Source organism: Biomphalaria glabrata, chromosome 1, assembly GCF_947242115.1.
Source record: "Biomphalaria glabrata chromosome 1, xgBioGlab47.1, whole genome shotgun sequence".
NCBI lineage: Eukaryota > Metazoa > Mollusca > Gastropoda > Planorbidae > Biomphalaria > Biomphalaria glabrata.
The window spans coordinates 57918572-58043392 of record NC_074711.1 but is presented as its reverse complement, the minus strand read 5'-3'; the positions used below and the strand labels follow the sequence as shown (position 1 = coordinate 58043392).

The window sequence follows — 124821 nt, the reverse complement described above, 5'->3', positions numbered from 1 at the left end:
GACTTGACCAAAGACATTGCATTTCCTCCTACAAGCTGCAAGAAGATAATTGACTTGACCAAAGACATTGCATTTCCTCCTACAAGCTGCAAGAAGATAATTGACTTGACCAAAGACATTGCATTTCCTCCTACAAGCTGCAAGAAGATAACTGAAAACCAAGACAAAGAACAAGACATTGTTAGATTAAAGACACACGAAAGAGAGAGGTAGAGACAAAAGAGACAGAGAAGGAGACGGACGAGAATGGCTTTGTATAAAGAAGTGGTCAATCACTCTCTGATCTTTTCTTTCCTTTCATCTTCTTTCTTTCCACCCTCTCTCTCTCTCTCTCTCTCTCTCTCTCTCTTTCTTTCTGTCTGTGGGAAATAAATAAGGTGAAATGTTGTGACAATCCAATTAAAACCAAATTCCACTCGTCGACAAACCGATTCTCTAGAAAATTGTCTTTGACTAAAAGCTTTTTCACGGTCCTGGCCAACAGTTCCATCATACTTAGTTGGAACATTCTATCAAGAAACTACAAGGTGGGGGGGAGGGGGCTATGTTAAGAGTCAGTGGTCGATCAAGTGGTTGCTTTAGATCAGTGATTCCCAAAGTGGTCCATATAGACCCCCAGGGGTCTACGAAGACTTCCAAGGGGTCTATGAAAGTGAAAAAGTAAATTGGGGGTCTACGAGATGGGCACGGGGGTCTACGATAATGAATCTCATTTATCATTTCAGCAGGTCATGACACGAATTTTGATATCAGGTTAATGGAATTATTTTATACCAAATTTATGATTTGTACCTTACTAAATGCTCGAATGAAAAATTGTTGTATTTTAATAACTCTATTTAAATAGCTTAATTTTGTCATAATATTGTAACTTAAACAAGAAGAAATGTAAACTGTACAGTCACAGTAATTCAAATTGGGCTTCATTCTTCCTTGTCAAACAAACGATTGTTTATGTGTTTTTTTATGACGCTATGAAACCAATTAAGCTGGAGGATCTTTGAAACGATGCCATCCTGATAAAAAAGATAAAGGTTTGAAAAACTTTCTAACACTCAAAGATAAAGTTCAGAATAAATCCACAAAACCTCGATCGACATCATATAGTAAGAAGAGTTTCAACAGTAAAGGCTTCTTCTTCTTCGTACTTATTATGTTGGAGAGTTCAGATAACTAGACCAGTATCTGAGATGAACTGCACAGTGGTTTCCAGATCATGCAACTTTCTATATATAGTTTCTCTTCTATGGTGGTGTTTTGGGGCCAGTGTCTTATTCGAGCCTTTTGATGAAGAATACAACTTTGAAGGCCCTGGTCTGCATTCTCTGGTGACACTCAACAAGGGCTAATTTCACTGGTCCCAATTTTCAGCTTCAGAAACATGTGTTGTCTCATTCTGTTGTGTCTGGTGCTTATGTGAAAAATTAGTCATTGGTCGTATCGGTTTAGTTTATAATAGGTGTTGTCTTTCTTGCTATTCAGATGAGAGCTTGTCCATTTGTCGTTTTATCCACTATTAGTTTCTTCATTTGTATTTGTTCTCACACTTGGAAAGTGTTCAACCTTCTCATTGGAGAACAGTTTTTTTTCTGTTATTATTGAGCTTTATAAGTGCTGTATTGAGTACATAGGAGGAATCAGAGTTTTTCATGCTTTGGAGGACTTTTTTTTTGTGCATCGGTCAGGAAAACAGTCTGACTGTTTAGCGTATGTGGTAATTTGCTAGCGAGATAGCTGCTACTTCCAGTGCTCCCATTTCTGCTCTGTGGCTATCAGAGAGCTCACCAGTTGCAATGAACACCATTTCTTAATTAATTTTTCTCCATTGAGACTTTTGCTAAGTCTTCCAGCTCCTTCATTTGTGGTGACTTTTTGAGATAACCTCTGACCTAATGGTTGTTAGGGCAATGAATTTATAGAAGAGAAGTTCTAATTTCTTGACCCCTCTGTATGATTGTAGTCAATCTTTTCTTTCTTCTTATGTAGTTTTTTTTGAAAAAAAAAAAAAAAAAAAAAAAAAAAAAAAAAATTATTTCTCCAAATGACAAAAAGTCAACTTTATATGGTAATGGGATATTTTTATTGGCATATGTTCGATTTATTATAGATAAAAGAAAATCTACAAAGAAAAACAACAACAAACTATGTTTTTTGTAAAAAAAACTTATACAATGCTACTTAGGACAAATGAATATTGAATGTTTGGAAGGACTACTTCATAGAACAACAAATCCTGAAATGAAAACTTATCTCCGAAAGCAAGGGATGGTGAGCTTGCAAACCAACAAAACGTTTCTATTGTGTTTGGTGATTGTATGTAATACGTAGTAACTATTAGTTTGGTTCAAATCTGAATTTTAATAATAAAAATGAAGCTTTAATTTACTTTATCTTAGGCCTACTATTCGACTCACTGGTAAAAAATTAGTTTTAAAAAACGTAAAATTAAAAGTTAATGAATTTTCAAAAATGAAATACAGTATATCTGAAGCAGGGGGTCTACCGATAACCGGAAAACATGGCAAGGGGTCTACGAGACAAAAAAGTTTGGGAACCACTGCTTTAGATATTGTGTGAGGACGGGGTGGGGGAGGGAGTAGTAAAACTTCTGAAAGTCCAAGGGAAGATAAAAACTAAAGGCAGGGCTCAGCGTTTAGAGTGGTCGTCCTTTAGATTAATTTATTCACTTTGAAACTGTTCCTATCAAAGTTTCATTCATTTGTCTCTTTTTTTTCTGTTTCTCGTATTGCCATCATGTTAGATTTGAAGTTATTTATCTCAGATCGACGTGTTTTTTTTAGCTTATGTTAGATTGACGTTTCTTATCACGTGTTAGATGGGCCCTCCTTATCTTATCTTACATTAAAGTTCTTATCCAATGTTTGATTGAAGGTTTGTATCTTGAAACTACACGTGACTTAGCACACATGATTGAGACGCTTCTATACATCTTTAATGGAAACCAGATAAGGGATCGTTCGGATATTACGTAATGTAAAATAAAACAAGGTTACAAAGACAGTTTGTGTGGAAACACAAACTCAAAATCGGCCCCCGAAGTGGTCCACCCAGGTAGGTAAAAACGCAGGTTTCAATATTTTCAGAAGAACATCAGAATAAAATACTATGAAAGACAAATGACAAAGAAAAATGGAGAAAAAAGGTTGACAGATCTTTTGTGGTGCCCCAGCGGTCCAGCAGACCAAAGGATAGGTGAAAGTGAATGAGAAGTTAGATGTGAACCTGGCCTAACTGATGTCTTATAATGAATATCTAATTGATTTGTAAAGTGTCAATCTCTTATTCAAATCCTCAAGAAAAAAACGTTTTCTTAAAATTAAATAATATTTCCCTTTGGTTGAGTGTATTATGGTTATAGCGTCGTGTTACAGTTCACGCAATAATATGAAAAATTACTTATTAATTGTTGTTTTAAATTCTGTCCAACTTATATGCATATTAAATAGATTTTTTCTTTTTTAAAATAGTAAACATTTTTGTGTGTGTAAATGTAGTAGTTAGTATGACAGAACTTACATAACTTAACAATACTATTGTATACGAAAATATTTTGGACAAAAAATCTAAAACCGTTTGCATAAATGTGTGTTATAAATATGGTGTGTTATAAATATGAAAAAACTGCTTGCATAAGTGATTTTAAAAATAAGATTTTTCGCTTTCAGAAAAGAAAAACGTAGCCGTTGCATAAGAACACTAAATGATCTAAAATATCATGATGTCCGATTTTCATTGTCTCTTATAGTTTCTGAGATCTAAACGGGACGGACGAACAGACGGACAGACAGGCCACACAAAACTAATAGCGTCTTTTCCCTTTTCGGGGGCCGCTTAAAAACAGTGTTTATTATTACTTCAGTCTGCATTTATTCCTTGTAGAAAATTCAAGTAATATAAAGTGTGATTTAATGGTCAAAAGTATTTTTAACATGTATTTCTAGCAACGGTAAAAAACAACAACAATTCAATTGATAATTAATTTAAAAAATTTTTTGTTAAATCCAAAGTTTCTTGTTGTGTTGTTCTTGAGGGGGAGTTTTGTTACGATTTGTTAAAAGGGGTATATGTGTGTGAATGTTACCGTGGTCGCTTTGTGAAAGCAATTTATTTTTTAATAAGTTGTAAGACTTGAATTCGAACTCGAGGGGTCAAATTTCCTGAAGCTAATACACTAACCACTTTGCCAGCGAAGAGATTTTGAAAATAAATCGTTTTATAGCTATCTATTGTTAGTCTCAAACGTTTAATAGACGATCTAATTCTCTACACAAAGTAATAAGGGAACTGTACCACCACTTCAGTCAAGTACAATTTCTTTCCCTTGTTTGATACCAAGCAAAATAATTAATTCCCAACAATTAATTAACTACTAAGTAATTTTTAAAATTGATTCTTATTTAGTCAGGTACAAGAAATACTTGTGCAAAATTTCAACTTTATCCGAGTTTGGATTTGGGAGAAATAATGTGTACAAAAATTGTACCAGACAGACGAAAAGACAGTCAGACAGACAGACAGAGCGAGTTGATATAACCTTTGTAAAAATCATCTTCACTTTCAACTACCAACATCCCAGGTGATTAAGCTGGATAGATAACAACACATTTCTTGATATGATGTCAAGGGAGGTAACAACATGCTCAAAGATCAGCTGAAGAGAAATATTAATAGCATATTCTGCAATAGCACAATAACAGTGACTTCCTGGTCGCCTAGTTTGGGCTCTGCGCTGTCCTTTAGCGGTCACGTGGTCCAGTGTGCCAACTCTTCCCTCAGCCCGTCCCGTTGTGGGAGGTTAGGGCTAGGATTTAATTACCTTCCAATCTGGCGGGACATTGAAAATGTGTATAACATCTGTTCTATTGAGTATGTTTCAATAGTAGTGTAGACGTTAGGACTTGATGTTGAGGCAATCCTGATTTAGGGATAACAATCTCATTTGATTTGATGTTGAGGCAAGCCTGATTTAGGGTTAACAATCTCATTTGATTTGATGTTGAGGCAAGCCTGATTTAGGGTTAACAATCTCATTTGATTTGATGTTGAGGCAAGCCTGATTTAGGGATAACAATCTCATTTGATTTGATGTTGAGGCAAGCCTGATTTAGGGTTAACAATCTCATTTGATTTGATGTTGAGGCAAGCCTGATTTAGGGATAACAATCTCATTTGATTTGATGTTGAGGCAAGCCTGATTTAGGGATAACAATCTCATTTGATTTGATGTTTAGGCAAGCCTGATTTAGGGTTAACAATCTCATTTGATTTGATGTTGAGGCAAGCCTCATTTAGGGATAACAATCTCATTTGATTTGATGTTGAGGCAAGCCTGCTTTAGGGTTAACAATCTCATTTGATTTGATGTTGAGGCAAGCCTGATTTAGGGATAACAATCTCATTTGATTTGATCAAAACAGCGTATAAAAAACAATAATAAACATGTACTTTTACAAACACTAACATATTGTGTCCTATAAGTTCTACCTCGAGTTCATGCCAATGTATTTTCCTTTTTAAGACAGCAATAAGAGAGCCCCCCCCCCTTTTTTTTCCACGAAAAAATTTCCTTAACTGGTTTACAAATATTTGCTTTCCACTCAGAGACAGACAATTCTGTGAAGAGATTTCTCAAGGGGGGCAGACATTAACAGGAAGTGTATGTGACTAAATGAAAATGAACGAAACTTTAATCTATTGCTTTTCTATCCTTGATTCATTCGCTTGAGATTGCGTCATTGAAATGTGTTGTCTTTGTTGGGAATTCACAAATATTTGAAGCTTAGCTTCACATCAAGTGCTGTTGTTATTATAAGTATTGCCATCATTAGCTAATAGGCATCCATCAGGATTTCCAGAAAGAAGATTCAAAAATGTTTAGAGTCTTCATAACAATTAGATCTACCACTGAGACATGTTTTAGTGATGTCACGTGATAGGTTTCCAGATAATAGAATCTACTTAGGAATATTTGTGGCTGCAAAGAAGTCTGTGATGTCTAATGTCATCTCCCCTTCAGCTGATATCTAACTGGAGTAAAGTGTTATTGCTTCCAAAGCGTTTCTTTTTTCAAATTCTTCATGGGAAAAAGAGACTAAAAACCTGCCTGGACACGGTTCTCGAAAAAGGTTCTAACGATTTTACTACAAATTAGATGTATATATTTGGGAAAAGAATTAAAAGCTAATTGGTCACATAGGGAAAATCTCTGGCTTGGCCTTTATAATTTAATATAACAATAATAATACTAATAATAATATATAATATAATCATTAAATTTGGTCTAGAAATCTTTTCCGCATGTCTTCATGAAAGAGGGAATTTTTTTTTAAAAGTCTTTCAAAAACATTTTTTTAAGTCTGAATATCCACGTCTATCGTTAGAATTGTATATACTTTTGAGCAGATGTATATATTTGCTTAGCCAGGTGGTGGGGGGGGGGGCAGTATGAATCTGGGCAGGTTAAAAAATCTCCACTTTTTTTCAAATAAATCTATCGTTCATGAGTATTAATTATTAAAACTAAGATTATTACCTTTGAATTTGACTTGTTAGTTTTACTTTCATGAAGTCATTGTTACATCGTCCTTTTCAGACCTTGCCATCTATGGGGCAGATGATGTCAAGGTCATCTTTTTCTATAGCCAATGGCTAACGAAGGTGTCATTGGGTCAGCACAATGACCAACCGCCTTTACTTTCCCAGGTTTGCGAGTTGAGCTCTAATGTCCTTATCTCTATCACTTTGAGAGTTGAGCTCTGATGTCCCTATCTCTATCACTTTGAGAGTTGAGCTTTGATGTCCTTATCTCTATCACTTTGAGAGTTGAGCTTTGATGTCCTTATCTCTATCACTTTGAGAGTTGAGCTTTGATGTCCTTATCTCTATCACTTTGAGAGTTGAGCTTTGATGTCCTTATCTCTATCACTTTGAGAGTTGAGCTTTGATGTCCTTATCTCTATCACTTTGAAAGTTGAGCTCTGATGTCCTTATCTCTATCAATTTGAGAGTTGAGCTCTGATGTCCTTATCTCTATCACTTTGAGAGTTGAGCTCTGATGTCCTTATCTCTATCACTTTGAGAGTTGAGCTCTGATGTCCTTATCTGTATCACTTTGAGAGTTGAGCTCTGATGTCCTTATCTCTATCAATTTGAGAACTCTGATGTCCTTATCTCTATCAATTTGAGAACTCTAATGTCCTTATCTCTATCACTTTGAGAGCTGAGCCCTAATGTTCCTCACTCGCCGTCTTTCGAACTTTTCCCCCTTCTATTTGTCAAGGATCCTGTTTTCTCTATCCATAACATTCACTTTTTTTTTTCTCTTCTCCTCGCTAACGTTTTATTTCCCCTCATCCAACATGAGCAGAAGTGTTCCTTTCCCTGGCAAGGGCAGATTACTGTATTTGACTTCTTTTGAATCTGTTGAATCGGCTAAAAGTATTACTCGTTCGATTCACACACAAAAGTACTTAGATTCTATATATTTATTGATTATATTTTTAAAAATAGATATATCTCTATCATACAGTACTTTAATGTTGTAAGCCTATTAATGACGTCATGGCTAGCACTGTGTGTCCTCGCATTGAACACACTGACCTGGTCCAGGAGGAAAGATCAATTACACTTGAGACAGCGGTTGAATAACTTAACGTGAACCGGATGTGATCTTCACCCCAAACAGGTTAATGTGGGTCAGTGCTATCGAAGCGGAAGTGTGCTTCGGAGACCTCTAGCGATTCTCGGAGTCTCTATGCATTGTGGGTAAAAGCGATTCAATGTGGCAAATTATACATTATATCTTAGAAACATTTATTGAGCAAAGAAAGGGGGAAAGGAAGAAGGAAATAGATCTAAATATTTGTTGACTTTCAGAAACTGTCACCAAGACCAGGAAGTCTTGCCTGCAACAATAAATAAAATCAATGAGCGTAAACAAGAGGAAGCTTTCTGGAAGTTAAAAAATAGAAATTAGATTATAGTGAACGAGCAAATACTTGTGTACTGCTGCAGACCCGCGATATTGTTATATACAAATTCTCCCATTCTCAGTGGACACTTACGGAGGCTACAGTGACATTTTTAAGAACCTCGATCCTGGCAGAGCCAGAGAAAAGAAAATATGTTCTAAAGAATAATGATAAGTATTGTGAAGTGAAAACTACGTTTATTTAAACAATTGTTTTGTCTTTCAAGATATTTGTCCCATTTCCTGACAAAATGATTTCAACAATATTTTTTTAATACCTAGCGATTCAGCATTGTTTAATGTTCTAAAGGGCAAAGTCCAATTTAGAGTTTTGGACGAGGGGGCTGGCAGCGGGCAGGCTTCGAACTTGAGACCATTGGCTTGACAGTCCGCCCAGAGCGCTTACCACATGATCAGGCAACCACACGACCATGCAACAATCCTGGAGTATGTTTAATATAACAATACATTCGCGTGGCACGAAACTGTGTAACTTTTGATGAAATTCACTTCAAATCATCACGTGATCTGTGGAAACGAAGCTGTTTCTTTTTATTTCTGCCATGACGTTAACCTTTTTTTAACACATTCAACAATTAATTAGACAAACGTAAAGATCCAGGCTATCAAGTCCAGCTGTAAAGTAGCCCCGTTATGTTTGTTTTTTTAACTACTACCCCCCCCCCCCAACCATTGCAAGTGTCTCTAACGACGTGTGTTGGATGAATTTTGAATGGGCCATTGACCGATGGCCTTGAGAATGTCTTGAAACTCTTAGGACGTACGTAAGCCCCAGAAGACAGCCTCGCTGGTGAAGTGGTCAGACTGAGGACGTACAAGGGAGTTGTGGCAGGAATCAATAGCTTGATGCATTAGATTCAAAGAAGATATTGGCGAGTACAAGTCATATGGGTGCATATGTTTATGTGAGTCTGTGTCCTGTGTGTGTACTAGTCATATGGGTGCATATGTTTATGTGAGTCTGTGTCCTGTGTGTGTACTAGTCATATGGGTGCATATGTTTATGTGAGTCTGTGTCCTGTGTGTGTACTAGTCATATGGGTGCATATGTTTATGTGAGTCTGTGTCCTGCGTGTGTACTAGTCATATAGATTCTATGTTTCTCGTTGAAATACTGGAGGCAAAAAGAATCATGATTAATTCCCACCATGATGATTTAAAAAAAAAACAGTTTAAAAATATAAATTAATTGGCTCTCCAAATCTTCAAATTTGTTTCGCTGTCATCACTGGGTTCCAGTGCATGTTTTTCCTGCACTAACTTACTTTAAATTGCTTTGAGTGTACGTGAATTAATATTAAAATAAATAAACTCATAGGTTACCAGCAATGCCGATACCGTACCTTATTTATTTTGAAGTTACAATGGCTGGACTCATTAGAGCTAAGTCTTAACTACACAAACAGCTTGTTGTAATAGTATTCCTTTTGTTCATCATTATGTAGTGTGGACGTTTCTGTATTCTTATTTTAATAGTGACGTTACCAGGATCCTCAAGTTTTTGAATGTGTTCAAAAGATTGAACAAGACACAGTTAGTTTTAGTGACTGATTCAGTGTGTGGAAGAAGGTGCATATCATTGTTTCGGAGCTGGTGAGGAGACGGCTAGCAAGAGCTATTGGTGAACGTTAAGATCTTAATAGGATGGCTACTATTTTAATCATTTAATGTTAAGAGACCTCAAGTTTAATCCTTTGTTGTCAAGAAATGTGTAAACAGGAAGTTTATTTACACAATGCAATTTAGCAGCTTCATGTATCTATATAGAAGAGTAAATACATTTAACTATAAGGGAAATAATTTGTTACCGGCAGAGGATTTAAAATCTATATATAAATAAAACAAGCTTATTTCAGGGTCCATAATCAATGTATTCAGTTTATAACTTTCACCTTCACCTATCCCTTAGTCTGTTGCGCCATTGGGGCACCGCACAAGATCTGTTGACCGTCTTTCTCCATTCCTCTCTATCTTTTGTCTTGGATTGAATCTCTTTCGATGACAAGCCTGTCCTTTCTTGTATGTTGTCTTCTCATCGCTTTTTCTGTCTTCCTCTACTTCTTTTTTCTGGTACTGTTTCCTGAATGAAAGCTTTTGCGAGCTCAGGGGACCCTGTGATGTGACTATAGAGTTTAATGGTGAGAGAGAGAGAGAGATTAATCTATTTCAAGTCGTAAACTCTGCCGCCCCCTGCACTTGGAGACAATGCGACATAAACTTCTACAAACTCAAGGACGTATTCACAACACTCAGTCAACACTCAGTCCATGGTGACATTTGTATAATGTTGAGAACCTCTGATACAAAATGTTTAAACCAACTGGTGTACATAAATCATGGATGCTACCCGATATTATTGATATCATATTTAGAAACAAACAAAAAGTCGAACGAAATGCTGCACAAGGCTGAGCAGATATCTCGAGGTATTCATCCAGCTCTATTCAGTTACTCAATTACATCCAGTGGTAGCTTTCTGTGGTCAGTACGGTGGGACTAGTTTGACTTATATTAAGTTACTCACTCGTAACAAAAAAAATAGAATCGATAAGTACAATCTTGTTTGTCCAAGGTTCTGGCTTGTGTAACAGTAACATTATACTAGTCTTGTTAGGTTAGATTGTTCAGACTGTTTAGTCAGAAGGCATGGCTTGTCTTGTATTCACTCACAACTGAACTGATCAATCAACTTAACATATGGAAGAGCCCACAGAACAACACATATACTACCATCTCTTCATATAGACATGCAGACATACAAACAACAGAAATACAATATAGTATCAAAGAGACAAAAAGAAGATTTTGATCAAACGCCAGTTTCATTTTTAGTTTTAACAAAATTCCATTTACTAGGGTGCTATTTGAGTGTTCTCTCTCTCTTTCTCTCTTACACCTCTCTCTTTCTCGTTCTCTCTCACCCTATCTCGCTATTTCTCTCTCTCTCTCTCTCTGTATTCCTCTCTCTCTCTCTTTCTCGTTTTTCTTATTCTCACCCATGACCAAATTATTTGATTCTCTCTCATACTCTCTTTCTCACTCTCCCTTTCTCTCTATTTCTCTCTCTCTCACACTCTTACTATTCTATTTCTCTTGCTCTCTCTCTCTCTCTGTATCTTTCACTCTTTCTTTCTTATTCTCACCCATGACCAAATTCTTTTATTCTCTCTCATACTCTCTTTCTCACTCTCTTTCTCTCCCTTTCTCTCTATTTCTCTCTCTCTCTCTCACTCTTACTATTCTATTTCTCTCTCTCTCTCTAACACTCTTACTATTCTATTTCTCTCTCTCTCTCTAACACTCTTACTATTCTATTTCTCTCTCTCTCTCTCTCTCTGTATCTTTCACTCTTTCTTTCTTATTCTCACCCATGACCAAATTCTCGTATCTTCTCTTCCAAGACCAAAAAAAATCTAAGAGATAGAGAAATCGAATTGCATTGATCCGTGCAGAGCGCTGAATACTAGACCTACATCACCTAGGTAATGGAATAATTAATGCTACATTATCCAAGAAACTCTTTATTACATTATAAACAGAATAACACTGATTGCGTGTGTGTGCTTGAAATAGACTTCACTTTTTGTTGCGTGACCCCATTGTTAACAAATTTCATTCGATTTGCTCCCTCGTAAAAAAAAAAAAAAGGTCACTAAGAGAACGGAAGTGGCTAGTTACAAAGTGAACGTTGGACGTACTGAGATGTACTAATGTATTGATTCTAAAGACAGGTTTTTATCAGGGCCAGGCAAAAAATAACAACTGTCAACTGAATCACCAACTTTTTTGTACCAGTGTCTTTAATCCGTTTTAAGAAACAGTCAGCGAGAAATGTGAAATTTTGATCTTTACATTCTGACAGCCTTCAATCCATTTAGCGCATGCGTGGACAGAACGAAGCTCTGTTTCTTGTGTCTAATTCAATCTATGCACCACCTAGTTTCTCACAGGTTTTTATGTGTGAAATACTGGTTTCATGTTACTCCCATCCTTTCACTGTAGTCATTCTTGCCGCTGGCAGTGATGCCGGATCAGTGTAACAGTCGTGTGGAGAGATTTCATTAAAGCTCTCGAGACTGCTGACATCATGGATATTTTATGAGTCTCGTTTGGACAGAGACAAATTTCATTCGGTTTAGATCATTGAAGAAATAGTTCAAAAAGCGACACATACAGTAGGGGAGGGTGCATACAAAAATCCACATATAGTTCGAAGCAAATAAATATATTAAATAGTAATGGGCCGTGACCTCCGTGACGAAGGTGCCGAATGGGCAATGTCGTTAAAGTATAAAATATAAATATTGTTGTCTTAATTTAACCCAAATGTCTCACATCGAGGTTACGAAAGAAAATTGTGAAAATCTTGATACGGTATTTCTGTGTATGAAATAACCCAATGGTCTCTTCGCGACTGAAGAAGGAAATAAATCTAGTCAATTATTCTATCATAAACTCTAATACAAACTGTAGCAATACATTTGAAACCAACAAACCCCATTCAATGTTTTTATATGTATCCCATTGTAGAGTTCTGAGAAGATATATTTTCAAGATTCCAACTTTACGAGTCAAAATGTAGATTAAGACCTAGACAGCATTTATAGTTGATAAAGCGTTGATATCAAGAATCGATTCCTCATTCTGGTCATTTTTTATTTTCAATGTTTTCAATTAGCGGCCCCCGAAAGCAGAAAAGACGCTATTAGTTTTTTGTGGAATGTCTGTCTGTCAGTCAGTCCCGTTTAGATCTCGTAAACTAGAAAAGATAGTGAAAATGCGACATCATAATATTTTAGACTTTAGACCATTCAAAGTTCTGATGCAACGGCTCATTTTTTTTTTTCTGAAAAAAATCTAATTTTTTAAATCACTTCTGCAAGCAGTTTTTTCATAAAAATACACCAATTTAACAACTAATCACTATTAATAGTAACAAACGCGGAAGGCACCTTAGTAGGAGAGATGACCATTTACCATATTTTTTTAAACATTTATGTAAATGGTTTTAGACTTTTTGTCAAATTTTTTTTTACATTTGTATTGCTAAGTTAAGTAAGTTCTGTCATATTAAGTACTACATTTACACAAAAAAGTTTTTACTTTTTTTTTAAAAGAAAAAAACTATTTAGTATGCATATAAGTTGGACATAATCACAACAATTAATAAGTAGTTTTTCATATTGTTATAAACCTGGTGGTGGCACAGATGGGGGTAGTGGTGTGAGTGTAGCCAGCCGACGCAAATCGCCCCAGGCCAGCGCTAAACGAGCGGTCAACCGTGACGAGTTATGACGGTCATCCGAGTCAAGTGTCAACAGGACGGTTCGGGAAGGTTCGCCATCGTGAACAGAGCTCAGGGGCGTCACGAGAGTTGTAGTCATCTGACCACCTAGAAACGTCGAGCGGCGTTCTGTCCGGTTCGAGAAGGCCAGTAGGGACCCTATATAAGAGCGGAGGTGTCGCAGTCAAGACGGTCGAGAAAAGGGGCTCAATACAGCAAGGTTCAGAAAGCGGGTTCACGACAGGAGTTCAGAACACGGTCGACTACAGCACAAATCAACGGTGTGGTTTTGTACGGAGCATTACGACGTTCAATGCGGAGTACTGTCAAGTACAGTTGAGACGACTGGCGTCTTGATCTTGGTCTGCGATCGAGTCCGACACAACGAGCCTAGTGTGTGAAGTCAGTCCTGAACTGTTGAACCCAGTGCAAGCCCGGAACGAGACGGAGAGGCCAGTGCAAGAGTTGATACGGCGGAACGGTGTTACCAAAGAGATATTTGTACCGTCTTGTGTTACGTGCTGCCAATTGTACAGTATTGGCTGTTATTTATTCAACCATTAAAGTGTTACGTTACTTTGGAGCCCTGAGTTGTCAAGTTCTTTAAGTTGGTGGTGTATGGTGCAGTTTGCAGAGAGCCTGGATAGTGAGATTCGTAACAATATTATCAGCGCTACTACATTACAATAGAACACTGAATTTTTTATTTTTTTCTTGAGGAATAAGAGATTGTCAATTTTCAAAATAATTAGAGCAATTATACATTCATTATAAGACATTAGTTAGGCCAGGTTCACATCTAACTTCACATTCACTTTCACCTATCCTTTGGTCTGTGGACCGCTGGGGCACCATACAAGATCCATCAACCCTCTTTCTCCATTCTTTCTGTCATTTGTTTTGATAGAATTTCATTCTGATGTTCCTTTTGAAAATATTGAAACCTGCCTTTTGACCTGCCTGGGTGGACCACTTCGGGGGCCGATTTTGAGTTCGTGTCTCCACACAAACTGTCTTTGTAACCTTGATTTTTTTTCATTATTTGTTCATTAAAAATATATTTAATTATCCTGAACTTGTGCGCATGTCAACTGAGTAATTACACAGTTTAAGAAATCAATATTTTAAAGTTTTTTTTTTTCAATCAATTAATTTGGGAGGGTTACAGAAATGGATCAATTTATCTTGTCTTGTTAACCTTCAATGCTACACTAGTCTTGGACCTCAATGCTACACTAGTCTTGGAGCTCAATGCTACACTAGTCTTGGAGCTCAATGCTACACTAGTCTTGGAGCTCAATGCTACACTAATCTTGGAGCTCAATGCGACTAGTCTTGGAGCTCAATGCTACACTAGTCTTGGAGCTCAATGGTACACTAGTCTTGGAGCTCAATGGTACACTAGTCTTGGAGCTCAATGCTACATTAGTCTTGGAGCTCAATGCTACACTAGTCTTGGAGCTCAATGCTACACTAGTCTTGGAGCTCAATGCTACTCTAGTCTTGGAGCTCAATGCTACACTAGTCTTAAAGCTCAATGCTACTCTAGTCTTGGAGATCAATGCTACACTAGTCTTGGAGATCAATGCTACACTAGTCTTGGAGCTCAATACTACTCCAGTCTTGGAGCTCAATGCTACACTAGTCTTGGAGGTCAATGCTACTCTAGTCATGGAGCTCAATTGTACACTAGTCGTGGAGCTCAATGGTACACTAGTCTTGGAGCTCAATACTACTCTAGTCTTGGAGCTCAATGCTACTCTAGTCTTGGAGCTCAATGCTACTCTAGTCATGGAGCTCAATGGTACACTAGTCTTGGAGCTCAATACTACTCCAGTCTTGGAGCTCAATGGTACACTAGTCTTGGAGCTCAATGCTACTCTAGTCTTGGAGATCAATGCTACACTAGTCTTGGAGCTCAATGCTACACTAGTCTTGGAGCTCAATGCTACACTAGTCTTGGAGCTCAATGCTACACTAATCTTGGAGCTCAATGCGACTAGTCTTGGAGCTCAATGCTACACTAGTCTTGGAGCTCAATGGTACACTAGTCTTGGAGCTCAATGGTACACTAGTCTTGGAGCTCAATGCTACATTAGTCTTGGAGCTCAATGCTACACTAGTCTTGGAGCTCAATGCTACACTAGTCTTGGAGCTCAATGCTACTCTAGTCTTGGAGCTCAATGCTACACTAGTCTTAAAGCTCAATGCTACTCTAGTCTTGGAGATCAATGCTACACTAGTCTTGGAGATCAATGCTACACTAGTCTTGGAGCTCAATACTACTCCAGTCTTGGAGCTCAATGCTACACTAGTCTTGGAGGTCAATGCTACTCTAGTCATGGAGCTCAATTGTACACTAGTCGTGGAGCTCAATGGTACACTAGTCTTGGAGCTCAATACTACTCTAGTCTTGGAGCTCAATGCTACTCTAGTCTTGGAGCTCAATGCTACTCTAGTCATGGAGCTCAATGGTACACTAGTCTTGGAGCTCAACACTACTCCAGTCTTGGAGCTCAATGGTACACTAGTCTTGGAGCTCAATGGTACACTAGTTTTGGAGCTCAATGGTACACTAGTCTTGGAGCTCAATGCTACACTAGTCTTGGAGCTCAATACTACACTAGTCTTGGAGCTCAATGCTACACTAGTCTTGGAGCTCAATGGTACACTAGTCTTGGAGCTCAATGGTACACTAGTCTTGGAGCTCAATGGTACACTAGTCTTGGAGCTCAATGCTACACTAGTCTTGGAGCTCAATGGTACACTAGTCTTGGAGCTCAATGCTACTCTAGTCTTGGAGATCAATGCTACACTAGTCTTGGAGCTCAATGCTACACTAGTCTTGGAGCTCAATACTACTCCAGTCTTGGAGCTCAATGGTACACTAGTCTTGGAGCTCAATGCTACTCTAGTCTTGGAGCTCAATGCCACACTAGTCTTGGAGCTCAATACTACTCCAGTCTTAGAACTCAATGGTACACTAGTCTTGGAGCTCAATGGTACACTAGTCTTGGAGCTCAATGCTACATTAATCTTGGAGCTCAATGCTACACTAGACTTGGAGCTTAATAGTACACTAGTCTTGGAGCTCAATGCTACACTAGTCTTGGAGCTCAATACTACACTAGTCTTGGAGCTCAATGGTTCACTAGTTTTGGAGCTCAATGCTACACTAGTCTTGGAGCTCAATGCTACACTAGTCTTGGAGCTCAATGGTTCACTAGTTTTGGAGCTCAATGCTACACTAGTCTTGGAGCTCAATACTACACTAGTCTTGGAGCTCAATGCTACACTAGTCTTGGAGCTCAATGGTACACTAGTCTTGGAGCTCAATGGTACACTAGTCTTGGAGCTCAATGGTACACTAGTCTTGGAGCTCAATGCTACACTAGTCTTGGAGCTCAATGCTACACTAGTTTTGGAGCTCAATGCTACACTAGTCCTGGAGCTGAATTTATCCCAATTATTTGCATTAATGTATCAGTAAATTCAGATACATCAGAACATAGAAATAGAAAAATTATAAATGTAATTATAGATAACTTTAATTATTAATATTTCAACAATTACAAGTATAATTAATATATTGGCAAGTAATGGAACCTGTTTAGTTACAAAAATATCCAAATGTGTGGGACTAACCACCTCCCTGAGAAGTTACTATGAAGACCTAAGACTCTCCTAGTACGTACTAATCCCGCTCTACCTTCTATCATGTCATTGGATTGCTCTGTTCACCATCACCGCCACCATTAACCACAGTTGGCTGGAACGTCCCCGTTAGTCCCCAATCAAACGTACACACCCCAATCCTTTTAGACTTGTCTGAACCGCAAACATTCACCCTGAGGATTTGACGGTCAAGAGATTTCAATTCTGTGACTGGCTCTTGAGTCGGAGAATCTTTTTTTTTCCTATTTCTGTGAAAGAAGCGAACTCCAAAACTTTCCTGTAACCTTGGTTACGGCTTTGAGAGATCTTCCATAGAATATAATCGAAAATAACAATGGCTTGAAATCTGCAGCATTTGTTATTTAGCTAAGCGACTCCTTCGATATAGCGATATTCATAGTACACGACGGGCAGATACAGTTCGATCCTAACGCGCACCCCCTGGATACCCCAATGGAGAGGCCGATACACCCACTCTAGCTAGAGGACATTATTAACTTAAGCATACTTCACAAACTAATTGAACTATATGGAACAAAGTAATTGAATTCTAAGCAACACTGGTTTAACTATAAGACTTCACTAAGGCACGAATAGTTTAACTGTAAAGCACTATTGGTTCAACTATGGCAACACTGGTTTAACTATAAGGCACCACTGGATTAATTATAAGGCACCACTTGCTTAACTATAGGCACCACTGGTGCAACCATAAGACACCACTGTTTTAACTATACAGAACCACTGGACTAACTTTGCCATTGAGTAATCCATTATATCACCAAATGGTTTAGCGTTACAAGATCACCAGGGATCACATTCGCCAATTATTTCTATCACCTTTTCCAATGATTCAATTCCAAACTTAATGGTCTGTGCACGGAAAAACACAAATGATCTAAGTAGCAATGAGACTTGTTAGTTTAGAACTCACTAATTTTAAATGTCTATAATGTACTTACTACATGTAGATTGAGTTATTGAGTGAATGAACTAGAATTATATTAAGGGTGTATTTACTAGATCTAGTTTTAAATCTAGAGTGAACTTACTGGATTCATATCTTGTGTAGGCCTATACTTGCCCCGGATGTGGCAAAATATGTAGGTCACAGCTGGGGCTGCGCAGCATTCCTCACTAATCTTCGGACTCGAAGACAAGCCTTATTATGTTACTTATTAGATAATATATATATAATTAGTTAGAACGACGTTATATCATCTTTACAAGGGGGTGAGATATTAACTCTGTTGAAGTTGTCTCGCCCACACAACAGACCCCCCCCCCTTTTCTTCGTGAATTGTTGGATCTTAAAACAAAAACGACTGACACATATGCAGGTTTTGATCATCAGACAAAGTCTGTCAGATTGTAGCACTGTGATGCTAACTGCTAAAGGTTCACAGACTCCTGAAGAGGCCCAGAGGGTATATAGATTGGCAACATTGTAGCGTCCTTTACATTGTGAAGTTTATCTAAATATTGTAACGTTCCTTAATATTTCATTTCTTGTTTTCTTTTTAAGTTTTTCTGTCGGTTACCTTCTATTGCTTTCTCTTCTTTTTCTATGTTATGGATTTTTACTCATTCAATAATTGAAATTGTATCTTGAAAATGAAAACAAATGAAACAAAGAGGAGATTACTGTGGTTAAAAACAATCGTGAACATCTGTAAATAGAGAGATAGGTTTAAATATGACTATGTATTAAATAATAACACTTATACATCAGCTGTTGTGATGTTTTTAGCTCAAGATCGTCCATCTCGCTGTTCAGACAAAACTGGGAGTGAGGTGGTGGCCTACTGGTTAGTGATGTGCCACCACTTTCACTACAAGAGTCTTTTGAGTCCAGCAAGAGAAGTCAATTTGCTACTTCCGATTGTATGTGACGTGGTCTCTGACGTCACAAGAGAGCGGGAGTCTGAGGGTTAACGGGTCTTGCCTTTGGGCATTAGTGTCATAGTCCGTGAGATACTTTTTATTATCTTGTCTTCTCTCCATCCTTGGGTACAGAGAGACATTCCCCCACAACGTAATGAGTGGCTCATTAGTGACCTGATTAAAAAGGGGGAAGAGAAGAATCAGTATTTGGGAAAAAAGAAATATTGTTTGTTCCGTCAGTGACGTCTGAGACAATGTGGGAGCTCATTTGTTGCACAGCGCCCAACTTGTCACTCGATGAAAGGGCGCACTGAGCGCCCAACTTGTCACTCGATGAAAGGGCGCACTGAACGCCCAACTTGTCACTCGATGAAAGGGCGCACTGAGCGCCCAACTTGTCACTCAATGACAGGGCGTCTGATCGCCCAACTTGTCACTCGATGAAAGAGCGTACTGGTCGCCCAACTTGTCACTCGATTACAGCGCGTACTGATCGCCCAACTCGTCACTCGATTACAGCGCGTACTAATCGCCCAACTTGTCACTCGATGAAAGGGCGCACTGATCGCCCAACTTGTCACTCGATGACAGGGCGTACTGATCGCCCAACTCGTCACTCGATTACAGCGCGTACTAATCGCCCAACTTGTCACTCGATGAAAGGGCGCACTGATCGCCCAACTTGTCACTCGATGACAGGGCGTACTGATCGCCCAACTCGTCACTCGATGGCAGGGCGTACTGATCGCCCAACTTATCACTCGATGACAGGGCGTACTGATCGCCCAACTTGTCACTCGATGACAGGGCGTACTGATCGCCCAACTTGTCACTCGATGACAGGGCGTACTGGTCGCCCAACTTGTCACTCGATGACAGGGCGTACTGATCGCCCAACTTGTCACTCGATGACAGGGCGTACTGATCGCCCAACTTGTCACTCGATGACAGGGCGTACTGATCGCCCAACTTGTCACTCGATGACAGGGCGTACTGGTCGCCCAACTTGTCACTCGATGACAGGGCGTACTGATCGCGCTTTCTTTTGGAAAGAGAAATCTTAACACCACGAACAACTTTCCGAAAAAGAAAAGTGAAGGGGGGACATTTCAAGGAAATATTAAATCATTAAGATTGTACTGCTACCGACTAAATCATTAAAATAGTACAGCTACCGACTAAATCATTAAGATTGTACTGCTACCGACTAAATCATTAAGATTGTTCTACTACCGACTAAATCATTAATACTTTAAGACTGTACTGCTACCGACCAAATCATTAACATTGTACTGCTACCGACCAAATCATTAAGATTGTACTGCTATCGACTAAATCATTAAGAATGTACTGCTACCGACTAAATCGATAAGAATGTACTGCTACAGACTAAGTCATAAAAATTGTAATGCTACCGACTAAATCATTAAGATTGAACTGCTACTGACTAAATCATTAAAATTGTAATGCTAGCGACTAAATCATTAAGATTGTACTGCTACCGACTAAATCATTAAGATTGTACTGCTATCGACTAAATCATTAAGAATGTACTGCTACCGACTAAATCAATAAGAATGTACTGCTACCGACTAAATCGATAAGAATGTACTGCTACAGACTAAGTCATAAAAATTGTAATGCTACCGACTAAATCATTAAGATTGTAATGCTACCGACTAAATCATTAAGATTGAACTGCTACTGACTAAATCATTAAAATTGTAATGCTAGCGACTAAATCATTAAGATTGTACTGCTACCGACTAAATCATTAAGATTGCACAAGTTAAAGAGAAACTGATTGGCTGTGCTGAAACAAAAATGCAAAATCTGTTGCACGCTTTTAAAAATACATAGCTTATTTAAACTTTTCGATTTTTGAAATACTGTTCATCCATTTATCAATTTATTTATTAATATTCTTTGTGCCTCCAAAGCTGAAGATTTCTAGTGCCAACGAAAGAGACTTTCTGTTGAAAACATAATGCCTGGGGTGCAAACAGGATATTGCTCTAGTCCAATGGAACTGGGAGAATCTTTATGAATGAACAAAGAAGAAAAAAGACTCGCGTCAGTAGATGTGGACATGAAACACGTCAGGAAACATTTGGTTAAAACTAATCCCAGGTGGAGTCATTCAAAGAAAAGGCGGGAAGCAGTGAGTAAATGGACAGAAAGAAAGAGATGGGGAAGATATGGCAAATTAATTTGGGGGTGCAAAGGGGGGGGGGGGTGCGAAAGAAGAAAGCAGAGAGTAGAGACTTGGATGCTGTGGAGAGAAAGACAAAAAAAAAGTTATGAAGGAAAGAAAAAAGGGTTAACGACTTTTTGTTTTGTTGACGTCATAAATGGATGATCCCTTCACTTTATGTTGATATGACGTATCCACCTAACGGCAATGAGACTCTCCGATTCATTGCACAACCATCAATAATATACATATCAGTGATGCTCACTACGGAGGCTGAGATGGACTATGTCTTACAAGGCGTTCAGTTTGAGCACTGTTCAAGAGAATGTTGGGGAACATCTTATCTTATAGAATACAGACTTTATTTCAAAAAAGAAGATGATTACGTCCTACGCGTCATGCATCTAGTCATGCATATTAACCAATGCCTTAAATTCTGCCAAGGCACTGGTTTTCTTGACCGACTCAGGCAACCCAAAATTGATGTGGAAAATGTTAACTGCAAAATGTTTATTTGTTAGAAAACAGGTTGTTATTCTGAACATTCGGATGATTTAAATCCCAGCTAAAGCTCGCTTTAGGATATGTTCACTTACTAAGCTAAGGAAAAGTTGTCAATCACAGTCAATCTTGAATTCATACAAAAATCTTTTGTTCAAAAAAAAAAAAAAAAAAGAAAAAAAAACGATTATTTTTTTTTAAACAAAGCTTATTAAACAAAATTATTTAATTAGTACTAAGTGATTAATTAATTGGTTAATTTTTTGGGTTGATTCGTGTATTGTCATCAACTATGAATAATTATGCAAAATTTCAACTTGATCCGAGAATGGAAAGTGGGAGGAAAAAATGTTCCAATGTCTTTCATACAGATAGACACACAGACAGACATACACATAGAGTGAGTTGATATAAGCTCTGTAAAGGGAAATGAAAATGTCTTTTTCCTTTTTTATTGTATTATTATTACTCAATGTGAGTGTTGTTGATTATTATGAACGAATAATAACAAGACTCTGGATATAACTTATAAGACATGAAATCAGCTGTTTAATCTAACGCCATATTGGTTGACAACCACAGTTACAAGGGATGTTACTCCAAAACACCGATTGGTGCAACCTATATAAAACACACATCAACAAGTGTTGCTTTCAGCCTTTTAATTTCATGCTAATTAAAGAAGCCGTGAGACAACGGAAGCGGAAATACTTTACAGGTAGAGGGCTTCCGGGTCAAAAGTGAGGGGTGGGGATTAAGGCCAGGAGAGGTACTGAATCCTCAATTTTTTATTTTTTTTTAGAGTTATTCTTAGATCCAGACTTACCAGCGCCAGGAGCTTTTCAGATCTGCTTGAGAACGGAATACTTCACATATCTAATTATTATATGTCAAAGAATACGCTATACAGGAGAGAAATAAGTGAGGTCGCTTTTTTTGTGCAGCCCGAGACAAATGTAGCCTACTCTTTTATTCTACAAAATTTGTTTTTCTGTTCAGACTATTTCTTTTTTTTTCTTCTCTTGGCCTACGAACTGCTTTTTATTTTCATACTGAATTCCTTCGAACCATTCGGTGGCTGCACAAAACAGTTTATCCCAAAATATTATACATAAACTATTTAATGTCTGCTTTCAAGTCGTTATTACTCAAGACATATATATACACTCAAATCATCAAATTATTTTTAAATTTAGTCTAAAATATTTTAGGAGTCAAAGAAATTTGTTATTGCATTTTTTTTTTGGCGAATATTTCAATAAATTCTCCCCATCCCCCTTGTTTCCTCAAAGAACATTGACCTATTCAATAATTTTAAAACAGCAACCAGAAATGAAGAGGAAAATTCCCAGAGTTATTAGCAATATTGTTTTTTACTTGGTGTGTATGTGTGTGATTGTGTATGAACGTATTAGATCTTGAGGCTAGACTCTAGTGCACGGTGGGGCATAAGCGTCTCCCACATTATGAATGAATCTACCAAAAGAACCCAACTATCCAGAAAACAAAGCTTATATTTTTTAAAAGTGGATAAAAAAAAAACAACAGTTTTGTGTTAATGGGTTTTCATAATTGTTTTCGGTCTGGTAAAGCTACATTTCGACTGAGAGTAAAGAGTCGATATAATAGATAGCTTGGTTTCATTATATGCTTCAATGTCACGATGTTCACCTGTTCAATTCCGGATGGCTTGTGAAAGCAAAAAAAAATGTTATAAAGGTTGAAAATGGTAGAGCCTAGCCTAACGAATAAAACCTGTCCCACATCTCTATTGCCACTACAGCCCATACGGTGCCCCCTCCAAATGTGGGAGATCTTTATGTCCCACGCTGTAGTTTCTGGTTTAGGTCCTTCATCCTCTGAAAAAGGTTCTGTGTGTGTTGTATGCGTGTGTCTCTCTTACATCTACATGTCCAAACATAGACCAATGAATGGGGATCGAACACAGGAACGTTTCTGATGCTAGCGCAATTATATATATAAATCGAGATTTTTATTTACAAATTTACAACTATGTTTACATAGTGGGCTGAGACTGGGGGGGGGGGGGGGGGCAGATCAATGTGGGCTCAGACTGGGGGGGGGGGGGGCAGATCAGTGTGGGCTCAGACTGGGGAGGGGGCAGATCAGTGTGGACTCAGATTGGGGGGGGGGATCAGTCTGGGCTCAGATTGTGGAAGGGGCAGATTAGTGTGGGCTCAGACGGAAGGGGCAGATCAATGTGGGCTCAGACTGGGGGGGGGGCAGATCAGTGTGGACTCAGACTGGGGAGGGGGCAGATCAGTGTGGACTAGGACTGGGGTGGGGGAGATCAGTGTGGGCTCAGACTGTGGAGGGGGCAGATTAGTGTGGGCTCAGACGGAAGGGGCACATTAGTGTGGGCTCAGACAGGGGGGGGGTAGATTAGTGTGGGCTCAGACCGTGGGCCAATATGGGGTGAGACTGGGGGCCAGATCAATTTACGACTAAAGAGTCACGTACGCATCGCAACTTAAAAAAGAAAGTTCAAAGTAACCGATCCTCTGCGTTTTCACTAATCATTGGGAGCAGAGGTTACGAGGAGCAGGATAGAACCATGGGGCGGGTTGAATATGTCCCACGGTCCGTGCTTTGAGCATCACTGCCTTAACAAATCAGCATTCACACATCAAAGCACGGCAATGAACTGGCGTCATTAGTTTGACGTACCTAGAAGAAAGAACACAAAAATTCTTTCCTGTCCGAGCGCTCTTATTAACTAGGCAGTTCCAATCTATCGATTGTGACACTAATTATCTCCCTTACGCAGGCTCGCAGCCCCTTGATTCATTATCCCCCTTGGTTTTTACTTAGTAGAAATCAATACATGTAGATATGGTTAAAACATGTTTTTTAAAGTGTAGATCTACATCGCTATGAAGAATAAAATATTCTAGAATCTAGATCTAGATTTTCTAAAACCAATGAAGTTCATGCTCTCGGGCCGCCAATACATTGTAGTTATAATTAAAACCTATAATAGGCTCTCATTTGTCAGGATTTGAAGTGAATAGATTATAGATTTAACCAACGTCTTCCTCTCAATCGGTGAATAAGTTTAATCTCTCTGGCGAACATAGAAGGTTTAATAGTAAATAGTAAATCAAAGTACTCCTTTCAGACTTGCGATCTATAGGGCAGAGATCATCTGATTGTTTAGCTAATGGTTAACTATCAGAGTGTCATGTGGCCAACACAACGACCAACCACATTTACTTCCACCCCAACTAAAGACAGGTACTCATTAGAGCTGAGTGGACTAAAAATCCCTAATCTCAAAATCCCAGTCTTCATCGAGATTCGAACCCAGGACCTCATGTTCGGAGGCCAAGCGCTTAAACACTCACCCGCGGCGGCGCTTTAATGCTAAATAATTTGAAAATATTTTTTTAAAACGAATACATCTCCCTCATGACTTGTTCCTAACATCGGTCAGTTCTGCCCCTTCATTGAAACATTCCAACTCTGTAGTAAGCGTTCGGACATCGGGTTACTACTTTGATTTGTTGGTTTGATGTGTGTGTGTGTGTCTGTTACAGCTTCTACTTACAAGGGCCAGAAGCTAATGGTGTAATATTTAAAACCTTTCATTTCATGAACCAACATCTTATGGTATGGTAAGTGCATCTCTTGAACTCTTTAAATTAAAAAGAAATCCAGATTCCAAATGATCCTCTTTTTAGTTCTTCTTGTCCTTATATCTAAATTTATAACCAGGGCCGGATTTATGTATGTGGCGGCCCTGGCGCTGTAGCCCCGCCTGCACTTCCTTAGCTCCGGCCCTGCTTATAGCGTCTCTGGATCTCTGAGACTTTGTGTGAGCTGCTGCAAGTTTGAAATCGTTTTTAATGTTTATTTGCTTCTAAGACTGAACGTAACATATGGCTGCTTCTTTTCTTTTTAATAGACCACAGATTGAAGACATTCAGAAAAATAGTGTTCACTTGTTTCTATTTTGTGACAAACTTTAGTTGATAGTACATGAAGGATCTCTGTACAATAGTTATAAAGGTAATGTGTTTTCGTTCATTTTAACAGGAAAAAATAATGAAACATTGGTAACAGGCTTAAAGAACAGTAACGAATGTCAAGTAGGTTTTGATAAGCTGAAACTGCATTGTTTGGCAGGACATCTTATTTAGCTAATCAATTCAAAATCCTTTATTGTACTTGTTGATGAAATAGATGTTACTATGTTACCAGACATTACTAATTGTGATGTAATTGATTTGCACCTCCTTTTTAAATATATCGGGTTTAGGTGAAGTAAAACAGGTTTTCCAAGCCAACAAAGAAGGGGGAGATAAATATCCAAGTTCTTACTTCCATCAGCAATCACCCACCCTCCCTAGCGGGCAAGCAGGAGCTTAATTTTTTTAATCAACTCTTGAAATGCTTTTTAACATTAACAGATCATTATACTTAAATACATGTTGTGTTTTGACCGTTTAAGTGGCCAGATGTCCGAATATCATACTTACTAACCTTTTCAAATTACAGTTGGCCTAAATTTATAATTTGCTTTTTCTCAATTAACAATTATAGACATATCTCACTGCTTAGCATAGTCGGAAAGGCTTTTGCTAGTGTATTGCTGAAGCGATTACAGATCCTGGCAGATCGTGTTTATCCAGAGTCGCAGTGTGGCTTTAGGGCAGGTAGATCTACAACATATATGATTTTCTCTATAGGAGAAGAGCAGAGAACAAAAGCAGCCCCTCTTCATAGCATTTATTGATTTGACCAAGGCCTTTGACCTTGTTAGCAGAAGCGTTCTGTTTGCTGTACTAGAGAGAATCGGCTGCCCAAATAAGTTAAGAAAACTAGTGTCAGCTTTTCACGAAAATATGCAGGGCACATTTCAGTTTGAAAGTTCTTCCTCCAGGCCATTCTCCATTAAGAGCGTTGTAAAACAAGGATGTGTACTGGCTCCAACACTATTTGGCATCTTCTTCCAGTTGTACTAACCAGTGCTTTTAAATCCTTGGAATACGGAATATATATCCATAGCAGATCCGATGGAAGGCTCTTTAACCTGGCACGTCTTCAAGCTAAAACGAAAAGACGTCGTATCTTGATAAGGGAGCTGCTGTTGGCCGATGACGCGGCACTCGTATCTCACTCACAAGGAGGTCTACAGAAGCTAGTGAACGCCTTGGCAGCTGCTTGTCAAGAGTTTAGCCTTACTATAAGTCTCTCCAAGACCGAAATCCTGGCACAAGACGTCGCAGAAATACCTGTAATACATATTGGGAACCACACCCTTTCAGTGGTGCAGGAATTTACCTAATTGGGTTCAACAATTGTCAGTAACCTAGACTTAGACATTGAGCTGACAAAAAGTTTAGGAAAAGTTACCACAGCTTTTGCAAAACTCTCCAAGCGCGTCTGGGAAAATGGTAAATTGACCACAGCGACCAAAATCCTAGTCTACAACGCCTGTGTTGTGAGCACTCTCCTTTATGGAAGTGAAAGCTGGTCAACATACATGTACCAAGAGCACAGATTGAATAGTTTCCTCTTGCGCTGCCTGAGACGCATAATTGGCATCTCTTGGAGGGACCATGTCTACAATCAGGAAGTTTTGAGATTGGCCAATATGAACAGCATGTATGCTCTCCTGACACAAAGAAGATTACGATGGCTCGGACATGTCACCCGCATGCCAGATGGTAGAATCCCGAAAGATATCTTATATGCTGAGCTTGTGGAAGTAGTCAGACCCAAGGGCCACCCAAGACTAACATATGTCTGCAAGCGATACATGAGAGCCACAAGCATCAGCGAAAGTATGTGGGAAAACATAGCCAAAGACCGGAGTGCATGGAGACAGACTGTGCGTGCTGGGACAACCCTCGCTGAGAACAAAATAATTGAAGCGGCCTTAATCAAGAGAGAAAAAAAGAAAGCTGCCCAGTCCGCTAACCCTGAATCTGAGGCATACACATGTATGAATTGTGGCAAAGTCTGCCGCTCTAGAATTGGCTTCATTAGCCACACCAGATTCTGCCCCGTCTCAAGATTAAACCAAAACCAGTGACTCATTTGGGCGCATCCATTGCCTTTCGAGACAAAAGGAGCCATCTATATATATATATATATATGTTTTCTAATTACTTATGCCAGGTTCTGTTTTGATTTGATTGAATAGGCCTATTATTTCAACTGATGACAGATTGTAGCGGATTCTTTATCCTCCGTTAAACCCAAATCAGAAATGAGCATATAGGAATTATTCACAAGTTTAAAAAAAAATACTTTAAATAACAAATCGATTAGGCATAAGCATATAGGTTTAAATGACAATATTGAAGTCACATAAAATAGATTTGTTGTTGTTTCTTATGATCGTCGCCATTGCAACCTGTCCTACACAGACACACATAGACATACAGACATACTAACTCATATCCCCGATACATACGCAAGCTGCGTGATTCACAAATAATTGAGCTCAATTCTCGTCTGTTCTCGTGCAGTATTGTGGAACTGACGCGACGAGCTTTGGCTGAAAACAGACATCAACAAACAAGAGCTGTCAAAGGGAGACAAAAGAGTGACAATCAAGTGTGTCCTGATAGATGCATAGCGTCTAGTCTGAAGTTCATTGTATCGAATTTAAACCCCAATGATTGAAAAACGTAGGAATTAGGTCAACATAAGACATGTAGCTTACTTTTACGAAGTTTTCTCTATTGTTATTTATGTGTGTGGTGGGTATAGCATAGAACAATAAATGTCTTGATGCTTATCTGTCTTTGATTTTCGTAACAGAAAAAAACAAAAAAAAAAGACTGCAGCCGCGCATGAATTACTAAGGACTTTTTAAAGGACTCGCAAAATAGGTTGAGGAGAAGATATAGATCCCGAATTTCAGCAAAGGATGCCAGCAGAAAAGGTGAAGTGTCCACATTTATTATTTAAATGTGCTCTTTTTGGCGGCTATTTCGGGGTAAAGGTCAACTGGCTTTTTTGTTTTAAGGCCGGTGCACTGTCAAGTTTGGCCCTTTCACTAAATGTATCCTTCCCACCATACTTGTTTAGTGAAGATTGTGGAGCTTGAATCTTTACGTTACAGACGTTCCTTCACAATCAAACACCATCGCCCAGTCCTCCAGGCGTACAATGGCTACGTGCATGATTTGAACTCAGGATCATTGGGATGAAATTCATACTCACGACCAGTCAGCCTTTCGGATCATTTGAGAATGATTTTTTTCTAGTAATAAAATATCTGATTAGGACCTGAATCAACCAGTTGTCTGTGAAAGGAAATTTTATGTACTCGTTTGTGTGTATAGAATAATTCAACCATACACATTGTTCATTTCACCTTCTGGACCATTTGCAGTTTAACTACACGCCATTAATTGTCAAATTAGCGAATTTTTAAACATAATCCAATAAGACTCTAACAAAAACAAATGTTTTAAGTATGTTCATTAAATGCAGCCAGTGTAGAAACATTTGCAAATCAAGAAGAGTTCACGTAAATATGCCACTTGTATGTAATTGATATATGAATTTGTGTATTGAATTGTTTCAGTAGGCTACGACTGGCCCGAAGGCCGCCTACGAGTTTTTTAGCAAAACAAACTCCCTTTATTATCTTGTGTTATATAGTCGTCTCGTATTTCAGCATGTTACTCACTTTAGTTACATTTGATTCACACGTAATGATTCTTAAAATTACATAGTAACATTATTAAAAGGTCGTGTTTGGGTCGTGATTAGATATAAACTATTGGTAGAGAATCTTGTAATCTGTCGGTAGAATCTTTCCAAAAGTCGACATCTTAGCTGCCCACACACAAGCACACAATCAAGGCACTCAAAGGAGAGCGTAATGAGGATCGGTTTTATCCTTCCTGTCCTTTCTTCCAGGTCAACGGCTATCTTGGAACACGTAGCTTCTGTTACCTTTTTTTACTTCTCGTCTGCAACAGATTTTTTGTTCTTCTCTCTCTCCCGCTAAATGTATCATGGATGACTTGGTTTGTTACGTGGCGTTCTAAGATTGGGGCGGCGTGGTCAGAGATGCAGAAGGCTTGGAAATAGCGGGGTAAAAAGAACCTTAATTGAGAACTTGATCGAGAGAGCCTTGGCAGAACAGAAAGAAATAACATGTGATTATCAAGACAACGGTGTAGAATAATGACCCGGGGTCAAGATTATCGGATCAACTTTAAAGACAGACCACGAGATCGATGCCTGGTTTAAAACGTTAATTCTATGCATGAAAATGTCGTACAGACGCCTGACTTGGCAACGAGCTATAGGTCTAAACTGCCCACAAGTTGTGACGTTGCAGGTCAGTGTTTAGGCCTTTCATCAGGATTGGTCTCGAGTGGACACCAGCTGGGAAGAGGTAAAAAATAGTTTTTATGGAGACAGCTTGCCGCCTGATACGCCGGACGGAGCCTGCAGCTCCAAGTCCTACGATATTGGGCAAAGAGAGTTATGGAAGTAGATAGACAAGAGAGAATGAAGTAAGAATATATTCACGTTGCAAACGTCTGCATGATATTTCATCAGGTGAGCTTCAACACTTGGAGAGAGAGTAATATGTCATTTCTTCATTCATGTCGTATACCAACATGCCCGCGTTGAGTCTCAGCTCGCTCCTGAGAATTTGTTGAAAAAGTTGAGTGAAGTAGTTTGGTTTAAAGAGGATGAGGTTCAGTTATTCAATCATACATCTACTTATCAGTTCTGTGTCACTAGTTTACTTGTCAAAGATACACTCCTGAACCGAAGGGCCCAGCGTTCGAATCTTGGTGAAGACTGGGATTTTTAATTCCGGAATCTTTATGGCGCCTCTGAGTCCACCCAGCTATAATGGGTACCTGACATTAGTTGGAGAAAATGTAAAGGTCGTTGTGCTCGCCCAATGACACCCTAGTTATCCGTTTGACACAGCAACAGATGGTCTTTACATCATCGGCCCTATAGATCGCAAAGTCTGAAAGGGGAACTTTACTTTTTTACAGTAATACTGTATTTAAAGGATACTTTGATGCTAGACTTGATTCGAGCGTCCTGATAGTCTGTCAGAAAGTTCTGTACAGACTTTGTCACATTACCCTGCCATCCAGCTGTTTCCAGAGAATAAGTCAAGTGTTCCGCTAAATATTAAATATACTAATTCGTGAAGTATTTCTGACAAAAAGTGCTGGAAACCCTGATCTATAATATCACTAAATGCAAATTAAAGCTATCCCAGAATGCTTCTGCAGATCATGAAATGACTAACGAAAACAGTTCACATGAAGATTAATCAATGTCTGCTTAAAATATTTTGATTGTCAAAACATGGGAGATAGGTTTCCTTTTACTTGGTTCATATTTTAACGTGGATTTGAAACTACGATCAAAATATTTTTTCCATCAAAAATAAATTGACGGGTCTTTCACCACACCCCTTTTGTTAGGACGTCGCCCCCCCCCCCCCCCCCAACCAAACCAGCACACAGTTTAAGAAACGCTGGGATAAACTTGAACAGAAAACTTACTCACAGGTTTCTATCTCTCAGGATTGAAGACTAATGGGACATGATTCAATTTTTTACCATGAGTTTCCTTTCCCTGGAAAAAAAAAATGCCTTCTTATTTACAAAGGCAAGCACTAGTGATTTAAAGAAATCAACAACTAATAATAAAAAGTAATAACTGACATGTAAATTTATTTCATAAAATAATACATCTACAACATCCAGAAGAAGTCTTGTAAGTATGAAACATTCTAGACTGAATCCATCAAACACCCCGTAACAAAGTGATGGAACCATTTCATAGTTAAAGAAACCATAATAAAGTAACATGTATTGGCAGAACCAAAAGCGTTACACAGCAAGAAAAATAAGAACTGCATATTCCTTACTCTCATTCGTTTTGCTTCCTGTGTCAAATCAACTGGTTCAAGTTCAAGCAGACGACAATGTGCACAAAGTTTCAAACAGTTCAATAAAACAAGAGAATTCAAAAGTAGAAAGGATAAAATGCATGAAAAAAAAACAACAGCCAAAATTAATTTTAGTTCTTAGACTTTCTAAAACCATCACATTTTCATTTAATTCGGTCAATTCTTCAAATAATGCTCATCATCATCAATCTCCATGTGAGTGAAGGCTCTTTCAAAAGCTCTGGACAAGAACCCTCAACAATGATGAAAATTTCATACCGGTACTTTAGATTTCCTCTAGCTACCAACCTATTTCTGGAGTGAATGTCCTGGGTTATTGCTCTGATACATTGGAAATAATGTACACACAAAAAAAAAAAAAAGCTTCTAACAAATCAATGACTAGCTGAATAGTAGAACACAAAGCCTAACCATCCAAATCATGAATAAGCTCTTGACTGTTGTCATCACATTAAACATAACATTCGGCAAATAGAACTGAGCAAAAGTTGTATATGGTTCACATCATCTTTGTGAGTGTGCTGTGAAGTCTTAACAAGTATTTGTGTGGGCCCCCCCCTTTCCCATCCCTTCATTCCAGCACCAACCCTGGATTGGATATTTGCACAACAAATGTTTTTGCTGAGATAAAATTAATATTGTCAATAAACTGTTGGTGTGAACTGACAATGAAAATATAGTGTACATCTAGATACAATGACAGAACAAACAAACAAATATGGCTGAACCAGCACATGGCTAACATTTTCATTGAGCTGCTTCAGTCAAACCGTTACAGCTGCTTTGATCAAACCGACAGTGGTGCCATCAGTGGGTCCTTTTCTGGAATGGTGTCGGCCAACAAAGAATCTACTAATATCCCTTGATACTAATCTGCTGCAGAAAGAAATGGTCACATCATCTTGACCACTGGTCAGTTGCTTCAAATGCTAGATATGCACTGTACAAGGTCTGAGTATGGGGAATCTGGTGCAGCAATTGTTAGGAATGTGGAAACAAAGGCTCTCTTGTGACTCTCCTCCACCAGCTGACGATAGAAGTCCAGGGCACACATACAGAAGAGACTTCTGTCCGCTGTTTCCATGTAGCCCATTCGCCCAATCACATGAGGAAAGCTAAAACTAGTCAAAGACAATAACATAGTAAAACAAAAAATACATTATATAACATTATTGCCAAAGTATTATATATTTAAAATACACTATGATTGTCACTTTCTACATTAATGAGTAATGGTGACCATCTGAAATAGTTTTATTGTACCTATGGCAGCACCAATTGGGTCAGTAGATTGCCCAAACAGTAAAGTTTACTGAAACAAAGATTCCTATGGCTCACTTGCCATTATATAACAGTTTATACATTATCTCCCTTCCTTGTATGAATTCTTTGATGTAACATTATTTATTTGTATTTTACTTTTCAGAAACCAAATGAAATGCAATGCTATGAAGTTCATAATTTAAAAACCAAATATTTTTTTTATTTATTTTAGTCCTAATATTATCTACAAATGTTTATTTTCATCTAAACTTTTTCATCTTTATGCAAATAATGCATTCCATTGGAGAGGCTGTGTGATAGTTAGAGAGGCTGTGTGATAGTTAGAGAGACTGTGTGATAGTTAGAGAGGCTGTGTGATAGTTAGAGAGGCTGTGTGATAGTTAGAGAGGCTGTGTGATGGTTAGAGAGGCTGTGTCTTGCAGTATTGGTTTAAATCTCCTTCCTACCTTAATTTTAAAAGTTGTTAGTGGGAGATGTGGAAACTTTTGGACAAAATTAAAATAACTTCACTAAAAACAAATTATCAAACTAAAACCTAGATAAAAATCATCTGAAACCATGACTACCAAGAATGTTAGGATATTGACAGAAACAGAATGGATGTCTCTTACTAGTATGTATAAATCTAGGAGGAGGATGGACTTTTAATAATAAACTAGTTGATGAATAGCTGATGGGACAATCATGTGTTTCATTTTGCCTTTTTGTCTACATGTATGTCCAGTGTTGAATTATCCAATAAGAAAATAACTTACTCAAGTCAGTAAGCCACGTTATTTCACTAGCCATACATTTTTTTTACCCTGCCCCCTTTTTCAATTGCTACATAGATCTAGCATCTACATCTTTTACAAGTTTTTCAATTGAAATATAACACTGTCACTTAAAAATCTATAAAATAAAAATAAAACTCTGGCAAGAACTTTTAATTAGGCAAAGAAACAAAAAATGTGCCAAGGTGTATAATAGTTTTAATCATATTTGTTTAAGAATTCAATCAAAGAGGTAAGATTTTGTGAAGATACAGTCAACCTTAACTTATAACTGTATATTTTGGTTACTAGCAACAGTTGAAAATAAGAAGTAAAAACTTAACCATTGATAGCATTAAATCCCAAATATATTTAATTCTTCTAGATCATGAATTTCTTAAGAAAAGTAATATTGAGCTTCAGAGTTCAAAAAGTTACAGAAATCACAGTTCAATATAATACAAGTGTGCAGTTCCAAATAAAGGATACAGTGACCTGAGCCAGACGTTGGTAGATGCACTAATAAAGAACAAAGTTAGGCTCCACATGGCCATGGCCAGAGGTGAGCGCTGGGTGAAGTTAGACAAGCTGAGCATGACCCACTCCTTGACCAGTCCTTGTTGTTGCTGCTGGTGGAGGGTCGCAAATACCTGGCAATAGGAGTAGAACATGGAGAGAATATATTAAGGTTACTTTGTATTATAAGACTGTTTAGGGTAAATTTTTTATTCTTAAACAACTTTATATATCAAACATTGTTGTTTTTTTTTAATATTGTTTTTATTTCTGTTCTAATTATATGACATTCACAGATGAAATGACCACATAATCAACTTTATGTAATATGACAGGTTTAAATAAGAACTAAAATATTATATGTCCACTTTTAGTTGGCATGACATTAATTATACCTTTCATTGGAATGACAAAAATCCATTATAAAAATACTATTTAAAATAACCTAAGCTTAGCCTGCTATCATGAGGTGAGTATTAGACCAAACATATTATAAGAAAGTAGTTAATTTAAAATAACCTAAGCATTAGCCTACTATTACGAGGTGAGTATTGGACCAAACACTGATATATTATAAGTAGTTTAGTAGACAAACCTGGAATACCACTTTGGCTATCAGGTAGGGGTAGGGCTGGTGGGCTGACAAGAACTCTCCAATTACTTTGTTCATTATGTCCTGAGCTGGGAAAAAATCTGCCAAGAAAGCAGGTAGCAGTCTTGTGATAACCCTGGCTTCATATGGATAGCCTTTCTTGATCCTGGTGTAAATAGACATAAAACTGATGTAATGATAAGGAGACTCATTACATTTATAAAATATCAAAAGTGTGGACTCCACTCACACATACCTATCAAACAATACTGTTACTCTCTCCATGGCCAGTATAAGTGAGTCAGGATCCTGATGTAACAACTGAAAGCCGCTATCTACAAAAACTTGTTCCTCTCTAGGTCGAGGACTGTACTGATCCATAGATTTACCTAAAAGATGCATTTGTTTTATAAACTATTAAAAAAATAATAATTTTAATTTTTGTATTTATTATTAATATAATACTTTGAACAGCAAACATTTAAAGAAAATATTTTAAGTAAAAATAAACATCCGTAAGAAAATAAAAATTACTGCAAATATCTAACTTCTAACGATATATGTTTATAAGTTGTTTTTTTATCATTTTCATCAGCTTGAATTTTAACTTTTTTTTCAATGAAATCTACAGGCTATTGCAGAAATAATTCAAAACTCTTTCTTTAATTAATTAGATGCTGCTAATTAGTTCATACAACAAACATTTTTTACTCAATTTTTCAAAAATCATTTTGCTAAATGTTTAGTCCCATGGCTGATCAAACTCATCTGAAGTACAATGAGAATTTTTTGACAATAAGAACTATAAGCATTGTGTTCACTGACCTGAATACATGCAGGTGAACATTAGACCTAATGCTGCTAGAGCCCTCTGAGGGTTAGGGAGACACAGCCTGTTCAAATCCCATGGAATAGATAATCATAATTTGAAACAGAGACACACACAAACAATATTTCAAGTTTGAAAACATCTTGTATAGTAAACAGGAAGTTACATTTGCCTGGAATAACTTGTTTGTAACTTTTGTTTATAATCAAAACTTTCTTTTCAAATGATTCATACTTGATAGTTGACAGTTTATCAACTTCACATTTATTTTTCAACTTAATTTGTTATTCCAAATTGTTACAGATTAATTATTTTCCAAAGGCAATTTAAAGAACAAATATTAACTAGAATGAATATAAAAAGTTTATGTTTTCACAAAATGATTTTAAACATATATGCACACTTTAAATGAAAGTGAAAATATAATAAATCAACCAATAAAAACGTAGAATCTTAGTCCTTCAGACAGTAGTGGCATACCTGTCCATGCTGAGTTTGATGATCAGTTCTGTATCACTCTGTGACAAGACGTCAGTCAACAAAAGTCTCTCAGTACCTTTCATGACGGTCAAGAAGACAGAAGTCGACACATTCTCTTCATTGCCAGAGGCGGTCTGAACAACTAGCTAAATACAAGACAACAAACATTGAAATGTCTTCTACCACAAAAATCAACAAACATTTTTGTATCAGTAAGAAGAAGAAAAAAAAAACCATTCAGAGGAAATCAGAGCTATTCTTCTTCTTCTTCTAGCCAGCTTTATTGCTGCTGAGCTGTGAGCTCTTTTGCAGACTGTGCCAAGGAAAAAAAGTGTGCTGTTTTCTTCAGTTGTTCAGCACTGCCGTACAGGGTGTTGGTTTTTGTTGGGCTGTAGTGAAAGTAGGGTCTGCCTAAGGTGGATTAGGGAGGGGCATTCAAAGAGGATATGGTTTACGGTTTCAAAGGGGTGGGCGCAGTGTCTGCAAAGGGGTAGTTGTGTGGAGTTTATTTTGTTCAGGTGGTAATTTAATAGTGGTGTGTGTCCTGTCCTGCCAATGTGTCCAGGGATCCACTGTAGTGTGATATTGATTATTGATATTTAATTTTGATATCATCTGATAGATTATCACAATGAGTGTTGTCAACTCTCTTGGTCTGTTTGAGGTGCTGCTGTTAAGTGCTTGCAGAGTAGATTGGGAGTCTGTAAAGACAACAATATCTGATGGTGGTTGCACTCCTTCATATATTTTGTTTTCCACTGTCTGGAGTGCTATGGTAATTGCCTCAATTTCGGCTTGGAAGTTTGAGCAGTAATCGCCACAGGGTGCGCTTATCTCAAAGTGTTTATTTTTAGGGAAGACCAGGAAGGCACCAAGACCAGCATTGATGGTAGCTTTGAAAGCCAATCCGTCTGTATAAATATGGATAGCTGTTTTTTTATAGCTTTCGATTGTTTCAAGCGTGCCTACTTTGAGCTCCAGTGGATTAGATTCTTTTGTTAAGGTGTTATTTAGTAAATGTGTTTTAATGGTTGGTTGTTTGTAGTTTAGTCCGGATGTAATGTTTGAAAACCTGGTAATTTTTTCTCTGTTATTGGGTAGGTGGTGTTTTAGGGCTAGTTCGTCAGTAAGTTGGATCAGAGTCCTTTGCTTTTTTTGGTTGTTTTTCCTATTTCTCTGTGTTAGTAATTTATTTGGATGATCGTCCTCCAACCTTCTGTATCTCTCAATAGCTCCTAATGCTGCTCTGTTGCGCCTTAACTTAAGAGGTTCAATATTGGAGTCTATTTCACAGGCTGCTGTGGGAGTAGTTCTCATACCTCCACTAATTAGACGCAAGGCTTGGTTTTGGATTGTATCTAATGATGATTGTTTTGTTGGCAGCTACTTGCATGGAGAGACACTTATCCATTACAGATCTGACATATCCAGTGTATAACTGTCTTAAGGTTTTCTTTTCAGCTCCCCAGGATGTTCCTGCTAGGTGTTTTATTATGTTTAATCTTTGTGATGCCTTGTCTTTTAAATCTGCCATAAAGTGTTTTAGAGACAGTCTTTGGTCTAGTTTTACACCAAGATATGTTGGATTTTCTTCTTTATTTATTGGCTGAGAGTCTATTTTTAGGATGTAGTTTCTTTTTGCTGTTTTGTTGCTGTGGCTAAAGATTGAATAAACTGACTTTTCTTTGTTTATTTCCATCTTCCATAATTTTGAATATGTGGAGATAGTTGTGAGGGCTCTATTTAGTTTGGATCTAGTCAGCACTGGATATTTCTCTGTAGTCCAAATTAAAAGGTCATCTGCATAAAGTGCCTTATTGACCGAAATGAGGTCCGGGAGGTCGTTCATGAAGATTAGAAAGAGAGTGCAGCTAAGGGCTGAACCTTGTGGTAGTTCTTCTTCCAAACTTTTTTTACTAGAGATGTATGGTTGATAAAGTTAAGTATACAGTTTTGGGCCTGTGGTCCTAGTCCCTGAATCATTTCATTTGTTATTTTATCGGGTCCAGAGGATTTTCTTGACTTGAGGCTTTTTAGGGCAGTATTGAGCTCATGTAGAGTGAACGGAGTGTCAAAGATCTGACAGTTGACTGTTGGAGCTTTTTCTTCTTTCTTTAAGATATTACTGAAGGCCTGGTCCAGTTGTTTTCTTGGCTTTGACTTGTTAATGCTGGCAAAATATTTATTGAAGGTTTCAGCCTTTTTAAGGTTTTGTGTTATTATGTCGTCAGTGCCTTTTATAGGTTGGGGGTTTGTTATTTGTTTCTTTCCTGCTAGCCGGTGCAGAAGGGTCTAAGTCTTTCGACCATCCTTGTTTAGATCTAGTTGTTTGCATGTTGTGGTCCACTTTTTCTTTTTTTCTGTTTTAATTTTGTATCTTATAAGCCCTGTCAATTTGTTGTACGTTGTCTTGTTCTCTCTAGTAGGGTTTTTTTCTATAGTCTTCCTGGCCATGTTTCTTTCTTTTACTAATTTATCTCATTCAGGTGTCCAAAAAGGTTTGTATTTCTTAACTTGGCCTCGAGGGATGTGTTTTTTTGCTGCTTGTAAGATGTTGGAGACTATAGTTGTGTAGGTTGAATTGACGTCTGTCTCCATTATGCTTGATAGTCTTGTGTCTGTTTCTTGTGAAAAAACTGCCCAGTTAGCTTTTTTATAGTTCCATCTAGTTGTTTTGCTTGATTGGTATCTACCTGGCGTTCCAATATTGAGGAGTATAGGCCTGTGGTCACTACCTATGTCTTCAAGTACTGTTATTTTAGAAGAGTCGGTAATGTCTGTAGAGACATTAGGTCAGGTCTGCTAGTTGTGTTGTGTGCTCTGTGTAGGAAAGTTGGAGATGAAGTTTTGTTTTTGCAGAAGTTGTAGGTTAGAGGCATTTGTTACATCCTCTATTTCTTTGCCATGCTTGTTGTAGTGTGGGTAGCCTAGGGAAGGTGTGTGTGCATTGAAGTCGCCAGCTATTATTGTCCTTGTGTAGTGTGGTAGTTGTATGTCTATTTCTGCTGTTGATGATGGTGGGCAATAGTAATTTTTGATGGTGTACTTTGTTCCTCCTCTCCAAAGAAGTATTTCCTGCGCGTCGATGTCTGTATTGTTCTGTGTTTGTTTTACTGTGGCTTGTGTGACGTTTCTTATGAGGGTCATAATTCCCTGGATTTGGTGCAAAGGCATCTGTACTGTGTGTAGCCTGTGATGTTTATTTTTTTCTTGGGCAGTAGTGTTTCTTGCAGTAGCGCTATGTGTATATCATGCTTCTTGAGTATGTGTTGGAGTTCTGTTGTCTTGTTTTGTAGGCCTAAGATGCTGAGTTGCAAAAGGTTTAGGTGTTTGCTGCTAGTCTGTTTTTTATTTCCAGTAGCTGACTTATCACAGGCAGTCCTGGAAGAAACTGCCATGCGCAGACCTTTTACGAGGCGACGTCTGAGCCCATATGGATTTTTCGTTAAATTCCTTGGCATTTAGTGTAGGCTGGGTGTTTCCTCAGGCTTTTTTTAAATATATAAATATATAGTCCCCGCATTTTAATGGAGTTTTCGGTATTGGCAATTTTCTCCAATACTGACATAAAAGGAAACATCTAGGTCTGAAGACTGTAACCGGAATATCCATGGGACAAGGTGGGGTTGGCCAATGGTCCATTCTCAGCCATCCATAGAGCTCTCCAAATGGAACTTTTCTGCAGTAGAAAGCTTAAAGTGGACTGTGCCCTGGGTATGCCCTGTGGAATCATCACATCCTGGATCCAGGCCCCTTCACGATATCACATTCACCAGATCCAGAAAAAAAACACTTCATGATGGATTTATATCTAGTATTAGAATGTAGTGAGACAAGGACCTCCGTCTGGTGTAGTGCAATCCAGACCTCCGTCAAAAAGCACCTAGAGGTGGGGAAGGTCCACTATTATTCAGAGCTATAACTTACAAATCAAACACTGTGCATATAAAGAGCAAATCATAATACGTGAGTGACAAATCTTGTCCTTTCAACAGAAAACATTTGTTAGTGAATATACTCCTAACAAAACCATGATGTTTTTGACCTAATTAGTAATACAAATATCTAAGCAAATATGTTTCTCTCTATCTATTGGTACATAACTGCAACTTAAACGAAATAAAATTTGGCCTACAATTATGTATTTATCTAAACTAACTTAATTTTACAATTTGATTTTTACTTCCACCAACAAGCCTGGATCTTTACCTGAAGAGTTTTAGACACAAAGTCTGTGTCTTTAATTTCATTGTTAAAGTTTTCAATAATATAAAAAGCCACTGCCCACATAGTGATGACAAACTGTTGACTTATAATACAAGATCTGAAAGAAAACAAAACAAATCTGATTCAAAATGGATTTTTTTTACAAATCTAAAAAATACAAAACAAAACAAAACATAAGAATTACAAGATGGTTCTAAGCTGTCATCTTTATAAAGGGAGTGTATGGGGTATCTAGGAGGGGTAGCACCTCTAGTGGACAGGCAGTCGTACCTTCTTTTTGAGGGTAGCTTGACTCACTCTTGGTTCCCACTCGGTACCCAACTCTCACCTGTGGCTCCCAGAAGCTGTAGCATGCGCAGCGGCCACACCCCAGAAACGGCTTTGACTGGCCGGCTAAACCAGGTAGAGGGTATCTGACATGTCCATGGCACTCAGTACATTGAGGTTCTGTGAAACCTAGCATGTGACTTGGCGGCCTGTGCGTAACATCACAAAACTAGACTAATCGAACAGAAAGGCAAGTACCAGCACAGTGCTGTGGAGTACTCAAAAGCAGGACAAGACACACAGAAAGTCTCTGGTCATCCACTGCACCCAAACTTGTCCCCGGACATCTTGACCAAATCTTGCTTCCGGAAAAGGACGGGCTTTAGGGTGAGAGAGTGAAGTGTTGCGCGAATCCTCCTCACTTCAATCCAAATTCCAGTGCAAGTCACTTGTCATCCCCCCCCCCCCCCAAACACAACCAAACCAAAGTCCTGTGGCAACAGGCAAGCAGTGAAGCGGTAGGTGTGGGCACACTGGAAGCCGTAGCTGCAACCCTGCACACAGGTGGCTCAGGCCATATGGTCGTTCACCACTGACACAGAGCAGCAGTGGAGTCCGGCAGCCCCCTGAGTGTCTGAGCAGCACTATTTAGGAGTGCACTGCTCACCTACATAGCTTGAGGACAGGGCTAGAAAAGGTGCCCCAAAAATTGCCTGCTCAAAACTATCCTAGCCAGCCTACCGCAGTTGGCGGGAACCCTACTCAAGCGGTTGAAATTCAAAGAAAAAGACGAGGATAGTTCCTCTTACCATAGGCGCATGGAATGTGCGCACACTACTTGACAACGACACATCTGATAGACCACAAAGACGAACTGCACTAGTAGCCAGGGAGCTCCACAGATACAACATAGACATAGCAGCACTAAGCGAGACTCGGCTTGCAGATAAAGGTGAACTCTGGGAAAGAGAATCTGGGTATACTTTCTTCTGAAGCACTGAAGTACGACATGAATCTGGAGTCGGCTTTGCCATAAAAACATCTATAGTATCCAAACTAGTCGGGCCTCCCAAAGGAATTAGTGATAGGCTCATGACTCTAAAGCTGCCTTTACAAAACGGAAAGAAACATATTTCCATTGTTAGCTGTTACGCACCCACCATGACCAACCCAGATGATGTCATAGCAAAGTTCAACGAAGAACTAAACTCCACCTTACTTGATATTCCAGAAACAGAAAAGCTACTCATTCTCGGTGACTTCAACGCAAGAGTCGGCTCTGACCATCACATCTGGAAAGGAGTCTTAGGCAAATTCGGGATAGGTCAATGCAACAGCAACGGATTATTACTACTCCAGACCTGTGCTGAACACAAGCTGCTCATATCGAACACAATATTCAGTCTTCCAATGAGAAAGCGAACTTCCTGGATGCATCCCCGCTCAAGACACTGGCACCTCATAGATTACGTCATCACCAGACAATCTGACCGTCAGGACATTCGTGTCACCAAATCTGGCTGTGGTGCAGAGTGTGGAACAGACCACCGCCTCATCATTACAAAACGTAACATTCGTATTCAACCAAAGAGACGTCCACAAAATCTAAACCCCTAAAAAGGCTAAACACGGCCAGCTTAGCAGATGACAAAACTGAACAGTCGCTTGCAGATGCGATAGAGAACTGCCACCCTTCTAACTGAATCAAATGTAGATAAAAGCTGGGAATGCTATCTATAGCACAGCATTAAACATACTCGGTCCTATGGAGAGAAAGCATCAGGACTGGTTTGATGAAAACAGTACTGAGATCAGAAAACTATTAGACGAAAAGCACAAGCTCCAAAAATTGTATCTGAACAACCCAAACTCCCAGTCCACTAAAAATGCATTCACTAACATCCGCAAAAATGTGCAAAATCAGTTACGCCAAATGCAAGATACCTGGCTTAGCAAGAAAGTGGAAACAATACAGGAATTTGCTGACAAGCACGATATGAAGAACTTCTACCATGCCATAAACGAAATCTATGGACCCACAGAGTCAGGCTCATCCCCTCTATTAAATGCTGATGGGACAATCCTATTGACAGATAAGGAAGAAATCCTAAAACGCTGGGCAGAGCACTTTGAAAAGGTTCTCAATACACCTTCCATCCTAAATGAAGCAGCCATAGACAGGCTACAGCAAGTACCAATAAATGAAAAAATGGATGACCCCCCCTACGCTAAAGGAAACCGATCTTGCCATTCAACAGCTTGCAAGCGGAAAAGCCCCAAGAGCTGACTCCATTCCAGCAGAGGTCTACAAAAAAGGTGGATTAGCCCTGATTGAAAGACTTCATAAGCTCTTCTTAATTATGTGGGAAAAAGAGTCAATACCACAAGACTTTAAAGATGCCAAAATTGTTCATTTATACAAGCGAAAACGAAACCGCCAGATCTGCGACAACCACAGAGGAATATCTCTTCTCTCTATTGCTGGGAAAATCCTTGCACGCATCCTACTAAATCGGCTCATGCAACACATAGAATATGGTCTACTACCAGAAAGCCAGTGCAGCTTCAGAAAAGAGCGTGGAACCATTGATATGATATTTGCAGCAAGGCAGCTCCAGGAAAAATGCCAAGAACAAAATGCTGACCTGTTCTCAATATATGTCGACTTAACAAAGGCATTCAACACTGTTAGCAGAGAAGGACTCTGGAAGATCATGTCAAAGTATGGCTGTCCACAAAAATTCATAACCACAGTGAGACTATTTCATGATGGCATGAAGGCTCATGTCCAAGAAAGTGGAGAACCATAGGAGCCCTTTGAAGTATCAAACGGGGTAAAACAAGGCTGTGTCCTAGCACCTACACTGTTCAGCATCATGTTCTCCGCTATGCTGACAGATGCATTCACAAATAGAGAAAACAACGGGATAAATATATCATACAGATTTGATGGTGGCCTATTCAACCCAAGGCGGCTTAAAGCAAAATCAAAAACAAATGCAGCAGTAATCAGAGACTTGCTATTTGCTGACGACTGTGCCCTAAATGCCTGCTCTGAAAATGATCTGCAGAGCATAGGTCAGTGACTTCTCAAGAGTATGCTCAGACTTTGGCCTTACCATCAATACGAACAAGACTGAAGTCTTATATCTACCTGCTCCTGGGAAAGCCTACTCGGATCCAAGCATCACTATAAATGGACAGGATATAAACGCAGTGGACAAATTCACATATCTTGGCAGCACACTCTCCAGAAATGGAAAAATCGATAGTGAAATCGACCTGTGTATCGCCAAGGCCAGTGCATCCTATGGCAGACTGTCTAAAAATGTCTGGAACAGACGTGGTATCACCACAAACACAAAGCTAGGGGTCTATAGAGCCGTCATCCTCCCTACATTGCTCTATTCCTCAGAAACATGGACAGTGTACAGTAAACATGCAAAGAAACTGAACCACTTCCACATGACATGTCTGAGAAAAATACTAAATGTCAAATGGCAAGACAAAATACCAGATACAGAAGTCCTTCGAAGAGCGTGTCTGCAACGCATCCACACAATCCTGATGCAGTCCCAGCTGCAATGGGCAGGTCACGTCTACAGAATGGAAGACCACCGCATCCCTAAACGACTCTTGTATGGCCAACTAAGCGAAGGAAAGCGCTCGCAAGGTGGTCAAAGAAAGCGCTTCAGGGACACCCTCAAAGCTTCTCTGAAGGCGTTCAGCATAGACCCAGGCACCTAGGAGACAGAGGCACATGACAGAGCATCATGGCGTCGCGCTGTGAAAACTGGCGCACAGGTTGCTGAGGAAAAAAGAACAACGCTGGCAGAAGAAAAACACCAGAAAAGAAAATCAAGGCAAACGACACTAGCTCCAGCTGGAATAACCTGCCCAGTGTGCGGCTGAACATTCCGGGCTCACATAGGTCTCACCAGCCACATGAGGAGGCATAAAACCCCATTGCAAAGCCCTCAGCCCCCTGGATGACAAGGTGGTCATCATCGAACCACGATGGACGAACTATATATAAAGGGAGACAATAACAATAGTCAACTACTACACTTTAATCAGCATGTTAGAATAATATACAGATCTGTTCATGATATGGAAATGATTATCTATAACATATCTTGAGAATAATTGGAGAAATCATGAGAGAACCAAGGGGTCAGGCCATTTACAGTGTTTTCAGTGAAGGGGCCTATGTGCTGGCGTTACATATTATATATGACAACAAACTAAAGGTCTGAAGAATATCCCTTCCTCTGTGGATGAATGCAAGCTTCTTCACATATCAGTTTTCATTATATATATATGTTTATTATCTGGGACATATTAATTAAATTAGAATTATCCACAGCTTAGAGAAATATGCATAGGATAGATCACTTCACAGGATGTCAAAAATACAACTGTAGTAGAGCATATTGTTTCAAGGGCAGCCAGTGTGACCTGTGCTTCTAGGATTGGTCTCTTCAACAACATAAGGTGCTGCAATGGGGAAAAAAAACTGTCTCCCATGAAATAAAACCCAACTGACAGAACGTAGTCAAATGCTGACCTCATGATACAAAACAAAGTTGGGACACAAAGTATGAGTTTAGAATTTATCACAGATCCTATTTAGAAGAGCTAGATTCAGCTTGGTTTGAGCATAAGTACAAATTACATGTATACAAATGACATCAACTTACTGAGATATCACAATGGCTAAATGTTTGGATAAAAAATCTGTCAGTATTGGTAAGAGACTGGTGTTCAGATCTGTGATCCCACCTTCAAGGAGGTACAGTGAGCCATGCAGAGCTGAAATTTTGGTGGGTAAGTGAGTGCTCTTCAGGCCAGCATCTACCAGCTTCACAACTCTATCATTGACTAGTGCTTCCTGGGGAGACAGACAAACTTTGGTGGAACAAGTCATACTTATATTTTAAAAAATATAAACATTTTATTTCTATTTTATTTATTTTTGAAGAAACCAATTTCCAGAAATAAAAAAAAAACCCAGATAAGAAGAGAAAGGATTCATTAACATAGTTTTTTATCACAGTCCTGATTGGCTAGGATATTTAATACTGGCTAATCTCCAAGACATTGCATACAACCTAGACTTGATTTAGTTTATCTAGTCTCTACTTAGCGGATTTAGTCTTACTGGAATCTCAGTGTTTGAAATAATGAGATGTACTCACTGTGCCAACTACAGCTGTTGCTTTACACATTCCAACAGTCAGGTACTGAGTTATAAGTTCATCTTCCACAGGATGACCCTTCAATAGGTCCAGGAGGATGTCCTGCATGAACTCAAACTGCTCCCTCTCCATAAACAGGTCAGACAAACACACCATCTAGACAATAAGTCCAGCAATTAGTCAATTTTACAAAAGTTTCAGAGGAAAAAAAAAGAATAATGTCTGACTTATAGGCTAAGGCAACAATAAAAAAAAACATTTTTTTTTTAAAGTATTATTTCATGGATTTACAATCATTTCAAAATGTCCAGTATTTGTAAAGAGTATTATGTTTTAAAGAATGTGGATGACATTTAAAAAAAAAAGGGTTCTGAATTTTTTAAACAAATAACTATGTAAACTAAAACATGATGTTTAACTTTATAAAAACTAATTTGGTTGACTTTTATTAATAGTACACAGCTTCATTTCACTACTCACAGACTTCACCACAGCATTGAGCAACATCAAAGGAGGTTTGGGATTGTTTTCCAAGTGAAGCCAGGCTCCGTACAACTCCAGCAAGAACTGCAGACACGAGTGAATGTCCAGGCCGCAGTGGTAGATGGAACGATTGGTTGAGAACTTGACCCCACTGGCAGTGGGGTGTGAGGTGGGTGATTTTGGCTGACCACTGGGACTATCCATGGAGTCTGTTGTGTCAGAGTTGGACAAGTTGGTATCCAGACTACCTACTAGTGACCAAGTGGACTCAACAGAAATCTAGAAAGTTTTTTAAAAATTCTTTTAATTTTAAAAGCAACTCATTCAAAACAATGAACTTAACTGATAAAACAAAATGTTAAAGAAATTAGAAAACTTGAATAAATAAGATAGAGTCGATTAACACAAATAATAGGACAGGACAATACAAATAACTCCATATGATTATGTGAAGAACACAAACCTAGGCAGCTTACTTAGGAAAGTCGAGGACAAAAATCTAGTTCATGTAAAGTACCTATGCAATGTAGTGTATGTGGCAGATGCAACATATACATCTTATTAATAGACTAAGCAATAACTCCCTCACTAAGAAACTGACCTGACCCAAGTTAAATTCCTCAACACCCAGCTCTCTCTCCAAATTGCCATCAAATAAACTTAGTCTGAATTTGTCAGATGGAATACCACTGTAGGCTTGAGACACAAGTCTGTCAGGCCTACAAGAACATTAATATAAAAATAATTTTGTGGGCAATATTAAAACCGTAATGTAAGATGCAAGAAGATCATTTTAAGCAATACCAATATTAGAAAATCTTACCTAGAAGCACATAAATTAATAATCTCTTGTTCTATTAAACCACGAATAAGTGACAGCTTTTTACCACATCTGTTGAAAAATAAATATATCTATAAGTATAAAAATGACTCAGTACTAAACAATGCTTTAAAAGGTTACCAATTATACTATGTAGTATACGGTCATAAGTGTTCACCGTGTGTGTAGAAATGCTAAAGGTTTGTCTCTGGGTCTAACTTCATAGAAACTGTTGCTTGGGTTTCCTGCATAGGGCACAAGAGATGACTGTAGTAGAAGACTTGTGATGGCCTTCACAGCTAACACCATACCTTGGGCCTGCTCTATTTCTTCCTACAACACAACAGAAATAAAACTGTTTTTAAAAACTTATTTAAATCTATCTTATATAGGAGTGATCTATTAGTTTCAAACATAAAAGTGAACACTAATTTATCATGGCAAACTTATTGAATAGTGATTTGATTTACTTAAGATGACAAATGTGAGGGCAGGCTTTTCAATTTATACTATTAAAAACACATCTGCCTAAGTGATATGTTGTGCATATTTAAGGGTATGCATAACATAGTAAACAAAGTAAAATAACATTGTTATCTAATTATTAAAAATTGATTGATATTCAGAGATGCAGTAAAATAATTACCTCTGGAGATAACTCATGCCCTGTGTGGGAGACTGGATTCAGTACCCCTAGAAGACTCATCCAGCTTTCTTCAAATTGTTGTCTATTGACCCACCCTGAGGATTCAGGAGAGAGTAGTAGTTATAAGGCAAGACAACAAGCCACCAAAACTAATAGCATGCTAACATTTGAAATATCAAGATTATGGATCATGTCACAAAACTAATAGCATGCTAACATTTGAAATATCAAGATTATGGATCATGTCACAAAACTAATAGCATGCTAACATTTGAAATATCAAGATTATGGATCATGTCACAAAACTAATAGCATGCTAACATTTGAAATATCAAGATTATGGATCATGTCTAGGATATAATATTTAAAAGTTTACCAAGAGAGTTGATTCTGGAAACAAATTCTTTCAACACATCCTTCTCCTGTAGGTACTCCACAGGTAATGGAGGTAAACATGTTCTCAGTTCACCAACAGGGGTGGGGGACCAGCCCAACCTCCAGACTAAAGGTGGAGTACGTGCATAGGTGTTGACTGCAGGTAGGCGTGACACAGCTGTTGAGTTCAGTAGACATAAACATTAGTATATGGTCTTCAGCAGTCATCTATATATTACATTTGCATGGGAATACACTTGTTCTTTATAATCAATGTATAAAGTTATATTAATTTTGTCAATTCAAAAATAATGTCACAAAGAAACAATTATTGTACACCATATTGTATTCTCAAAAGAACTGGTATACCAAAAAAAATTGTGTTAAGTTATTTTTGTCAGATTTAGTCTTAATAGTTTTAATTCCTCATAGTCATAAGTAACAATAGTGTTTTACCAATAATGATATTTCTGAAAGGTGATGCCAGGAACGGAGGTAGTTGTGGTTCAGGACTAGAGTTGGGGTCAAGCCTGGTGTGTAGACAATGCACCAGCTCAGAAATCTCATCACAGGCTCTGATTAAACATGCTGACAAAGAAACTGAAATATAAAAAGGAAATGTAAACAACAGGAAACATGGAGATGTCATTGTATGACAAATGCCGATCAGATTTGAGAAAGAAGATTAAAAAGATGCATTCAAAAATCTCTCGTTTATTTGGATTTCTTACCATCATCATCTTCAGCATCTTCCCGACGGTCATCTTGAAACAATGAGGCCACAGGCTCACCAGGCAGTACAGCCACTGAGCAATATATATAATGGATAAGATTTATTTAACATAATATCAATAAAGTCACATCCAATCCTTATCAAGAGAGCCATATTGGGTAAGAGCATATTTTTAGACTACCTTGAAAATGGATTCTAGCAAAATATATTGAAAGTTGAGTGGACTATCTGCTGATTGGCTATACAATATAAGTGTCCCACTAATTATCAAGTTAGCATTCTTAGTCTAAACAATAACATCAAATTTTGAGCTTGCTAATAGCTGTGCTAAATATGCCCTGAAATTTCCAGCATTAAAAGGGAAAAAAAAAAAAGTGAGATTAATGTATCATATAAACTTGGAAATAGAATAACAATCAAACATCAAATTATAAGTATCTCAATTTGTAAACAGTGCACAGCGCAACAATCAATGTGCAAGAGATTAAAGTTTCTAGCAATGAATGTCAGTTGCAGCCTCAAATGTAAGCCACACAGAGTTTCATGGTTTTTGAAAAAAAAAATTCATCATAGAGTGAATATAGGATATTGTGAGTTTTAGTTTTCGACAAGTGAGTGTCTGAAAATAGGATTTTTTGCCTGCTTGAAGTAACAATATAGCTTTTGTCCAGTTACTAGGCTTGAACAAAGTCCAGTAAGGATTGGCACTGTAAGCACCATAATCTGATTGACTGTTAAAAAGGATTTAATCCAATAGCCAGGTGTGGAACAGGAGCTTTTCACTTTGAATTAATGCGTCTCAAAAAGTTTATTTGGATATTATGATAGTTTATTACATAATTTTTTGATAAACTATTTTTAATGCCAAGTTAAACATCAAGCTTTAGAAGTTATGAATAAATAGAGATTGTGCGCACAGATCAGAAATATTTCCTATTTTTCATTCTCTTTTATCTCTATATGCTGAATACATAAAGAGCACTTACATGAAGACAGAAGCTGGTGCAGAAAGCTGACAATGCTACAGACATGTGTGGCATATTCTGTCTGACCAATCAGCAAGTGGATAACTGGATCTTGTAACAGAAGTGACAAACATGAAAGATAATTCTGGACATGCTCAGAATCTGGCAACATATCATGCTCCACAGACCAATGAATAAGCTGAAAACAAAATAGAGAAATATTTTTTGTTTAAATTACTTAAGTTATTCACAATGTGAACTAGCATAGTACCTCCTGGATTGATGTTGCTATGGACACAAACCTCTGCACACAAAACTGTAAAGCTTATGATGTCCTTTAGATTTTCCTGCGGTACTTCTGCCTTCCATGTGAACTGACTCAATGACACCATGTACCTGACCAGAGCAGATGCCAGGCAGAAGTTGTTCTCCACCCACTGGGCCTCAGTAAACAATTCTTCAATGCGATCCATATAGTGTAAGTGAGATGCCGGAGCAGAATCTAAAAGACAAAATATTAAGCAGTTCTTCAGTGTTTACTACAAAAACTGGTGAACTTAATTTAACATAATCCTAGACTTTCAGGCATCTGAAAGGATAATATAACCTTTTTTTCCTTGAGTAATACTGTACTGTATATTTCAAAAACAAGTTTATTATATATAAAAAAAAACAAAAAAAACACTTCTTTTTCAGAATAGACAATGACCTAGTTTGACCCACTCCATAAACTAGATGAAGAAAGAAAGGAGGAAAGGTATCTCAAACTAGTAAGTCAGATGCTCTGAGCTCATCCAAATGTAAAGTGACACTTTGCACAAGAACAAAATGTTTTCAAATCAAAAGAGCTCACCTGAAAAGACCAAACACTGATGTGGTGACGGAAGCTGGATGACTACATTATTGATGTGACGGAACAGGGTTAATTGAGAGGCCTGGAACAATGGATCAAGTATGGGTTCTTTTGTGCTGACTTGGGGACTCAAAGAGCCAAGGTCATGGTCACGGTTGTAGCGCAGCACAGAACGGAATGCTCCAAGAGACATGCACTCTTCTAATATTGACAAATTAAACTCCTGAAAAGATGTGACAAAGTGATTCTTACACGAAATATATTTATTTATGAGATTTAAACCAATTTATTGTATAATAATATAAGCAATCTTTGATGCAGTAAACAGAAAGTAAGTGGAATACTGCAGATACAATTTAGAATCACTAAGAGATGTTGTATGACTTACCTTTGTCATAGTAACAGAAAGAATATCTGGATACTCCAGTCTTTGTAATAAATAAGCACACTCCCTTGTATTGGGGGCTGGCTGAAAGCACTGTTCTCTGACCACAGACAGGTAAAACATCTGAAAGAACAACTCATTAAAATCAGTTATCATTTTTGAGAATGTTAATTTCTAGCAATTATCAAACATAAACTCAAATGTAATTAATCAATGTTTTGCAATCATTGGTTTATTTATTTATTATTTTTGGCATTTACTTCTTCTCAGATAAGCATGCATGGGCAAAATAAGTTTAATCAATTGTTGTCATATTTGTTTTTAATTCAATAAAACTAGACTCCATATATTCTTATTGTTTTACAATTACCTTATCAATAGAAATTTGTGCAATTTCTTGCGGAACTACAAACAATGGATGTGATCTCTCAGGTGATAGTTTTATCTCAGCTGTTGAACCAGCAGCTAGACACAACTTCCTTAGTAATGATGTCAAACGCTGATGCCTAGATGTTGGAAAAGCACACAAAAGAGGTTGCACTAATTCTTAACAGGCAAACATTGTCTGTTATAATTTTATTTATTAATTTGCAGGGAGAATGCAATTAAATATTTAAAATACTTATAATAATACTATCTATAATTACAGTATATTTTATGTCTTTATAGTTTTTTTATTAGGATGATTGGACCGTTTAAAAGAAAAGTAAAATAGTAACGTTATTCTTTCAGACCTTGTGATCTATAGGGCAGATGATGTTAAGGTCATCTGTTTCTTTGGCCGATGGTTAATGAACAGGGTGTCATGTGGCCAGGGCAACAACGAACCATCTTTATTTTCCCCTACTAAAGCCAGGTACCCATTACAAAATTCAAAATTCTAGTCTGCACCTACATATGAACCCAGATTCAGAAGAAAAATGCTTAACCACTCAGGCACAGCGCCACCCAGTTTAAAAGAATTACATAATGCTCTTCTACTAAGATATTTGCAAAAACCTTTGTACCTTTTTATCAGACCATTTGATTTCAGAAACTGTAATAATTTCTCAATGTCTTCTTTGGGCAATTGTTTACTAATCTCCTTCAAGAAGAAAAAAAATAAATGCATACTTTAAAAAAAGTTTTTATAAACTCTAATGATTAGTATCTAAAGCAAAAAGTAATTTGTTTTAGTAGTCAGTGGTTATCAAGTTAATTTAACAAACTTCATACACTTCATGTACCTAAGCAATACAAAGCTGTCTCAAACTCTTGAATTAAAGATAAAAAAAACAACAGCAACCCTTTCAACTATCAGTTATCAAGTTTCTACTTTTGATAGTTTGAGTTACTTCATAATGGTTTCATTATTTCAAGTTTTTCGAAATTAAAAAAAAAAATAATTCCATTACTTCTGTAGATTCTCCAAGCAATGTTTCCAGTCTCTGGCAAACAATAGAATCAGTCATCCTAGCAATGGCCAGCCTGTGACAACCAAGAAACTTGTCTATTAACAACGCTATAAGTGATCCACTTTGGGAGATGTGAACAGCATCCAGACACTTCAATGTCCTCTTGACCATAGATGGCTAAACACAAAAACATAGTCTTAGGCTTGCCATCAAAACATTTGAATTTTTAGTATTACATAATAGAAACAAAATATATCAATAATTTTACAGGGAACAAATGCAAAAGTACCTTGGTGATGCTGTCTCCTCTTGCGTGAATGGCCTGAATAAACAGACTACTGGCAGCAGAGTTCCTGTGTATTGCACTGATATACAAAACAAAATTGTTTGTTCTCTTCTATTACAAAAATGTGTTGCTATCTAGTCCAATGAAATTTTAACAAGTGAAAAGTTTTCTTAAAAGTTAAGATTTATTTACATGGACTTGAAGTAGGTAGAAGTAGATCTATAACTAAGAATTTCACAAGTTTAATCACCTAATAAAATCTTGCACAGGGGACTCCTGAGACAACAGTATGAGGTCACTAACATGGTTGATAATTAGCCAGGTCATATGTTCTGCATCACTTAAATTTTCACACTGTTAAGAATGAGACAAAAATGAGCACCAAAACAATTAGCTGTCAAAATGTAGCAGCAGAAGTGATTGAGACCATCTTTGAAATACTAAACTCTCTAGTGATCTAAGTATGTTAGAAAAACACAGTCCATCAACTCACTACATAATCACAGAAAAGTATCAGCCCTCCTCGTCTCAGCATCTCCAAGCCACAACATTGCGATGGCCTAGCATGATGACCTCCACTAACTTCACTGTAGTCTGGGTTCACAGCATAGTCTCCCCTGGTTTATACAAATGTAGGAATGTGTTATCAGCTTGCAATCAGTATTAAATCTATTAGTAACAGAACACATAAAGTTAGAAGTAATCAAACAAATTGCTGTTTATTATCATCAGTGAAGGGTCAAGGAAAATGTACCTCAAAAGGAAAAAGACAAGAGAACCTGATTCCTCTGTAGCTCAGATCCATGTATTAACTAAAAAGCTCCTACTGCCATAGCAGTAGACTTCTAATGTGTTAGCGTTGAGATGCAAGCAGCATTTTTATTGAAACTTTCATATTAGAAGAGAATATCATTTCTAGTTCAGAGCAAGAACAGATGCATGGGGAAACAGGTTGTACAGCTTTTTTTCTGATAATTTTTTAAAGGAAAATGCCAATACATTAGAGTATAACCGAGACTAATCTTTATAGTAGGCCTCAACACTGACCTGCGATGTCGCAACCTGTGGCAATGGAGACAGAAAGCTTGTTGCCACATCATACAGACCTGTGACGTGCCAACTAGCAATTGGTCTCCACTGCTCACAGGTTGTGACATTGCAGGTCATGCCTTCTATGACGATTGGTCTCAACATAAGGCCTACGCCAGACATTGAATATTTTTTAAGCTTGTTTATATTCTAAAGGTAGTAAAAGTATATATTTTTTCAAAATAGACAAATTGTTCAATTTTTAAAATTATTTTTTTCAAGTATTTTTTTTAGTCAGAGTTACCTCTCTTTGCTAAGGATGATAAAAGTAGTTTTTCAATCGGTAAATCAGAGGCATTTGATTAAATTTCTTAAGACAAGGTTTCATTTAGCAGTTGAAAGAGTCCATTAAAGATAGACAACTCACCTCGACTCATTGACTTTATATGTTGATGGAGTCTGGACAACTCGAGTCCACAGACTTCTGTCATCAAAGTTGAGCAGGATCAGAACATTGCACCAGTGTAGGGTGAGTGAAGGGCAGACATTGCTGACTCCCACCATATGTTCATTGATTTCACCCACACTGTACATACAAGCTGGAGATTCCAGCTGCAGCAATCTCATCGCTGCAGTAGCTACCTTCCGAAACAAACCTGATTGAAAAAAAAAACAATAAGTATAAAAAAAATTATCATTAAGTATTAGAATATTTCTTTCAAACCAAACCATTCTGTCAATTTATTTCAGTGACATGCGTTTTCAAGCCTAGAACTAGGACAAGATTTTAGATTTATTAAAATCTAATATTATGGAAGTCACAGTACTAGACATTTTAAGAATAAGCAAAATAACAAGCAAAATAATAAATTTAGGTAATATAAATGTATTTATAAAATATTTCCAAAGCCCATACCTTTATGAAAACGTGTACCAATTTTTTATTTATGAATGGATTTGGATTTTAGATTTTTGGCACATTTTAGGCTATGTTGCCCCTTAATTTATGTAAATATAAATATTACAAGTTATTTTGAAATGGAGCCTGTGTGTGTGTGTGTGTTCTAGTTCAGATTTTTAAAGTAATGTAATAAATAACAGTTGACATAATAGATGAGTAACTGTTTTAAACATGATTGTTTTGAACACAACAAAATGTGATGGACATGTGGTAAAGAACCACATTTCATGAAGGAAAACCTTGGTTTAGAATCCTAGAAAGTAGCTTTACATTTCAAAATTTCAGTAAGACAGTAGGTCTTCTCTATTCTAGCTATTTAAAACTAGGCTGAAAAAATAACTTAGTTGGACATAATTAGCTCTGATCATTGCGAAAATGTAAAAAAAAAAAACAACGTTTTAACTACCACAATGGTTTAAGTGTCCTGAATAATAAAAAAAAAGAGCTTTTACTTCAAATTAAACTAAATCACTTGAATTGATCAGCATACAAACGTACTACTGACCAGACTGGAACATGTGTGTTATATACAACATGAGATGTAAGGACTGCTGAAGCAGGAATCTACATTTCTCTACAGCTAGACCACTAGCACTAGATGTAGCCAGGTTGGAATGATGGGGAGTGGCACTCAACACAGACGTCTCCTTGTTTAACATCTCAGAACACTTGCCAATGACTTGTAATAAAAACCTACAGGAAACCAACATTGCAATCAGCTACAAACAACAATCATAAATGTACATTAATTAGTTGGTCTACACTTAGGCCATTGTAGAATTATAGGGACACCCCTAAAATTGGTATAAGTAAAAGTAGAGAGCTTTATGGAATAGAAAAATAGCCGAAGACACAGAGGTCGCCTCACTTCTTGCTATTTAAGATAAGATAATTTTATTGGTCCAAGCAAATAGAAATTCAATTTGTCTACAATTGTCCACCTCAGCATTACAATAACACAGATGCAAACACGAACAGTATTCACATATGTAACATACGCACACAAACACGCACACACAACCGGTGCTTTATGAATTGAACTTGTATGTACTTCTGGGTGACAACAAATGACCTTGAAACACCCTGACTGAAAGCAAGTTTTTAAATCTTTCTGTTGTAGCCATAATGGAGAGGAGTCTGAAACTTCAAATTGGCCAGATGTAACTGAGGTTTAAGGGGAGCAGATTGTTTTTAAGAATTCTTTACTCCATTCAATCAAGTCACAAGTCAAATATTGAATCAAATTCTGATATTAATTGTAATTATCAAATAATAAATTAATATTAATCTATCTAGCTGCATAGCTGCAGCAATGAGCAATGTCAGACTTGTGACAATAAATATCTATTTAAGTATCTATTTTAAAAAAAAGATAAAAGAAGAATTGATCAATGCTTTTAGAATGAGTTCTTTTATTGATTAATTGATACAATATCAAAAGGATATTACCCACCAAGCAACAGTCTCTTCTGGTGCCAGATTTCTCAACAACTCTACCACAGAGTTAGCTGATGAATTTTCACTTGCATCTCTGAGCAGACAAACATGGAGCTAAAAGTTGACAGAGAGGAATAAGTTTTATAAAGTCATGCAAAGTATTCTTAAGTGTACACACATTTCTGGGAATAAATATATCAAGCCCCTATCCTGTTAGCCACAAAGAGACATTGAGTCTGCTTAAGGCATGGCTTTTATTTCCCAATTTTCCAAGGTTGCCTCAGACATTTAGTAAAAAAAAAATACTCTAGCACACAATAAAAGAAAACTTTGCCACAATTATGGCAAAAAACTTGTTAAAGTCCCCCCAAAATGTATTCAAGAACTGAGTATTTACATACCTGTAATTCTGTTAGCCTGGATAAGATGACCTCCTCCTTCGACTGAGAAATCAAGACCCTAAGAATAATGAGAACAAGACACAGCCATTTCTGTAGACTCTGAAGGTCACTCTGAGAAAACAGTAAGCTGAGTTTACTTTTTAAAGATTATTGAACTGACATTAACGTCTGTTTGTACAAATGCTATGACCAGATTGGTGTAATCAAAATATAAAACTGAATGACATAAACCTAGAGATTAGAATACTGTACACGAATATTTAAAAAAAAATTGCAAACCACATCATGAGGTGGAGCTAGCAGAGTTTTTAATAAGAAATCCACAGGTCGAAAGACGCTAGGAGAGACTGACTCAAACAGTCTATGAAGAACATCAAGTGCATTCTGACAATCAACATTTATCTGGGGAAAAAAAACAAAATGAAGAAGTGAATGCAGGCCAAGATAATGAAGAGACAGAAAAGGTGAAAAACTAGCTACCTGTTGTTTGGCTAGAGCAGGTAACAGCACATCCATCACCTGGCGTGACAGTCTCTTCCACCTCTCCTCACTCTCTCTGTGACACTGTTGTAACACTAAGGAAAACATGTCCAGAGCCTGGGCAAAGGATTCAACAGACATTGTATCATTTAAAGAACTCATTCTAAAAGCATTGATCAGTTCTTCTTTGTATCTTTTTTTTAAATAGATACTTAAATAGATATTTATTGTCACAAGTCTGACAGATGTTTTTATTCAAGGTAATGTAAGAAAACTTACAAAACTTCTAGGCTAGTGAAACTAAGTATTTTAACATCAGTATCATTACCAAAAGTCAGAAAGTTTACAAATGAAGTAAGACATGTTTTTCAATAAAAAGAAAAACCTATTAAAAAAAGGCAATACCACCTTTATACATCTTATAGAGCAATTATTATGTTCTTAATAAATAATAATAGTTAGCTCAAATGGAACATTGTTTAACCCACCCCATTACCCCCCACATTGGCCCCACTGGTTGAGCAAATGTATAAACCTACTAGACTTTATAATATTCTAATGATAGGCCTTTAGATTTAGACAATGCTGCGCAAAATGTTCCTGAATATTAATTTATTAAACTCTTCAATGAATAGGGCCTGCATTCAGAAATACCTGAAGACTTAGAGTAGTTCAAGGTAAATATTTTCTAGTTCTCTAGCCAAATTTAAATTAATTTCTTTTTATGCTTTGAAAAATTATAACAATCAAACTAGAGTTTTCCCAATGTGGCCAAACAATATACATCAACTGTCAAATTTCTAGGAAATTGTTATAGCCCTTTTCAAGAACCGCATCCCTCCCCTTTTTGTCCATGCAGAAGGTTCCACAACGGAAGTGTGACTTGAATATAGGTATTGTAAAAAGAATTTACTCAAATTACACTCAGCAGTTCATCCTAAATTTACCTGATAATACTGGACAAGTCTAAGTAACATAGACACCACAACTTCTCTCTGAGTCTCCAAGTCCTTACCCACTTCTGACTTGACTGTTCCTCTTAGGAGAAACAAATCATAGACAACTGGTCTCAGGGCTGGAATAGCTGAAAAACAAATGTAATATTCCATTCTGAACTTATTTAACTAAATTTACTAAGGGATTTTATTGTATTTGTTTTAATCAGAAACTAATAAATAGAAATTACTAAAGTAAAATGCTTACCGTGCGTTGTGGGTTGTAGACCGCTGGCCATTATGCCGTCCAGCCTGTGAATGATTCTAGGCATGTCTATGATAGACCTGCTGTGAAACTTCTCATAAGACAACATAACCAGAAACTGAAAGATGTGTGGTATCAGTAGTTCTGAGTTTCTGAAGATAGAAAAGTAATTCTGTTAATTTATTAATATTGTAATTACAAGTTTATGTTATCACTATACTGTAGAGTTTTATTTCTTTGCAAGAAAATTAATATATTACTATTTTTTTTTTGCAACATCAAAGTTGATTTTTTTGATGCCACTAATTCCTGTATCAATTTTCATGTTGTTTTTTATTCATATGAACTAAGCAGTGGCAGCAAAAAGAACTTTTCAAACTAAAGTTGTTTTTTCTTCAATAGCAAGGCTCATGGTTAGAGTAATTCTACTGCAATATTAAAAGAAGAGGCAAAAAGAACAAAACATGTTTTTACCTAATCTGCCCTTCTTCAATAAATTCAAACTGCTTGATGACAAAACCAATAAAAATTTGGTCTGAATCTAAAAGACAATAGTTGACTCTCAGTTGAATTAGTTGGGCCAATAAAGCCAGAACTTGGCACTGTTGAGATAAAAATTTAAAGATAAATTTGGATGCAAAGGTTAGTTTCAGATATTTAGGTTATTGTATTTACAAAAGCTTTTTTGTTTTTTTAAATTAATGCGATGAGTTGCAAACCTGCAAATCCAAACTTGAAGTAACTGTGTATTGTTTAAGAGCTTTAATAACTAGAGGCTCAAACAGACGGATATATGAACCAATGGCATTCTAAAATAGAAAAATAAGATAAATACAGTACAATTATACTCAAGCTTAATTGACAAATCCCATGTTTTGCTAGACAAACTTAATGACTTATATGAAATAAAACTTTAAAAATAAAGTATTTTGATAAGGGTTAACACAAAAATAATTTTAAAATATAAATAACCAATCATGGAAATGAAAAATTGAATTGTTAAGTCAATAATTAATTTTTTTCTTCCTGTTTATTAATAAGGTGTTTTTCCTGGAAAGAATTCAAGTTTTTAAAAAATGTCACAGATAAGCATAGATAAGATTTGTTTTTAAAAAGTCCTACTTTGTCAACATTGCTGGAAGGTTTGAGTATAGCTGGAAGCTTCCTGTCAACTCTTTGTTTCAACCACAGAAGGGAGCTATACAAAAAAAAAAGTTGTTTGGTCAAAATTTTCAGTTTGGATTCTATCAAGAGCTTATTCAAAAATTGCACTGACATTATTTTATGTTAATGCAAAATTCATACAAACAAAATATTATTTCCCCTTAAAATAAAGTTACAAGCAGTTCTAAAATGAGTATGTTTTCCTAAACCTCCTATAAAACTGTATCAAAATAACAGTTGGCAATTGGTTAATTAAACCAAAATAATCAGCCAGCCACTAATAACTTTACATTTAAACCAGGGGTTATACAAGTTTTTAACAAACAAATGGCAGCTTTGTGGGCAGGTGCAGGGTTAACAAAAATTATTTTACTCATAAACACAGCATATAGGAAACTATGGACATAATGGTGGGTCTTTATACCTCCTAGAGTTAGCTGTGTGGTTGTGAAATGTACAATGGAAAGCTTTAAGAACATCACATTATAAACCTCAAGAAAACAAATAGTACCAATGTGGCAGAGAATTTAATATACCAGTAATCATTTGTGTAAAGCAATTAAGCTCATTTCTATATGTGGGCTGTTTTTACTTCTTTGTCAGTTTTGCCGGGTATATGCATGCATGGGCTCTATGCGTGAAAATAAGTTACCTATGAGCTTCATCAGCTGGAAGTGTAGCTCTACATGCAGCTCCAACCAGGCAGTGGGCAAGCTGTGAATAGGGCTTGTTGAGGCAGTGGTAATAAAGCCCAGGACTTGAACCTCCAGCAGCCCGTGAACTGAGATCAGCTGTAAGGAAGGTAGCAGCCTGACTATTAGCATCCCATTGGCTAGCCAGATTTGTACCAAACAAGGCTTTCAGTAACTGAAAACAGTTAAGACGAAACAGAACTATTAGAAAGAGAGAAATGAATTTCAGATATGAAAACATCTCACTCATTTCAACTCAATCATTCTATCAAGTCTAAATCAGTAATATTTATTTCCCTTTCTAAAAACCTACTCTTATATTTCCTTTTCATTTTTACACACATTCTCCAATATCTCTTACTCTATTGTTATGTATTTTATTGAATACCTAAAAAAAAACTCAAACTGAATGTGTACATGACAATGCCTGGTTCAAATCTCCCAAACAAGACAAGGTACAGATATAAATATTATAAATGTATGAAATATTAGTTGGATGCTTTATCACTTTAGTAAACTTAACTAAGATTTAGCCACTTTTAGGAAAATGATTTAAATTATTTTTTGTTTGTAGAAAGATATTCACACCATGTTCACAACTAGTTCATAGTCTACCTTCTAACTATATCATTCTAAAAGGTTATTTATAAATACACCATGTAAATATCAATGATCACTTATTGAAACATTTAATAAACACAGAATGACAACACAAACTACTACACTACCTGCTGTACACAAAGGACTGTCCATGTAGGCTCTAGGGCCATTGTGACCTTCAAATAACCAAGAATTTCCTCAGTAACTTTACCAATGTCATACAGTGTGGCTATCTCCAACAGCTGCGACAAAACGGTTAAAACTGTCCTCAGTATGGTACAAAACTTATCACTGCTGGTCAAATCTAGGGACGTCTGGCAAACAAAGAAGAGATATTTAGCATTACAAAATTAGAGCATTCAAAGTTGTCATATACTCTTAATAATTTGTTTAGTGTACTCAGAGGCATTTAGTATTATCTACCTAGTTCAAAGTTTAATTATAGAAAGAGGAGTTGATTTACTTTAAAGTTAGAATACGATCCTTTAAGAACTTCAAACAGTTTCATGTATTGTGGAATGTTAAAAAAGGAACCAACACCATCTTTCCTAGTCTTGTCTTTGTCTCCTTCTTTAGACTCTGGAATATATCAAGAAGTCAATTATCCTTCTATATTTACCTCAACTTTGACCTGTCTTAGCAATCATCCATATGGGTCTTACAATTTGATGACACACACCTTTTCCCCCACTGTTATTGTCTATGCCACAGCTGATATGACTAAGTGTATTCTTTACTTCTGTCACTAATATGGGATCTTGATAGTTTTACTACTGTGCATAATTAATTATATAAAAAAAAAAAATTAAAAAAAAAGTCTAGCAAAATTTTGAGAAGACAATTTCAATAAAATTAAATTTGAACAGCAAAAATGTTGACCATTTTCAATCTTTCATACAAGTCTAATTTTATTGTTTACCTTTTCCTGGTGTCTTTTGGGCAGATTTTGGATCCGGTGAACCACTTGGGCCTGGAACATTTGTTTCTTTTTCCCCTTTCATCTTTCTCCTCACTGGGCTAAGTGTGGCAGCATTGGGCAGAGAAGGAAGAGAAGGCTTGATCTGAGGTGGACCAGGTGTGGTTTCTTCAATAGCGTGGGTGCAAGCATTCAATAGCCTAAACAAGTCAATCAGACAGAATTATATTATGAAGAACTCATTGTTTAGCTCCCCTTCATAAAAATTGCCACATTCTTTGGAAACTATATATATATATATATTTTTATGGCTAACCCACAATTACATGTGGTGAATAATGGCAGAGTGGTTGAACAATGGACTGACAGAGATCATTAGTTTAAAAACTGGTGAGAGTTGTGAGTTTCTAATTTGGAATGTAGGACATCTCTGCATCACCTGCAGTCTGTCTCAAAGTCCAAAAGGAAGTTTTAATTTTACTATAATTCAATTGTACAGTAAACAAAAAATTCAGAGCCCTCACTATGACTTCTCCTATGAAATTATTTTATTTGTTCCAATATTTATATAAACCTAACACTTTCTCTAATTTCTAAGGCATCCCTAACATTTTGTGTCAACAGTAAACACAATATTACTTGGCAGTCATACTGTCCTATTGTTTATACAAGCATGATGGCATACCTAGCAGTATGCACAAACAGCTGTTCTATCATTGGCACCAAAAATCTGTCAGTCACAGTAGCCCAGTGGCCATCCTCTTCAGACCCTGGACTTTTCTCAGTAATCTCTATGGACTGCAGATTTCTGTATGCAGCGCCTAGGTAAGGAGAGATGAGAACATTTTTACAATGGAGGTTTAGTTAGAGATAAAAACATAGCTAATATAATGTGCAGTGCTTTTAATACACAAAGATACATACATATATATATATATGTTATATATATATATATATATATATATATATATATATATATATATATATATATATATATATATATATATATATATATATATATATATTGTTATAAACCTAGTGGTGGCACAGATGGGGGTAGTGGTGTATGTGTAGTCAGCCGACACAAATCGCCCCAGGCCAGCGCTAGACGAGCGGTCAACCGTGACGAGTTACAACGGTCAGCCGAGACGAGTATCAACATGAAGGTTCGAGTAGGATCGTCGTCGTGAACAGAGCTCAGGAGCGTCACGAGGGATGTAGTCATATGACCACCCAGAATGGTCGAGCGACGTTCTGCCCAGGTCTAGAAGGCCAGCAGGGACCCTATATAAAGAGCGAAGGTATCAGAGATGAGGGAGACACAACTTCTCGAGCTACGGTTCGTTACGACGGCTCAGTACAAGTCAGAGAAGAGACAGAGAGACCAGTGCAAGAGTTGATACGGCGGTACAGCGATTAACGGAGAGATATTTGTACAGTCTTGTGTTACGTGCTGCCAATTGTACAGTGTTGGCTGTTATTTATTGACATTAAACTATTACGTTATTTGGAGCTCTGAGTTGTCAAGTTCTTTCAGTTGGTGGTGTCGTGTGGTGCAGTTTGCAGAGAGCCTGGATAGTGAGATTCGTAACAATATATATATATATATATGCACACATACAGGTTTTCAAATGATGTCAATAACGCATGAAAAAATTACCACAAATGAGATTTCCTGCAAGTTGCAGCAGATCTTGATGAGTGGTGAGTTCAAGTCCAGCCTGTGAAGAAAACAACAAAGAGAGAACTATTGGCAGTGGTCCTCCTCCAGATGCTGTTGTCAACTCATCCATGCTGTAATGAAGAGAGATCAGAACTGAGATTTAAACAGATAAATATTAATTCAGAAATAATTGAATCATTTGTCATTCTGACAATCACTTGTTGGTCAAAAGTCTCACACAATGGGACCATTTGATGGCTTGGTGAATCTAAATTGCTAAGACATGCACACAATAAATTTACAATTGAATTGGCAACAGACAGTCTGAAAGATACAAAGAAATACTTTACCTTGATGCACTCAAAGATCTGTTTGGAGGCCTTCTCATCCCCAGTTTCTCAACCTTTTCCTTGGTAGATATTGGCTTGGCTGGACCACAACCCCAGGATGGTGCATACTGTGTTATGAGATATTCTTCTGACAGGCGGCACAGGGCTTGACAGCACCCACTCTGCCAGTAGGATATAAAATAATTATTTCTTATGTTAAAACTTTACTGATATTAGTTTGAAACATAACTGCCATTAAAAAAAAGGTACAACTAACCGTGATATATCTGGATTGGGAGACCAACAATAAATGCAGTAACTGCTGAACAACACGAGACAATGCACTTTCAATGCAAGGATTTATCTCTTCCAAAATGTCAAACATGAAAGGCTCTATGAGCCCCTGAACAAGTGGTGGCAGCTGACCAGTAAGGAAAGGGTGCATTATGGGAGTCAGCAAATCTGTAGTTTGGTCAGCGGCTATGGAGATGACTGGATCTTGTTGAGGGTTGTCAGAAGGGAAAAACAATGATGTCACCAATCTGTAGCATGATACAGAAAAAGTCACTCATTGAATGAAACATATAATCAAGTCACATTAATCTTACTGAAGTTTTTGTAATTAAAAATGTATACAATCAATTTATTTCTCAACAATTTCTTTTCAGTTAGGCCTCCATTTTTATAGAAATTTGATTCAGTTGCATGCTTGATTCATGATTTAACCCCCCCCCCTCCCCCCAGTTTTAGCTATTTACTTACAGCAATCATTTATAACCAAAAATACCAGAGCTGCCATTTATTCCTTTTTTTAACATTAAATATCACAGTTTGAGAAACAAACAAATAGTCTACCTGGCTATAGCTGATGAGGCAGCAGTACGCACTCTGGCATCTTCATCTCCAAGTAAATGAAGAACTATCTCTTGAAAAATATGCTCCTGCAGGCACATCTTCTGTACATTTCAGACAAAAAGGAAAACATAAGTACGTAACAATCAAGCCATAAATGTACATCTTTGACTTTCTTAAAAACCACAATAGTAAAACTTTGCATCTTCTGGAAATTAGAGACTAGTTCAGGAATGTCTAAAAATAACTCAAGACATTCTATACAATACTACTAAAAAAATCTAAAGAAGGATTAAAACAGTTTTGGGGTTGGAGTGTTAGTTTGGCTTGATGAATTTTATTTCTATTACATGTAAGGGGTAACAAAGAATCCACTCACTGCAACACAATTCTAGTGTTACATCACTAAATAGTAACAAAACTGTGAGGCTTTTTAGTCTCCGTAATATCCAGTTAATTATGCATTTTATTTTATATGTATAATGGGTATATCCAAGTCCAAACATATAGCAATCTGCTGTATGGCTGTAACACTAATATTAATTTTCTATAGAACACATAACTATTTCGTTAGCAATATAAATAACAAGATACAGAAATAAGAAAAGATTGGATAATGTACTAATACTAATTGTGTAGATTTAGTTGTTTCCTCCCTACTCTTCTCTTCTATTTGTATTTTATATTTGTATGTTACAAAACAAAAAGTGTAAATAAAAAAATATTTGTGCTGATCAGCAATAAAAATGATGGAGAGATAAAAAATTTCAAAATCCGTCAGGTGACTGAAGAGTAGCACCCATGAAAATAATAGACGTAAAATTTAAGATTTAATTTTTTTGTTCTAAAACATCTACTTGCAAATGTACAACCAACAAAAAATGTTTGCAAACTTACACCTAGAAAGTTATGATCTCCCTTGATGATATCTTGAGACACTGACTCTAAATAACTGATGACTTTAAAATTCAATCCTCCAATCAATTCTAATAGTTCCACCTGAAAACAAAACAAAACTACAAGATAGCTTGAAATCATTCATTGAGTTAAATTAACTGTGGTAAGTATCAAAAGCCAACAGAAATACAACACAGAAGTAGAAACATTAAATAAGGAAAGAAAAATAATTGAAACGTGAAAATACCTTGACCAACCAATAAGGATTAGACCTGACTATCAGCAAATCAAATAAAATATTTAATCCCAGGCGCCCATGACAGCTATCCAAGAGGTGAGCCAGACACATCTGCAAGGCTACTAATGCTGCTCTAATAGCCACCGCAGACTCATCTTCCATAATGTTCACAATGATTTTCAATAGGGCATCTAAGGTTAACACATCTGAAATGTCAAATATAGGACTTTTAAAAAAATTCAATTTTAAAACTAGTCAATTTAACACATATCTTGTAACATTGGATTCATCAGCACGGCATAAACATATAAAAAAAAAAGAAATTAAAATAGTTAGCTTAATAAGGGGCGTAGTGGCCGAAGAGTAAAATGACAGGCTGCCAAAATCAAAGTCAAGAAATCAAATCCAAGAGGAGGATGCAATTTTTAATTGGTTTTACGCCACCAGTCCACCCATTTTCCCAAGTAGCCTAAAAATAGAGTTTCTTTTTAAAATGTGTAAATTTGTGGTTGTATTTCAAAAAGAGGTAACCTATTGTACATTTTTGCAACAAACATTATTATCTATGCAAAAACTACAACAGCATTAGCACAAATCATACTTTGTGATGGGGGCTTGTTTGCCATAATCCACTGATGAAAATTTCCCCTGCCCTCTGTCAGAGCAGCTCTGACAAAACTTCCTATCACAATGGCTGTTTGACCTTTCAATTGGTGGTCAGGATGACCAGCATACAAAGTGATGTCTTGAATATTCTGATCACTGCCTGTAAGATAATAACAAACAAAAAATTAGGAAAAGGATGATTCATTAAGAAAATGATCTAGGCATGTGCAGTACAAGTGGAACATCTTCTTGAGAAGCATGTCAACACACTTGATGCACACAGTCCAGGCTGAGCTATATACAACACAATGACTAGAATGTAGTGACATGTAAGTGAAAGAGTCAACACAAGATCTTATATATCTTATATTTTCTTTCTCACTGTTCGGTGTTTCTTTTATATAGCGGAAAATGTTATGATAAAATTTTTAAGCACCTTTTTTAAGTGAAAAGAGTCACTTCATGAATTGAAACCTCATTGGAACTCAAGGTAACTCAAGTCACAAAACAGAAATATCAATCACCTTTTTTGTCTTTCACTTTTCATTCACAGATCAAGTTGAAAAGTTGCATAATTATCCATAGTCGATGACAATACAAGAGTCAAACCAAAAATTAATCAATTAGTTAATCATTTGGTACTAATTAATTCATTTTGTTTAATAAAGCAGAAAGGGCGCTAAACCCTGTAATTTTCATCTGAATGGCAGTCATTAGGGGTTTTATTCCTTAGATAAGCTTTGTTTTTAAAAAGTATTCTTTTTTCTTGTTGAAGATTGTGGACCACCTTGAGAATATCATTGTAAGATTTCTTTGGATGTATTCTGGTAGAATGTTGTTGTTGGTTCTTCCAGAGACTTTATTTAAAAGGTTATATGGGAGGTGGAGGGGGTGGAAAGAACCAATTTTCTGTTAGATGCTAGTGTCTATGATTTATTATTATGTTTGTATATGATTTGGTGAGTAATAAATGTTTTTTTGCATTTACCTGAATTAACAGCCGTGGGACAAAGTTTGAAAAGAAACAGTCTGGGACATAATGCTAGACTGCATGACACACATCCTAGAGCCAGTGACTTTAAGCTGACTCTGACTTGCTTGTCTGGTACAAGACCTTCAGTCATTCCAGTCAAGAGGAAACGCTTGCAGAGCAGACGCATATAAAAGAGAAGTGGTACATCAACTTCCTGCAGAGAATCTTGTTCCATAGTAATCTAAAAAAAGTTTTAAATTATGAAAAGAAATAAATATTTTTTTATCACTTTACAATAAACAAAATAATTTTTAAAATATAATAATATAAATTTCAAAAATTTCAAAAGATACTGTTAATTGATTTTTGCATTAAAGATTAAAGAAGATGTCAACATTTTACAAGGGTAAAAATAATTATTATTGAAACCTTGATAGACCAAAATTTATAAAAAAAAAGCCAAAATGCTAAGGCATTTTGCTTGTCCTATGTAAATATGTCATGTCATATTATAAGAATAAATAATGCTTTAGCAGTCATCCCCCTTTTTTTTTTGTATTATATCAGAGTTCATTTAGATTTAAAATAAACAAACAAACAACTAAAACTCATAAGATCTCAAATAGTACATATAAATATAAACATTGATAAATAATTTAAATCCAAAAGAAAAAAAAAACAATGTCAAACTTATTTAGCTTTGATACCTGTTGTATTGCTTCAACACCACTTGGAATAGGACTAGCAGGAGGGAGTGCCCCATCATCTCCAGGGCAAACTATTATCTGGGGATTACCATTCATGTCATGACCTGGAAGCTGGACAGGTGCCATCTGAACTGTGTTAGGGCTAATGCTGCGGACACTTTGTAAAGTCTCAATACTTTCACTGTGTGACATACCTGGTCAAGATGAAACACATGGTAGAACTAAACAATCATGTCTTTTTAACAAGGCAATCACCATGCTATAGAATTTGATCATAGCAAAACTTAAAGGAAACCAGGATTTGACAATATTTATGAATCTACCCAAGACGATAAAGATAAGTTGCTAAGATAGCTAGATGACAGCACTGATGGCACAACATTGCTAACAAGCATTTCAACTCTTACTTTGTCATATCATCATTAACCAGTAAGCTTCGGGCAGGAGGAGCTCGTTAACCATTGTTGGAGGCTTCAGGAGTTAATCCTGAGGAAAAATCAGGAGCGGGCGACCCTTAGGCCGTTTGCAGCACTCAGTGCTACACCCTGGCAGAGCCAGCGATGCAGCTGATCCTGAACTGTATTGACACTTGCCGCTCCTTTGGATACATCAGCTAATGCCCAGGCATTAATCTCATTTCCATGAGATGACCCATAGTCGCTTCGCAACTGAAGGAAGCTATAATTAGTTATCCACATTACTTACCAGCGTTAAATAACAGTTTAAATTGAATTTAGTGAAATAAATCCTTAAAACAACTAACCTGATGCAGACAATTCTGATCTTTCTTCATTGATATCCCCAATTTCCACACTGGAATATTCTGTGCCATCAGTCACCACAATTGTCTGGTTATCAATATGGTCCCTTTGCTCTTGTAATGATGACTCTATTAACCCTGAGTTTTGGCCCCTAGAAAAACAAAGAAAATTGAAAAACGACTTTAAAAAAAAAAAAAAAAAATTATCATTACAAAATGCAGCTTAAAATATTAACAAAGGAATAATATTTCATTGTTCCACTAACTTTTGTTGACTATTTGTAGATTTTAGATCAACCTCTGGTAAAACTGTTGATGTTTTTTTTGCTAAATGTGCTTGAACATTAACATCTGCATCACCATCTTCATCAAGACTTGCATCATCAGACATTGACGGCAAATCCAGGACACCTGAAAGAAAAATGTTCAAAGAAAAAGTTAATGCTCTTTTATTTAATCCATGGATGCTATGTTTGCAATAAAATTTGTTACTAATGGAAAAATGATGGTCTGAGTGCATTACTCACTTTCTATCCGTCCATGGTTCTCATCATCAATGTCATGACTAAAAATATAAGTCCTCGAGATACTGCCAGGGGTGAGTAATATCTTTCTCAATGTAGGTGGGGGCGTACGCAACAACTGTTGCAGTGACTCTAGAGCAGCTGTGACAACATTGTGGTCACTGTGTCCAGTGTAGTGGAGCAAGGCCTGCAAGATCTGTGGACACAACAAAATAAATCTACTAGCATCATCATTTAGAACAGGACATTCTTAATATCATAAAACTTGGTAATCTTTAATTTTATTGTTTTTAAGCACTGTCTTTCTACTTTTATATTTATATATATGTGTATGTATGTATATTAGACGGTCCACGAGTCTTAATGATCTAGTGCATTGGATTTAGATCTATGTCAAACATGGTGAATGTTCCCTTCAAATTTTTAAATTTTAATGGGGGGTTTTTTATCCAGTCACATATTTTTACTTTAACCATTTGCTCCTCTCCAACGGCTTGCTCTGCTTCTGCCTCCCTGTAACCAAAGCTATCTTTCAGACCCTGATCTTTTGTATTGGATGGTGATAAATGAGGCATGGCATGACGCAAACACAGAATCACACCAAGCAAAGTATGAACATCATGCTCTGTATCTACAGGTAATATCATTTCTGAGAAAAAAAAAAAGTACAATAAGTAGAAATCATAATCTTTTTTTTTTAAACATAAACATGTTGCAAAATGATACTATTATAATAATATTGATATTTATTTGGATTGCTAACTTTATTTTCAGCCATTTAAGATTTATATCATTAAAAAAAGACAGTGCAGAATTAAGAATACTTGCCAAGAAGGACTCCAATCAAGTAATTGAAAAATGACAGTGGAGCTCTGGAATGCTGACAAATCAAAGCTAAACTGCTGGCAGACATTCTTCTACAGACTGCAGAACTAGATCTTAGGTTAGGAAGGAAAGATTTCAACAATGCCTGCAATATTTATTGACATCAAATTAGTCTGGAATCTTTTGGTTTCCAATTTCAGAATGAAACATAAAATACATTTCAGTTTTGATTTGTGAGCTAAAGTAGAACGTCCTTTATTTGTTGGTTATTTGGAGCATCACATATCCAGACTGCCTTTTTTTTTGTTTTACAATACATTCTCTCAGTGGTCTTGCATGACAATCAAGGGTGCAGCAAAAAATCAGCAATTATTACTCTCAATAAAAGTAGGTTACTACGTATAACACTTTGTTCCCCTGTATATTTTACTTGAATTTTATGTCTATGTACAGCATAATACCCCAAGTGCATTTTCTTAATATTGTTGGTTAAATAGACTGTTTATGATATTCCAAAGTCAGTTATACAGATGACCGAATATCCAGACAAACCCAGTTCCCAATTAATCAAAATTTTTCATTTTATTTTAAAGTTCACCTTAACTTCTGTATCATTGGCAAAAGGCATTAGAGCCGAGCAGATCTTGGGCATGGCAGTAGACAATGTTTCCTGTACAGCCTCTTCCTCTCTACGGCAAATACGTGCCACACAAGGAAGCAAATTTACAATGTATGGTCTGCAAGTTAACAAAAAATCATAAGTCTTTTTTTTTACTTTTTCAATAAATAATCAAAATTAATTAAAGCCTACATATGTGAATAAATCAAAACACTAAACAAGTTTAAATACATTGATCGAAAAACAGGTAAAAAAAAAACATACCTGCACTTCTGTGGCCTAATCAGATGGCACATGTCAGCAAATCTCCATAGAGCTGCCCTAAGACTTCTTGATGGACCATTTTTTTTCAGCTCTTTGTAGAGCTCAACTTGCAGTCTACCCAAGTTTGTTTCTAAGAGCACCTGACATAGACAAAATATTAATAAAATCAAAGTTAATAAATAAATAGTTTACTATTTAAAAAAAACAACATTTTTCCATTTATGAGCACTATATATATTATATGACTAACAAATTAATTTCATCTCCAAACCTTTATAGTTCTGTTTAAGCATTCATCTGCAACCATCCGAACATCTGCTTCAGGGTCATCGCAAAGATTAAGAAAAGCTTCCATTGCAATGCCTAAAAACTTAGGAAAATCTGCAATAGTTCTAAAATGAACCAAAAAAAATGTACAAAAGTAAATTTAATTTGTAATTATTAACAAGAAAATATGTTGTAGGCATAAATGCTTAAATAAATTATAAAAAAACACACATAAAAAAAAATAAATCCAGTACTGCAATCAGATTTTACCTCATGTTGGGTGAACACATAGAGTCTGCAACAACATTGCAGTGTAGAATTTTATCTTTCTTGGTTGGTACATTCTGATCTTTTTTCCTAACCAACAAAATCATTTATACAAATGTGATACTTGTGCATGGAATAATTTATAAAGATATTAGAAATTTTAAAAATATAGTATTAAAAAAAAAACAAAATAGATGAAACTTACTTGGGATCTTCTGCAACTTGTGCATTTGGTTGGAAAACTTTCAGCCCCTCAAAGGCTTTGATAAGCTTCTCTATTGTTGCCATATTCATTTATAATTGTTGACCTAAAATTAATTTTTTTTTAAAAACAATCTACCTTTACTTCTTTATTAAATATATCTAAATAAATATTAATATTATCTTTACATAGGAAATGGTAAAGAAAGATAAAACTGCATGCTAATCTTGTTTACTACAACAATGACTACATATTATTGTTTAAATATCTTGTTTAAATTCCTCAATTGAGAGTGTAAAAAATCAAAGGTAAATGTATAATATACAATATGAATGTGAATTAAAAGACATTATACACAGTTAGCTTGTGTATTTTTCTAAGTTGTAAGTAGGTCAACATATAAGTATATGCGCCCCCCCCCCCCCCCCCCTTTCCCAAATTTTTAAAAATGCGGCCCTCAATAAAAAAAAGTTTTCAAAAAGGTTTCCCATCCCTGATCTAAAGATCTATATTTATGTATGTATATATCTAGATGCTACTAATTGCTAGATTTGTTTTTAGAGATCTAAATTAAATCTAGATTCTTTAGAAGAACTTGTAGGTGATGCCGACGGATTGTCATGTTTATTCATTTGTTTCAGTGAGTTTCACTAGTTAGAGATCTAGAAAGCAGAAGTACTTTAAGTAGAAACGTAGTACTAGCAGTGGCGTCACTAGAGTGGGTGTCACCAGGTGCGGTCCACTCAGGGTGCCACCCCCCGCTCCCCCCACACAGAAAAATGTTGTGTTTTTTGTTTGTTTATTCATAATACACATATACTTTATAATTAACTACATTAATTGATTGTTAAACAACTATAAAATGTCAATTAAATTTTAAAATTTAGTTGTTACAATTTATCTGTAGTTCAATTTTGCAACAATGCAACCTTAAAGAAAATTACAGTGTTTTTTTCTTTTCTGGATTTCAAACTTCAAAATGTATCAATCACTAATAATACATTTCTTGAAAGATTTCATTTTTAATAAATTTACCCGTTATGAAAGTGTCGGTCTGTTCCTTTTTCCAACGTGTTATGCTTTTGGTAAAGAAAAAGTTTAATTATCTATCACTTTGTCTAAAGTTTAAAGGCAGGCCTACTCTTATGTATCTTGGGCCTTCTAGTACATCTTCCCCGAAAAAAAAATAAAGCAAAGATAGGTAAAATAAAAGACAACTGGCAATCGATCTAAGCGGCACCTCTAAAGGCAATAATTTTAGAACGAAAAAATGTTTTTCCATTCCACTAAAATTTTAGGCAAGAAGAATTTTCTTAAAAAGAATGACCACATAGATTAAGGGGATGTATACACATCTATTGATGGAGCGGTGGTTGAGAGGTAAAGCGCTTGGCTTCCGAACCCTGGGTGGCAAGTTCGAATCCTGGTGAAGACTGGGATTTTTTATTTCGGGATCTTTGGGTGCCTCTGAGTCAGCTCTAATGGGTGCCTGACATTAGTTGGGGAAAAGTAGAGGCGGTTGGTCATTGTGCTGGCTACATGACACCCTTATTAACCGTAGGCCACAGAAACAGATGACCTTTACATCATCTGCACTATAGACCACAAAGTCTGAATGGGGAACTTTTATAAACATGTATTAAATAGCTTTTCTGTTGGTTCTTAAAATTTTCCGTATTCCTTTATGGCTCCATACACTGAAGCTGCATTGTTTATATTCCTGAGCTCGACATATCAGAAATTCAAGCTCACTCCTTTCTAGACACTTTAAGATATTAAGTAGATCTCACCAGCTTTGTTCTCCATTAAAATCATCGTTAATTTGGTGACAAAATGTCAAATATTATGATTTTATAGAAACAGTATGTATGTGCAATATATCCTTCCATTGTTTTTCTTCTATACATCAGTCATAGCAACAACTTCCTTGTCAATTGTAGTATTACCCGGATGCCATTGTTTTCTGATTTTCCAATCCTGATGACTATTATTCAATTGTATTTCGATATTCCAATTTTGGACTTTATATCCACCACTTATTAAGGTTAGTAACTAATTTGTATTTCATTTCTATAGAATTAGTTGAAAATAGTTGACAACAAAAGACATACAATTTCTTATTATTAACTGACTAAATCATCCTCAACAGGAAGCATCAGAACCATTATTTTAACAACTGGTGTACTTTTCCTTTTCCTCTGGATAATTTTCTGCGCAATTTATGGGAAATTGGCACACAACAAAAAGAAACTATCTCCTAAAATATTGAAATCTATACCATTCCACTGATTCATTGTAACATTTCCTTCTTCTTTGCTAGAGTTTCTTTTACATTCAACTTCTGAAATTACATCATAATCATCAGAAATCTCAATTGTTGTTTAATTAATTTCCTACTCTATTCTATAAAATTTACATATGCCTGGAGAATGTCGTCATTTGTTAAACAGAGACTATTTGGTTGGCATCCTGATATTACGATGCTATCTACTATTTTAATAGATTCGATAAAGACCTTGTTAAAAATCAAAGAAGCGTTTATTTACATGCAGCTAACATACAGATGAAAGTAAGGTTTCACATCTGCTTTTGATATTAAGTATGATGTAATGTTTTGTAATATTTGTAGAATGTCATTTAAAAATTAAAATATGTTTAGCCAAAATATTTTTACAAATATATAGATCTATTTATCAATTTGTTCCAATATTTAGCCAATGACACTTAATTTTTTTTTAATTGTCAGTTATTCCAAAATTTCTTTTTTTTTTCACTTGGGTGTCACTCCCCTGACGGGTGTCACCCGGTGCAGACCGCACCCCCGCAACAAGCTAGTGACGCCACTGGTTACTAGTACTAGATCTAGACTCTAGTTACAATCTAGTAGATAAGCTAGATTAGATGATAATTATAGATTATAGATTCTATCTCTAGAGACAAAATAAGACAGTATTCTAGACTAGTTTCTAGACTCTAGATCAATTATATTAAGACTTAATTCTTACTCTAGCTAGATTGTAGATGAAATTGATAGATTCTAGACCTAAATTATAGTAGATTCTAGATCTAGAATGTCTAGATCTAGATCTATAGTATGTATACTTAAGTCTTAAGTGGTCTTAATATGTACATTACAATCTTAGTCCTTAGACTACTAGAGACGAGAGTAGACTCATCTCATCTCTGACTCTTCATTCTAGACCAGAGTGGGACAGAGAGTGGACAGCGTCTATACTGTATAGGATAATAGGTAGAGTAAGAGTCAGTCTACTATACTAGTCTTAAAGAGTCTAGTCTTCTAGCTATCTCACTGATGCCTCATCTAGCTACTAACTTTAAACTTACTTACCTACTAGACCTAGATCTATATATATAGAATCATGCTAGTCAGTAAGTCACTCATTCAACTTTACTTTAAGTTAAAGACTGTCTGAGCACTCTTTTGACTCTAGTAGTCTACTCTTTTAAGTCTCTCTACTCTTTTAACTCTCTTGCTACTTTGCTAGTCTTACACTGTCTTACTAGAGTCTAGAGTAGATCTAGTCTAAGACTAAGTAGTAAGAATAAGAGTAAGACAAGTCAGTAGTAATAAAGTAAGACTAAGTCAGTAAAACTTTACATCGTTACCAAGTCACACTACTAACACTAGTAACACGCAGTGTCAGTGTGGCTAACTCAACTGTAATTGTAAGTTACTGTAGTAGTAAGTAGAGCCCTAGACTAGACGGCTAGAGCGCCTCTAGCTAGAGTGATTAGACAGTCACAAGAGTGCCCTAGAGTCTAGAGTGACTAGAGTCTAGAGTCCTAGAGACCAGACTCTAGATAAGTTACAATAAGTAGAGTAACTAAGAGTAAGACTCAGAGAGAGTAGATGTACGATGTACAATCTAGTTAAACTTAGTTAAAGTTAAATTAAAGTACTTAGGACTTAGATTAAGTTAGATCTATATAGTAGTCTAGACCTAGACTGTCTAGAGTGACTCAAATTAATCATCTGTTAATGACACTAATAAGGGGAATGAATTGTTTTTTACCTTCAGATATGCCTTCTTATTTAACAATCAGTAATACAGTAAATGAAGCATAGAGCTTAGAATGGTCACTAGCTCGAGATGTATTTTTTTGCAACTTGCATTCATTGTTTATCAATAAATAAGATATCCACCATCTTAGAACATTGAAGAGTTTCTAGCCTTGAAGAAACTTCGCCCACAAAATAGTATAAAACTAGAAGTACTTTCGGTTTCTATTTACAAATTTTGATCTACATATTTCATTCCAATAATACGAAATACGAAATTTAAAAAAAAAACAAAAACTTGGGCTGAGCAAAAGATGTGATCTCTTCATCTCTAGACTAGAATCTAGAGAATTAAGATGTAATATAGATCTATAGAGTCTAGATCTAATCTAAAATCGTTTAGATGTCTATTTCACAGTATGTCTTATATTCATCATCGCAGAATTCTTGTGAGCCTTCTGACACCACCACTAGGTGAAAGATTTGCTGACTTTTCAGAGGTAATTTTTTTAAATTAATCATGATTAATGAAATTAGTCTAGATTAAGATCTAGATCTATATTCTATAGATCTAGATTTCAGTGATTCCCAAAGTGGTCTATATAGACCCCCAGGGGTCTACGAAGACTCCCAAGGGGTCTACGAAATTAAAAAAAGGAATTGGGGGTCTATGAGATGAGCATGGGGGTCTATCTATGATTGTATGATAAAGAATCTCTATTCAGCATGTCGTGACTTTAATTTTGACAACTGGAATTAGGAATTTTTTCATACACACATTCATGATTATAGCTTTGAAAATCCGTACAATTTTTATCTTACTGATTGAATGAAAACTTTTGTTTAATTTAATAACTATATTTATAGAGTGTAGTTTTGTCTAGTTATAACTTTAACAAAAAGAAAAGTGGGCTATACAGCGTTAAGTATTTGAAATTGAACTTCATTACTTCCTTGTCATTGTCAAACAAGCGAGTTTTAATGTGCCATTTTTTTTATGATGCTATGAAACCAGTTAAGCTGGAGGATCATTTGAGATGATGCCACCCTGATAAAAAGATAAAGGCTTGCAAAACTTTCCAACACTCAAAGATAAAGTTCAGAATACATACACAAAATCTCAATTTGACCTGATATTGATAAGATGATGATTAGTGAGCGTTTTACTATATCTCTTTACTTTTAGTAAAATACTGAAACCTCACATGATTGGCAATTTTTTTTATTTTACCACCCGTTGAAGAAATTGTAAAAACTCTTACACAAACTTATATTATATGATTAAAAGAATTTCATGTTTTGGTTTTGTGACCGGTGTCTTGTTTTGGGCCTCTTGATGAAGAATGCAATTTTGAAGACATGGTCGGCATTCTCTTGTGACGCTCCAAAAGGGCAAATTTCAATGGTCCCAATTTTGAGCTTCCGGAAGATATGTTTTCTCATTATGATGTGTACGGTTCTAATATGAAAAATTAAAAGTGGTCCAATCGGGGTAGTTTATAATAGGTGTCATCTTTCTTGTATATCGAATTCAATATTAGTTTCTTCATTTTTTCCAGATAGAGTGAGATGTTCAAGTGTGTATTTGTTTTCTCACATTCGGCAAGTGTGTCAGCCTTTTTTCCTTCTGTTTCAACATTGGAGAACAGTGTTCTTGCTGTTGTTCTTGAGCTTTACATGGTCACACAATATGTTTTGTACAAAATCTTTTGGATGTTCCTTCAGATTATGTGGATAATTACATCCTAGCCCAAACCTCCAGATGGGAGATGCAAGCAGACAAGGTGACCATTGAACGTCAGTCCAGGCATCATGAGCTGTTTTGTTTAGGAGGCATCAGAGTTTGTCAAGCTTTGAAGGACTGTTTTTATTTTGGTCACGAAAAAATTTAACTATTTGGGGAACTTGGCTGATTCGCTAGCATGGTAGCTGTTCTTCTCTGTGGTTGTCATAGAGCTCATAGAGAACTACTTCATAAAACAACAAATTCCTATTTGAAAAAAAAATAATGATAATAGCAATGGATGGTGAGCTTGCAAACCTTTAAAAACAAAAAGTTTCCAATGTGTTTAGTGATTGTATGCTTTACGTATAACTGTTATATAATGGGTTTAAATTTCAATTTATTCAATTCAAATTTTTTAAAAATTAATTCAACTTAAAATGTAGTTTTAAATCACTTTTAAAAATTCATAAAACTTATAAGCAGGGGGTCTACGGAAAACCAGAAACTTGCCAAGGGATATACGAGACAAAAAAGTTTGGGAACCACTGATCTAGATGATATATGTTAATATATTATAATATAATTATAATATAATATATTGATATATTATACCCGTAATCATATCTATATATTATATAGATCTAGATTAATTATCACTGATTAAAATCTAAATATAGATTTACCTATATTCTTTTTAAATTTAAAATACAATTAGGCATGACATAGCCCGGGGGGGGGGGGGGGGGGTTTGAACCCCCCCCAATGAAAAAATCCCCTTCGCTGGGGGGAGGGATCGGAATTTAGTGACTGATTTTTTGCATTGATTTTCTTTATTTTAGTTAAAATTTTAATACTAAACCCTCACTTGCCCCGGCGCAGCCAAGGGGGTTTTGAGTTTAAAACCCCCTACCAGAGGGTTTGCAGTCAAAAAACCCACTTCTATAAAACAAAATTTAAATTAAAAAATAATGCGAACGACAATCCCCAAATTCCAAGAGCATAGCTAAGGAAGAATTTGATTTTAAACCCCCCTCCGAAATTTACGATAAAACCCCCTATTAAATATAAGACTATCCATACCTCAGTCACCAGATTCTATGAGCGTAGCCGAGAGGAGTTTTTTGTTTAAAACCCCCCTTCAGCGGGGTTTGCAGCTAAAAACCACCTCTTCAATATAAAAAAGCAAATTACACACTCAAAATTCTATGAGCATAGCCAAAGGGGTTTTGAGTTTAAATCCCCCTTCAGCGGGGTTCGAATCTAAAAAAATACCTCTTCAATATAAAAAATAAAGCAAATTACGCACTAAAATTGCTATATACTATGCACACACACACACACACACTATTCCCTGCTAGAAATCTTTTGATAGCAGCATGTTGAAGGGTTTATTTATTATGGGTGATTGGAAAGACATATGGCGGTCCAAAAATTATTAGTCGTATTATCAAAAACAGCACAAAGCTGACTTGAGTACTTTTTTTAAAAAAGGGAAAAAATAAACAATACTGCAAACTTCACTTTATATATGTTTGAATTATCTGGATTCCATTATAGCAAATGTATTTTCATATTTAATATAGATTATACACATCAGTGTGATGACATTCTAAAAGTCCAGCCACCACTAATAAGCACAATGACAAATGGCTTAATCTCTTTAACCATAAAATATTGTTTGCACAGTCCCCCAACAACATCACAACTCCTTTTTATAACCCCCCTGTCTCTCTCACACTCCTCCTAAGTCTCTGCCCCCCCCCCCACACACACACACACTAACACACTGACCTATTTATCCACTGGACATGTACGCAAAGGTAATAACTTAAGGGTGAACTCAGACACACGCTCACAACACGATCACATTCACAACACACAGATCTTGAAATAGTATTTTCATAAAAAATTATTGCAATATTCTTTTTTTTTTTTTTTTTTCAGTGTATCCTGTGTCATTTTGGCTACAAGGAGGACCATGGCTATCTCAATGTTGACTTAAAGGAAAATAAACTTATTTTAAGTAACACAGGACACGATGAAAGAGAGAAGATTTTAATTAAAGTATTTCTTTTGTCAATGTTTTAAAATTTCATTTTGATTCTTATGAACATAAAAAGCATTTTTTATTAACTCATTTTTTTTTTTTAAAAAAAAAGATCATTGATATTTAGTGCTATTGGAACCAAGTTATGTGTGTTTGTATGTGTGCAACTTAGCTCATCAAACATGGTCAAGTGTTTTGGCAAAACTCAAAACAATATGGAAAGACAAAGGGATTGCCCTCGGCGCCAAAGTCAGACTGATGCGCTCCCTGGTCATGGCCAAATTCTTATAAGCTTGCAAGTCTTGGACGCTGATTGCAAAGCTAGAAAGGAAGAGACTAGCAATGGAATTGAGAAGCTACAGAAGGATCCTTGGTATCACATTTAAAGACTGCATCACAAACTAAAAGATTAGAGACAGATACTAGAGCGATTGGACACCAAGATGACCTGCCAACTGTTGTAAAAAAAATGGAAACTAAAACTCTATGGCCATATTAAAAGGTCTTTGGGGCTTGCAAAGACCTTCTTTCAGGGAACAGTACCAGGAAAAAAGAAGAAGAGGCAGAGAAAGTGTTAAGAAGACAACATAAAAGAATGGACGGGCCTGCCATTGAAAGAGGTTCTATTTAAGGCAAAACAAAGAGGGGAATGGAGAAAGAGAATTGACAAATCTTGTGCAGTGCCCCAACAGTCCAAAAGACTAAGGGATAGCTGAAGTTGAAAATAAACTAAAATTAATAAGAAATGAAAATAATATCAATTTATAAATCTAAAAATTCTAATTTTTAAAGCCATTTTAATGGTAAATTTAAATATGTTCCATAAAATAAGACTGAAAGATTAATCAGGAAATTACATGGAATCTCTAAGAATTTAAACATTACTTAGAATAATATATGTGTATAGTACAATAAATCATTTAGTATATTTTGAACTATCCTATGTACTTAGCATCCAGCCTTTTGTCCAGCTAAACATCTAACATCTGACATTACTCACTCACTACCTGAAGAAATCAGAACTCGAGGTGTAGATGTGGGAGTGGCTATTATCTTGGAATCTTCTGATGGAAAAATTCTTTTGACACGAAGAGCACCACATCTGAGTACTTTTCCTGGAGTTTGGGTTCCACCAGGTAATCAAGTGCTTTTACTTTTTGTGTGTTTTTTTTTTCTCTGATAACTGATTAAAATTCCATTTTTTAATTTAAAAAAAATTATCTGGAAGATTTAAGATGATAAGATATTTTAAGCTCATTTTGTTAATAGACTAAAGACTTAGTATTTTTACTGTGAACAAATCTGAAGGTCAAGGGTTAAAATCTGTATATCTTACATATTTTCAAGTTCCATTATAATGCCCCAAGATTTCTCCATATCACTTCTGATTCTCTCTTACTTTATTTTAGCCCTTAAAGAACATAAACTGGATCTTAAAAATGAAATGTAAACTAAGATCAGATAGCTGTAATTTTTTTTTAAATTCTTCCTATTTACATGACAAATAGACCCATTCATTTTAAAAGTTTGTTCAAATGTATAATTCTTTTTTTTTTTAGGTGGTCACTTAGAAGAAAATGAAAGTGTAAGTTTGGTATGGTGAAATGTTGTTTTTTTTTATTGTAATCTCTTATTTTATGAAAATAAAAAAAAAATAGTGATTGCCACTTCTGGTAAATAGACAAGTAGTTTTTTTGTTTTGTTGTTTGTTTGGTTGGTTTAATTGTTATGTTTAATTTTCAAACATTAATTTTCTTCACAAAATTCTTAGATTTGTGAATTTGTTTTTATATTGATTATATTTTTTCTTATTTGATAGCATTTTGTTATATTTTTATTAAATTGGGCTGTGCAAAGACATAACATTCAACTTAAACACTCATAATTAATCTGCTAAAAAAAAATATTTATGAATTTTAATATGCATTTCTTTTAAATGGAACTTTTTTTTCCACTCTATCATGCCCATAACACAACTGATACAAAAAAAAAAACAACATTGTACCTTTAAATATTTGAATGCTGAACACTTTTGGAATAACATTTGGTTTTAATTGAAACCAAGCTAAAAAGATATAATTTGCTTTTTTAATTTAATCTCTATTATTATCAGTCTTTATTGATGTCACTGCATTTTTTATCAGCTCAATTTAAGCGATTCTATACAAGAAAAGAATGTTCAAGAGCAGTTCTTCTGAATTCATCTCAGCCAAATAGCCCTTAAAAAGAAATTATTTGAAAGAAAAGATAGGAAAAAATTGAAAGCTCTTTCAAGAAAAATAACTCTAAAGCTTGTTGGAGTGGCTTGAAACAAATAACTGGCTACGTACCTAAGCATGAACTAATGTGCGTCGCTGACAATAACAAATTTGCCAATGAATTAAATGATTTCTACAGCCGATTTGACTGTCACAACTTCGAGAAAGACCACCATGATTTATTGTTACATTTGAAAACAGCAATATAATCCAATCTCAAGAACTGTTTAATAAACAAGTTATTTAAACAAGTTAACACCACCAAAGCCTCGGGACCTGACAAATTAAGTTGCAAACTTGTAAAATTATGTGCGGAACAACTGGCTTGTATCTTTTGTGCTATATTCAACAAGTCCTGGCAAACGCACAAAATACCTTCCATTTGGAAGACATCTGAAATAATTCCAGTACCCAAAAAGAAGATCATTGCTTCCAACCATGATGTCCCGTAGCACTTACATCAATTCCTATGAAGTGCCTGGAGAAAATGATTTTAAAACATCTACTGAAAGAAGTCAAAACATGTCGCGATCCGCACCAGTTCGCTCACAAAACATCAAGAAGTACAGAAGATGCAATACTATTTATGCTGAATTGTCTATACCATCATCTTGATACTCAGAGACACTACGCCAGAGTATTATTCGTAGATTTTTCATCCGCATTTAACACCATCCAACCACATCGCATGATAAAAAAACTATCTGAATTGAACGTTAGCAAAAACATTCAAGCTTGGATTCTAAAATTTCTTATCAAATGCCCACAATATGAAAAAGTGAATGCGCATGTGACAAGCATGAGAGAACTTAGCACTGGAGCGCCGCAGGGGTGCATCCTGTCACCTGAGATGAACTCCTATTGAAAAATCAGAGCAGGAAGGACTAGTCCTCCCGTAGTGCTCTGGCAAGAAACTTAGCCGTCCGGCGTAGTGCCTCATAGCTACCATACAAGTCGAGTGACTGCACAGGCAAGTCCCCCCTTAGCTCGCGGAGCTGGGGACACTCGTACAAGACATGCGACACTGTTTCGACGCTCTCTCCACAGTGACGGCATCGGGAGTCAAAGTTAGTGCGGAACCGGGCAAAGTATGCCCCAATAGGACAATGTTCCGTCCTGCACTGCGCAACTATTGACTGCTCTGACCTCCTCAGTCGCCACCATGGATCGTCGCGATCTGGGTGACGCATGCGCTGCCAGACACCACGTGCTCTGTCGGATTCCTCCCAGGACTTTAACCACTTCTCATGAATGAGTGCTCGGATTTGTGCCGTTGCTTGTAAGTACGTGCTTGGTGCTTCGAGGTGCGTGGCTGCCATTGCACCCTCCCTTGCGAGGGCGTCTGCCGTTTCATTGCCCCTCACGCTGCAATGTGAAGGCGCCCACTGCATAAAAACGACAGCTCCAATAGCTCGGCGGATGTTATCTGCGGCGCCGATTGCCTCTTCTATTACGGGCGACCCTCCCCCGCCGCCACCCATAACTAGGAGACTGGAGCGAGAGTCAGTGACCAACACCACCGTAGTGGCGCTAGTCTCGCGTTGGAGCATTCGGACCCTAATGGCCTCGAGCGCCCTAGTTATCCCTGTAAGTTCGGCATCCATGGAGCATGCAGCATAGCCGCTTGGACCAGAGAGCCGGTCCGGACCAGTCCGGTCGGGGTAGACAATAAGGGCCCCATACCCCGATCTGTCGGGGTCCCTCATTACCGACCCATCGGTATAACAGAATATGGCATCTGATGGGTAGGATTTTATGGTTATGGATGCCAAATTTTGAAGAATGGCAGGTGTTAATCGCCTCTTGGTGGCTCCCTCTTGCCCTAACAGGGACAGGTTTATTTGTGGGGCCGGCAATCTCCTCCACGTACTAATTCTCCTAATAGGGATTCTATCAGTGGAGAGTCCAGCTGAGTTTGACAAATTGGCCGCAATATGTAGGAACGATCGCATTTTAATGCGGTTCCTCTCTCTCCACTGTCGCACTAAGATTGAGGTGGGTAGCCTAGAGTCGCCCCTTTTGTAGCGCTCGTAGGCTGTAAGTACTGCCCTCTCCCCCCTAAGATGTAAGGGTGCCACGTTAGTAAAGATTTCAGCAGCGTTTGTTGGGCTTGTCCTAAAGGTGCCACAAATGAACCGTAGAGCCTGTGCTTGTACCCGGTCGAGTGATTCGAGGGCAGTTTTACTAGCGTATACTTGAACTGTATAGCTGTATTCAATTTGTGATCTGACTGCCCCTAAGTACAATGCTCGTAGCATGTCAGCTTTGGCACCCCACTTTGTGCTGGCCAGCTTTCTTAGTAACGCTAACTTCTCCGAGGCTTTTCGTTCAACTTCCTGGACGTGCTGGAGCATTGACAGTTTTCTATCCAAGGTCACCCCTAGATATTTTGGCGTATTTTCACGCTGGAGTCGCAGCCTACCGAGTTGAATCTCGAATGGAGCCTTAAGGATGTCGATTCCTAGGCTGAACAGGGACCAGGTCGTTTTGGCAACGTTTATCTGAATCTGCCATTTGTCGCAATACGAGGAGATGGTATGGAGGTCTGCTTGAAGTGCCGCCTGAATTTGGTCGGCTTTCTTCCCGGTTGACCAGAGGACAATATCGTCAGCATATAGCAGTTTTTTGGACCGTAGTGAGCTGGGCAAATCATTAAGAAAGGCTATGAAAAGTGTACAGGACAGGGCGGAGCCCTGAGGCAGGCCATTGAGTTGTTGTTTTGGCTTGCTAAGGGAGTGCTGGTATTTTGTACGTGTGCTCCTCCCAGACAGAAAGGATTGTATCCAATTGTATATCTTTCCCCGCACACCCATAGCTCTTAGCTTAAGATAGAGGCCTTGCTTCCACACACGGTCGTAGGCCTGTTTTAGGTCTATGAACACCGCGTATGTGCTCTCGGACCTCTAGAACCCGTCGGCCACCTCCTGTGCGAATGTCGTGACCTGGTCGATCGGGCTCAAGCCTGCCCTAAAGCCGGCCTGTTCTGGCGCCAGGATACCGGCACTCTCAAAGCACCAAACTAGCCGCTCGTTAACCATTCGCTCAGCAACTTTGTCAAGGGTCGAGGTTAGTGAAATGGGTCTGTAGGACTCCACGTTAGTCGCGTCTTTTCCCTTCTTAAGGACTGGTACAATGACAGCACTCTTCCAGGCCCCGGGCAGTCTGGACTCTGCCCAGGTTCGATTCATAAACTCCAGGAGTTTATCTCTCGCAATGCCCCCAAGGTGTTTTACCATCTCGGGGGTAACCTTGTCTGGCCCCGGAGCTTTTCGATTTTTGCATCCTGTCACCAGTATTGTATACCATATACACAAATGACATTCAGAGCTCATGACACAGCAATCATTAGCCTTATTGCAGGTGACGAAAATATATGTCATTCAACAATTAACACCTTTTATCAATGGTGTATAGATAACTTTCTAATTTTAAATGTTCAGAAAGCTAAAGAAATGATTATTGATTTTAGGAAAAACAAAGACCATATTGCAGAAATTCAGATAAATAACCAAACCATAGAACAAGTACAAGAATATAAATATCTAGGTACAACTATCAACAACAAACTAAAATGGAATTAACACTGTCAAAACATATACAAGAAAATTCACCAGCAACTCTTCTATCTCAGAAAGCTAAGAAAATTTAACATAGACAAAACAATAATTAAACTTTTCTACACAGCAACTATCAGCAGTCTAATCAACTTTGCCATCACCTGCTGGTATGGTAATACTTCACTGGCACAAAGACATAGACTTAATAGACTAATTAAAAAAGCATCGTATATCACTAAAGTACAGCTACCATCTCTTGAAGAGGTTTTTCAAGAAACACTCACGATTCTTAAAGACAACCTGCACCCATTAAACCACTGTTACATAAGATCTGAACGAAGTGGTCGTCTCCTTTCCATTAGGACTAAAACAGAAAGATTTAAAAACTCGTTTATCCCACTATCGGTCAGAGTGTTACAAGATCAGCTGTCGTCATTGAGAAGTACATAGAAGTCCAATTCATAAAGCGCTGGTTGTGTATGTGTTTCGTGAGTGAATGTTGTTCGAATTTTTCATCCATATTGTTTTTGTAAAGTAGTTACGCTTAGGTTGTCAATTGTAGTTAAACTGATTTGCCATTTGATTGGATCAATAAAATTATCTTATCTATTTAAGACATATTTCTAAATATTTTTTGTAGCTGCGCCAGGGTGATAATACAATAACTTTATTTTACTTCAGCTATTAGATGCTGGATTGAGAGAAGTACAGGAAGAGACTGGAATACATTTAGAAAAGTCTGACTTCATAAATCAAAAGTCAGAAATAATAGGATTATGGGAGGTACAAAAATAGATGTTATCCAATCTGAAATGTTTATGCGTTTTAACTTTTCACTTCATTGGAAGATACTAACATTATGATGACTATATTATCATGAAAGGATAAAATTGAACATTAAATTATTGTATTAATATCTGTCAAGACATCCAGTATCATACTATGTAACTAACCATATGCCTATGGTCTTTGTTCTAAGTCTGTCTACCCACCGATGCTCTCACTAGGCTTACCTACTCGGCACCATATAGTTGTCTATTTCCATGCTCAACTCAAAGATGGATTAACTGCTGATGAAATGGAGAAACTGATCAAGTTTGAGCCTGCCGAGGTTGATGCATGTGTTTGGTTAAACAGAGAGGTTATAAATGCCATTGCCCAGTCTCATGAAGGTCCAGTGAGTGATTCAACTATCCAGCCACTACCACTTGTTGTAAAGTAGGTTTTTCTTTAAATTAATACTTATTGCTGCATCAAAATGTAGAACTTAGGTTTCTAATATGCTGCAATAATTTAAGAACTGAATTTCTAATTATGATTTTTTTTTCTTTAGAGCACTAACACTAGATGAAAATCAGAAGCAGTCAGTTACAGAAATACCAACAGCTCCATTTTATAACACTCACATTGTAGATCTAACTCTGACAGAAAGAGTAAGCACAGGCACTAAGTTTGCTCTACAACAGTATCTGAAGACTAAAATAGTTTAATTAGTACTTTTGTTGTTCTTTCTTTTTTTTTTCAATAATATATAAGGCACTTATATCTCTCATTACCCCAACACTTGTCTACATAGTACAATTACAAAGGCCATAACTGCAGAAAGACCATCAATAATTTCAGTGGCATTTGTAAAAATCAAAGTATTACTTGATGTGAATCCCAAGTTAAGAAGCAGGTTGTTTTTGGGGGCAGCTGTTTTGGCACAATGATCTTTTTGGTGCTGGACATTTTGGTGCAAAATGTTTGAGCCACATTTTATATGTTCATTGTATTATGTCTTTGAAAAGAATGATTCATATCTGTTTTGTGTGCATGTTTTGTGTTGAAACATTTTTTATGTAAAGAACAATAGTTATTGTTATTTTTGTCCGCTAGATTTTGGATTTAAGTAATTATTATTATGTCACTAGTGGGTTTTAATATTGTCCTAAAACAAAATGAAACAATGCAAAAAAAAAAAAATCTGCAATTATTTGTTCACACGAAAATGATTAATTTATATACATTCCTCCAACTAAAAAAAAAAAAAAAGAGAAAACTGATGCATGCCATCCTTTTGCACACCTTGCCTATAAATTATGGGGGTTGGGTAAGCATAATCAAGGATTCATGTAGGAATTTGACATTTCATAGTTTTTCATTTCGGATGTTCTCTCAAAATTGAAGGTTCTTACATCCTAGCCCAAACCTCTCACATGATGTTGCGTAATAGTGATGGGCATTGTTCCAACCCGGGACAATCAAGACAACATGTCTCAAGCTCATACCACTATATATACTGTAGTACTGTAGAGGGAAAGAAAAAAGAAGTTATAAAAAAGTTTTGTAGTTTATTAATTATCCTCAGAATATCTTGTGCCTAAAAGACCATCGCATTAAAACGGCTGCTCCAAAATGTCACCCCCATGCTACCATAGATTCATGTTCTAAAACTATGAGCCTTATTGTGTACAAAATAGTTCCAAATTTTACTCTGGTAAAACTTAATGACTGATCTAGCATCTCATTGAAGAAGTATTCATTAAAAGTAATATGATAATTACACATTATTAAATACTAAAATTCAAACAATGTATAATAAATGCTATTAAATTCTATCAAATTGAGTCAGTGTTTGTGAAAGAAACCAGATTAAAAAGTTTCAGAAATTACATAATGTAACTTCGAAACCTTGATACATACCATCATAATAAAATAATCATTTTAAAGCATTGTCTACAATTCCAGTAATTAAAGATGAGTGAAGTGTTTCACATTACCATGCACAACCCAGCTGCATATTTTGCCTCATATTTAATATATTTATAGCTTTTATATGGCGCTACTTTCATGCTTTTAGCATGCTCAGAGCGCTTTGGTCCATTCTCATTTGTGAACGGGGGGGGAATCTAGGAGTTGGTTTTCCATGCTGCCTTTAGGCGCTCAGTAAACACAACTCTGCCCGAGTCGGGTGTCGAACCTTGAGCCACCTTCTAGGTAGCCAAGCCAAGTTCAAGCGCACTTAGCCTCTCGACCACGCTTCCCACATACAAAGTAGTTGACCGCAAGGGTAATACAATTATAAAATTTGTTGATTTGTACAAATATGTATACTTATAGATTAAGGCTTTATGATATGAGACTTTATAGTTTGATGAACTATTGCTCGCTTTAAACTTTAAGAACTGAAATTTTATTGACAATGTAATTAGCTATTTATTTCACAATGTAATTAGCTATTTATTTCACAAAACAAATACAAATCATTAAAATATCTCAATTTATTTCTTTACATTTTATTTAAATTAAAACATTTCAATATTTCACTGATCCAACGTGTATCATTTGCTAATACAAACATTTTAGAAATAATTACTTCTACACAATATATCAATAATCGTATCAGTAACATTCACAATATTTACATAGTTTTTCAAAGTTAGTTGTGGAGTCCAACAGTAGCACTTTGTAAAGTTTGGACTCATCTTCAAATTACTTCTTTAGTGTTCCCCAAACTTAAAGATCTTTCACTTATTCATTGAGGAGTAAAAAAAAAAGTCTTTAATCCATTTGAAAACTGCTATAAAAAAAAAAATTATTATTTTCTGTACCAAGCCTGCAATGTGTTCATTCTTTTGACTTTCTTACGTAACTGGAGCACCCCATATAACAGAGCCTCTGCAGTTGGAGGACATCCTGAGAAATAGATAATTTAAAAGTTGTTTTATTCACGTTTTAAAATGCAATAAATACATTTTCTTAGCAAAAAAAAATATTATTTTGTTTACCTGGGACATAGATATCTACTGGTATAACTCTATCACAGCCTCTGACTACTGCATATGAGTAATGATAATAGCCTCCTCCATTAGCACAGCTACCCATAGATATCACCCAACCAGGTGATGGCATCTGATCATAGATCTGATGAAAATAAAACATAAAAATAATATAAAAAATTTTACACAAATCATGATCTAAATTTAAAATTCTTTGCAATAAGCTGGTCATACAATCAAGAGCAATGAATGACAATGGGGAGTTGAACTAAGCAAAAAAAAGCATAACTTTATTCTAATAAAGTGAGCATCATACTACAAAGCTGGCCAAGAAAATGGCAATGAAACTATTGAAATATGCATTTAGTACCGGTAACTAAAAAAACCCTCTTTATTGATGGACTAATTCTCAGAAAATAGATTTTTTGGGCAAGTGATAGTACTGAGCTACTAACAAAAAGTTCATTTCTGATAAAGATCAGGAATTTTTGTTCATGTCATCATTTGTGAATGAGTGGCCAGCCAAATGAACAACATTTCTTACTAAACAATTTACTACTTTGCCACAAGACCAGCAGAACCTAACCACCTGCACTTACCTTTCTCAGAGCAGGAGCCATTTTATTGGTTAAAGTCCCTGCTACTATGATGCAGTTTGCCTGTCTTGGGCTAGCACGAAACACAACGCCATAACTGTCCATGTCATATCTGGGAGCTGCAAAGTGCATCATCTCCACAGCACAACAGGCAAGACCAAATGTGAGAGGCCATATGGAGTTCTACAAAACATATTTTCAAAATAGAAAAACAATTTATTATTGAAAAATTATACAATAAAACTTTATTTTCCTCTAATTTTCAAATGATTATTTAAGGACACTTCTGTGGATATAACAGCTTTGCTAAAATAGTTTGAATGTCAGCCATTAAATGAATAAAAATGTTGAAAGTATAATTTTATAAACTACATATTAACTATATCTAATTATCCATCTTGTTGAGATTTTGAGTTATTTCTAGGTCATGTGCATTGAGGTGCATTTATTTTATAACTAAAACAAGCCTCTTTTTACCATTCTTTTAATAAGAAAAATAATGCTAAATAGAGTTAAAGTTTTTTTTTAATGTAACTAATATTGAAGGACAATGGCCTTGGAGGCTTCCGAAGCCAGGGTCCCAGGTCCTGGTTAAGACTGGTATTTTAAATTTCGGGATCTTTGGGGGTCTCTGAGTCCACCCAACTCTAATGGGTACCTGATAATAGTTGGGGAAAAGTAAAGACGGTTGGTCATTGTGCTGGCCAAATAACACCCTCATTAAATCGTGGGCCACAGAAATAGGTGACCTTTGCATCATCTGCCCTATAGATTGCAAGGTCTGAAATGGGAACTTTCTAGGACAATTGCCACCAGGTTACATGAGCTAGAGTTGTATTCTTTGTAATTACTTGCAAGAAGAGACATTATCAAAAAGTTTGAAGTACCTGTAAATCAAATTTGAGAATGATTTCTCTGTAACATAATCGTGGGCCACGATAAGGTAACATAACCTGGATACTAGTTTCTAGTGGTATATTTAATTCATAAGTCCAATTATGTTCAGCATAGTCAACCAATTAGATATATTTTTAGAAAAAACAAGTATATGGTATGTTAGACACTTAGTTTAGTTACGCACTATAATAGACTGACAATGAACGCATGTTTTATAGTGACAAAATTAGAGCTGGGGTTAGAAATTAGTGTAGACTTTTAGATTTGTTATTGCTGAGCTCTCAAAGGGATAACATCGGTGTAGTGACTGACTCGACTGTAGTTCATTCTGCATTAATCATTGTTATATTTTCATCTGGAGTGAACTTAGTCTTTGAGCCTTTGATCCTGTTTGTTATCATGTACTGTTTTATGACGGATTGCATTAGGACTCGTACATGTAATATACCTTACAAGGTATGCACGCATCTAGAATTATCAAGGTATTTAGAAATACTTCAAATACAACTTAGACACATGCATCCATTACAGGTATATTCCAGGCCAAAACCAGGCTTAGTGGTGGAACCGTCCATAAGAATAGATGAAGAGGCCAACTAGGAATAACACTAAAGCTACAGTAGGCTTCCACAGTACTGAGTAGGAGCACATGGTGAGGAAAGGAGACTTGACAAGATTAGTAACACAGGATTTAACACAATTACCCATGTGTTAAATGAACCTTGTTTTATTGAAATGGAACAGTAATTATTTATTCTTTTGGTCAAACCACTGTTCAAACTCACTATTCATTATATCACATCTATTAAAACAGACACTTTTTTGACCATGTGTTTACCTCTAGACTGAAAACAATACAATATACTGGTGTATGGGCCATACCATCTAAAGAAATTTTTAAATATGAACATTCATTAAATTTCTATTTATAACATAATGAACTCACCTTTCTACCCCAGTTAATTAAATCATCAAGTCTTGCCAATGCATATTCTGCTTTGTTTCCTTTAAATGGAACTTGAAATGGAGAATAAGGTTTTTTAGGTGCAGCTGGAGCAACTTCTGTGCTTTTCGATCGAACTGTTGTTAATGAGGTGCTTAGCAAAAAAAAAAAAAAATATTAATCAGTAGTGAAAAATATGATTTAGACAACTAGATCTAAGTTTATGCACCCTACCTGTGGGATAGTTCCTCTTTATTTTCTGGATTAAAAACATTTCTAGAAGCTCCACAGCTCAAGTGACGACAGAGGATACTATTCCAAGATTGAGAAAAATTTCCAGACAATCTTAGTACTGGAAAATACAAAAATAAAAAAATTAAATTGTAATGCTTAAAGAGTAGATTAGTCACTGATTGGAGACAACCACTAGTGCCCCTTAACCCAATAGTTATGGGTACTGTTTTTCATGGTTAGAATTTCCCACCTATTTGATCATGAACTAAAGCTTACATGTTGGCTACAAAGGGCACTCTTTTATTACATTCATTTTTCAAGTTTATTAATTGTTTGAGATTATTCTAGATCTAGGTCAAATCATAATCTAGATCTAGGTCAAAACATACCTAACAATAAATTTGTAAAAGATCTAGACCAACAACAATAAATCTGTGTGATTATTAATATTTTTGTTTAGCGCTATCTCATGCTTTTGGCTTTCTCAATACACCTGGGCAAGGTGGGAAAATTGGGGGAGGTGAGGGAGGGGAAGAGAAAGAGGGGATATCAAGATGAGACAAAAACCACCATACTCACAATCCATGGACTTAATACCAGTGAATATGGACCATGGGCGTAGAGGGGGGCACACACATACCATATAATATATAAAACGTGTGCGTACCTAATTAACCTTATTGTACCCTAGAATAGGTTCTTCCTGGAGATAGTGGGAAAATGTAGATAACCCACCCTTGTCAGCCATGGGATCTGGGGAGCGCTGTGAAAATAGTATAGAAGATGGGGTTTTTAACGTCAAAGCTATCTGTAGGGGGAGGGTTTAAACTACTTTAAATTTGAAGACCAACTGAAGAGGTTTTTTTCGAAATTGAGATAGCGATTGATTTAGATAGTAGATAGCATCAAAGTTAGTTCCTAAAAGTTTGAGATTTTAGAAAAGCGTATTTATACTAGAAAAAGTAATTTGAAAGTGTAAAAAATAACGAGATTTGAAAATCAGCTTCAATGGCCGAAAGCGGAAGTGACGTCTTGTAATGGACTGAGAAAATGTAAATAAAAATAGACATGGCTGGATACGTTATTGATAGCGATTCAGATGAAATACTTATCTAAATCTAGCTGTCAAACAATTTTAAATGATACTTATCATGGGATGCACCAAAATGCCCTGAAGATAACTTTTTCAAAATATATTATAGAGCAGACTATTTAATTAATATAAGTATAGATAGATTAATAGTAACTAATAGTAGGACTACTAGTTACTAGGACAAGTGACTAGTCACTAGTAGAGTATTATTATAGATAGAGGCTCAGTAGAGTAGGCTGACTAGAGTCACTAGATCTATCATCTAGGACTAGGTATATTACCATATATTATACAGTATATAAGTCTATTATAATTTTTATTATAACAAAAATAAATGGCTAGATCTATCTATCTTATTTTATCTCTAATTATTTATTATAGTTAGGCCTTCTAACACTTTTACTAGTGACTCACTAGAGTCTAGATCTAGTTTATAGATATCTAATACTTGACTTGCAATACACAATGTAATAATACTAATAGTTTATAAACTAGTAGATTTAAGACATTTAAGTAGATCTAGAGTAATCTAGACTAGCCTCTATGTTAAGTCTAAGCCCAGTCGCCAACATTTTAATTTTTTAATGCTTGAATTTGTATATCTCTGTAATAGTAAGACCTAATGAGAAGTGTCCTAGCATAATTCATATATACATAAATATAATATTATATTAGTCAAGGACTAAACCTAAAGCCTAAGCTAAATCTATATAGAATATATTTATATTAGATCTAATATAGTAATTATATAGCCCTTTACTTAACTTTACTAGCCCTTACTATACTTATTAATAAGGCTAGACTTTAGATCTAAAAAAGTAATAAGTCATCATTTATATTGGTAATATTAAATACAGATCTAGATACTAAACACATGTGACATGTGTCTTTAAGTCTTAAACTTAAACAGGGCCGATCGTAACGATTGCAGGGCCCTATGTTAAACTGATTGCGCAGGGCCTAGTCTGGGTGGGAATAAGGATAATAAGTGGAAATTAAGATTTTGTATTAAAAAAAAAATTGACTTTGAATTTTATTCAATCTTTACTAAGTACAAGATTACGATCAAATTAACTTTACTTTACGAACTTTGCAACCTATGGCATATTAATATGCCAGTCACATTTAAAGTAAATAAAGTATGGAAACTTCCGATTAAAGCGAAAATTTGCCTGATTATTACATTTTATTACATGAAAGCTGACAATGCCTTTTTTCGTTTATTGCGCGAAGGATTAGCGTTTTCCGGAATGAATGACACCCACAAATTACAATTTTGTCTATTTTCAGGAGATTTTTATGAGATTTCCAGGTTTTATATTATATACCGTATACCGTATTTAACAATTGCACCTAGAATTAGCGCGCGACCTATGAAAGTGCAGGGCCCAATGCGAACGTATAGGTTGCAGTGGCTTAAGACTGGCCCTGGTCTTCAATATATTAGATTGCCTAGACCTAGAGTAGAGTAATTTATTATTATTAAGAACAATAAGAGTTAGATGTTAATGTTAGATCAGATAATCAGTATAACATTATATAATATATATATATAACCACTAGTTCTATATATGTGTACACATATAATTAAGTATAAATGTTAAATAAATTTTAAAAAATCTATTTTACAGTAAACATATATGACATGTGGCATACAGACAAGTTTACTAGATGGATCTTTCATCATTTTGGAAATACAAGAAGAGTTAATATTCCCTGTTTCTATTGTGAAACAAATCACAGAGAAGCATTCTACAATTTTATTTTATGTAATAAATACCAATAAATGTAAATACAAAATCACATTTTAATAGAGTTCTTCATTATACACACAACATTATTTTAGTTATGTTCCTTTTCACTTGCTAGGTTTAGACAAAGTTTCGAATCAGGATTTAATATTATTATGTCATAGCCCAAAACTCCAGCAGGATGTTAGTTAATGGCAGTGGTTAATGTTTGAATCTGAGACCACAGAGAAGACAGTTCGGAGCGCAAACCACACAACTTTCTGCGTTTTGAAACTTATTCAAATTTTGATCATTTCTATGTTATTGCAGATTTGAATGTCCATTGCAATGATGACTTGATCTGTAAAGGGGTTACATTTAAAAAAAAAAAGAGTTGGATCTCATTCTTCGAATGATGCTATTTATTAGAAATTGCAACGTGGAATACATATTAGAGGCCAAAAGAAAATCCACTGCCGAGGGAAGACGTAGACGTCGTAAAGAACATTTAAATTGACCACCAGCTGAAAATGGTTATGTCTTCGCTGGACGCGGCAAAATATCTTGTTTCCAGCTAGGGCTGCGTAGCCATGGAAAATACTGCATTCCTCATTAATCTTTCGACTCGACTGCCAGCCTTATTTATTAAACACTTTAAATTATGAATAGCTCTGCATTTTTAATAACAATATAAAAAATATATATATAATCAGTGATTAAGTGGCAATAATTGGGTTACTAAAATTAATAAAATGAGTTGCATAACTACATCAACAGTAGCTTATATGCATTACTTAATATTATATTGAAACTATAATTTATTTTCCACTTCCATGACTTCCCAGAGAAAAGAAAAAAAAAACCAACTCCTTCCAGTAGGATAATCTCTTTCATTTATAGTCTAAACACAATTTAAAACTTTTTTACAGTTACAGATCAACTTGCTATCTTAACTATATAGATCTAATGATTCTATTCCAATTAAGAAATGAGTCAAGTGTGGGATAAATTAAAATTCTTCAATATTTACATATAGATTTATAGAACTATTAAACTTAAGTATATAGGCCCGAATATATTTAAGTAGGAGTGTAACAAAATCCATATTTCATATATTAATAATGTTATAGAATTGGTAGATCTAGGTCTAATTTTTGCCTTATAGATTAGTTTTTAGAAATTTAGATCTATATCAGACTACTTTTTAGTCTAGGTTAAGGTTAAAGCTATTTGCTAGTATTGTACGGGGTTGTGACTAGCAGACATGCCTACCCCTAAGACCCAGAATGTGGAACACTCAGGTTGAAAATGTGGAATTTCGGGCCCCAATGTGGAACATATGCGGATGCGCGTTTACGTTTGTCAGCCATTCTGTAGGCATTATAAATAAAACTTAAATTATATTACTTTAATAACAATACTAGTTTGCTTCTTATAAATTAGATGTAATTAGCATAAGATAATTAAAAGTAAGAAAACCTTTAATTCATAATTATGTCCTTTGTTTGAAATCAATAGTTCTAACTCCTATGTGATTATTCTAGATCTACCGGTACTTGATTATCTATCCTTTTCTAGGGCTCTACTCTAGTCACTCTAGAAGTTGTCTCTAGTGCTTGATCTAAAATAATTTAAGAGTGTCAACTAGTAGCACTAGTCCAGGACTAGACCTACATCTAATAAGTCCTCTAATACTAAGTCTGAGAACACAGATTATAATAATTATATTATAGATCTAAATATTTATTATGTATAGATCTATGGACTTATTGAGAACTAAATTTATTACATATGATAACGATACATAGAAATCTAGAGATCTATCACCTTCTAAGTCTATTTCCCTAGATACTAAGATAGATCTAGATTTAGTATTATCTACTGATCTAGTTAAATCTAGTAATCTAGTGCTAGATCTAGATACTAATTTAGACAATGTAATATTATAAGTAGATATGTAGCCTTATTTAGATCTAGGCCTTAGTCTTACTGTGTCTAAGTTAATTAATTACATTTAGATCTAGGTCTAGATCTCTAATAACCTATTTGAATAGAATAAAAAAGAATATAAGAATAGAATTACCTAAGAAACCAGTTTAGTTAGTAACGTTAGTGTTAGAATAGCGCCTTAGTCAGGAAAAGAAAGGGATTTGAATGGAAAATTAGGCTTATTAGCACTTACTAGATTCTAAGAATAGATCTAGACCTAGAGTACTAGATCTAGATGTAGATCTAGAATCTAGATCTATGTCTAGATCTAGATCTAGCTCAACCATATCTTCGTAAATTTAGGACACAGCGGGTCCGGGAGGAGATGAAATGTAAACAATAAACACAGACCTAGATATATTTTATTTTGCATCCAGTATTTTCATTTCGCATTATTAATAAATAATGAAAAATCTGCTTTTTTTTTTTGTGTCGGAATTCAGACTTGGCGGAACAAAAAATCGTGAATGCGGAACGGCAGAACATGTGAGCTTTTTTGATGCTTTTGCGGGACGGTTCCGCATAATGCGGGACTGTAGGCATGTCTGGACTAGATAATAGATTCAAACTAAATATAATCGTGTACTACAATAACTACATTGAATTAGCTCAACGACAACATTGTAATTAATGTTTTTTTTTCCCATATTAGGCCTATTTAGGGACAACTTTAGGTTAATAATCACTATTAAATGTATAGATAGAGTATATAATTTTAAAATTTGTTTTTCTAGATCTAGGCCCAGCACCTCGATCGGATAGATCTATATAGATAGGTCTAATCTCTATATATCCAATACTACTATTTCTAGATCTAGACTTCATCTAATTAAATTTAGATCTAAATTTAGGTCTACTTCATACATCATTTATGATCTGAGAAAAGACGATCTAGCTCTTGGTCAAAAGCAGTAGATGTAGAACTAGAATAAGCCTGAAGCAGTAACATAAGCCATAAATTGCATAACTTGACTAAAACGAAACATGTGAACTGAGGCGCGCGGTACTGCGTGGGCTGAAACGCTGTTCGCTTGACTAGATCAAGAATAAGCCAAAAAACAGTAGATCTAACATGCAAAGCCATAAATTGTGTGATTTGACCTAATTTCCCCAACTTAACATTCACTTTTTATAAATTGGTGTGATTTAGTCGCCTTTGTTTTCAGAAACTGGCATTCCTGTAAAAAGGAATAGGGAAATACGCTAAGCCATAAACTGAAAAATTTGACCTAATTTCCCCTAAACTACGTCATCGACCTTGGTTGTCTGGGAAATATTGATCTCGAATGGCTTCGAGATTGTGAAATTTAATAGTCTCTAAAACGCACATTAAATTGCTTACATCTAAATAATTACAAAGAATATATGTCTAATATTTCGTATGTATGTTTTTTTAAGCATTATGAAACTAAAAAAAAGTATTACACCGGTTTCCGCGTCTGACCCCAAAACCTCTTCAGTTGGTCTTTAAACTCAAAACAATCTTCAGGGGGTTCTATAGCTAAGTAAAGCCCTCTTTAAGGGGGATTAAACTTAGATTTTGTTTGTGTGGTTTGTATTAATTTTATATTGATTCTAGAGATGATACAGCTATCTATACTATATTAACTATTACTACTACTACAGTATTAGGTGTAGTACTAGACATCTAGTAAATCTAGTACTAGTAGTAGTCTAGTTACTAGTGGTAGTAGTAGGAGGAGGAGTCTCACTCTCAGTTCGTCAGTTGAGTTAATAACTTAATTCAGTTAACTGGATTTAGTCTAGAATTCTAGATCTAGATCTAAACTATGAGTTACTATGTCACTATGACGTCTATGATAAGTCTATCATAGTCTATGACTATGTCAGTATCATCAGTATGTCATGATAGTATGATTGTATGTGTATCATTGTATGATCATTCAGATTCATTATGACATTATCATTTTTATGATGTAGATCTATGTGATTATGATTATCATTATTTATGTCTACTCTATTCAGTGGTCACTATTCTAACTTGACTGAGCTACTCAGTTAAAATAAATTATAAAACAGATTAACATTCTAGATATAGATCTAGAACTATCCTCTGCTTTGTTTATTTTTATGCTATCAGTAAAAATCTAAATAAAAATGTGCCGATAGTTCTAGAAAATTAGAAAATAGTTCAATGTCATTGTACTAACCAGCCGTGGTAGCCATGTTTATATTTTCTTTTTAGACAGGAAGCGAAGTTAAAAATTCATTTCGGTGAAATATGCAAATTCAAACAAATTAACAAATCTTTACAACAGTCCAGAGCATGTATTATATAATAGACTCGAATTGTAAATCTATACATCATAGGCGTAGCCAGGGCGGTTAGGGGTTCAACACCCCCCTTCCGAAATGCAATCCCCCTACGGGTGGGGGGGGCGGAGTTTAGTGACTGATTTTTTTGCTTTCATTTTAGGTGAGATTGTAATACTAAACCATCACTTGCCCCGCCAGCACAGCCATTGGGTTTTGAGTTTAAACCCCCCTACCAGGGGTTTTTGCAGTTTAATCCCCCCTTCTATAAAACAAAAAAATGCAAATGACAATCACCAAATTCCAAGAGCACAGCTAAGGAAGATTTTGCTTTTAAAACCCCCTCCAAAATTTACGCTAAAACCCCTTTTCAATATAAAAAAAAAGCCATTAATTTCACAATCAAAATTGTATTAACGGGGTTTTGAGTTTAAACCTTCCTTCGGAGGGGTTTGAAGCTAAAAATACCTTTTCAATATATATATATATATATATATATATATATATATATATATATATATATATATATATATATATATATTAAAAATAAAGCAAACTAAACATTCAAAATGCTTTGAGCGTAGCCAAAGGGGTTTTGAGTTTAAACTCTCTTTCAGCGGGGTTTGGGTTTAAAGCTACAAAAATACCTCTTCAATATAAAAAAAAAAGCAAATTACACACTAAAATTCTTTGAGCGTATAATAAACGTCTTCCGAAGAATGAAGGGTCAAAATGTAATATAATAATGCTAGTCTTCGAGTCCGAAGATTAGTGAGAAATGCAGTATTTCCCGTGGCTGCGCAGTCCCAGCTGCGACCTACATATTTTGCCACATCCAGGGCAAGAATAACCATTGTCCGCAGGCGGTCGATTTAGATTTTCTTTTCGCCGTCTGCGTTTGTCCTCGGCAGCAGTTTTTCTTTTGGTCTCAAATGTGTACCCCGCGGCCTTCGTGAGTGACCTCCTGCTACCTTGTTTTGAGGCCGCATGCAACCAGGTGCTCTCTTCTATGTCAGCCAAGGAAAGTTGACGCCTAAGCTGGTCTTTGAGGCGTTTCCGTGGGGCGCCTCTGTTACGTCGACCACCTTTTAGCTCACAAAAAAAGACTGCCTTTGGCGTACGTTCTTCTCCCATACAGGATACGTGCCCTACCCAGCGCAACTGTCGGTCCAAAAGAAGTCCCTCTATATTGTCCATACCGGCGTTCGCAAGGACATACCACCGTATGTCCATGATGGAGTGAAATCATCTTTGGTGGAAGCGCTCAAGAAGTCTTAGACGTTTCCTGTATAGTGTCCATGTCTCAGAGCCATACAGAAGAGTTGAGAGAACCACCGCCTGGTAGACACTGATTTTTGTAGGCAGGCGGAGCAATCTAGCTGTTTCGCCAAACTCTCGCCTGAAGGCGTCCAAAAGCGCTACTGACCCTGGACAGACGGTTATCAACTTCCCTTGAAAGTGAGGCGTCATTAGACACTATACTACCTAGATATGTGAAGTGGTCTGCCACTTTAAGGGGCCTTCCGTTTACGATTATATAAATCCTGGCTACGCCCATGAACGCACTCATCCACCCATCCCAATGGCACTACAGCCCATGGAGGGCACTGGCCTGCTCTAGCACATCTACCCATACTGATCTATCATATGCTTTAATATTAGTATCCATGCCCGGTTCCGGAAGGTTGTCATTGCCGGAAGTGGTTATGGATGTAAGCACTCCACTACCTATAAAATGCTTCCTAATGGCATGCGTCTCAAATAGCCTCTGACAACCAGTTCAACTCCTGGCCTTCACGTGTAGCTCAGATATTGAGTCCGGCGGAACTGTTCTCATTAACAAAAGGGGCAAAGGCGAGTAACTGGCGCCTTAACCAGTAAGCATCGGGCAGGAGGGGCTCATTAGCCATGGCTGGTAAGTGGCTATATCCACCTAGGAGAAGGAAAACTCTGAATTCAAACCTCTGTTGCCTTGCAGCTATACCCAATCATGGGAAAGGCTTCGGGAGTCAACCCTGAGGAAAAATCAGGAGCTGGCGACCCTAAGGCAGTTTGCAGCACCCAGTGCACACTCTGGCAGAACCTTCGACGCCGCTGACCCCAAACTGTATCGGCACTGCCGTTCCTTTGGATACATCAGCTGCGTGGAGTGGGTGGGGGGGGGGGGACTGACGTGTGGGCGACATCGTTCCGACCACAGCTAATGCCCAGGCATTCCTCTCATTTCCATGAGATGATCCATAGTCGCTTCGCGACTGAAGGAGGCCATAGATCCATGCCCGGTATCGTCATGTCCATTTCCAGGCATAGTTCGTTATGGTTTGACCGGTTTTTCATATTATGGGTTTTAGCTTTCGTAACAATATTTTTTTTATTTGACTCGGTTGTCATCCCTGCGCATAACCCTAGGGGGGGGGGGGCTGCCTCTTTCAATTCTCTGGATAGCTGCCTTTATTTTCGGGTAAGATGCCCCAGCCTTTGTGGATCTCTCCTCTTCCTGAAAGGCAGCAGTTTTGATTTTGGCCGACCCCGGGTATTTTATTTACCCGGTACTCGCCAAATCTGGAGGGCATTTCCCTATCCGCCACCAGGAAGACGCTCGATGGGAGATAAAAAATTCCTCATGAGATTATATATACCACACATTGTTAAAATGTAGGCCTACAGGCTGCGTATTATATAAATAATTTCGCTTGAATTGGCATAGAATGGTATGGTGCATTCCTACTGTACATACATTAATATTTATAATAGGTCTATTATCTTTTTCATTCTACGTGTATTTTATTATAGACTTATAATGTATAATAGGGCCTATATATTACTTTTATTAGACAATGGTCTGATAGTCTGTGAACCAATTGTCAGTAAGAAATTGTTCGTGTGAGCTAATAATATTTAGAAAATGTAATTTTTAAAAAAATTCTGAAAATCTGGGAAGGAAAAAAAAAACTTTATTGCGAAACTTTTCAATGATATTTAGATAGGTCTAGATCTACAATTAAAAATGCTAACCAGAACTCAGATCTACATAGTTTACATAGATCTAGTCTAGGCTCTATAATTTAATCTAGACTAGATCTAGAATCTAGAGTAGGCTTACTCAGTAGAGTGACAAGAATCTAGTTTAGAATTTAATCTAGATCTAGAAGTTAAACCTTAGATCTCTAGAGACAGCGAAAAATTATTATTAATCGGCATAGCCATAGCCGCAGATAGCGGCAGCCTGCCATAGACTCTATGATAGAGGTAAGAGTACTAACTACTAAGACTAGAATCTAGATTAAGTGGTAAGTCTAAGAGTTGGAAGACAGTCACATTGTTACCGGATTGTTATTGTAATAAATGATAAAAATGATTGTTATTGTAATTGTTGTGTTGTTCAACTTGTATCTAGTTGTTGGATCCTCACTCTCACAGTCACTCTGGCCCTGGCTTCAGAAGTTCAGTTCAGACACTGAGACATGAGTTGAGTGATGAGAGTAACGAGTGAGTAAGATTTTTTTGCAGTAAGTAAATGAGTAATGATGAGAGTCTGATGAGACAGTGATAGTGTCTGAGTTCCGAGTCACTGTCAGTGACAGTGTCACAAGTCAGACGGTTGAGTATAGACTTGAGTTTATCAAACTTTATCAACTCAATTAGACATTAGTCTCATTAGATAAAGACTATTAAAGTATTATACTGTGACAGTCGTTACTCAACTTATGAAATGAGAATTACTCAAGTTACTGTCACTGGGTGTGTGTGTGACATGTCACACTCACTGTTGTATATCTATTTGGGTATTTCATCTTAGGTGTCATTGTCTCTAAAGAACAAATATAATTCTTCTGAAAATGAATAGAAAATTTCAACCCATCATCGAGCATTGAATGATTGATCATGGATTCATTGTCTTCTTCAATTTCTTGTCTTCCAATCAGTCAGATATATTATATTACCATATAGATCTAGATCTAATATCTTTACTGTGGAAGCAAACTTTGCAACAAAGTGAAGTTAGTCTCAGTATTGTTGAGAGGGGACGGCCCAGGAATACTTGGCACGGCATCTGGAAGCAGATGGGCAAGACGTGGGGACAGTTGGAGAGACTCGCCCAGAACTGAGATGCCTGGAGGAAGCTGGTTGGGGCCTATGCCCCAGAAGGGACCACAGGCAGAGATGAGATGAGATTGTTGATCGGCAAAGAAAAAAGTTTTAACCCAAATAAATGTTTAAATTCAAAAACAATCTGCAGCGGTTTTGAAAAGAAGGGTAAATTAAGGAATAATGTAGGCTTTTAGAAGCTAGAATTTATTAGTAGAAAGCCAAACTGCGAGATAACATGCCAAGAGTCTGTTGGAAACATCCTAACATGAATTTCTGAGAAGGTAGGATGTCTCAAACACAGGAACCCCGCGAAGCATGTATGAATAAGGATAATGAAGGAATCACTGAAAAATGATAATTTTTAAATTTATTATTCAAAAGGTGATACGCTAAATCAAATTACTAACCTCAAGTTTGAAAATGTAGAAACGTTTACATATTTAGGTAGTAAGATACATGCATAAATGACTAGGGGCAGGCAACGTAGCTTTCCATAATCAGACCTGCCTACCGTTACGCAAAATGCGTATTCGTTACGCAAAATCTCCCAAAAATGACAGTCAGTACGCAAATAGGCATTTAACCCGTCACGTCACGCATTTCGTACCCTTTTTTCTCCCCCTCTCTTGACTAGCTTACGAGCGGTCACGGAGGTCACGCTAAGCCGTCCTGTCGGCGGGGGGAGGGGGACAGAAAAGGTGGGGGAACACATTGTGATCTATACGTTGATTGGTTCTTAAAAGCAATTAGATTTAGTCTAGAAATGATGAACGCGAGAGTGAGGGAGTGGCGGGTTGGTACCGTCAGTTAGCTGATTCCCGTATAACGTATTCATTTTTTTTTTATATAGAAATAATTATCGAAGTGCTATCGATTCAAAACACATTGAGTGACATTGTAGATATCTAGTCTAGATCTAGTCTGGATTCTATCTAGCCAGAGTCTAGCTAGTCATTAGTACGTTATGTCATGATTCTCTTACATTACTCTACAATCTAGATCCAATTTAGTTGTAGTATGATTTAGATTGACTAGATCTAGATCGATAACATCTACTACCATCTAGACTAGATTCTTAGTCTTAGTATAGAATAGATCAAGGATGAAGGTAGGCCTACGAAAGTTTGGAGTAGACCTAGATCTAGATCTACGTTTGTAGCGGATCCACAGCATCGGTAACACTCTTAAGCCCAGATCTAGAGTAGATTACATTCATTCTAGTCTAGATATCATCTCTATTGTCGTATTGATCTAGATTTAGATTGTAGATCTGATCATGACATCTATATATATATATATATATATGACAAAATAATGGATCGTGTTACGCATTCTGGTGCGAAAATACGCATTTTCACCATCAGTTACGCATTTGGACTTTTTTTTGGTAGGCAGGTCTGCATAATACACAACACGTACTTAAAAGCAAATTTATATGTAAGAAAACTATTTACAAAACCATCACAAGACCAGTAGCCATGTATGGAAGTGAAATCTGGACACTGACAAAAACAAAAACGTTAATACTTAAGAAAGGAAAATCCTCAGAAAAATGTATGGTGCCATACATGAAGAAAGCTAATGAAGGACTCGCACCAACCAAGAAATATACCAGTTATATGAAGACCCCCTCCATAGTGACGGAAATAAAAATATTAAAAGGAACAGATTACATTGAGCAGGTCACCTCAAAAGAATGCCAGTGAACAGAGGAGCAAAGATTGTTCCCTGGCAAAAACCAAAAGGCAGGCGCCCCAAAGGCTGACCACGAGTACAGTGGCTTGATGGTGTAGAGGCAGGTCTACAACAGATAAGAGTCCGGGCATGCAGTCTTATGCACAGGATAAATCAGAATAGAGGGATGTGTTAAAGCAGGCCAGGGCGGCGCCTAATCTAATCTATCTGTCTGTCTGTCTCTATCTTTCTATCTGTCTATTTGTCTAATCTATTAAGACTAAGACTGCTTTATTGATCCTTATGGAAATTAGTTGTGATTACAAGGACTCTTTTCTCATATAAAAACAACACAAGAGAAACATTCACATACATAGAACAGACACAACATAAAGAGTTTATTCAGCGACTACACACAGGCATCTTAGTCCTTTTCATGTTTCTTGATCAAAGGACGGTGTTGATAAAGTCTGACCGAATGAGGTACGAACGAGTTTTTGTACAGCTCTGTTCTTGTCTTGATTGACAGCAGTCGCCCACTCCGTGATGACTTGACGTAGTTATGATGGAGCGGGTGGTCGCTGTCTTCCAAGATTTTTCCGATTTATCTTAGACATTTCTGTTCAAAAAGTTCCTTTTTCTGGAAAAAATAAAATGAATACCTGAAAGTGAAATTTTAGAAAACTTTGAAAAACCCTTGCAAGTTGTAACATGTTTAATAAACCTTTTCAATACATTTTTAGGGATATCTTTTGCAGAAGCAAAATTGTTGTGATGCTTTGATTTATTTTCCCTGAAGTGTATTTCACATTATGGCACATAATAATACTAGCACAGAGTCACTTGCAAGTCGGTTCGACACCATCACTACAGAGGTAATAATAGGCTAATTATATTATATTACACATTAAATTTTACTTATATATAAAATAGTGTGTGAGTTGTTTTATTTTATTTTATAAGTTATGGAAGTTACTTCCAAATTGAAGATTATTATGTCCTAGCGCCAACAGGACTATTGTTGCCACAGCACATACATACTATATTACCATGTATACAGTCTTTGGAGGCTGAGTGGTAAAAGCACTTGGCTTCCGAACCGGGAGTCCCTGGTTCGAATCCTGGTGAAGATTGCAATTTTAATTTCAGAAACTTTCCTCTATGTCCACCCAACTCTAATGGGTACCTGACATTAGTTGAGGAAAAGTAAAGGCGGTTGGTCGTTGTGCTGGCCACATGATACCCTTGTTAACACAGGCCACAGAAACAGATAACCTTTAATCATCTACCCTATAGACCACAAGGTCTGTAAGGAAAACTTTTATATATACAGTTTTAATTACAAAGGAAAGATATAAGTATAACTCTCTATTCATTAAATTTTTGATCCAGCAGGGTGACTTCTAGATGTATATTAATATTTTATATTTTGTTTCTTTTTGTAATTTGATGAATTGTAGTAGGACTTAATTAAATTCTCTTTTGAAGGGATATTTGTAACATTTAAGAAGATCCTAATGAGAAATTTGCTAAATAAAGTCACTTGCAAATTAGTTTGACAGTTTCACATTATTATTACAAAAAGAATAAAATGTAAAATACTTTAATAAATTAAAATAGGCTTAAAATTAATATCGAACTCTTTGTTTGAAAGGCTAAATGGTTTACTTAAGCAAAAAGTTTCTTTGGGAGAGAAAAAGTTAGCTAATGAATAGTTTACTGTTTGTCAATCACACACCAACTTACATAAATTATACATAATAATATGACATGTATAAAGTCACACTTAGCTCTCATTCTCACCTGACATCTTCCTAGACCAAGGAAATCACTAACTGCTACTTGACACACCTACTAGCCAGATTGACAACTCATTGATGTTTTCTTGTTTTTACTACTGATGACATCTGTAGTGCTAATTCTCTGCTAAGGGTAAAGATAAATGGCAGAAATATACATACATGTTCCATTGCATAGCTTTATAGTTCCATATAGAACATATAGAAGAATGAACAATAACATCAACCACTTTTTTAATATGAGAATAATTATTTATATCAGTCATTATAATATGATTTATGAGCTGTCTTGACCATAATGTAATGATAAATATGGTTTCTACAACAGCTGGGTGAAATACTAATATATTTAGCTTCAACACAGGAGATCTTATTTTATGCTAACAAATTCAATGTAAAATGTATACCATTATTTATACATAAATGGAGATTAAAACAATAGTTTACAGTTATTCAAAGTACTACTCATTTTTTTTATATTAAAAATGTTTAAAAAAGATTTCAAAATTTGGATACGTCCAGCAGACAAAGTAAGTTTTTAAAAAATTAATTCATCAAATGATAAAAAAAACAACAGCTAAAATAATATTTATATAACTATAAAAACATTGTCATAAAAAAATAGATGTAGACATTTTAGTTTCATTCCATTTTCAAACTGCTTTAACTGATAGTGTTTTACAAGTATTGATTGTGAAATTTGAAATAAAAATCACAGATGATGATTAAACTAAGAACATTTTGATCTCTGTTATTCCAGGTTAAATTTTACATTTCTAATTTTAAAATCTTTGTTTATTGTCTAATCTAATAGGTTTAACATTAAAAACATCAGAGAACTTTTAGTAATTCGAACAAAAAAAGTATTGTATTAAAATGCAAGTAAAATTTACAAAGAGACATTATTAAATTATTCCATCTGATCAATACAAAAATGGTTAGTTAAAATATACAAAAAGAAATTTGTATTTGAAAATGTGTTTAATTGAATTACAATAAGATTCAATAGTTTAATGTTTGAACCTTAAAATGAAAATTTTTCTAAATGTTAAGAAATCCTAATACACAATTTAGTTTATATTATAAATGTTAACCATAAAAAAATTTTAATCATTTTTAAAAAAATTACTATTGTGATCAAGTAAATCTGATTTTTTATTCTCTGAAAAATTATTATTTATTTATGAATCTTGCTACAAAAAGATAAAAATTGAATATAAGCATAAGTATAAAAATTGTATGATAAGTTGGCCGAATAAAAAAAAATGACAATGAATAATTATAGATATAGAAGGAAAGCTAAAAAGCCATGTTTAGTTTAATTCATTATAGCTATTGTTTAACACCATCTTTTGCCCAACTAATTTGTAAATATTTTAATCTGTTCAGACTACATCCAAGATTATCTAGTTCTATCAATATTTCTTAAAACTTCACTAATTAAAGAGAGAGAAAAAGAAATGCAACAGCTGTTAGAAATAACCATGTTATAGATGACAGATGTTATTTATTGATGTTTTCTTGACCACCAAAGTGCTGAAGGCTTGTGTTTGAATCATGAGTCCAATATACCCTGTTAGTGATCAGATTTCTGTGTAGCATTAAGTGGAATATAGAAGATGGAACTAGGAGATAGCAAGCTGAATCACTCAATTCAAACTGAAGTATACATTTTTACTTCTTAAAATAGTGAGACACCTAGCAATAAAAGTATTTATAAAAATATTCATTTAATGGTCTTAAACACATTTTAAAAATAGTTGTATGAACAGATCACATTAGTTAGTTAAGGCTAACAAACATAAACCTTGTCTTTGTATTATCAGCAGTCTGAAGTAATATATAACTTTGAAATATAAATTCACTTTGCTTTATTCTGTTGATTTATTTTCTTAAAATCTTAATAACTTTGTAACATTTATTTGTTTAGAGTTTTTACTTAACGAGGTGCATCATAATTGGGTGTTGAAGTACTTGGCTGCCAAAATGAGGGGTTACATATTTGAATCTTGGTGAAGACTGGGATTTTAAAACTTCAGGGGTACATGATAGTAGTTAGGAAAAGGAAAAGTGAATTGAAGACTCTCCAGTACAACCTATTCTTTATGATCTTTTAGTAATAAATCTATGTTATCTATAGTGGAATGGGTCAAGTTGGGAACAAATCTGCTTAATTTGTTTGTAAACTAAACACTGAATTTTAAACAAAAATTGTTTAAGCTTATTTAAACTGACAATTTTGTGTAAAACAAAATGTGAACACAGAATTGGAAACTTAATGTAAATTGATTGTATTCATTGTGCCCTAAACAAATTATGTACCAAGAGCAGAGCAAAGGATGTTTTTAATCATTTTTTGTCCACCCTAAACAAATACAATTTTCACATTTATTTATTCACAGCATAACCAAATGCTACATTATATTTTGTTAATTATAATATGTCAGTGTGCACATTTTATTTTTTCAGTATCAAATTTGTCGCAGAAAACTGGAAAGCAAATGCGAGGCTCTTTTAATACTCAGCAGGGAATTGGACCAGTGTAGAAGTGAAAGAGATCAGTTCAAATTGATGGCAGAACAGTTGAGAGATAGATATCAAATGGTGAAACGACAATTGACAGGAGATGTAAGAATTGAAAGAACAGCAACGTGTTGTTAAATAGAAATGTTACATAAACATTATTTTTTAAACTATTTTTTTTATTAATTAAGAAAACAGACTAAACTTAAATTCTTTTTTTATAGGTGCCGATGTCAGCTTCAATAGAAATTGACCCAAAAACCTATTCTGACATTCAAACACAGGTCAGTTCAAGTATGATGGAAAATGTTTGGCGGATATTTATTTTTTATGTGAACTATAAATTATGCACTAGTATATATTGAGAGATTCTATTTATACACCCTGATATATATTATATATATATATAAAATTAATTAAGAAACAAAATATTTAATATATTAAGATAAGATAAGAGATAAGATAATTTTTATTGATCCAATCTAATGGAAATTCAGTTTGACTACAATCGACAAGCTCAGAGAAACTACTGTACAAAAACAATATTGATTAAAAATTTGAACGACATTCACACACAAAACACATACACAAATTAATTATATATTAAATATTACAAATATTATGTTGTTAGACTTTAGCCCGCATGCTGTTTGACACCAAAGAAACAAACAAATCGTTAAAATTTGAAGTAGACAACCTTCGCCAGAAGCTTCAAGATGCTGAAGGTGACATTAAGGTAGAGTAACAAATTTTGCTGTTTGGGTCACGCTAGACTTTGATTAACATAACAGTTATTACTGTATTGGATAACTCCTACTTTCACCTTGATTTCGTTGTTTTAATTTTGGGGGTATGTATTATGTCAATTTAGTCTGTTAAAGTTAATTATTGATTGTTTTAAAGTACCCCTTTCAGACCTTCTGATCTAAAGGGCAGATAATGTAAAGGTCATCTGTTTCTATGGCTGACAGTTAATGTGGGTGTCATCTGACCAGCACAAGAATCAGAATCCTTTACATTCCCCAACTTAATTCATCAGGTACCCATTAGAGTTGGGTTTACTCAGGAGCATCCTCAAAATCCTGAAATTAAAAATCCCAGTCTTCATAGATATTCGAACTTTGGACCTCTCAGTTGGAAGCCAAGTGCTGTACCACTTAGCCACCACGTCCCATTGAGTGAATTACTTTATTAAAATAGCCTGATGTGGCTTATTGAAGGAAAAACTTTATTACAATAGCCTGATGTGGCTTATTGAAGGAAAAACTTTATTACAATAGCCTGATGTGGCTTATTGAAGGAAAAACTTTATTACAATAGCCTGATGTGGCTTATTGAAGGAAAAACTTTATTACAATAGCCTGATGTGGCTTATTGAAGGAAAAACTTTATTACAATAGCCTGATGTGGCTTATTGAAGGAAAAATTTGTATTTTTTTTTATGTATTTCATCAATTTTTTTTTTTAAGTTTTGAAATCTATAATTTAAAAAATTGTTTTACAAAATTTTCTTAGCTTTTACGTGAACAGATAGCTAGATCACGAGTTGGTACCACAGATGAAGGATTAAATACCCGTCATTTTCCTGCTCATGAAAGAGAAGAGTTGGTTCGGCAGTTGGAAGCTAGTAGAGAAGAGGTAGTTTAATTTTATGTCCTTTTTTTTTTTACTTTTTCAATCTCTAGATTGGGCACAGTAGAATTTATCACAAATTTTATTAATTTTTATTTTACTTCTAATAATTATTAGATCATTGAATTACGTTGGAGTGAAATATGCTTGTTTTGAAATGTTATTAGTATGTTCAGTTGGAGAGAGATTTGCAGCAAGTATTAGATGAAAAGGAAGAATTAGTGACTGAGAGAGCTGCTTATCGTACAAAATATGAGCGCCTGAATACAGAGCTCAATTACATTTTGGGTGGGGATGAAAAAAGAATTGTAGACCTGGATGTACTTATCATGGAAAATAGGTTAGTAAACCAACAGTATGTTATACAAATATGTTGTTTTGGGTTTTTTTTTGGCATGTTATGAAAATATGCTTCATTAATATGAATTTTAAATGCACATTTTCAATCAATAATTAAAGAAGTATTAAATCTTATTATTTTTAAGTTAAACTTATTATTTTTAAGCAGTAAAATTTTGTTTTTCTTGATCTCATGATGGCAGATTTCTACAAGAGAGATTAAAACAGATGGAAGAAGAAAAAACTATGGCAATAGCAACAGTCACTAAATACAAAGTGAGTCAATAATACCTTTTTTTTTCATCAAGAGATACTTATTTTAGAAAATAAAACTGGAGTGCTCTAGCTTGCAACAAAGGTTAAATATTTGATTGATGCTGATGTTATTTTTTGTGAAATTTTTACCCCAGAGCATCTTGGAAAAGAAGAAAACTAAAGGTATTCTTAAACTTGGACAGTGTCGCAATGATGGCTTAGTGATTACTCAGAAACAGAGTGAGTAGTAATTACATTGATAATTAATTGTTAGTAGTTTACTTTTTTGTTTATTAAGCTGCCATTTTTTTTATCTAGAGAAAATTATAAAAGAAATGCTATCTGATAGTAACCCTATGGTTACAATCTTAAAGTAGCTAATCACTTCTTGATGTTTTTTTTCTACTAGTATCAGTGAAACACAAACTTTTTCTGCATGAGCCAAACAAATTTTCGGGGAAAGATAGTTGGGGAAAAATAAAAGCGGTTGGTCATTGTGCTGGCCACATGACACCCTGTGAGCCACAGAAACAGATGACCTTTACATTATCTGCCCTATAGATATGTTATATCTCACAATTTAGGCAAATTTCAAGGGATAGGATAGCGTAGAATAACAGGCTCTAGGGATGTACATTGGGAATCACTGAGCTTATATTAATGTCAAGAAACAGTAAGAAGTAACTGCTTTAATGACTAGTTTTATTTCTTTATTTTGGTTTATAGTTTCCATTTTTGTCTTCTTCTAGTCCAACAAGTAATGCAGAATAAATCTTCCATATCGCCCTCACCTCAAGCATTGGCAGATCTTCAAGGCCTGTGTGGGGCACTGTTAGAGACTATCAATGACAAGAACCTGGCTTTGTCGCATCAGAGAAAAACTAACAAGTAAGAAATGGGTCATCAAAATATTCACAAATTTGTTTCATTTACAGATAAACTTATTTTGAAGAGCTGTTAAAAATGTGAAGACCAGAAGATAAAGATCAGATTAAATTAGTCTACTCTAATGGGTTGATCTGTCAAAAGTCCATTTGAACTTTATTGATTGGGTACTTCAGTATTAATTTGATAGCAAGCTAATAGTAACAAGTTTAAGATGTAGATATTTTTTTTAACAGGCCCTATTTGTGTAAAATTAGCTCTAAAAAATACAGTTAAAATGTAAAAAAAAAAATGAAATTTTGACAAAAATACTATAAATTTGGTTTAATAAATATATTGAACCAATTATATTTTTTCCTTTAGATTATTAGGAAACCGTGTGAACGAATTAGAGAAAAAACTAAAAACACTAGAAGTCTCAGGATTATGGAGTGTTGCAGGTAAATTTATATATTGTTGTTAAAGCTTTTCTATCATTAACTTCAACTGCCAAAGCATTGATGGACTGACTGACTTATTCATCACTTATTTTCTTTTATTGAAGGACTTGTTTCATTCATCACTCATTCTTTCACTTTAAGTCTATTTAAAAAATATAATACTTAGAGTATAAAAATCCCTAAAATGTCATTGGTATAGCTAAGCATTTTTCATGTTTGATGATGCACTGATGCAGTCTATTCTCTCAATTGTAGTTACTACTTTTTAATTGGGTATTATTAAGTTTTCATTTCCCTTTTTTTTTTTTTTTTATTTAATACCTCAGGACATTCAAAACAAACAAAAACACTTGATAAAAGCCCCCGCTCCTTTCACTTCCTTGTCTCTCAAACCTAAATAAATTATCTGGGTAGTCAATTATAATTAAATGATTAATACTTTTAATAAATGCTTCAAATTGTTTTACATTTTTATGACCTTGAAAGAGAAATGCTGCTTTGTGCTGTCTGTCCCCATTTCTCATTCCAATCACAAAAACTTAAAAAGTGTTTTAAAAAAACAACAGATTTCACTATTGCCTGTATTACATTAAAATAGGTGCAACATTTGGTCTTCTGAAAGCAAATTCTTTTGATACTAAAATTAAGTAACCTAATGGACCATTTTTAAAACACTTCATCTTCATTCTGTTGTTATAATTTCTGTGTTTTTTGTATCACATAATTTGGTAACTGACCCATAGGGACTGTGTAACATTTTTATATGTAAAACAATCATCTTTAATTATTTTATCACACAATCATCTTTAATTGTTTATTTTATGCCAATGTTTTAAACTTTATTTTTAAAAATAAGTTTTGTTTTTCCTAGGTCACTTTCCTAATTTGGAGAAATTAAAAGCAGAATGTGAAGAAATCAAAACTCTTGTCCCTCATCAGTTTTCTCAGTCCACTGACTCCTCATCTGGAGCAGCTAACATAGCCTCAGATTTTGAATCATCAGCTTCGAGCAGGTAATGTAAGTTAGCAAAGACTACTTGAAACAATGAACTAAAAATAAGTTAGCTATACATTCACTTGTTGCCTTAAGATAATGTAAAATATGGAATGTGAATAATATACTATAAATAAGATTGAATCAAATTTATAATTGTTTCTACCTTTAAATGATATTTAGAGTTCTTTTAAACAACATTTTTGTTTAAACCATTGTTAAAGAAAAGATAATTTTTAGGCCTGGAAATTATTCCTTCTCGTTTGAAATACCTTTCAATTTGTATTTCTTGTAATTCTAGTATTGTACAAAAAAAATTATTATTTTGAAGCAAAGTTACTTCTAGTGTTTCAAAGTCTCTGGTCCCCACCTCTTGGGATGTCACTACCTACCCCTATAATTCTTATGATTACCTGAACACCACATAAATGCCTGTGGATCAGCATGTTGTAATGAGATCTAATAAGACCTAGAAAAGAATAAATACAGAGAGGACCAATCCAAAAATGATATTTACTTTGTCCTTCTAATTCTCTTTAGTTTTGTCTTAAGCTTTATTGTTTAACTCACATGCATAATTTATATTTTTTTAAATTCACCTTTTAGTGCAGTCCACAGTGCAGGCACTAGCCCATACCATAAGCTGAATCAGTTGAGCCGACTGGACCTTGAAGAGCTGGACATGTTGCCAACTAAAGAAAAACACTCTCAATCCACTGACAAAGATCTGCTCATAGGTGCAGAGACTATAAATAGCTGCACAGAAACAAGTTTAGATCTAGCAGGTTGGCACTCTAATACGAAATGGATGTGTTCTGTTGTCTTTCTTTCAACTTCATTAGTAGATTGAACTTTTTCTTCAAGAAATTTTGCTGTAAACATTTAATTTTTAGAATGTATACAGTACTCTTTCGTTAGTCAGTAGATTTACAGATACCCTGGGATAAGTAAAAGTTTGCTTAATAGGGACTATATTTTAATGTTTGTATATTTTTCCGTGCTCTAGAAATCCTACCAAATTTTCTAAACAGTTTCCATTTCATGTTATTCTTTCTTTCCTTTACCAAAAAAAAAATATGTTTGAAACCTTTAAAGCTTCTTAAAATTAATGAGGTACATATGTGTACAATTTTGCAAATCATAATATGGATAATCACCAGTGAAGGTACATTTAAACATAAAGTATTGAAAATGTAAGCTATATACATACTCCTTCAATATAGTAAACAATCTGCTTTTAGGAAACTACATTAATATTATTTGAAAATCAGCAAAACAGTTAAGTCTACCAAGTTGAATAAAAAATTAAAGCTAGGCAACTGTAGTAAAGAGTCTCACAGTTTTATTCAGTTCAAATTTAGACTACAAGATACGACATAAATGTAGAAAGCCAGATAAGACAAAATGTTGTTTTTTTTTAGTATATCAAAAATGTAAATACTTGCTTTGGTAGTTCATTAACCATGCACATGTTAAAAAAACGTTTTTTTGAAAAGATGCTTAATTCTTTCAGAAAAGGATTTTACCTTATTCCTAATGGTATACTTTTTTTTCTTTAATTTTATTTAATTAAATGGCAGAAAAAGTTTGCAGTGAAACTTGAGAGGTAAAAGATTTACATTAGCATATATTCTTTTTCCAGAGAATATAAATAAAACAAAACAAATAGGTTTGAAGTTTGTAAACTTGTTAGTTTCACTGCAAAATGGGCGGCAAAAAAGAAGTGTTTTTTTTTTTTTTTTTTTTTTTACTTTTCCTCTGCACAACCCAAAATTACTTTTTTTTAAAAATCCATTACAAAATGGGTACAAACATTTGAAAATATTGACTTTTTAAAAGTAGCATAAAAATAATTGTTTTTTATTTTAATTTCTTGGACAGCTACCTATTACCTTTTTATTTTGGTATTTTTGGTTCTCATTCTTTGCTAGAATCAGTTTATGAGCTTTTGTAAAACACCATGAATCAAACATGTTAAAAAAACAAATATTTTATTTTATTTATATCAAGCATTCCCAATCAAATCTCATTTTAAGCAACAGTTAAAAATTATAATTGTATATGAATTTTATTTTTGCTTTGTCGGAAAAAAGGTAATGTCTTAGCATTTTAAATTAGAACCCTCCTCTTTTCTCCAAGTCTTTCCTGTGTCAATTTTTTTTTTTTTTTATGTAGTATCTTTTTTTTTTATTATTTAAAACAATTTTTTTTACAGTGTAATTTTTAAGCTTTTAGTGGGGAAATATTTATTTTTATTGGAACTTACTTTGGCTAATTATTTAGGTTAATTATAATTGCACAACACTTTAACTATTTGTTATATATCGATTGGTATGAATTTATAGAAATTTCTTAACCATCAAAAACTTTGTTTTTAAAAGTGTATAAGATTTTGAATGTGTTAGACTTAACCCTATATATCATTAATATTTCAAAGCTGATATTTTTGTACATTATAGATGTGATGAGCAAGAATTCTGAGGCTTTAAGAATGGCTCTTGCTGAAGCAATGCTGAGATCTTTAATGAATCATGAGTCTATTGGATCTTCTGAGAACTTGAGCAACTCTGCTGAAGAGCTCGATGACAAGACTGATTACCTTGACCCTGAGCAGAGAGAGGCAGCTATATGGCAGTGTTTGAAGAGAGACTCAGAAGATGATCTGGAAGACCTGAATGATTTCAATGATGTTGATGATGATGATGATGTTGAGAGAGAAGCAAGTGAAGAATTTGAACATCTTTTGGAGAGTGTGACCAGTAAATTGTTGGTGAGATCACAAGAGCTTCAGAAAAGAAAGTCATATGACCAGAAAGTTACTGCTAAACCAAAACAGCATAATGTTTACATCACAGAAGACTTTAACACACTTGGTCATTACAGTCTTCCTGTTTGTAATGAAGTCATTGTGTCATCTGAATGCAGAGAACAAGGTTTGGGAGATAAGCTGATAGCATCAGACCAACAGCTAAATGACTTCTTGGTTGGAGAAAGAGGGTTAGCTGAGACTAGTGACAGAATCTCACCACTTATACCATCAGATGAGTCAAAGGAGCAACTCTCTAAAGACTCGCCCTATCTTCTTGGATTCGCTAGTGACTCAACATCCAGCCCAGCTGAGCATGTGGGTTTTGCTTTGACTAATAGCTGTGTTCAGATCATTGAAGTGTTAGACATTGAAGGTGAACAGAATGATTTCCAACATGTGATTCCCTCAGAAGCTTCCTCACTTGTTGCCCATCAAACTGGCTCTCCCCAAGACTTGACTGAAGTAGATAGATCAGTAGATAACAAAGATGAGAACTTAATACATTGTAATAATGTAAACATAAAGGAAACATTCTGTGAGGGGGAAGTTCAAATCATGTAACACTGTGATATATGCATTTATATTTACTTACTGTGACTTTAAATCATGGTATTATTGTTATTTATTTTTTCATTTGTTTACATACTAGTCAGGAAAAGTTTTATTTGAACCTTACTCTTAGAGTGAAGGACATGTTTCCAAATAGAAGTTTTGTACTGCTTAAAATAACTTAAAGGTCCTTGTCCAAATCAGTAGACAATCTATTTAATTTAATTATAATAATATTCATAAAATGTTAAGGATAATAATAATGTTGAATTAACTTTTCAAATTTCTTGTCTCTATGACAAATTAGTTATGACAAATTAATTAATCATCTCATCTCTGCCTGTGGTCCAACCTTGGGCATAAGCCACCAACCAGTTTCCTCCAGGTGTCTAAAGGTCTTCTCCTAGGTCCACAACATCAGTTTGCTGTTTGACATTTCTGTAGCTGGTGTAGGGTAGATAGCTCTATGCCCAACCCAACTCGTTTTTTAAATTCAGGCTTGGGACTGTCCTTGGCAGACCTTTATTTGACTGAGTTCAGTCATTGAATACTTTATTTTCAATTTATTAGTGAAATATAATGCTGTTCAGTACAGTCAACTAGTGTACAGTTGAGTCCAGAATGATGTGTTCTATTTACTTTTTATCTAGCTTGGTTTCAACTTAAACTCTTGTACTATTTATTTTTATTGACATTCCTAACAGAATATTACCATAAGAAAGCATTCCTTTGGCACATATAATGAACATTTTGCCTTTCTTATGAGCTTCCTTTAAAGTGTTATAGAAAGTAACATTTTAAACAAGTGTCCCTCTTTCTATGGCTTACAGTTAAGAGAGTGTCATGTGACTAGCACTCTTCCCAACTGAACTAAAATTATTGTCTTTAACATTGTATCTCTCCTTTTTTTGGAAGCCAAGCAGTTTACCACTTTTTTATTTATTTATGTCGTGGCTATTGATTGATCTGGTAGAGATGCCTTCCAAGCGCTAATTTTGTGGATGGATCTAAGTCAAAGTTATATATATATATATATATATATATATATATATATATATATATATATATATATATATATATATATATATATATATATATATAATTTTTCTCTGTTATACCAAAGTTGGATAGCACAAATCTGGGTATTAATAACTATTTATTTATTGAAATATGCTATGTAGCCTTTCTAATAATATGACCTTTTTTTTTTTTTTCAGATATTGGTTTATATTGTGATTATTTCAAATCGTCTTCTATTGTTTTTTTGGTGGATGAATTTGTGATATATGAGTTGTCTCAAATACTATATTTTTATTTGATATTTACCTATGGCTGTTATATTGTTGTATTTTTGTGTGTGAAGCATATGTTATTTGTGCAATACAATTATTTATTGAAAGGTATAAACATTTTCTCAACAATGTTTCTTTTAAAAAATGATTGGATAGGTTTTGTTTTAAAAATAAGATCTGATCACTCTTTAGTCTTGTTTTCTTTTTACAGTCTGAACTAACCACTGTAGTTCAAACAGACCACTGTAGTCTGAAGCACATCCAATAAGAGTCATCTGTTGTTAACATGGTGCCTCAGAAGTAGCCATTTTAAACTTTAAAATAACTATATGATAGATGTTGAATTACATATGATAGATATTTAATTACATACAATAGATGTTTAATTAAATTTCATAATTGATGAATTACATATGATAGATGTTGAATTACAGATGATAGATGTTGAATTACAGATGATAGATGTTGAATTACAGATGATAGATGTTGAATTACAGATGATAGATGTTGAATTATGTGCTTTCATAACACAAACTAATGTTCAGAAAAGGTGCAGTGACAAAAGTTTTGTCTTGTCAATCCATCTTCAATCTCTTTGGGTGCATGGGAAAGTCACATCTATCTTTATTTAGACATGAGCGTGTTATTTTTTATTGCAAAGCTTTTTGCAGTCTTCATGGTTAATTTTAAATGGTTTCCCTTTTATTAGTTGAAGAAATCCCTTTAAACTGAACATTGTTCTCACAAACATTTGTTGGACTAGATGTACAGTATTTTTGTTAAAAGGTTCAATACTAAATAGGTCTACAGTATTGACTAAATAATGGCTATGTATTGCTATCAATATGAAATACCAAAGTTCAGAAGTCACTATCTGTATTGTACATTAAATATAATAACTCCACATTTAAAATTGTACATCTAGGTGAAGTACAAGTCTATGTAGTCCACAAATTTTGAGGCGCGAAAACTAATCAGATCAAATTTGTAATGATTTGAAATTTTCTAAAACATTTTATAGCCATCACATGGAAAGGTACATTTGAACTCCCACTCAATACTTATGTAATTCTAAATGTTATGTTTTATAGCCTATTTTAATATAAATATTCCAAGATTTAACAAATTGTTAATCTATAATATTATATTTCAGTGTTAATGAGATACTATATTTTGTTCAAAGCTAGAAAGGATTGTTTTTGTTTCTTTAGAATAATACTGGGTAGTTTTAAAACTACAAAGTCCTAACATTCATCTTTTCAAAATATTTTTTCAGACAAATGCTGATTTCTTCTTTCCACCCCCCAAACCCCCCATTTTAAAAAAAAAACTTCATTTCATTGGAAACAGGTCACATGGCAACTTGATTTATATTGCATAGTCTTAATTTCATGCTCATGAATTGTGTTCATTGTGTACCGTATGTGTTTGTATTGTGATCAGTGAGTGTAACAGTGCTGAAGTACATTGGTTGTATTGGTCAGTGAAAATAAAGCCCATGTTTACAATCATTCTCTTTGTTGGGTTTTGTTTTTGTAAATCTTTCTCCTAAATAATAAATAAGGAATCTTTCTGGTATGTTGAACATTTGATATTGACCAATCTAAAACAATTGTTTACCACCATGCCAAATTCTGAAATAAAGCTTATATTGTATGAAATTGCATCAATTATTTTGAATCAATTTTTTAGTACATCAAGACTAACAAAAATAAATGTGTACAATTGCAATTATTTCTATTATATTTTTTAAAAGAAACTTTCATGATTATAGCATGCCAGTGCATTATAATCGAACCACTTTTGTGCTGCCTTTTCAAAAACCATTTTAAACAAAATTGCTCGAGTCTGAATTCGAACTGGAGTGGACCTGATGGTAGGCTGACTTGTTAGCCACTGAGCTATGCAGTAAAATGTTTTAGTCTATTGGTAATTAAAAAAATTTAGCTAACTACTTATTTATCTACAGAAGGCTAATCTCCCCTTAGCTTAGTAAGCCCCACTTTCTGTATAAAACACAATTAATGACAACTAATTGACATAAAAATTGGTAATTTTTTTTTTTTGTTGATGCATGTGTTGCCATCAACAAGAAGTAATCGTGCAGTTTCAACTTGTTCCGAGAAAATTGTAAAAATAACGTGTACTAGATTCCACCCAGACAAAGTGAGTTGATTTTAAGCTTTGTAAAAAATTTAGCAGTTCGGTTCTCTTATGTATAAGAAATATACACATACTAGTCTACCGGCGGCGTAGCATACGCCGCTATTTTGCACTTTCATAGGACCCGCACTATGACTAAAAAAATGTATAAATTATTAAATTAAACCATTAAAAGTCATGGAAATATCCGGAAATTATTAAAATCTTTAGAAAACTCATACCAATCTCCTGAAATATATAGACACAAATTGTCATTTTGGTTTGTCATTCAATATGGAAAACGCCAATCCTACGCGCGATAAAAAAAAAAGGCATTATGCAATACCTGTAATTGTGGAATCTAGTGAAACAAAGAAGAAATAAGGAGCTATAGTTATTTAGTGTGTTTAAATTATAGACACCAATTTTGTAATAATTCCATTCTATGCTTTTCATATGATCAAGTCGAAATGGACTTTAAACAAAAATTCAATTCTAAAAATAATATATAAATAGTTTTCTAAAAGACATGATAGTATTACAATTCACACATTAATTTTGTATTCAGGATTCTTATTTCTAATTTCTGTCTTAATAGGCTGATTGTTTTCAGTCTGTGCTATGGATTATTACCCGATGATAATGCTTCAGAAGTCCCCAATTGGAACACATCTTCACAAGTCAATGTGAATGGTCATCTCCTTAATTTTGTTGACCACTTTACATATCTGGGCAGCACAGTGTCACTGTCCAGTGAAATAGACAAACGTCTTGCTAAGGCCTACAGCGCTTTTGGTCGCCTCAAACTGAAAGTATGGCAGAATATGTCTCTTCAACTAGAAATAAAAATCAATGTTTATCACTAAATTTTTCTACGGCTCAGATACCTGGGTGCTCTACCGAAGGCATTTAAGGCTCCTCGCATGCTTCCATCAAAGATGTTTTCGCTTCATGATGGGTATACGCTGGCAAGACTACATTATAACTATGTTCTGCTGGAGGCCGGTGTGGACAGTATATAAACACTAATTACCATTCGACAGTTGCGCTGGGTCGGACACTTATCCCACATGGGGGACGACCGCATGCCAAAGGCAATCTTCTTTGGCGAGCTTAAAGGAGGACGGCGTAACAGGTGCTTCCTCCCCTGTAAGCGGTATAAAGATAAATTCAAGCACCATTTCGCCCTCACTGTCATAGAGGAAAGTAGCTGGCAGCAGATGGCCTCTGAAAGAAACAGTTGGAGAGCTCTCACAAAGACAGCGGGACACACATTTGAGATCCAAAGGAAAGCTCTTATTGAAGACAGCTACAGAAAACGAAAAGAAAACGTTATTAGACTGTCGGATTTATCTACACGAGATGCGGAAAAATATGCAGGATTCAGCTGCGTTGGCGTACTCATGTGAAACACTGCACTCATCCTTAATCTTCGGAATCGAAATCATTGCCATTATTATCATGTTGGCTACATCACGGCACACAATCCTAACATTAAGTCAAGTATTTTTCAGAGATTGTTTCCACAAAGAAGCTGTTCCAGTTCGGCCTTGATCGACAGTGTTTTTTGTACAGGCCTACATAGTCACGTAAGTGTGAGGGGGTAATCGATGTCATTAGATGACTCAATTATGTCCCCTGACATAATTACAAGAGATTGATAAAAACTTCTCTGCATAGCTCATTAAAAATTAACCCATCGTTGAAGGCTAAACGCAAAATTATCGTTAGACGTTACAAAAAAAATATTGTTTTAATCTTGCCAGTTTATTTGATATGGCGTGTGGGCGGACCACATATTCGATAATCTGTCTTCTTTCATCTAATGCCACGTCGTTCCTTGCACACCCCCTCATACACACACTCACACACTTTGACATTAAGGCTGACCAGCACGAAGAGGTCAGAGCGTTAAGTAATCTCTTCTGTTGACGTCATCAGTTTTTGTTTTTGTTTTTTTTAATATAAAGGCTATTGGTAACAATGTTAGTTTAGGAAATTGATATGGTGCATTTGCTAATAAATAATATGAAACATGTAGGAGATGGTCCAAGCTTTTATGTTAGTTTAGGAAATTGATATGGTGCATTTGCTAATAAATAATATGAAATATGTCGGAGATGGTCCAAGCTTTTATGTTAGTTTAGGAAATTGATATGGTGCATTTGCTAATAAATAATATGAAACATGTAGGAGATGGTCCAAGCTTTTATGTTAGTTTAGGAAATTGATATGGTGCATTTGCTAATAAATAATATCATGAAATATTGAGATGATGAAATATTTGTAAGCTTCTTTTTATCTATTATGCACCACTAATTGTAAATGCCAAGAGAGAGGCAATGAGACAAAAGCAAGATTACGTCACATTGACCGTAAAAAGTGCAGCCATATTTCAAATACAGCACAAAAAAAAAAAGAGTGGACATTGGACACTTTAAACAGAATGTTTTAATGGAAATGTGTACGATTAGTTTTGATACTCAATCTCTACTTGATGCACACATTTTAAATATTTACATGGAAAAAAATACTGCCAGTATTTGGACAATGCAAAGCAAATGGATTATTTAACTCTGCACACACATTGTAGAGTCGTGAAGTTTTAAAAAGACTTATTTATATTTTGTCGTCCAACTTTGTCCTCCTTACGAGCTCAAGTTTTTCAATTGTAAAAGTTTAGTGCCGGATTTAAGACTAAATGTTTTCCCCCAAATATCTTACTTCCTGTAAAAACTGTTTGCAATTCTTCATCTGCCGTCCAACAATTGTAAAATAACACCAGCTTCTCTCCCCTTCTTTTAGCCATCTTAGGGTCTTGGGGAGAGCTGTTACAGACTTGGTATTGTCAATTGTCTTCTAGGAATGAGTGCAGCATTTCACCTGATTAGGCAGAACCGGTCAGTCTAAGCCTGATAAAGAAATAGCTCTAATCAAATAGCATAGGTGTAGAGTCTAGAGTCTAGAGTAATCTTTCTTTTAAAATATTGAACTAATATTAAAATCTTTAATTCTGGAAAGTTGAGACTCTGGCAGGTTCTGTTGCGACCATCAGACTTTCGTATAGCCTTCTAGTCCTGTACGGTAGCGAACTATTCTTTTAATTTAAAATAAATATTTAGAAGGCCTATTATTAGGTAATTTAACGATTTAACTACTCGTTTTTCTTTCTTTAAACCTCTCACTCCCCCCCCCCCTCTCTTTCTCTCTCTCTCTCTCTCGCTGTAGGCCCATTTCTGACAAGTCTCTCTCTTTCCTAACAAGCAGATATTGAGCAGTAGATTTTTTTTTGCGCCCAAAGGGAAAAAGACGCTATTAGTTTTGTGTGGAATGTCTGTCCGTCCGTCCGTCCTGTTTAGATCTCGAAAACTAGAAAAGATAGTGAAAATCCGACATCATAATAATTTAGACCATTCAAAGTTCCGATGCAACGGCTACTTTTTTATTTTTTGAAAGCGAAAAATCTAATGTTTTAAATCACTTATGCAAATAGTTTTTTTCATAAAAATACACCACTTTTACAACTATTCACTATTAATAGTAACAAATCGGAAGGCTATTTAATAGTGGAGATCACATAGTACTACATTGTTAACATATTTATGCAAATGGTTTTAAATTTTTTACATTTGTATTGCTAAGTTAAGTAAGTTCTGTCATACTAACTACTACATTTACACACACACACAAATGTTTACTGTTTTTTAAGAGAAAAAATCTATTTAGTATGCATATAAGCTAGACATAATTTAAAACAACAATCAATAAGTAGTTTTTCATATTATCGCGTGAACTGTAGTGCTTCACTATAGCTATAGAACACTTAACTAAAGGAATTTTTTTTCGGAAATGCTTTTTTCTTGAGCATTAGCATAAGAGATTGACCCTTTACAAAACAATTAGATCAATTAGATATTCATTATAAGACATCAGTTAGGCCAGGTTCACATTTACCTTTACATTCACTTTCACCTATCCTTTGGTCTGCTGGATCGCTAGGGCACCACACAAGATCTGTCAACCTTCTTTCTCCATTCTTCTCTGTCATTTTTCTTTGATAGAATTTCAGGCTGATGTTCTATCTGAAAATATTGAAACCTGCCTTTTGACCTGCCTGGGTGGACCACTTCGGGGGCCGATTTTGAGTTTGTGTTTCCACACAAACTGTCTTTGTAACCTTTTTATTTACGTAAAACTGAAAAGGTATACAGAGTACATTTAAATTCCTTTTTTTTTGGGTGGGGGGGGGGGGGGGGCACTAAACATTTATAAAAATGTGAGTTTATCCAAGCTAGTCGTGATTTTTTAAAAAAGAAAAACAATAAACCAGGAGAGAGGTGGTCTCCCCTATTTGGAGCAGCGCTTGATAAGAAACCTATTTTCACACGACGGAAATTGACTGAAGAATTAAATCAAGCTAGTTATTAGTGTTTGATTAAGCTGGCTATCTGGTAAAGTTTGCAGTTAAATCGACGGCTGATTTGTTTTTAAAGCCGCTGACCAGGAGAGCTGTCGGAGATTATATTATTAAGCTCTGAAAAGAAGTATTCTTAGTATTAAAGTTAAGCAATTGTTTCGAAGAATCGCTGACAGAGTGAGTTATAAGGATCAATATCACATCCTATTAATAGTCTATGCACTTTTTAAAAAAGAGTATAATTATTCAGCACAGAGTGTCACAGAAGCATGAATACGTAGGACCTGGAGTCGCCCATTCACTGCAGGACCAGATTGATAGGGTAAAATGCCGTAAGCATTGATTTTATCTAGTCCACCTGGATCTGTTTCGTGATACTGCGCATGAATTCAGTGTTAGGCCTAAT

At 35.7% G+C, this 124821-nt stretch overlaps 4 protein-coding genes across 9 annotated transcripts; 2 read left to right on the top strand and 2 right to left on the bottom strand.

Annotated features, from left to right (window-relative positions):
• Positions 1-31225: 31225 nt before the first annotated feature.
• On the bottom strand, positions 31226-75668 carry LOC106058028 (huntingtin-like). The gene is made up of 63 exons (XM_056004337.1): positions 75482-75668; positions 71451-71553; positions 71249-71335; positions 70983-71103; positions 70712-70851; positions 70427-70565; positions 69832-69973; positions 69471-69652; positions 69007-69199; positions 68746-68890; positions 68483-68631; positions 67720-67913; positions 67028-67253; positions 66035-66199; positions 65443-65639; positions 65196-65297; positions 64302-64402; positions 63724-63988; positions 63468-63628; positions 63115-63248; positions 62140-62275; positions 61458-61654; positions 61002-61117; positions 60667-60852; positions 59899-60113; positions 59205-59280; positions 58802-58891; positions 58557-58684; positions 58086-58234; positions 57830-57966; positions 56883-56999; positions 56682-56804; positions 56403-56513; positions 56018-56115; positions 55070-55257; positions 54031-54259; positions 53068-53191; positions 52825-52928; positions 52578-52653; positions 52289-52465; positions 51902-51978; positions 51265-51400; positions 50898-51017; positions 50510-50732; positions 49959-50158; positions 49678-49855; positions 48690-48764; positions 48415-48558; positions 47960-48136; positions 47584-47678; positions 47116-47270; positions 46941-47009; positions 46719-46836; positions 46115-46396; positions 45635-45790; positions 45137-45327; positions 40152-40266; positions 35943-36088; positions 35459-35526; positions 34890-35022; positions 34637-34799; positions 34015-34175; positions 31226-32604 (listed from the first exon to the last, which is right to left on the bottom strand). Exons 2-63 carry the CDS (start codon positions 71537-71539, stop codon positions 32412-32414), a joined length of 9084 nt encoding a protein of 3027 aa, XP_055860312.1. The 5' UTR covers positions 71540-71553; positions 75482-75668; the 3' UTR covers positions 31226-32411.
• A 73-nt stretch (positions 75669-75741) lies between these two features.
• Positions 75742-86595, top strand: LOC106058029 (nucleoside diphosphate-linked moiety X motif 17-like). Of its 2 annotated transcripts, XM_013215404.2 has the most exons (7): positions 75743-75968; positions 79139-79258; positions 80194-80377; positions 80801-80826; positions 85738-85839; positions 86036-86274; positions 86390-86595. In XM_013215404.2, exons 1-7 carry the CDS (start codon positions 75888-75890, stop codon positions 86544-86546), a joined length of 909 nt encoding a protein of 302 aa, XP_013070858.2. In that variant the 5' UTR covers positions 75743-75887; the 3' UTR covers positions 86547-86595. The 2 variants fall into 2 exon arrangements, with proteins under 2 accessions (XP_055860296.1, XP_013070858.2); XM_056004321.1 differs by lacking the exon at positions 85738-85839 and having other exon boundaries at positions 75742-75968.
• Positions 86596-88304: 1709 nt separating this feature from the next.
• On the bottom strand, positions 88305-98612 carry LOC129921735 (NADH-quinone oxidoreductase subunit B 2-like). Its single transcript, XM_056004327.1, has 6 exons — positions 98471-98612; positions 91488-91605; positions 91257-91407; positions 89417-89596; positions 88827-88962; positions 88305-88734 (listed from the first exon to the last, which is right to left on the bottom strand). The coding sequence occupies exons 1-6, from the start codon at positions 98484-98486 to the stop codon at positions 88637-88639; spliced, it is 699 nt and encodes a 232-aa protein (XP_055860302.1). The 5' UTR covers positions 98487-98612; the 3' UTR covers positions 88305-88636.
• Positions 98613-101115: 2503 nt separating this feature from the next.
• Positions 101116-119367, top strand: LOC106072166 (coiled-coil domain-containing protein 149-B-like). 5 transcript variants are annotated; one of them, XM_056004285.1, is made up of 15 exons: positions 101116-101284; positions 101971-102062; positions 105083-105214; positions 108608-108766; positions 108886-108945; positions 109293-109397; positions 110177-110299; positions 110461-110633; positions 110836-110908; positions 111043-111127; positions 111637-111775; positions 112136-112212; positions 113084-113225; positions 113813-113991; positions 115666-119367. In XM_056004285.1, exons 3-15 carry the CDS (start codon positions 105152-105154, stop codon positions 116574-116576), a joined length of 2289 nt encoding a protein of 762 aa, XP_055860260.1. In that variant the 5' UTR covers positions 101116-101284; positions 101971-102062; positions 105083-105151; the 3' UTR covers positions 116577-119367. The 5 variants fall into 5 exon arrangements, with proteins under 5 accessions (XP_055860260.1, XP_055860276.1, XP_055860269.1 ...); XM_056004294.1 differs by lacking the exon at positions 101116-101284 and adding an exon at positions 101409-101822; XM_056004301.1 differs by lacking the exon at positions 101971-102062.
• The last annotated feature ends 5454 nt before the right edge of the window (positions 119368-124821 follow it).

Excerpts from the sequence above, each read along its gene's own strand:
- LOC106072166 (XM_056004301.1), top strand. The coding sequence starts at position 105,152 with ATGGCACATAATAATACTAGCACAGAGTCACTTGCAAGTCGGTTCGAC. Across the intron at positions 110,909-111,042 it reads CAACAGTCACTAAATACAAA|AGCATCTTGGAAAAGAAGAA; the intron begins GTGAGTCAATAA and ends TTTTTACCCCAG. Across the intron at positions 111,776-112,135 it reads CATCAGAGAAAAACTAACAA|ATTATTAGGAAACCGTGTGA; the intron begins GTAAGAAATGGG and ends TTTTTCCTTTAG.
- LOC106058028 (XM_056004337.1), bottom strand. The coding sequence starts at position 71,539 with ATGAATATGGCAACAATAGAGAAGCTTATCAAAGCCTTTGAGGGGCTG. Across the intron at positions 61,118-61,457 it reads CCAAAAGACACCAGGAAAAG|AGTCTAAAGAAGGAGACAAA; the intron begins GTAAACAATAAA and ends GATATATTCCAG. Across the intron at positions 34,800-34,889 it reads GTAACAGTATTGTTTGATAG|GATCAAGAAAGGCTATCCAT; the intron begins GTATGTGTGAGT and ends TATTTACACCAG.
- LOC129921735 (XM_056004327.1), bottom strand. Across the intron at positions 91,408-91,487 it reads AAAGAGGAACTATCCCACAG|CACCTCATTAACAACAGTTC; the intron begins GTAGGGTGCATA and ends TTTTTTGCTAAG. Across the intron at positions 88,735-88,826 it reads AGTAGATATCTATGTCCCAG|GATGTCCTCCAACTGCAGAG; the intron begins GTAAACAAAATA and ends TCTATTTCTCAG.
- LOC106058029 (XM_013215404.2), top strand. The coding sequence starts at position 75,888 with ATGTCTTATATTCATCATCGCAGAATTCTTGTGAGCCTTCTGACACCA. Across the intron at positions 80,827-85,737 it reads ACTTAGAAGAAAATGAAAGT|CTATTAGATGCTGGATTGAG; the intron begins GTAAGTTTGGTA and ends ATTTTACTTCAG. Across the intron at positions 85,840-86,035 it reads AAATAATAGGATTATGGGAG|TCTGTCTACCCACCGATGCT; the intron begins GTACAAAAATAG and ends CTTTGTTCTAAG.